At 42.6% G+C, this 144,179-nt stretch overlaps 1 protein-coding gene across 2 annotated transcripts; it reads left to right on the top strand.

Annotated features, from left to right (window-relative positions):
- The first annotated feature begins 43,682 nt into the window (after nt 1-43,682).
- On the top strand, nt 43,683-125,600 carry SPRED2 (sprouty related EVH1 domain containing 2). Of its 2 annotated transcripts, none has more exons than XM_054023521.1 (6): nt 43,683-44,092; nt 96,755-96,932; nt 97,907-98,075; nt 101,118-101,182; nt 122,151-122,300; nt 122,973-125,600. In XM_054023521.1, exons 1-6 carry the CDS (start codon nt 44,046-44,048, stop codon nt 123,621-123,623), a joined length of 1,260 nt encoding a protein of 419 aa, XP_053879496.1. In that variant the 5' UTR covers nt 43,683-44,045; the 3' UTR covers nt 123,624-125,600. The 2 variants fall into 2 exon arrangements, with proteins under 2 accessions (XP_053879496.1, XP_053879495.1); XM_054023520.1 differs by having other exon boundaries at nt 122,970-125,600.
- The last annotated feature ends 18,579 nt before the right edge of the window (nt 125,601-144,179 follow it).

Below are 144,179 nucleotides of genomic sequence, written 5' to 3'. Positions count from 1 at the left end.
GGACCAAGTTCAGCTGTGGGCGTAGCTCTGGCTGCTGCTGGGTCAAATAGTAGCTAGCTCCACCAATCAGGAAGTGCAATCGCTCAGGCAGCCCTTGCCAGGACCAGCTGTGTCCAGTGTGTTGCTAGGAGACGGACCCTGCTGCAGCTGGCTCCCTGACGTTACCTTCCCCTAAAGGGTACCAAGTGTCTGATAGATTTGGTCCAGCATGTCCCAGAAAATGTCATTCACAAAACGCTGGAACATAGCTGTAGCATTACCTAGCCCAAATGGCATGACTAAATACTCAAAATGCCCATATTGAGCATGGAGTGCCATCTTTCACTCATTGCCTTCCCGGATACGAATGAGACGGCAGGCTCCATGAAGGTCCAGTTTAGAAAAAACCCTGTCCAAGCAAAGTCTTTCAAAAAGTTCATTAATAAGTGGCAAAGAATAGCCATTTCAAACGGTCATTCTATTCGGAGCCCAGTAATCAGCAGAGGGGCACATGGAGCCGTCTTTTTTTGCTAGAAAAGGATGGAGGTAGGATGAATAAACCCCTCTTCTAAATTCTCACAGAGCTATTCCTGAAGTGTCTGGCGTTCCGGTTCGGAGAGGGAGTAAATACGACCGAAGGGAATGTCAGCTGCAACGGTACAGGTGGGTTAGGGCAATCATAACTGCAACACAGAGGCAACGAATCTGCCCTCCTTTTGTCAGAAATATCAGCATGGTCTCAGTATTTCTCCTGAATACCCAAAGTGGATGAAGAAACGACAGAGTGGGTGGCATCTACTTTGAAAATCCCCACTTCAACCACTGTGTTGTAAAGGGGTTTGAGTCTGACACCCGACCTTGGGAGATATGACTGGAAGCAGAATCTTGACATAAATCGCACTGTGCCTGATCCCTACTGGATGCAGAGGTTATGAGTGACCAGCCAAGGAATGCCAAGGGTAACAAGGAAGTGAGGGGTGCAGATCAGTCCAAATTGCAGAACCTCCTGGTGGCCCTAGAAGGTGGTCACAGTCAGCTCTGTTGTTTGATGAATAACTGAGCCAAAAGGGGGAGGACCCATCAATGGATTCCACCAATATTGGGGATGCTTTTATGCTGAGTGGGAATGTTATGGGTCCAAGCAAAACCTCAGTCCTTGAAGTTGTCAGGGGGCTCTGAGTCCACGAGCTTCCTCAGCTCGACCTCAGACATGGCAGGATGTTGTGACTGAAGAGGAAGTTGGAGGAAGGTGTCTCAATGGCTGACCATAACTAGGCTACCAGTTGACAAAAAGAAGCTTTTCCCAACTGGGGCAGGACATGAGTCTTACTAGGGCACCCCTTAAAGTGACCAGACGTCCCAATTTTATAGGGACAGTCCTAATTTTTGGGTCTTTTTCTTATATAGGCCCCTATTACTCCCCACCCCGTCCCAATTTTTCACACTTGCTCTCTGGTTACCCTAGGATCCCTGGATGTACGTTCCCCATGATATAGGCATAAGTCTAAAGCTCCTTTCTGTGTCAGAAAGGCAGGGTCAAATCTGATCAACCTGTGGGGGACAAAAACTTGACTCCCTTTCTAGTTAGCATTCATCCAGGCAATCATGGATGCTGATGCAGCTTGACCACAGCATCTTGGTCAGATGGTGGCTCTACCTGTGCCAGCTCATGCTTGATTTTTTTCTTCAAGCCATGCTGGAAATGGTAGTGATATACTGCCTCATTCCATCTAGTGTTGGCTGCTAAGCACTGGAATTCCACAGCAAACCCACCAACTGATCTATTACCCTGGCATAGGTACTGAAACGCATGCTCAGCAGAGCAGGTACAATTCGGGTCATTGAAAACAATCATGGCTCAGATTAATTCCTTGGCTGCCCCAGCAAAGGGCTATAAAAGTCTCCAGGAGTGGAGAATGCCCAGGCCAGGGCCTCTCAAGCTAACCGACTGAAAATGAGCTCCACTTCGGCCCAGTCAGTGGGAAATGACAGAAGTTGTGCATGAACAGAAAGCAGCATTGATTCAGAAAGCCACAAAATTTCCATCAGTCACCGTCAAACTGGACTGAAGCACAATCTTCAGTTCCTGAAATGCCTGGGCCTGAACCTGCAGAGCTGTGATCTAGGTCTGCAGCCTCTGCAAGGTAGCCATTACCTCAGTCAGGAAAAGGGAGGCATTAACAAGGGTCAACCTCACAGCTGAACCCAGTCTTCAGTCTCTCTCTCTTGGGCTTCTCAAACTGTCAGGATCATTACCGGAACGTGGGCAGGTGGACTGGATGGTTGGAACCATGCCTGGAAAGCAGAGAATTAAGACCACAGCATGTCCGGGGGGCACAGTTGCAAGCAGAGCAGAGGGTCAGGGCCAAGGATCGGAAGCCAAATGCCAGGGCCAATGGGTGAGCCAAAGACATGGCCAGGAACCGGAGCCAGCGATCAAAGCAGGAGTGTCAAGGATGGAACTGAGCAGGCACGGCAGGAGAAGGAACAGCTACAAGAAGCAGAAGCAAGTGCAGCTGCAGGTGTAGCTCTGCCACAAGGTGATGTAGTAGCTAGCTCCACCCCATCAACAATCAGAAAGTGCAATCAGTCAGGCAGCCCCTGCCAGGATCAGCTGTGACCAGTGCACTACTAGGAGACTAACTCTGCTGCAGATCGCTCCCTGACAGGAAGTTTCTAGGCAGAAACTCTGCTCTGAAGAAGAGAGAGAGAGTGAAAGACTTTGTTCTCATTCTAAGTGCAGCTCTTTTTGCGATTCCTTTGGCACATCTATCTCTCTTAGACACTACTTACATGACCCCCTTTAACACAGTATCTGAGCATCTCTCACAGCACCCCTGGAAAGCAGGAAAATGCTATTATCCCTATTTTACAGATAGTCTGTCTTTGCCTCAGTTCCCTATGTGACCAGACCAAGGTCAAACAGGAAGTCTGCGACAGAGCAGGGAACTGACCCCATGTCTCCTGAATCCCAGACGAAGACCCCAACTACTGTTAACTTTTGACACTCTCTTATGTAAGAGAGGAAGGTGACTTAATTTAACTAGAAGTAGAAGAGGAGAAAACATGCCAAATTTCAACCCTTTCATTTGATTATCCCTTGGAATGTGTGAATGGTAGTGAAACATACAGTTTAACACAGAGACCAGTGAAACACAGGTAAGCTTGTTAATTTACACAACAAGGAGTGAATCTGAAAATATTTATTCATAATTTGCCTTTGCTAAGGAAGGAGATGAGACTAACTATGACATTGTTCTTAAAAAGTTTGAGGAACATTTCATTGCAAAAAGATGTGCGATACACAATGAAGCATGCGTTTGCCACATGGCTCACAGGGCCAGAGAGCATATGGAAGCCTTCATATGAACAAACAGAGCAGTGGCACTTCCATATCAGTAAGGAAGGCCACAAAGAAAATGTCTAATAGTTGACATTTTAAATAAGGAGCATTTTAGAAAAATTACAGTTAAGGTTTGAGCTCAATCTGGAACTGGCATGAAAGTCTGAGCCAGTTGAAATGCAAGTCACCGAGCAAGAAAATAGTGGAAGGCAATTGCAAGCAGTAAAGAAAAGTTTTCCATGCAGAAAAGAGAAGCAGCATTAAGAGCACTGAATTCCGCAGGCAGAAACATGATGGGTGTAGCAAGGACAAACAACAACGAGGAGGCCTGGCCACCCAGGGGAAATATGTGGGAACATGACAGCATGTCCTTTGAAACAAAGGAATCAGGGAGGAAGGATGAGTGAGTGAGTGATGTCCGTTTCCTTGACTGTATTCACTGGTATTCTCAAGATCTGTAACACCGTTGCACATTTAAATACATTTAAAATGGATTCAAGAGCGGTACTGGTTGTGATTTGTAAAGAAACTTTTAAGGAGATGATTCCTAGCCCTAAACTGAAACAGCCCAGGGAAGTGCTCAATATCCCAGAGGGACAGATAAATTGCTTGGGGCAATTAATGGCCCATATTAACGAACAAGACAAGGAGGCATGTATTACACCTTCATCATTAATGGGGCTACTCCAAGCACCCTGCGAGGCCAAACCACAGCTATTGTGAGGGGCCACAAAAAGCCCACTGGGGAAGTTAGAATGGTGTGGCATTTGGCCTTTAGAGGAAATGGCCTTTTTAAAGGAGTACCATGGAAAAAGTGGTCCATAACTCTGTGCTCCGTGCACAAGGGGTCCATTCCACTGTATTCCAAAGTGAAGGAAGAACTGGATAGACTAGAGACGAATGATTTAACTGTGCAATAAAAAACTGCCGCAAGTGTGTCCCTACAGAGCATGTTATGCAAAACAATGGACATTTCCAAATCTAGGAGCTTGTCTAAATGAGACATTTTTCCAGTTATAGTTATACTAGTATAACTCCCTGTGTGGACACTCTTGTTTTGATATAAGAGTGCCTTTTCCCCATTTAGCTTCTGTCATTTTGGAAACAGTTTAAGCTAAGCCAAAAAAAAGGGTAAAAAAGACTGGCTTCCCCTTTCCTACTAGCATCTGCTAATCTGGGACATTCATTTATTCCCATAAGATATCTGTCAGCACTCTATGATCAACTCCATCCATGACTGCTGAGGGATCCAGCAGTATCAGCATAGAAGTTTGTTTATAGTTCAGATGCTGAAGTATAGAAGCCATCATTTTCTTGATAACGTTACCATGATAAGGAAGGTTGGAGACTGCGTGGTAGTTGGTGGTCATTGGCATTAGGCTGTATGCTTCTTTAAGGTCTGCCAGACTACTCCATGCCTTAAAGTGTCTAATGGCTTCCTTTTTTTGAAGGAGGGTTTGATAATAGCTTTCAAAGGGCCTGATTAGATTTTACAAGGCATGAAGGTTTTACAGGTGGTGGCTCAGCCATTTCCAAGAGCCACCCAGGTTCTGATTGAGTGACTGTCTGGAACTCCATCAAAGTAGAAGGTGTGGGAGGGGAAGGGCGGGCTTCACCCATGTTTCGGGGTGTTTTCCTTTGTCACTGTAAGGCCCTCTTTGATTTTTGTCCATGAAATAAAGAAAAACAAACACCTCCTCTCACACAGACTTTTAAAACTAAGCTGAATAACTCTGTACGATCTTCATTGCCCACTACAGGCCTGTAAGCTCCACTGCTTTTGCTTGAGACTCTTTTCCACCACTGCCAAGGCTGTCCTTACCCAGAGTTCCAAGTGCAGTGTACAGTTATAGAAAATAATGATATTACTGGAATACACTCAGTGCATTACACCACCAAATTATCGAATGAAAAACACTGTCCCAGACCAAACAACATACTGTACCGACCAACACAAATATTATTTTCCTTCTCCAAAATGAATGGTTCTTCTACAACATGAAGTCACCTCATAAGTTGCCAAGTACATATGTTTTACTGACCTTTTGATAAATACAGCTGGGCTTCACTCCCCTTTGATAGATAATAATAACACCTATCATTTTTAGCGGACAGGCAAGCCTTCTTTGCACTTCTCCAGAAGGGGGAGGTATATAATTAACACCTTGTTGGGATAACGTACCTTCTTTAAGAACATTACTACATTTCTTACAGATTTACAATTGAGGTTTTAAACATTAGTTTCAGCTCATTTTCTCCTTGCTTAAAAATTAACCTCCCTCCCACCAACCAAGTCTATACTACCAGGGCTACAGCGGCATACCTACAACAATGCCACTGAAGGGTACACACTTCCGACAGCAAGTGTTTTTCTGTGGGCTGGTCTACACGTGAATAGCATAGCTGAACTCAAAGTATCTTAGATTGATTTACCTTGGGTCCTCATGGCGCGGGATCGACGGCCGCAGCTCCCCCATCGACTCCGCTACCGCTGCTAGCTCTGATGGAGTTCCGGAGTCGACGGAGAGCGCGCTCGGGGACCGATATATTGCGTCTTAACAAGATGTGATATATCAATCCACAATAAATCGATCGCTACCCGCCGATATGGCGGGTAGTCTGGATGTACCCTGTCACTGTAGGTAATCCACTTCACTGAGCGGCAATAGGTAGGCTGACAGAAGAATTCCCTAGCAACGATTACTCCGGGTGGTAAGTCAGCATAGCCATGATGCTTAGGGGTGTGAATTTTTCACAACTCTGAGAGCCACAGCTATGTCAACCTAATTTTTAAGTGTAAACACACAAGGCAGCTGAATTCCAGAACACTGAAGCAAGAGCTTAACTAAAATGTTTGTCTATATAATTGTATCTCCTAACTTTTAAGGGGAAGATTTGGGTTGACGGCATCAGCAAGCGTCTGCAGCATCAGTTGTATCAATGGGAAGATTATTTCAAAACAGCTCTCAATTGTGTGTCGCCTGCAGTCCCTCTTCCATGTGAAGAGAGGCAGGAAGTTCCAATAGTCTCCTTCCTTCAATTAACGAGAGATCGGATCGCAGTCCATAAACCGAAGTCTGGGAAGGCACCGGGGGTTTGTAACATCATCCTTGCGTTGCTGAAGACAGATGAGAGTCTTGTTGTACTGTGGTTGCATAGGCTCTTCCAGACTATCTGGTGTACTAATATCATCCCCACTGACTAGAAGAAAGGTGTTATTCTGCCTAGTGATAAGCCTGAATGTAGCAACTATTGCAGTATTACGCTGCTGTTGGTCCCAGAGAAAGTCGTCTCTTCCATCTCAGTGTCTCAAATCAATGATGCACTTCATGGCAAAGGCCAGGATAGTCAATGCGCTTCAGACCTGGTCATTCCCTGTTGGCCAGATCTTCGCCTTGAGACAGCTTTTTGAGAAGATAACTGACTTCAATAATGCATGGTACTTTTTATATTTTTTTTAATCTATTTATAACTGACCTCGGAACCGATTGCAGGAGTGGGCTGATAAAATTTGCGGATGATACGAAGGTGGGAGGCGTTGTAAATTCGGAGGAGGACAGGGATATCCTGCAGGGAGACTTGAATGAGCTTGTGAATTGGAGTATCAGAAATAAGATGAAATTTAATAGTGAAAAGTGTAAGGTGATGCATTTGGGGATGACTAATAACAATTTTAGTTACAAGATGGGGACGCATTGGTTAGAAGTTACGGAAGAGGAGAAGGACCTAGGGGTTCTTGTAGACCGCAGGATGACTATGAGTCCACAATGTGACGTGGCGGTGAAAAAAGCCAATGCTGTCTTGGGATGCATTAGGCGAGGTATATCTAGTAGGGATAAGGAGGTCCTGCTTCCGTTGTACAAGGCGCTGGTGAGACCTCATTTGGAGTACTGTGTGCAGTTCTGGTCTCCCATGTTTAAAAAAGATGAACTCAAACTGGAACGGGTGCAGAGAAGGGCCACTAGGATGATCAGAGGAATGGAAAAGCTGTTGTACGAAAGGAGACTAGAGGAGCTTGGGTTGTTTAGTCTGACAAAGCGAAGGCTGAGAGGGGATATGATTGCTATCTTTAAATATATTAGAGGGATTAATAGAAGGGAGGGAGAAGAATTATTCCAGCTTAGTACTAACGTGGATACCAGAACGAATGGATACAAACTGGCCGTGGGGAAGTTCAGACTTGAAATTAGACGAAGGTTTCTGACCGTCAGAGGGGTGAAATATTGGAACGGCCTTCCGAGGGAAACGGTGGGGGCGACGGACCTGTCTGGTTTTAAGATAAAGTTAGATAAGTTTATGGAGGGAATGGTTTAATGGTAAAACATAGTAGTCAAGGAAAGCCAAGCAATGGTGGGTAAATAGTATAATGGCTAACGGGGTCGGGCTGGAGACTCTTGCCTATATGCTCAGGGTCTTACTGATCGCCACATTTGGGGTCGGGAAGGAATTTTCCTCCAGGGCAGATTGGCTGAGCCTCTGGAGGTTTTTCGCCTTCCTCCGCAGCATGGGGCAGGGATCTCTAGCAGGAGGGTCTCTGCCGATTGAAGTCACTAAAAACAGGATTGGGGACTTCAACAGCAGAGTCCAGGGAAGGGGTAGGGACGGTTTTATGGCCTGCAGCATGCAGGGGGTCAGACCAGATGATCATAATGGTCCCTTCTGACCTTAAAGTCTATGAGTCTATGAGTCTTATCAGGCCTTTGATTCAGTGCATTAAGAAAGTTTGTGGGATCTGGTGAGATGACTCGGCATCCCTGAGAAGACAGCGTCATTGTTAGAAGAGCTCTACAATGGAACGAAAAGATGAGTTCAAGTCAACAGCAGATACATGACATGGTTTCCTATCTCCACAGGAGTCTCTTCTGTCACCATTGTTGAATTTGGTCATTGACTGGTTGATGAATAAGCTTGAGGAGACAGCTGTCGGTGGTGTCAAGCTGAACAGCATTCTGCTTTGAGATCTTGAATATACTGATGACATTGCCTTCTTGGCTCAATCTGATGAATTGCTGCAGCTGATGGCCGATCTGGTCAGGCAAGAAGCAGCATGCACAAAAGATGTGGATATGGTTATAGCAGCAGCTGCTGCCATGTTTTGGGCCCTTCAAGTTGCCTCCCTGAGGACATTGTGACATCAAGCTTGCTATGACTCTGTGGATGTACAGAATCACAGTTATACCAACTCTACTGTAGGGAAGTGAAATGTGGACACTGAGGAAAGCTGAAAAACATCAGATTGATGTTTTCGAGTCTCATTGTCCTTGTGAGCCGCTTCATGCTGAGTAGTGGCAGGACAAGATCAGGAAAGGAGATATTTGAAACCAAACCCAGCAACTGCCTCCATCAGCACTGGTTTGACTTTGGCAGCCTCCTTGGAATGGACGACCAATGAATCCCGAAGCTTGTGTACAAAGCAATGCCGCTGCATGGCCAGCAATCACGTAGATGTCAAAAGCTTCAATGGTGCAACAAGATAGCCAGTGATGGACATAAACTGAATATACAATCAGACCACTTAAGCATCTTGCCAGAGATTGATCCAAGTGGCCCTTGCAGGGAGGTCACTGTTCCTATGGGATCTGCCAGGATGATGACACAGGATCTCTGCTCTGTCCAAAGCCTTTTGCCATTAATGGCTGGGGACAAAGGGGGCCGTGCAGCCTTTCCCTGAGTGGAAAAGGAAGCCCAGCCATCAATCTCCCTGAAGAGGACTTCTCTGGGAAGAGTGCTCTAGCCTGAAAGGGTATGAATGTGGGGAGAAAGATACAGAAGGTAACAGAATAAAGAAAAAGCAGAGCTGGACCATAACACTTGACTAAAATCTCTGATTTTACTCACATATGCCGAAACGCCTTCCTTCCAAATTTTCTGAGACAAATTAACTGACAGACCAACAAATGTCCAAGGAAACTTGTAGCATCCATCCTTTCCAAACTGATCACTGTACCTTCCATGTCTTAGGACATACGTTATGGCCAAATGGGTTTTCTTCAATCAGAGCAATACAGCTCAGTATGAATCAAGTGTTGGCATTCTCACTGCTGAGTCCAAAGATCAGGTGTGAAAATCTCACAACATAACTGCTCTTATTCACACTCAATGGTGACATTTTGGAGTGGTACAAGATGGTTGCTGTGTATACTAGCATTCTTGTTAAAAATCTCTCTTTGCTTCACCAACACTGCAAGCTAGACTGGGAACACTAGTGTAGATGGGTCATTGGCAACTGCTGGCATTTTAACTACTATGTCATCTAGACCTACTCTGCTCTGTGTTACAGGATACAGAAGTTAAAACAAAGATGGCTGTCTACATTAGCACTCTCATAATTGTGACCACCAGTGGTAGTGCAATGGTTGGAAATTTGAACAAAGATGTTAGTGTAAACAAGGCCGCAGCTTGCCTCCGAGCCTGGATAGACAAGACACTTGCTTGGGTGAATAGCCCCTCAGGCCAGAACATTCAAAGTGCTATTTTTAGCACGCTAGCTCAAGCAGAGCTAGCACATGTCTGTTTCACCAGACTGGGCACATTCCCAGCTGCAGTGTAGATACACCCAGAAGTTCTGTCCTTTGGATCAGATGTTAAACTGATGCCAGTTCTAACTACCTCCAGCAGCTGTCGAGGTGGAAATTAAAAATGTCATCATGATTTTAAAAAGAAAAAAGGATAACCTTAATCCTGATGCTTTGGCCAACATTGGCTCTCTCAGGAAAATGGGTTCTAATTAGAGCCGTGTTAAACTTTCACAACTAAACCTGAAACCAGTTTGTTTGTTTTAGGTTCTGTTACAAACCTAAAAGTCAGACCAAGTTTGCAAAAACTGGGCTGCGTTTCAAGTGAATCCATGCCAATGTATGGTTTTGAGTGGAAACCAGGCTCAATTCAGTAGTTTCACAGTGTTTTGATCTGAAACCAGGCCCAATCTGGCAGCTGCAAGTGAGGTTTGCTTTGAGATTTCATTTCAAACTACATACATTTGCATGAAGCTCAGAGAGTAAAAACCACCAAATTTCCTCTAATGTCCATGACTGTGGGGACCCTAGAGCAGTGGTTTTCAAACTTTTTTCCTGGCGACCCAGTTGAAGAAAATTGTTGATGCCTGCGACCTAACAGAACTGGGGATGAGGGTTTTGGGGTGTGGGAAGGGCTCAGGGCTGGGGCAGAGGGTTGGGGAGTGAGGGCTGTGGGATGGGGCTGGGAATGAGGGGTTCAGGGTGTGGGAGGGGGGCAGGGAGTTGGGGTGTGGGAGGGGGCAGGGCTCTGGGCTGGGGTGCAGGCTTTGGGGTTGGGGTTTGGGGTGCAGAAAGAGGCTCTGGGTTTGGGGGCACTCAGGGCTGGGGCAGGGGGTTGGGGTATAAGGGGGTCAGGGCTCTGGGTTGGGGGTGCAGGCTCTAGGGTGGGGCCAGGGATGAGGGGTGCAGGAAGGGGCTCCAGGTTTGGGGGGGGCTCAGAGCTGTGGCAGGGGATTGGGGTGCGGGTTTACCTCAGGTGGCTCCCAGTCAGCGGTGCAGCAGGGGTGCTAAGGCAAGCTTCCTGCCTGTCATGGCAACGTGGACCAAGCTACACCCTGGAAGTGACCAGCAGCACGTCCAGCTCCTAGGCAGAGGTGCACAAGCGGCTCCACGTGGCTCTCGCCCGCAGGCACCACCCCCCGGCCAATGGGAGTGCGGAGCTGGTGCTCGGTGTGGGGGCAGTGCACGGAGCCCTGCCCCCCCCCCCCCATCTCCCATCTAGGAGCCGAACCTACTGCTGGCTGCTTCCAGGGCGCAGTGTGGGGTCAGAACAGGTAGGAATTAGCCTGCCTTAGCCGGGCAGCACCACTAACAGGACTTTTAACAGCCCGGTCGACGGTGATGACCAGAGCCGCCACAACCCAGTGCCTTACATTCCGCGACCCAGTACTGGGTCGCAACCCGCAGTTTGAAAACCACTGCCCTAGAGGAATGAAGGGAGGGAAGAGACACCCACAATGGATGCCACGATTGCATACGCAGGCACTGCACTACTAATACCTACATGCCATTGTAAATTGGCATGGTTCCATTTTTACACCAGCACAGGATGTGTGATATATTTTGAGAATATTTGAGTAAAGAAGCTGTTATACCAACCAAATTCTGCTCTGTAGTGCCCTGCTTATTTTTTCCTTTTAAAAAAAAAATCATTAAAAGACATCTGTTTCTGTTGGTTTAGTACAGTTGACTTTTTATCAGCTTGCAAACAAAGCTATGGTGGTCTGGTATCACAGGCTATAAGTTACTTTCCTTCCAGTGAGTTAGAATACTATTGGAGAATGGATAGTAATACACCATTTGCATTTAAAGAGAAGGCACATGCCATAAGACATACACATTGCTGCATTATCTTTGGATTTGCGCTCATCCTGCTCTACACAGATGTAGGCATGTTTTATGTCTGTTTGTTATTTTTAAATAAATTTTTTGGAACATTTTAAAAAGTGATGGCAATTTATCTTATTGACAAATTTGACCTCAGTGCTCAGTAGTTTGTAAAGACAACCTTTGATAAGGCCAGAAAGTTAAACAAGAGTAACGTGCAACGGATGCCATTATTTAAGAATATAGCACATTGTTTCAGAAGGCTATTTCACTCTACAAAATGTGAAGCCTCCCCTATACCAAAAACATCTCCAATCTCTATGTCCTACTTAACAAGGCTACTGCTGGGCATCGGGCAGAATCGGACCTTAAAAGGTTTTAGTGAAAAATCCTAGATGAATGTAGATTTTAACATACAGCAGCAATTAGTCTGTGCTTCAGCAATTAAGACAACTAGGCCCCAATCCCACGAAGATTTTACACACTGAGTAGTTCCAGTGACTTCAGTGGATTATGTGTAATGTTAAGCACATGCTTAAGACTTTGCAGGACTGTGAGGTTTAGTTATTAACAAAACAAATACATAAATAATTTGCACTTATATAGAACCCTCCATCCTAGTATCTTAACATTTAAGTAGACTAAACTTTGTAAAATTATAGTATTTCATGACAAAAATGTGAGTGAAAATGAATCTTTGTACAGGATACCAAAGAACCATCATGAGATGCAGCTTTGGTTAAGCAGGAGATCTCCAGCTGGCACAAAGCAAGCAAACCTTCTTCAGCCATGAATATTCCACAAACCATCAGGAAGCCACAGGGAAGTTTTGCTCATTGTTTTCTGTAGTGGTTTTAAAAGGAAAACTGATCATAAATAAGATGGGTTTAACATATGAGCAGTTCTTTAGTCAGTCAACTTGATTCACTTCTGCGGGTGCAGAGGAATAATTTACTCCCTATGTACTCCCCTTAGGGTGACCAGATAGCAAGTGTGAAAAATCGAGATGGGGGTGGGGGGCAATAGGCCCTATATAAGAAAAAGCCCCAATATCGGGACTGTCCTTATAAAATCAGGACATCTGTCACCCTAACGCCCCTCGCTGTACTTGCTGGAGCAGTTATGCCCAAGGGGCAGTTCATCCACAGAAAAAGGGGAGGCTTAAACTCCAGCCGGGACCCATATAAGCCTGTCAGTGGAAGCTGACCAGGGGATCCACTCAATCAGTGGATCTCCTGGGACTCTTGGTTCCATCCCCTTTCTCCATTACCTCACCCACTGAGTGGGCTGTGACAGTCATCTTCAGGTCCTTATCAGAGCAGTGATTGCAAGGAAGCAGTGTTTGTCTGTGTGCTATCCCTCCAGGTGGACTTTCTGTCCTTAGGGGCACAGCCAGAGTTCTGCCAGAAGAAGATGGTTGAATCCAGGCAATGAACAGCCCAGTGCTGCCAAAAAACATGAGTAACTCTATTCCTTGCCAGACAGAAGGCAGTTTGGGCTGGTATTCCTTTATTTATCATTCCCAAATTTACAAGGCTATGAGATCTGTTAAAAGTGTAAATCATCCCAGGCAAATCAAGTTAGGGAGGAATTTCTAGATGCGAATAATGATTGCCAGAGACTCCACAGCAATCTGCATACTGAAATACTTGAACAACAAACCAAATTCATCCCTGATGTAATTCCACTGAAACAAATTACATTCCACAAGGAGTAAAGCTGGCCCACTCCTTCTAACGACACATGCCATGCTGTAATCCAGTTTTCTATTTAAATTTTAAGTAACCCTCTCAGACAATACCATGAATTAGAAAACAAAGCAGTTTTGAAGAAATTTGTGCTAGTAACACTGATTACAAAATAAAATTATTCCATCTGGGACGCCACTAGATGACTTTTCGTTGTTATTGTTTTATGCCCTTTGGGATAGAAACTAAGTCCCCATTCCAATGATAGAATAATGCATGCTGGGAGCCCATTGCTTCATTACAAAATAATGCACCAGAATGCATCAGAAGTTATCCAGCTCCAGTTATGAGGACTTAAAATTTAGAAAAAAAATAAGCTATCTTAAAACTATCTATGTGCAGAAATCCCCTCCAGCTCCTTCTATTTGGAGCACACATTTTAATTATTTATTTGATGACTTATAAATATCACACATTACCTAAGTATATAGCACTCATCACAAAATACAGAACTAAAAAGGTCTGATCTCATCATAATCATTTTGGCAAATCCCAAAGACACGTGTTCTCCTTGCAAATCGAGCACCACCCACATCAATCTCTAGCAAGGTACTTAAGGTGATCTGATTGTATATTCAGTTTGATCTAAATATCTGTAAATCCTACCTTAAAATAATCCAGAAGTCAAGTACAAATTTGATCAGATAGGTACAATATACCTTAGGTAGGGTTACCATATTTGACAAATAAAAAAAGAGGACCCTCCATGAGGCCCTGGCCCCGCCCATTCCCAACCCCAGCCCCGCCCCAACCCCGCCCTAACTCCACCCCCTCCTCCCTCCCACTCCCAGCCACGCGGAAAGGGCTGCCTGAGCGCTACCAGCTTCACGGTTTGCTGGGCAGCCCCCAGACCCTGCGCCCCCGGCCACGCTTCCCCCGCGCAGCTGGATCCCGGGAAGGGAAGCGTCCAGCCAGGGGCGCAGGGTCTGGAGGCTGCCCGGCAAACCGTGAAGCCGGTAGCGTTTGGACTTTGGGCAGCCCCTATGCCTCCGGACCCTGAGCCCCCGGCCGGGCACTTCTCCTCCCGGTCTCCGGCGGCACAGGGTCCGGAGGCATGGGGGCTGCCTGAAGCCGGTAGCGCTCGGGCAGCTCGGCTCTTAAACAGAGCCGAAGAGTCAGGGGAGGAGCAGAGCAGCCGCGGGAGGGGAAGTGCCCGGCCAGCATTTTCCCGGACATGTTCGGCTTTTTGGCAATTCCCCCTGGACGGGGGTTTGATTGCCGAAAAGCCGGACATGTCCGGGAAAAAACGGACGTCTGGTAACCCTACCTTAGGCTTGTCAAAATAGAGCTCCAGCAGACTTCCAGAGTGATCAGGCTCCTCCACTGAGAATGTCTTGCTATCAGTCCTGCAGTGTTCAACCCCAGACAGTAAAGATATGAGACTTTGCTTTCTCCACGAGCATCCAGGCATAAGTTGCTGGGGCATGGGAGGCCTACCTAATGGGTGGAAAAGAACCTTGTTGAGTGGTTGTGGTGGCAGTTTGGCGCAATGGTGAGTCAAGTACTGACCTGAGGGTGAAGCCAGAGTCAGGGTCACGGAACCAAGCCAAAAGGGCAGAACCAGAGTCAGGATCAGAAACACCAAGCTAAAGGGTAAGCCGGAGTCAGGGTCAAGAGGTCAAGCCAAACATCAGTCTGAGTCAGAATCAAGGCAGGGAAGCAAGGACTAGACTCAAGCTGGCATGAGTCAAGGCAGGAGGAGGACTGGAACAGGAAGCGGAAGCAGAAGCGAAAGCGAAAGCAGTGTAAGCACAGAGCTGCTGCAGCAAGCCGCAGGCTCCCCTGCCCAGTCAGGAAGCATGACCATTTGGAAAAGGCTCAGTGGGCCCAGCTGAGCTTGCTGGGTTGCCTAGCAACCAGGCTGAGAGCCAGCTGTCTCCTGACACCACGTACTTTCCAGCCATAGCCCCAAATATGGCAGTGATCAGTCGCACTCCAGCCTTGGGCTACAAAAGTTTGAATTACTGTGACAAGGTCTGTGTCAGACCCTGAGGCCTCTGGGCCACCCATTAATGAAAAAAGGCACTGCATGCCACTGCAGTCCCCTGGGAATCCAAGACAGGCGTAGCTATGATGGTGCAAGGGATGCAGATTCCCAAGGGCCACAAGATTAGGGGGGCCCAACCAGCAGAGGCTGCTCTACCTTAGACACCATCAACGTTACGCCCCAGTCTAGCTATAGGCAGACAGGGCTCGGAGGGGCAAAAAGCAGCCCCCACCCAGGCAGAGAAGCCCTCTTGCCCCCTCTCCAGCCACTTCCAGCCCTCAGTGTAAATAAAATTGTGGCCACCACTCCTCAGGCCCTGACTGGCTCAGGGCTGGTTCTGGCAGATCCAGCCCGTACCTACTGCTCCATGCCGGGCCCCTGCCCTGACTCGCACTGCGACCACTGATTCAACAGCGAGGAACTTATCCAGAAAGGCGCAGGGCAGGGGGCAGAATGGGGGTGCAGAAGGCCAGGCGGGGGGAGTGGGCTGGGTTAAGGATGCAGGGGACAGGCAAGCTGGGCTTGTGGGACTGTGCGGAGTGTGGGGGCCAGGCGGGCTGGACTGGGGGGCTCCTCAGGGCACATGAGCCCTCTGACTCCAGTTCCGCAGATCAAGACACAGGCCACAGGGAGTGGAGGAAACTGGGGGGAGGGTTGCGGGAGAGAGGGGACAGATGGGGAGCAAGTCCCTGGCCCCAGACATTGGAGGAGGATGCTGGGGGAGAGATGCAGGAGGCATATGGGGAGTGGCCCCTGATAAGAATTAATCTCTTTTCACTCTGTTATAATGTTTTTCTCCTAATGCAACTACATTCACTTTTGCAATGGAGCTCCCATCCAACATTTTGACATGGAAAACCATTGTCAACTTGGTCTGATCAGCCAGTTAAATTGGATTTATGGAGTGGCCCAAAATAGCTGAAGCATACCAGTAAATCTTGCCCCTCGTGGGGCAAGATCAAATCCAATCCGAACAGTGTGTGTATTTTAGGGATACTTAGAAGATGATATTGATATTGGTGAGGGCTGGTTTTTTATCTAGATCAATTAACATTTCGATGATATGGAAATAGATACACCATAAGTGGCTGACTTACACAGTAATGTAAAACGGACTAGGCATCATAATCTTTGAAAAGTGCTGAGGATGTTATTATTTTAATTGTTTTTAATTGCATGGCAGTATGAATCATTGTGTTTGGTTTCTGTGACACAGACCACATCCTCAAGAGTGGTCTGTAAATTTGTGACAACACTTGTTTGTATTTGGTGCCACACCATTGGTGAATGCAAAGCTAGTGCTGCTTGTGTTCAAATTGCAAGTTTTTCCATCGGCAAAATTGTAGGTTCAGCTATAAAGATTTGGGGCCTGATTCACCATTACATTACTCCTCTTTTACAGTGGTGTAACTCCAGACATTTAGTTCCAGTAGAGTTGTACCAACTTGAAACTGAAGTAACATACAATGGTGACTCAAGCCCTTGGGCTTTTTGACAACTATATGTCTTGCTACTTGATTTAAAGTCTCAGATATAAAAGGTGAGTTATTTGTATTGTTAGAAATTTACACACTGTTTTTAAAATGTTAAACAACTGAGCGGAGTGGCTAAATTCAAGAAGCAAAATTAAACTAGTGAACAAATTAGCCAAAAATTGATGGTTTTCTTAACACTGCATCAGATGTTTCTTAACACTGCATCAACATCTTCAGCTACCAGAGACAAAATCATGGAAGATTTTGGCAGTCAGTGTCTGTGTTGAAAATGTTTTAATCCTGATTTACCCAAGATAGTCAAACTTGATAGTGCTCCAGGAGCAAACTCTGGTCAGAATGAAAATATTTATACCTCAGTAGCATCCATTGATGTCTTATTGACTGATTGCAGTGAAGTTAAAGTTGAGTTGTCTAAAGAAAATCCCATTGACAAATCAAAATTTAGTGCAGAAACTTTAAGTTCAGAATAGAAACATTTTATTGTAAAACGTGGCCTTTTTTCTCAACTTCTGAGGGACCATTCCCACATGACTCAGACAAATCAATGCTTTTCAGCATCTTATTATGAAACCAGGTGTAACGGAGTGCACTCACCTTATGGAAGCACCCCTTAATCAAGTGTGTATGTGTCTGCTCTTTTTTCTCAATTTCTCCACTCACGGTGTCCCCTGTTGGCCGCTGCGCTCATCAGGCAGGTCTTTGATGACAGCCCTCCAGCCGAATCACACACAGGCCATGTGCAAAGCCAAACAAACCCCTTTTAGGGCACACAGGTACCCCTCCAGTTGAGATACTCCTCTCAAACTCAGTTCATGGACCCTAGCTCTCCAGCTGAGTCAGTCTCAGTTCAGCCCCCTTCGGGGGGCGTGGGGGCGGGGTAACAGTTCCAGATGCAGCCAATCCCTAGGCCTGTTTAAACTCCCGTTCTCAGGGCATAGCTACTTCCCCAGTGGTTGATGAGGCGGCAACCCGGACCCAGCTACTACTCCAGGCCCCAACCCTTGGACCCTATAACTAGCAACCACATGCCACAGCCCTCTAACTGTATTTCCCTGGGCCACTTTCCCATGGCCCTTATCTTTCTCGAGTCCCAGCAGCCAGCCAGGATCACCTTCCCTGCTCCCCTGATCCCTGCCAGTAACTGCTTGCCTTGGTCCTTGCAGCTCCTGTAGCCACCCAGGAGCACTTCTTGCTCCTCTGGTCCCGGCCAGCAGACTGAACTCACTCTTTCCCTGTAGCTCCTTTTATACCAGCCTGCTGAGACCTGGTTGGCTGCTTCCCAGCAGCCTCTTTCTGATTGGCTGCATCCAACGCAGCCACTCTAAGCAGCTTGGAGTACTCACCTCCACTGCTCCTTCCTGGGACAAGATGGGGTAGGATCGTGAGGCCTCCAACAGGGGGCCTCCAGACCTAATACACCCCACCACTCCCTGTCAAAGGCTGAAATCAAACAAACTAATTTGGTTATGCTATTCTCCTGTGCAGGACAACATTTACTGCCAACTCTGTTGGCTTTTCAGGGACTTAGGGGAAAAAACATCAGATGACTTGGCCTCAGTAAGTGGAATGATAAATACAGTGATATGTGAAACACAGAAGCATAGGACTAGAAGGGACATCAAGAGGTCATCTAGTCGAATCCCCTGCACTCATGGCAGGACTAAGTATTATCTAGACCATCCTTGGCAGGTGTTTGTCTAACCTGCTCTTAAAAATCTCGAATGATGCAAATTCCACAACCTCTCTGGGCAATTTATTCTAGTGCTTAACTACCCTGACAAGAAGTTTTTCATAATATCCAACCTAAACCTCCCTTGCTGCAATTTAAGCCCATTGCCTCTTGTCCTAACCTCAGAAGTTAAGGAGAACAATTTTTCTCCCTCCTCCTTGTAACAACTTTTATGTACTTGAAAACTGTTATCATGTCCCTTCTCCGTCTTCTCTTCTCCAGACTACACAAACCCAATTTTTTCAATCTTCCCTCATAGGTCATGTTTTCTAGACCTTTTAATATTTTTTGTTGCTCTTCTCTGAACTGTCTCCAATAGACTGTCTGGACTGTCTCTTTCCTGAAATGTGGCACCCAGAACTGGACACAATACTCCAGCTGAGGCCTAATCGGTGTGGAGTAGAGTAGAAGAATTACTTCTCGTGTCTTGCTTACAACACTCCTGCTAATATATCCCAGAATGATGATGATGGTTTGTTTTTTTTTTGCAACGGTGTTACACTGTTGACTCATATTTAACTTGTGATCCACTATGACCCCCAGATCACTTTCTGCAGTACTCTTTCATAGGTAGTCATTTCCCATTTTATGTGTGCACAATTTATTGTTCCTTCCTAATGGAGTACTTTGCATTTGTCCTTATTAAATTTCATCCTATTTAGTTCAGTCCATTTCTCCAGTTTGTCCAGATAATTTGAATTTTAATCCTATCCTCCAAAGCACTTTCAACGAGTGGCAAAATAACATATGGGTCAGTCTGGAGGCCCCCTCATGTTCACCAGAACTTGGGTAGAAGTGCAGGGGGAACCGGCACTGGAACTGTGGCCCTTCCCCCTGCTCCTTCTCTTCCCCCAGGGCTCTACCCTCTGGCCAGGCCAGAAGTCAAAGTTGATAACTACTCTCTGGGAACAGTTTTCCAATCAGTTATGCACCCACCTTGTAGTAGCTCCATCTATGCTGTATTTCCCTAGTTTGTTTATGAGAAGGTCATGTGAGACGGTATAAAAAGCCTTACTAAAGTCAAGATATACCACTTGTACAGTTTCCCCCCGTCCACAAGACTTGCTTCCCTGTCAAAGAAAGCTATCAGGTTGGTTTGACACAATTTGTTCTTGACAAATCCATTCTGACTCTTACTTATCACCTTATTATCTTCTAGGAGTTTGCAAATTGATTGCTTAATTATTTGCTCCATTATCTTTCTGGGTACTGAAGTTAAACTAACTGGTCTGTAATTCCCCAGGTTGTCCTTATTTTCCTTTTTATAGATTGGCAGCATATTTGCCCTTTTCCAGTCCTCTGGAATCTCTCCTGTTTTCCATGACTTTTCAAAGACATCTGCTGTCATTTCATAGCTTGCTTAGTGTATGATCAGGGGTCCTTGCATAGGACCGTTGACAAAGATCTCAAATTGAAAATAAGGAAAAGGGGCCAGTTGCTTATGGCAGGACCAAAATCTTATCATTGACACACCATCACTTTATCTATGTCTAATCTTGTATTTAGAGCTTGTAGAGAGGTCACTGCTGAGGGAAACAGCAGTAATTTTTTGTCTACTGTCGACTATCAGACAAATACAATCCTGTACATCATAAGGAAGCCAAAAGGCTCAACAGTTTACTTCAGACCAGAAATTCCAAATGAAATCATCCAGTTGCTATCAGGCCAGGTTACAGAAAGTATTGTTGATGACATCAAGAATGCTCCATTTTACCCAGAGATAATGGACATGACCCAGGATTTATCCGAAATCGACCAACTAAAGCAAGTTTTTGGTAGGTTGCCATAGAAAAAGATGAAAAAGGCAATCCTGCCAAAATAAATATTAACAAGAGTTTTTTAGGATTTCACAGAGTAAGTGGTCAATCAGGTGCTAATCCTGAAAGCAATACCAGCAAGTATATTGAAGATAGTTCTAGACCTATCAAAAATAGGAGGACAGGGATATGAGGGCACTGCAAATATGAGCAGAATCTATTGTGGTGTAGAAGCAAGAACTGCTGAGAAAGTACCAAACACAAGATATGTGCTCTGTGTTGCACACAATCTGAATCTAGTGTGAAAGGATTCAGTACGGACAATCACAGAATTTCAAAATTATTATGATTTAGATGAGTGATTACAAACATTTTTTAAATCACAGCATTAACTGATGGGCTTTGTGCTCTTCCTTTGTAAGTGAATCCAACCTAACTCTGAAAAGACATTGGTCTTCTCGTTATGAACTTCTGCAGACAGTAGGCAAAAATGTGTAGACATAGTCTGTATTTATGGATGAGATAGATACGTTCTCATTTTCCAAGAGGGTAAAGATAAGCAAAATTTTAGATTTCAGATTTGGGAATGGGGTCCCTTACCTATTTTGCACCATGGCCCTCTTGGGCCTTGTAACGCCCTTGATCCAAGAAGAGTGATGGATCTAATATGTCCTCCGGACTGCAAATGGTAAGAGTAAGTCAGAAACCATATTGCAATCAGATACTCTAGAGGTTTCCTTTTGCATATCAGTATAATTGCTGTCTTACCTGGGATAAGTGTAAGGCAGCTTGCCCTTACATATATCCTATATCTGTCAGAACTGTAGAGGAAAGCAAGGAGACCACAGTATCAGGGTTCAGTGAAAAGGTGATGCAGACCTGAGTAACATCTGCATACTGATGACCCTGTCAACCATCTCACTGTCTCCTCTCGCAACTTCACAAACAAGAGGGATGACAAGAACCCTGCGGACTCCACATAAGAGAGCCTGTAAGGAAAAAGGGTACTCAAACTATCCTTTGGCACCACAGAGAGAGGAAAGAATGACCCTGCCTTTCCCATCCATCTCTGCAAGGATCCTGCAGGCAAATTAACAAAACCTCAAGGTCAATGGTATCAAGGGCTAATGCTAGCTCTAGCAAAATCCACTCGGACTACTTACAGGCATTTATTGTTAGAAGATCAACCATAAATAACAATACCATTCCCCAAGTGCAACCACATTTAAAAATCATACCAATAGGAAATAGAGGACAGAAGACAACTGCAAGACTAAGATGTAAGTGCTGCTGCTCCAATATCACTTTTTCAATAGCTTTCCCCCAACACAGAAGGTGTTAACTGGCAAGATTCTTACAATCAAGGGTATTTTTTTACATCTGAGTTAACCCAGGCTCTTATTCGGGTGTTGTCCCAACCCCTATCCCCATCCACACACAAATCACTCTCACCATAGGTAAGTGGTGCTTTCAACCCAGGCTAACTGGCCTGTTCTGGGCTTGTGGGTTAGAGCCCAGGTTCTGTTTTCACTTGGGCTGGCAACCCATCCACCCACCGCCTTCCCACAGTTCCTCCATGGGCCCAGAAGTACAGTCAAATTCTCCCACAAGTGACTGGGAAAGAATCAGAGTGACCCAGCTTATTGCAGCCCAAAGAACCATGGGATAATATGTCCCCAGAAATCCTAGCAGCATACAAAAGTGAGTGCGGGACCAGGATTCAGTTATGGCTGTGTAGTGTGGCTGCTCACACCTGAGCTAGGCTAGCCCAGGTGCTGATTACCTGAGTTAACTCTGCAGTGAAGACATAGAAAGGTTTTTATTCAGTGCTGGTTCTTTAAGGGCGGATGGTGCCATCTTCACTTTGTTTCTGATTGCCTTTTCCCCATTTCCCTTTAAGCTTTGTTTTCCTCCTTCTTACCCCAGTAGTGGCCACAGCAAGTGGTACGGCTGAACCTGCAGGTAGCCAGCTGCTCCCTCTCTTGATCCCCATTGTGTGCGCACACACTTATCTCCCACCCTCCCCTGCACATTGATCATAGTTTCAAAGTGAAAAACTACAGCACTGTAGGGGGACTGTCACAGAGAAGCATAATGGTAGGATATAAGCAAGATTCGTGTGGAAGTGGAAAGAAAAAGGGGTGTCCTCTTCTCCGTTTCAGTACGAAAAACTGGTACACTTGACTGTAAAGGGAAGGGTGTGAAAAAATAATGTTTATCTCTCTGTGATCCAGCTTCCCCCAACCACCACCCACTCAGAAACAACTATTCACCCAGGCTGAGGACCTGTGGAATCGTTCCACAGATCAGAACCACCTTCTTCCTCCCAACGTCCACAGGATCAGAACAACTTCTCCACAATACACCCACAAAAGCTTCCATGCTCAGAACACTTCATTACCAGACACCCAGCACCCCCAGGTATAGAATCCCACCCCCCAATTTGTTGCTGACCCTGTATTAGCTCCACAGAAGTCTGTATTCCATGTCCTGGGCCTACTCCCTGTGCTACCGGCAGTATAAGGGCTAGAGACTTCAGGAAGCCATATAATTTGCCTCTTTGGGGCAAAACTGAATTAGTCCCTCAGAAACCCATTTTTATTCAGGATGCTTCACCCCTAACATAAATTTGCCCTAACTTGTGAACCAAAGTCTTGATCCATATACAATTTTTACATGGGGCACTGTGAATGAATGAGAATGGCATAAGGAGTTGGGAGATCCTGAATTCTAATCCCAACTCTGCCACTAACTTTTTGTGTGGCTTTGGCAAGTCATTTAACTTCTGTGCCTCCGTTTCCCCATCTATAAAATGGAAATAAGCTTTACCAACCTGGCAGGTCACGGTGAGGATTTGTTAATTTATACAGCATACTGAAAATGCTAAGTACTGTATGTCTCTAGACTATTGTTATGCAGTGACCTTTATTACCCTTAATTTCAACATCTACCAGTAGGATAAAGAAATATTTTAATAATCTAAATCTATCTAAGATGTTTGCCTATTTTGTGAGGTTATTCTGCTCATAAATGCCACCTGCAGCCAGGCACGTAGAAAAAGAAAACAACTTTTTTTTTTTTCCACCTTTCACATTTGTTGCATCCTCTTCAGTGGGTTTCCGGCGGTTTGCTGTGGCCCCACAACAGATAGCTGCACTCACAGTACCTGTAGGTGTATGTCTTTCTCACTTTTTCTCATTGAGAGATTTGTCTAGAAGATAAAAACAAGCTCAGGGACGTCCTATGATTCTAACTGTGGGACTGCTCTCAGACTGGGTCAGTGCAAATGAGGGAGATTACGGTGACGTTTCAAAGGTCCTATTGAAATGCACACACCAAAGTTTTCCATCCCCACAGGACGAGACAACAAAACCTTAAAATGAATCCTGAAATGCTGGAGCCACCCCTCCTCCACCACAAATGAGTGAGACTTGCTTGCAGCTCTGTGACTACATGCACCGTGGCAAAACTTACTTTCACTTCCACACCGCAGACAACATGCCCACCATCTGGACTCAAAGAACAGGGAACTCCCTTACACCTTACAGAGAGCATACACACAGAGAAACCATATGCACACAGCAACCTGAGTACCACACAGTCTCTAATGTATTTATCCTCACAACACCCCAGAAGGGCTGGAAAGTATTATCCCCGTTTACAGATGGGGAACTGAGACACAGAGAGGGTAAGTGATTTGCCCAAGGTCACACAGGAAGTCTGTGGCAGAGCAGGAACTTAAACCTAGGTCCTAGGCTAGCACCCTAACAACTGGTCCAGTCTCCTCTCCTTAACCTAATTATAGGCATCACAACCTCTTGCTCTGCTGTACACACTATACACATCCAAACTAAAAAGAGACGACCTGATTCTCCTCTCCCTTAGACTAGTGTAAAGCCTAGTAACTCATGATTATATTTTTTTCCATTTTCTGATTTTCAGAGATTGAAAAATGTTGGGGTTTTGGGGGGTTTTTGTTTAAAAAAAACACACAAGAAAATTATAATTTTGTAAACACACACACACACACACAGAAAATGAAATTTAAAAAAAATTGTTGGTAAGACATATTTTTACTATTTTTGACCAACTCTACTTTGAACTACTTCCAAGGACTCAGTGAGGGAGTAAATCAGGACCCCAGGAAACTGGGAACTTCCCAATATAACTGCTCAGTCTTTGGGCTGGTCTACACTGGGCGGGGGGGGGGGGGGGATCGATCCAAGATACGCAACTTCAGCTACGAAGTATCTTGGATCGAATTACCTGGGGTCCAGACGGCGCGGGATCGACGGCCGCGGCTCCCCCATTGACTGCGCTACCGCCGCTCGCTCTGGTGGAGTTCCGGAGTCGACGGTGAGCGCGTTCAGGGATCGATCTATCGCGTCTTAATGAGACGCGATAGATCGATCCCGGATCAATCGATTGCTACCCGCCGATACGGTGGGTAGTGAAGACGTACCCTTTCAAATCAAGCATAGGATGAAATTCCTCTCTTTTTTTTTTTTTTTCCAGAATATGGAAACGAAAGGAATAAAAAAATAAACCTCCTTGGAAAGGGTTTAGGTCCCTCTTTCCACTTCGATCAGAGACCTCACCTTCCATAGGCAGTTTCTCAGAGTAGAGGTCTGATTTAGAGGGCAATCAGGAGACGGCTTGGAGAGAAATCCCTAGGACTCAATAACAATAAGTAATTCCAAATGCTGCTGGAAAAGAAAGACATTCCCTCAAAAGGAAGGGAGGGGGAAAGATCGATAGCACATTCCAGTTCAAGGCTCTCAAGGTACTTATCAGAACTGTTGTTTTGCAGATGCACACAGCAGAACAGCCAAAGTAGCCAAGGTAGTCGTTTCGGTCAATGGTGGCAACTCCTGTATTACCTTTTCTCCTTGGCTTGTTCAGCACAGCCCTTCTATTGCACCTGGTAATCTGGCTGAACTGTGGCTGCGGCCAATTCTAGACATGAATATTGTATCTACTCAATTAGCACTGGGGACTCTCAAGCGGAGACAATTTAAATGAGTGATCGCGAATGTCTGATAATTGAACCGTATTGCAAAAATCTTTCCTCACAACAGTGAGTTACTTTTAAAGGCTGACTTAAAATTAATCTAAAATGAGGACGTCTCACCCAACATGGTAGGTTTGTTTGCACACCACAGGACTGTAACAGATACACATTTGGAATTCGAAAGGGGTAATGGGACTTCAGTGGTATTTATTGTTAATCTGATACAAACTCAGAGAGAGACTGACAGAGAGAGTGAGAGGACTCCAGATCTGTAGGGTTATATTGTTTATGGCTATACGTAGACAAAAGAAAATGTGCTGACGTTATATTAAAAGCCAGATTCTGGTCTCACGCTTGTATCAATCCACAATAAAAAAAGTCAATGGAATTATACCAGAGTACATGAGATCTGGTCCTAATCGTCTAATTTAACCTACAAAAGCAGAGGATTCGTAGCTCAAAGAACTGGAGCTAAATCCACTTTCATTTAGGGCCAGATTGTAAACCTATTATTCCCACTGGTGCTGTTATTCAACACCAATCAGAGTTAGGGTTTAATGATTTAGGCTGGGATTTTGAAAGAAGCCTGAATGTCACTGGATTTTGGGTACCTAACTCCCATAGGCCCATTGAAAATCTCAGCCTTGATCTTCTTTGCAATTAGATGCAGTGATTACAATATCTTTTATATTTCAGTGTGGTTTTCCTTTAACTTGCCCAGCTGAGTCTTTACACTATAGCATATTACAGTATATTCCAACCTAAAGTAATGCAAAGCGGTAAATGTTATAAAACCATGAAAACTATAGAATACAATAGAAAAGGCAGCTAAACTTAACTGTAGAGGCACAAACATGATACTATAAAGAAGTTTCTTAATGGAATGCATTCTTCATATAGACCTTCGTTACAAAGATTACAATTAAGAAGGGAGATGGTCTATGTCTTCCAATAAGGATTATGTTTTTAAAAAGAAAAGTATTACAACCAGGAGTCTAGGTTTTATGCTTTATCCAAGTTGCATGTTGGCACCAGTGCAAAGGAAGGGGCTCATGTTTAGGCAAAGAGAATTTGTAAGTGAAAACAGTTTTTTGGAAGGGGAAAAAATGTGTTTAATCTGTGGGGAGTTATTTAAAAACAAAGAAATTAGGAGGTAGCAAGTTTTCACTACAGTGGGATGGAAATGTACAATGGATGTTCACTACTTGGGCCAAGTCAAAAAGAATACAGCCCTGTCCAATTTGATTGGGCCCTTTTACTGCCTTTTTCTTGATTCAATCAATATAATGGTAAACTAAATAAATATGAGAGGAGAAAAAACAGTACAATATTTAGGCTTGGAAGGCTCAGATTTGACCCTACAAATGTTGCTAAGCACACACACACCTACCTCAAAAAAATGACAGAAAAATCTTCATCCTTCCCAATAAAAATTTACAAAGAGGGAGAGTTTTTAGCAATTATTAAACTATCATTTATAGGCAAGGAAGAATCCCCAGCCTATTATACATAAACATGCATTGGGAATGAAGTAATGGTGAAGCTGTGACCTTGTGGATAGGACACTGGACTAGTACTCTGGAGACCTGGGTTTTACTCCTGGCTCTTCCACTTGTCTTCTGAGTGACCTTGGGCAAGTCTCTGTGCCTCAGTTTCTCCATCTGTAAAGTGGGGATAATGATACTGCCCTCCTTCGTAAAATGGCTTGAGATCTACTGATAAAAAAGCACTACGTATTATTACATATGTGCGCTGATTATATCAGTGGTGGTGTAGTATTATCCAGTACATCTGTGGGTGTCTCTTTTCAACACAGGGTGTTTGAAAACTAAATAGTAAGAACTTGCTATTATGCAATTCAATCGTTAAATATGATGATCTTATTTTGGAATAATGTATTTGCTGTAAACACAAAGTCACAACAAATCTTCTGTCACTTTCTGCTGTATAACTAGTCAAAGTAAAGAATTTACCATAATTTCAGGAGCTCTTATAACAGTATTTTTAATGTACTTTACAAACATTAAGAACCAGATTCCGATGCTCTTTACTCAGAGGGACCCCTAGGCCCCTTGATTTCATTGGAACTAATCATGGCATAAGGCACTACTGAACATGAGTAAAGAATCAGAATTTGGCCCTAACTAGTTAATTTACACACCACCCAGTGAGGCAGGTCAAATAAGGAAACTGAAAGAGGGAAGTTAAGTCCAACATTTTCTAAAGGTGACCACTGTATTTAGGCCCCCAACTTGAAGTCATTTAGAACGGCCAGAATTCAGCACCTCTGAAAGTCAGATTCAAGATGTCTCAAGTTGGACACCCAAAATCAGTGGCCGCTTTTGAAAATTTGGGCCCGTGGCTATGTATTCACTGCAGAAAAAGGGGTGTTTTTACATGGATATAGCTATCTTGTAAAATCCTAGTAGAGCCAAAGCACTGTAGTCTTTACCTTGATGTAATTAGTAGAGATAATACCCAGATTGGGGGAGAGGGGTAAGGAGTTGACCTTGACTAACCACATCAAGGTAAAATGTACCTGTGCTTGTCCTCATTAGGATTTTACATCGAGATAGCTATAACCTTTGGCCATAGAGGGAAGGAGTGTCAGAGCCCAGGATTCCTGCCTAGTGGTCCTTTGGTCAGACCACTGGTGCCCATATTTTTCTCAGTCTTCTTGTAAGACCCTTTAGGAGCTTGCACAATTTATTATTTTGGTAGAATCAGAGATGTCAAAGAGAAGATCCCAATCTTGTTAGGACCGAGTAGCAATTATTTATGGCAATACATTAAGAGCTGGTAGTATGATGACTGTGCAGGCTAAAGGAATGTGTACTAGGCAATAGCTCACACACAGCACTTAGTGTTAGGTTAATTCTGTCACTTCCAGCTAACTTTTGAGCTTGGTTTCCTGTGACACCGCAGCAAGGAACATGTGGCACAGATCTGACAGAAAAGAGCAGAGCTGGAAGTTAAAAACTGCAGAGAAGCCTAGATTATGCGATATGTCTAGTAAAAAACAAAACAGATGCCCTTTTAAAAAAAATGATCACTAACAAAAAAATAAAAAAACAAACTTTTTGTTCATAAGTTCTTTATTTGAAAAAATTGGTAGAATACTTGGAACAATGGGTAACATAGTCTAGTACTGCTTCTGGTGGTTGTTTTGAGCCTATTGGTTGCTGAGGGGTATAGATCTAGTTATATCAGTAACATGGAACACCTGAAAATTAAAGACTTTACAAAGGGAGGCCCCTAATCTTGCAAAGATTTATGTGCGTTTAACTTTAAGCATGAGTGATCCCCTCTTATGTCAACTGCGCTATTCACACACTTAATATCAAGCACATGCTTAAGTCTTTGCAGATCAGGGCCTATGATTTTGTAATATTTCACAGAATCTGTGTTCTAGATTCTTGAAATAGATTCTTTCTTCTAAAAATCTTATCCAGCTCCCAGTGACTTCAGTGGAAGCTGGGTCAGGCATTTATTGTGTATGCTCTTTCTACGTAAATCAACCTCTAGATGTAGTGATGACAGACAATTTACAAAACTGCAATTGGACAGATATCAACAAATGTGTATGAAATGCATGATCTTATCTTCCAAAATAGGAAAAGATAAACATCGGTGTAAATGTTGTAAAACAAAGCACATGATTTGAACTAAGGAGGTGGCGGGGAGGGAGGGGAGAAATCTAATACAAATGTTACTCTACCATGGATCAGTGTGCACTTCACAATCCCTGATAATCCTCTTGCTTGATACACAGTTTATCTAAAAATAATACACGCTGCAAAAATTCTTCAAACTATGGAAACAAATCATGACAAATATTGCCATTTTACAGCATATTCCAAGTAATTATTTTCTATAACAATAGTCAATCAAATTAAGGACAAAAATCCTCACTTATCACAGTAGTGGGATGATGTTATCTTAATTTTAAATGAGAAAAAAAATCTTATTTTAATTGCCACTTCAGTATGTAGGCCACTTTAAGACTGTTTTCATTCACAGATTTTTAAAGCCATAACGGATAGTTATGATGATCTAATCTGAGCTCCTATAACTTTAAACCAGTACCAGTCTGGGGGCTGGGATTGAACCAGAAACCTGGCCTGATCCTCCCAACCTCAAGCAGTAGGGTTGCCAACTTTCTAATCCCACAAAACTGAACACCCTTGCCCTGCCCCTTCCCCGAGGCCCGCCTCTACCCCGTCCCTTCTCCGAGGCCCCGCCCCCACTCACTCCATTCCTCCTCCCCCAGTCACTCGCTGTCCCCCACCATCACTCACTTTCACTGGCCTGGGGTAGGAGTACGGGGGGAGTTAGGGCTCTGGTTGGGGGTGCGGGCCCTGGGGTGGGGCCAGAAATTAGGGGTTCAGGGTGCAGGAGGGGGCTCCAGGCTGGGGCAGGAGGTTGGGGTGCAGGCTCTGGGGTGTGGCTGGGGATGAGGGGTTTGGGGTAGAGGAGGGGGCTCTGGGTTGGAGCCGAGAAGTTTGGAGTGTGGGAGCAAGCTCAGGGCTGGGGTTGAGGCTTGAGCCTCCGGCGGCTCCCTGGTCTACGGTGCAGTGGGGCTCAGGCAGGCTCCCTGCGGCTCCCGGAAGTGGCTGGCATGTCTGTCTCCTAGGTGCAGGGGCAGCCAGACAGCTCTGCCTGGTGCACACTGCCTGGGCTCGCAGGCGCCACCCCCACAGCTCCCATTGGCCGGCACTTGGGGTGGGACCAGCGCGCAGAGCTTCCATGATTGCCCCTGTGTCTAGGGGCCGCGGGGACATGCCAGCCACTTCTGGAAGCCACGTGGAGCCGGGCAGGGAGCCTGCCTTAGCCCTACTGTGCTGCCGACCGGACTTTTAACGGCCCAGTCAGCAGTGCTGACCAGAACCACCAGTGTCCGCTTTAGACCAGGCATTCCAGTGGAAAACCGGATGCCTGGCAACCTTATTGAGCAGTCTAGCCACTCCCAAGTTTGGAAAGGCTGAGAAATAAGGGTTTGATCCTGCCCTATCAAAGTCAAGGGGAGTTTTGTGACCAACTGTAATGGGAGCAGAATCAGTGCAGTGGATTTCCAAAGAGACCGGCACATCACTTAAATCCTTAACGTGGGGCTTAAGCAGTTAAAAGGTGCTCCACTGCACTGAGAAGAACTGCAGCCTTAGTGTTTTTGTAATACTAACTTCCATTTCATGCATTCATTATATTGTGGTGGAAGTATGAACCAGGGTCTGGCTGATGTCCCACAGTCTTCCTGAACTGATGGTAAACAAGTGAAAGGCCATGTATTCTGTTACTGCAGATGAAAGTAAGTCAATACCTAAGTACTAGATCCATACATCTGTATCCATCTGTACACAGTGAACATGCATGTGTGACCAAAATGCTGGGATATGCATATTGTGCCAGAAGATTTGTATGTGGTGATCGACTTGACAGGGCCTCCGTAAAAGAAGTTGGGACTGTTCAAATTCAATATATTGGCAATCACCACAATATTGAAGGAGCATGTGATTATTTTTCATTGGAATTCTTTCCACAATGGAAGCCCCATTTACAAATGAAGTCGACAGGGAGGCAAGACACCAGGGATTGAACCACAGGGGACTGTCCTATCTTTGGGGCAGACAATTAACTTTTTGGATACAAGTAGAAGGCAAGGAGACACCCCTATAACTTGCACAAGAGGACGTACTTGGACAGTGCATTTACATTAATGAAAATGGGATCTCAGCCAGGCTTGGTTGAAATGCTGCAAAGACATTTGGGGTGAGGTAAACTTTCTTAGACAGAAAGTTAAGTTTAATCTCTAGGAGGTGTGTTATGATCTGGTTTGATATGGAACCTTTCTGTTTCCATTATCCTTTTCCACTATCTTTTAAATCTTAATCTTTGATGACAAAATTATGATTGTTTTCACTATAAATATAACTCAGTGCTGTGGTGTGGTATCATTCAAGTTGCTGTGTACACTGTTCCCTTGGAACAGCAAACCTGGTATAACTGTGAGTCTTCAGTGGATAAAGAGCTGAACACCAGAGGAGAACCCTTAAAAGTTGCACAGAATCTGGGGTACACTTCTTGTTAACCTGAAAAACAAAGTAAGGGCTGACATTGCCCAGAACAGATTGTTTGGGAGGCTTATAGATTAGAGGTGTCAGAGAGCTCACACCCAGTTAAGCACAATCATGTCTTTCTCTTGCTGGAGACCAAAGGGTGGGAGGGGCGAGGAGACAAGATGACTCACATTCCTGGGCACTGTGAGAAAGCATCACAGTCATTCTCTGTGGTACCCTTGAATTCTCCTTTCAAACTTTCTTGTTTTATGCTGTGACTTATCGATTACAGAATCATGCAGAAATGCAAAGAGTTTAGCAATCCATTCTTTAGGCAGTGTGTATCTCGGTCTTTCCAATACACTCCCAAGGTTGGACATTCGGTTGCTGTGCAACTGCCCGGTCCAATTTGAGATGGAGGAAATGTTGCAATTGAAAGTACTTGTAAATATCTCATTTTTTGAGCTTCTATTGTGCTAACCATTCAAATGGATTTCCAATTTCAGTTCTGAAAGCACTGGCCTAAGTGAATCAATATATTTTCCTTTCATCTAGTTATACCATCAGGGGGAGGGGTCAGGAGCATAGACTGAGGCCATGTCTACACTACGGGCACTACAGGAATGTAGCTACAGCGCTATGACTATGCTACTGTCATCCTGTAGCATAGACACAGACTACAGTGACAGGAGGGGTTTTTCCATTGCTGTAGGAACTCTGCCTCCCCAAGCGAAGGTAGCTTGGTTGAAAGAAGCTTTCTTCTGTTGACCCACCTGCGTCTATGCTGGAGGTTATGTCAGCATAGCGCCGCAGCTATGTTGACCTACATTTTCAGTGTAGCCCAGAGGCCTGAATGGTCAGAAATACATGCTAGATAGGGCAGGGAGGCTCTAGGCTTAATTTCTTAAATGTTTCCAAACAATAAAGGTGTTTTTAACCCTTGTGTCATAGGAACATATTATAATATTTGTAGAGTTTATGCCCATGCTTAACTTCAAGTCAACAGGTCTACTGATGTGCTTGAAGTAAGGAATGTGCTTGAATGGGGCCCTATTTGGAAAGTCACAGCAATACGTGATGCTGTAACATCTTTATCGTAACCATGCATGTAAAACCATCAATAGAAAAAAAACCCCACTGTAAAATAACACAGAAAATACACATTCAAATGTTACCTGTTCACTCCAAGCAGCACCAGTGATTCAAGCCCAACAGAGCTTCTGAGGAATGTGTCGCTAGCCTGCTGCCTCACCCTGTCTGAAGGAATCCCACTGTGTATATTGTTTTCTCATTAGTGTTGTCAACACTCTGATGATATTTTGCTGTCATCAAGCAGGAGAAATTCTAGTTTTTGGAAACAGCAAGTTGCAGAAGAGTGGACTCACTGTGGTGTGGCAACGCACTCCTCTCTAGTGCCACCTGCTAACAGTTGCTTCAGTCATGTGGTAGTCTGCCTCTTCTTGTGACTCAGCCTTCCAGTCACATCCTTTGGTCCCACCACTTCCAGGGTATCAATATGCCAAACACTGGTCATCAATATATGACATATTCCTCTCTTCCAGGGCTCTTTTCCTGTTCCACTTTTTTGTCAGAGTAGTGGCCCCCCAGCTTCTTCTCCCTGGAGTCTCGTAACCAAACTCAGAAGGGAAACGCAAACCACAATGAAAACAACTTTTGTCCCTTTCTCATGCTTAAACTTTTAATCCATCCTGGGTCCTCTCCCAGCTCTCCGCTCCTCTGCAGAATACAGGCTCTCAAGAGTTACCACCCTGGAGCCTTGCCTCTACTCTGGATCGTTCACTCCTATCTACCCCCCAGGCCATCTGCCAGTCAGTTGGGTTTCTCTCAGACCCAATCCAGGATTCTCCTTCTCCGCTGCTTCCCTCTCCCATCAGGCCCATCACAGGGGAGTAAATTCCCTTGAAGCTCCTCTTCAGTTGAATGTCTTCCTGGATTTCTTCCCTGGAGGCCCAGGTCTTGCTCTTTTGTCAGGGCTCACTGCTGGATCATGTGCTATCCTATCGTTTCGCTGTATCTCTCCAGTTTCCATTTTTCCACACTCCATTATTCAGAGGGACTGCAGCATTATTTGTCCCTCTTACAGCCGCCTTCTAATTTGTGCTGCCTTTCCTTATACTCACCCCCCTAGCTCCTCTCCATCTTGGCTTCATCTTTAATTAAGCCTGGCCCAACTTCCAGGTGCAGACAGATGGGTTAATTGGCCTCTGAGGCCCACATTAACCCTTTCAGAAGCAGGATACTAGGATGGTGTAAATAACCCATCACACAATTCTATTCAAGAGCAAAGAACTTTAACACTATCTGTGCCCCAAGGACAACGTGTCATGTGCATCTAAGATTAGGATTTGGGTTTATCATCTTCTGTTTATGTCTAAAGCAAGTTATGCAAACGAGAGAAACCATCGGGCAATGACGGAAACAGATCTCTAAATGTTTACTGCTCAGGCTAGATCAGAGTTCCAAATGGGAACAAGAGATATAAGTGAAATGGGATTTTTTTTAATAGCCTAAAAATACTTTTAAGCATAAAGAAATATAAAAGGACTTCATAAGAGAAGTTAATGAGTATTTTCCATCCATTAACAACACAGAACACAATAAAAACCTAACAAGAGCTTTAGGACTGCCAGATCTCACGCAAAGCAGCAGACTCCAGCAATTTGGGCCATATCTCACTCTCCCACATGATGTTACAACTCTGTAGATCCTCTATATCCTGCAGTGCTGCTCTCTGTTTATCTCAAAATTACACATTGGTGAAGATACAACACTGCTGACTATAACTCCATTTCCTTTCCATTGGTAGGTGACAAAAAATCCTCAAGATACATGCTCACCTCCTAGCCCTACACCGAAAAAAGATCCAATGGAAAATCCCACCCAAAGTGAAGAATCTATAGGTTATATTTCAAAACTTTACAATCTAAGGAATGCATCTACACTGAACTGTTCATGTTTGCAAGCTTAGATTATTTGCTTCTGCTATAAATTCTGAGAAGCATCACTGGGAAAACACTGATGCTCGTTCTTGTTGCTTTTAAAATACAATCGGCTTGCCAAAGGACTATTCTGATGGATGGATTCAGGACTATTTGGGTTTATTCCTCACTCATCCCAGGTCACAGAGTGAATCACTGGCAAAACTATTTAAAGCAAAATATTCAACTTGGATGTTTAAAGATAGATGCCTAAACTCATATTTAGGCTCCTAAATAAGTTTCAGCCCAAAAGAAGAACTTCTAAAGAAAGATGAGAGTATGCAAAAGCCGGAGGTTAGAATGGAAGTCTGCAAATAACCTTAACTATAGACTTAACTAATAACTTTATTATTACAAAGGATGACACATTAAACCAAAGCAACTATAGGAGACAGCTGATGCTACAACAAAGTTTGGTGAATTCCATTTTCCTGTCAAAAAGGATCCGTTTCTCGGTTCTCTATGAGCTGAGGGGTGAAAACACTATCTATTCTTTAAAGCAGTTACAATATAACTTTGCATCATAAACTTTCCTTAAAAAATAGAATGTAGAACAGTCATATCAGGCAGCTAGACACTAAGCTGAAACTGCTGTCTTAAAGTACTCTCACCAATGGCTAATTTTCTGTACTGGAATGATCACATCACAGGGAAAACTGCATTCTCTGTGTGAATAGTAACACTGTATGCAACCAACAATAAGGAGGGATATACAAATAGAACATGTAACCCTGAGAGACATTCAAAATATCCAATCTTTTCCATGGCTTAGAGCCACCATTGTATCTTTCGGATATTTCATTCAGAAAAGCCAGATGTTTCTAAGTCATTATCCATGGGACCAGCATGATAGCTTCAAATACCAGAAAACTATCATTTAGTATTCATAAATATTAAAGGGATACTGAATAGCCATATATTTCAAGTTGCATATCAGGGCAAACAATTCAAAGAATAGTTATGTTAATAACACTCAAATTATTCTGATAGTGAGACCAGAGATCAAATCTGAGATCTAGGGGAAATTACTTTTATAATGAGTTATGGTACAAAATCCAATTCTTAAGTCTAAGAGGAGTCCATGTCTGACCATTATGTATTTATTACAAACAAAAGAATTACATTAAAAGAACATTAAGGTTGCAAAGTCAAGCATGGAAAAGTTAGGAAATGCCAGAATTAAGGTTGCCCCCACAATCTTAATTCAGACCCCTTGTGCATGTGCATTATAATTAAGGCTACGTTTTAGCCATGGGTATTTTTAGTAAAAGTCATGGACAGGTCACGGGCAATAAACAAAAAGTCATGGCCCAGTGACCTGTCCATGACTTTTACTAAAAATACCTGTGACTAAACCTTACCTGCTGGGAGGGAGTGCTCCTGAAGACTGCTGCTGGGGGCAGGGCAGCGCGGGGTGACACTGCTGCTGGGGGCGACCCAGGGCCCCCTGCTGCTGGAGGGGGATCGGACGGGGCCCCCTGCCGCTGCTGGGGAGAGGGAGTGGTGGCCCATGGCCCTCCCGCTGCCAGTCCGGGTGGGGGGTGGCCCATAGCACTGCTGCCACTCTGGGTGGGGGGTGGCCTGGGCCCTGCCACCACCGCCTCTTGTCTGGGCAGGGATGGCCCAGGGCCCCGCCACCGCTGGTCCTGGACCACTGCTCCAGCGACCTGGGACTACCAGAGAAGCGGCCAGTGCAGTTGATCCCGGGGCTTCCCCAGCTGCTGGGGTGGTTCTGGGGTCAGCGCACCAGCGCTGCAAAATTCACGGAGGTCACGGAAAGTCATGGAAGCCGTAACCTCCGTGAATGATTCGCAGCCTTAATTATGACCAGGCTTAGCAGAATTCAATTTTTATATTTTGATAACTTCAATAGATATTGAACTTTTTTAAGCATTTTTTTTTGTTTTTATCTATTTAAATTTTCACAGTTGCAGAAAATGATTGGGGTTCAAACATTTACTTAATGCCATCGAGATTCAAAAAGTTAAAGCTTTATGACCGTTAATACACAACTTGTCAACACCACATGTCAAAATATACTAAGTAAATAACTTTGTCAAACTCCAACAAGTTCTCAAGTAGCATTTTTCTTATTTTGCCTACCTTTAAATTTCTTTTATCATCAATAGAAATATTTTTCTTCGGTTTTTGTGTGTACAGTGAAATTGATATTTATTGACAAGTTTCAGAGTAACAGCCGTGTTAGTCTGTATCCGCAAAAAGAAGAACAGGAGTACTTGTGGCACCTTAGAGACTAACAAATTTATTAGAGCATAAGCTTTCGTGGACTACAGCCCACTTCTTCGGATATTTATTGACATTTATAGATAAGTACAAGTCTAAGACTTCCAAGCCTAATTATGGTATAGTCTTTAATTACGTGATCTCATACTATTTTCTCCACATAACCCCTGCTATGTCTTAGTTCCATCTTCTATACTCATTCTGGTCCTGCAGCAGTTAACAACCAAATACTATTTTCAGTACTCTGCTGACATCATCAGTGCTTTTGCTGTACAAAGACATTTTGGCATGAAAAGGTGTAATAGAATTTAATGGCCTTTTAAACCCAGCAACATTTGAAACACAGGGGGGGAAAGTGCTTTACATATAGGGCAAGGACCAAATCATTAAGGAAAGTAAGTTTGTTTTCTAGGATATTTACAAATGACAGAGAGCAAAAACAAAAGTCAGCACTATGAAAAAAATGGTGACAAAGTAATTTTAACTTCAATGTGGTGAACTGACAAAACCAAGTGAATGATTCCTACAGTATCTCTAAAGGAATGTTTTGTTCCTTTTAAGGTATTAGACACTATCATCTGATTCTTAGCTCACTTACACCACTGTAAACCAACTGAAATAAGTTGACTTAAACCAGCACAAAACTGGCGTAAGCATGACTTGAAATAGACCTTGTAAATTTAATCAACTTCTGCCTGTGGGGAAGAGAGGTTGTGGAGTGCCTAATGAGCCAAGTTTTCAAAAAACGGCTTTCAGTTGTGAGCCTTCAAATAGTTGTTGGCACAAATTACGCCATTTAGATTTGCAAGCACAATCAGGTAGTTAGACATGTACGTGCCACGATTCCCACTCACAATTACCTAAGACTGATCTGACGTCCCTTTAAAATTAAGCTCAATGTATCTGCTAAAAAGGGGTATTTCCCATTTAGAATAAGAAGTAGACTCACAGGTGAGGAGTTTCCATAGGACAGCAGCCAAAGATGACCTTCTTGGAAATAAAGCTTAGACAGGACAGAAATATTTTTTCCCCCAGTACTAATCAATTATGGTGGAATTTTGGTTTTTCATTATCCCCTTTTGTAAGGGTCATTCAACTATACAAATTAAATCTTATTTTCCAAAAATCAGTTTCTATTGCTGCTCATGTGTTTGTCCCTCATGTATAATTATACTTACTGGGTTTTCACTTATGAGAGGCAAACTCGACATGACTTTTTTTCTGTTTTTTTTCAGAGCTAGGAAAGGATTTCACAATGTATTTGCAGACATTCAGTCGCACGTAAAGGATGATACCATTTTTGTCAGTGCCCATATAGCCAAGAACAACATAGCGGACCTGCATAGATACTGTTATGCTGGAGGGTGCTGGCTACCAGAAGATACATAATTCGGACCTCATGGACCTTGTGAGCCACCTTTAATGCAGGATAAATGTACAGTAGAAAGCAAACAGGCTTCTTTGTGGAGTAAGAAAGCTGAATCAATAGCCATCATCCAAGAGACCAGACTACATGCAAAGCCAGTCAGAAGCAGAGTTAATTGAGCAAGGAGTTCCCCTGGGGGCTGATTGAAAACCCAGTAGCTGTGTGTGTCTGTGAGAAGCAGAAAGCTAGGAGAAAGCAAGTGGATAGCGAGAGAAGCATTGGTATCATGACCCTGAGACAGAGCTTCTTGGGGCACAGGACCGGCTGGAAAGCAGGCGTGGATTTCTGTGAAAGGAAACTGCCTCCTGTTGCTTGTTCCTACTGCAGTCAGTGAAACAGGACTTTGTGTAGATTCAGTGTAAATAAACAGGATTTTAGAATAAAAAGGAATATCTAACCTGGTAAGGAACTGAATATTGGCTAATTGCTTGGGCCAAGAGGCAACAGTATTAAAATGCCTCATGGAAATGGCTCTTTGCTTCTAAGATGGGCAAGTTGCTTCTTTGGTCATGACTTGAGAAGGATTTTATGGGAACACAGGACCCATTCTTTTGTCCCTCACCTCTAATGATAGCATGCAGTTTTCAACAACTCCTCTTCTACAGGAAAGGAAAGAAGAAGGTTGCCAGGTGAGAGGAGCTGGCAATTAGTCTGCCAATGGCGACTCATGGGAGGGACACAAAGGGGGGCACCAGCTAAAGGGGGGGGCACGTGACCTCCACACATGACACCCGCCTACCCCGCCCCTAGGGTGACCAGATGTCCCGATTTTATAGGGACAGTCCCGATTTTTGGGTCTATTTCTTATATAGGCTCCTATTACCTCTCACCCCCTGTCCCAATTTTTCACATTTGCTGTCTGGTCACCCTACCCGCCCCCAGCCCGGGTCCTCCATGCTCTCTCCATCCCCGCCCCGTCCCACGTTACCTGGGGGGTAGCCTCTATCCTCCCGCTGCACCAGGTACTGATTTCAGCGGATACGGATTTCTGAATCGCAGGGCTCCCCCAGGAACCACAGCAGCTAAAGCAGCAGAATGTGGGGCCGCCGGGTGGCCCCACGCCAGCAGCTCCTCTGGCGTGGCTGTACCACCCCCAACTCTGTCCTCCGCTGGGGCTGTACAGACCCCAGACAGGAGACGCAGCTGCATGGAAGGGCTGGGGAGGGCCCAGCGGCCCCAACTTCTGCTCTTTTCAACACTGTGGTTCCCTGCTGAATGTGCCCCCAGGCATCTGGGGAGGGGCATGTAACCCTTCTTGCCCCTCCCAGGTGTCACCCACCTGCCAGTGGGTCAGGGCCACACTCCTCTCTCCCGCCCTTTTGGGTCTGGAAAAGCAGCTCCCCTTTACTTGTAGCTTCTCTCTCTCAGACATGCATGACCTTGCAGGCCTCCAGGGCATTCAGCTGCAGCTCCTAGCAACAACAGCCATCACACTTTCAGTCTTCATAAAGCTGGTTCCTCAGGGATAGTGGAGTTGAGGCCTTGCCACATGCTAACAGCTGAAAATCTGCAAGTCAGCTTCCCAGGGCTCTGACAAGTCCTATCCCTGATATTCATCAGCCCCTTCCTGTTAAGAAATCAGAGTATTGGTGTAAAACACAGCTAATAACTGGTTATTTCTTTACTTTAAAAAACCCCTGATGGGAGGGATGGTTAAACCCAGTCAATAATTTAAGGCTTGACTGGGCAGTTACCCCAGGTCCTGAGGAAGGGGCAGCACGTATTTATGCTGCCCCAGGAGCAGACCAAAGACCAAACTATGGCTGAGAGAGTTACATATGAGCCCCTAGTTCCCCCCTTGCTGCAGGTAATCTGCCACTAACCATATCTATTCCTGTGGCTTCCCTTTTCGCTGGCTAGCTATGCTGGCTGGTGCGTTGAGGGGATGGAAGAGCAAAACGGACCCTGCCCACTTATGTGGGAGGAGGAGTAGCAGCTCAGCAGAGGCTAGTCTACACAACAGTATAACCTGTGATGCAGGTGGCCAGTGCAGGGGAGGAAGGAGGTGACTTAATCCCTTTAATCCCCTGCGTGCAGGTACACAAGGTTAGCCACAGTCTTGGTATTTAGTTCAAGCTCAGCGAGACCCACGCTATAATGGAACTATTTAGTGCCTTGTTTGCCATGCAAGAACTCGTAGTGCAGATTGGAATAACATAACCCCGGGTGTCCGTGAACTGGAGAATAATACGTCCTTACTATGGGCCTGATCTTGAAGACGCTTGCCAGGTATAATGCCTACTACCATGAGTCGTCCCATTGAAACCTATGGGACTATTCATGGTAGTAAGCACCATGCCCGGTAGCAAGTGTCTGCAGGAGTGGCCTCAAGAATGACACAATAATAAGCATTCATACTATGCACTTTAAAGTACCCAGTAATCATGACTTACCATATTGCCCTGTGTAAGAATCTTTTTAGAATACACTTTTGGGGAAGGTGCTTTATAATTATTATAAGTGTACAATAAAGTGAGTTACAAAAACAAGTAACAGCAAAAGGAGAGAGAGATTGAACAGAAAGTGAAATTTCTCTTTGTTGGTGGCTGATTAGATGTCCGAACAAGTTTCTTGAATTAAAAGTTAAGCAAAACATGTTGGAATGCTCCTGGAGGAGCCATTATATTACATTGTCTGTGTATACCCTAGTTTTTACAGTACAGGCTTTTGTTTTAATCTATATGCCATGGGGTAAGTGCTTTATTCTGTAAAATGCTTTGAGACTCTTGGAAATACAAAAACAACGAGGAGTCCGGTGGCACCTTAAAGACTAACACCTTTATTTGGGCATAAATTTTCATGGGTAAAACCCCACTTCTTCAGATGCATGAAGGTGCCACCGGACTCCTCGTTGTTTTTGTGGATACAGACTAACATGGCTATCCCTCTGATACTTGGAAATACTGTAGAACTTCAAGTTTACAAACAACAATCTTACAAACAACCGGTGATATGAACTATTTTTCCAAACAGGAAGAAACAAAATACAGAACAAACGTGATGTTGATGAAGAACAAGTTAACATCCCTCACATTCTGATGCCTTCAAATGCATTGGAAATCGATTTGCAGTGGTTTAAAAAACAGCAAGAAAGTGATGCACTGGAACTTATGCACCATGCCTACTGTAATTGTGAGATATTCAGTTTTATGAACACCTCAATCCCCAATTGGTTTGTAAAATAGAGGATCTGCTGTAACAAGATGCTATATTTATATAGTGCTGAAAATATGGAAGTAATATAAATACATAACATTATTATTCATTATTTTTACAATGCCAGTATCATTCAATGCAGCTTACAGACTTGTGTGAAGACAAGTGCCAAGCATTACTATTATTATAAAGCATGACGCTGCTCGGGGGAGAGTGTGTTGAACTCTACCAAACCACCTGGCACCACAGTAAAGAGCTCTGCGTGAAGTGAAATGAAGGCAAACAGAAAACAAGACAAAAATCAATGAAAAATGCAAAAACAAATCAAATGCATGAAACTAACATGAAGGGATTTGATTTACAAGCCTAGAAGCAAAGAAAGTGAAAAAAAATCCCTTATCTCTCACACTACCACTTACCAGTGTGTCCCAGCATGCACACAGCTGCCTAGAGCTGTAGCACATGCTGCAGTCCCTGAGCACAAGGGGGTGAGCTGAGGACAGAATCGCTGCTCAAGCTCTGTTTGCATGAATGGCCTTTGCGTTTGCTGGGCAGGAGCAAGGGCCTTCTCCATTCATATCTGGCAGCTACGAGTAGGGGCATTTGGGAAGGGAAAATAAAAGGTGTGTCTTTTAACTGCTTTGAAACTCATGGGTGTGGAAGAAATTCCTGCAAAGACCCTAAGGGTGTATGTGTGGGGGGGAGGACAGTTACAGATATTGTCCCTTAAATAAGAGTAGGGTCTGAGGCTTCAGGGAATGGGGTTATAAGAGAGAGATGCGTCTTTAGGAGCTTGGATTATATGGGGTATCAGATGTGTTATTGAAGGGCATGGGGTTATATGAAGGCAGATGCATTTTTGAGACAGACCTGTGGTTATATAGGGGCAGATGTATTCCTGGGGTCTTGGGTTTCACGAGGGATCAGATGCGTTATTGAGGGGGCCAGGGTTATATTGTGGGGTCGGGTTACCTGAGGATCAGATGCATCAAGAGGTTGGATTTATACAGAAGCAGATGCATTTTTGAGACAGATGGGATTGTATGGGGGGGCAGAACCACTACTGAGCGGCTGGGGTAATATGGGGGGGATCCAATACATTACTGAGGGGCTGGGATTATCTGGGGATCTGATGCAGTACTGAGGGGCTGGGGTTATTTGGGGGATCCAATGTATTACCAAGGGGCTGGGGTTATCTGGGGATCTGATGCAGTACTGAGGGGCTGGGGTTATTTGGGGGATCCAATGTATTACCAAGGGGCTGGGGTTATCTGGGGATCTGATGCAGTACTGAGGGGCTGGGGTTATTTGGGGATTTGATACATTACTAAGGGACTAGGGTTATGTAAAGGATCTCATGCATTACTGAGGTGCTGGAATTCTACGGGGGACCCAATGCAGAACAGGGGGCTGGGCTTATATGGGGGATCCCATACAGTCCTTAGAGCTGGGGTTGTCTGGAGGATCCCATGCAGCACAGAGCGGCCAGGCTGGGATAATCTGGGGGAGGTTCCATGCTACATAGGGGGCTGGGGCTACAGGGGGATCCCATTCAGCACAGAGGTATCGAGCTGGAGTTTCATGGGGGATCTCATGCAGCATGGAGGGGCCCAGCAGGGGTTAACGAGAAATACCATGCAGCACCAAGGAACCCACCCAAGGTTACACAGGGGATCCTGTGCAGCACAGAGGGACCTACCCAAGATCACATGAGGGATCCCATGTAGTACGGAGGGACCCAGGCGAGGTTACACGAGGGGAATCCCCTGCAGCACGGAGGGACTGGGCCGAGGTTACACGGGGGATCCCCTGCAGCATGGAGGGACCCGGATAAGATTACACGGGGGATCCCTTGCAGCATGGAGGGACCCAGCTGAGGTTATACGGGGATCCCATGCAGCACGGGGGGACCCAGCTGAGGTTAAATGGGGGGATCTTGTGCAGCACGGAGGGGCCAGGCTGGGATGGGTCCCATGCTGTACAGGGGGCTGAGGATACAGGAGGATTGCATGCAGCACAGAAGGGCCCAGCTGAGGTTACACTGGGGGATCCATGCAGTCCAGAGGGCCCTTGGCCCCAGCTGATGTTACATGAGGGGATCCCATGCAGCACAGAAGGACTCTGCTGTGGTAATCTGGGGGACCCCAGGAATCCTACACAGCAGGAGGGGCCCGGTTGGCGTTACACGAGTGGGGGGGGGGGAAGCCCACGCACAGGGAGGGACCCCGCCGGGGTTACAGGGGTAGGGGGAGCCCACTCAGAGGGAGGGGCCCGACTAGGGCTACGGGGGGCAGAGGCAGCGGGCGGGGGTCTGGCGCAGCACCGCCCCGTGCACGCCGAGCGCGGCTGGGCCCGGCCGGCCGGAGAAGAAAGAGGAGGAGGTAGGGGGAGGTCCTACTTCGCAGACGCGTCTCCTCCCCTCCCCGGCTCGCTCGGGCTCCGCCGTCCCCGCGCTCCGGCGGGACTGGAGGCTGCCGCGCGGCGGCGGCTTTGGCAGTAGCGGGGCTGCCCGATCACGTCATCGCTTCCGCCCAGTTTCCTCCTGCCGTCGGCGGCGGCGCGCCTCGGACATGGAGTGACTGAGGCGGGGATGGGGCTCGCGCGGGGCCGCCGGCTGCACCCGGGCGCCGCTGCTGCTCCTCGTGCCGCCGCCGCCCGCTGACCGGGCCAGCACCCCCGCCCCGAGCCAGGCCCCCGCCCGCAGCCAGGCGGCCTCCCCCGCGATGTGAAGCCCAGGAAGATGCGGAGGCGCAGCCCGGCTGCCCGCGGCGGGGGATGAGCCTAGAGGGGGAGAAAATGACCGAGGAAACCCACCCAGACGAGTGAGTGACGGGGGATAAACACCTGGGGGAGGGCAAAGTTGTGGCACTTGTGCGTGGAAGGGCTGCTGAGGGGGGTACCCCGGGCCGGGCCAGCGGGGGCGGTGCATGCCTGCTGCTCCCTGCAGCCGTGCCCAGCCCGCCCCCCCTTGCTGGTTGCAGGGCCCCTGCTGTGTGCATTGGGTGCACGGTGCGAGTCTTTGCAGCCTTTGTTGCTGGGGGGAGGGGGCAGGAAGGTCCCGCGGCCGGGGAGGCCCAGTGTGTTGTCTGTGCCTCGGCTATACGAGCGGTCCTACTAACCCTGCTCCCTTCCCCCGGGCTCTGCCCTGCTGCTCCCCGCTCGCCCAGCCTGGCTCTCGGAAGCCCCCCGCTAGTGCCTCCAGCCTGGGCAGTCCCCTCCCCTCCCCCGGGGTGTGCGCGCTGCAGCTCTCACATCCGCCATTTCTTTTTTCTTGAATCGTCCTCATTTGCATACCACATTTTCATTCATAAAAAAAAAAAAAAAAAAAAAAAACACCCTGTCCAGGCAGGCGAGGGCCCGGCGCGGCGTGCGGGGCTGGCCGCTGGTGGAGCGGCCCGGCGGGGCTGCCGCGGGGACCCAGCAGCGGCGTGGGCCTGGGGGAAGGTGCCGTGCAAACGGGGCGACGGGGAGGTCCGGGGCGCCCGGCGGAGCGTGCCTGGCCTGCCGGCGGGGGCTGGGACACTCGTGCGGAGCCTGCCCCGGCGTGAGGGCGGCTGGGACTCGGCTCTGCCTCCCCCGCCGGGCAGGGTGCACGGCTGGCGGCGGGCGGGAGCAGAGCTCGCCTCTCCCTGCCCCGCGGGCCGGCTCAGCCAGTGGCGCGGCGGCGGCGGCTGTTTGTGAATAAGACGGTTCCCGTTATTGTCACATGATCCTGGCATTCATAAATCCGGTAACCTTTAGCCTGTCCCATTCAGTCGCTCCGGCTGCCTTGTGCGCGGTTGCTGCCCGCAGGGCCTGGCGGGGAGAGACTCGGCCTGGCTGGGAAACTCTCCCTCTAAAAAAAAAAAAACCTAGCACTTATGGGCCCCAGACCACCTTCTCCTTCTCCATGCGCTGCGGGGAAGGGGAAGTGACTCAGTTTTGCAGCACAGGCGAGGGGCGGTCGATGTCGAAGGTGTAATCTCGCAGACGTGGGGAAGATCGTGTCACTGTTGCCCCTAATTTGGATGATCGTCAACGCGCTCGGAAGAGCAGTTCTTGCCTGTTGGTTTGTGTGAAGATTTATGCAGGAATGCGGTATCCACACTTGATTAGGGGATTCCACTGTCTGTATACCTATTGCAACTAATGAACCTTGCACATCCTATGCAAGGAATGGTAGTAAACATGAATAAAAGGTTAAATGTCAAACCATAAAATAACACTGGACCCTGCTTAAAAGTAATTGGTGTGGGGAAATGCCTATTAAAAATGCACTACCCTCTGCTTCTGCAGTTCTTAAGACCCATGCCCTCACATTTTGTCCAGAAACTTTGATTTGACATGGTTGAAGAAAAAAGTAATTGTTGTATAACTTATTCAACTGTTCCATTGTGGCAATTATAATAATGGCTCCAATTCTGCAGTCACTTACATGCATGTTTAAATAAACATAAAGCACATGTTTTTTAGTGTTTGCAGGATCACATCTTAGGTATGTAACCTTCCTCCAGTGAAATATGGCAGTAGTCGTCAAAAAAACACACAAGATATTTAATATACAACTCAGACTGTTAGTGTGACATTTCTATTTCAATAGCAATAGAATAGAAAGAGCTGGACTCCTCCAATATGGTAATGCTTTTTTCTTGGAAGTGTTCTCCAGTTAAACCTGTCAGTGTTAACAGTATTTGCAAATAAATAGATTAATACTTCTAGAAGATTTTGTGGGTAAATGCTGGGGACGCCATGTTTGCATTTATTTCATAATTATTGAGAGGACTGGTCTCAAAAATAAATTAACAAAGATGTTATCACAATATTACAGAAACCTATTTAAGAGCTGTCTGTACTCACCAAAACATTGTTCCTGGCTATCTTTTTCTGGGTTTGACAGACAGAAAAATGAGTCTCAACATATAAAACAGGTATATGCTTCAGTATTTGGCATTAGACCCATACTTACAACTACTGCAGGTATTTTAAAACATTGTTAAAAATGTACAGCTTTATTCCTATTTACAATAGAAATGGTAGTTCAGTGGCGTGTCCTGTGTTATCACTATAGCTAAAAACCGAACCAACACTAAATCAGATTGTTGCAGAAAGAGTGATGAAGGAAATGGCTTTTAACTTCAACCCAGGTGTTAAGAGGGATTATATTTTTGGCATTTCTCAATGGAGAAGCCGTAAAATATCTGCATAGTTTATGAAATTGTGATAAATTATTTTGAAGTCTAGCAGACTATGGCAATTCTTCCAAATAATAGTCCCGTTTATCGTATGGATTTTCTCCACTAATAAAGCTAGGTTTAAAACAAATAAACAAACTGTAGGGTGGCTTTTTTAGTAGTATTACAAAAAATGGTTGCCACGCTTTCTAGCCTTCTAGGCCACGTCTAAGCACAGTTAGTTTGTAGTGAAGAAATTAACTTTCTGGTTTACAATGGATTAAGGTGGTTAGTGGTTGTGTTTGTTTATGCTCTTTTATCTAGTTAAACAATATTTTACTTTTTATGGTATTAGATGACAGAATATTCTAAGTGTATTTGGGGGTTGCTGCCAGGATGGATATTGATTTAAAACAGCATATTAGAAAATTGAAAGAATTCTGTTCAGAAATCTGATGCTTTGATTTTCAGTGGTTCATTCTGATTTGTTTTAGAATCATTTTCCCTTTTAACTGTTCCACTGCTTATACTTGCATTTCTGGCATGCTTTTAAAAAGGAAACTAACTCAAGACTACTTTATTTTGTCAGGTTTGGGTGTTTTTTTGGAGGGGTGGGGGCGGGAAGCAATGCCACACTAGCTTGCCCTGGGATCATCACAGTTTAACCAGGCAAAGCTGTCCCTGGCCATTACTTAAATGTGTGATTTACTAGAAAATCTTATGGGTGAGAGGAAGTGGTGCAGGTGACTCAGTGGGCAGTGCTCTTTAAGTCTGGGTAACTATTGAACCAATTTCCCAGTATAGTGCTAATTGTCATCATGGCTGTTGGAGGTGCTGTCTTTCAGGTCAAATGTAAAGCAGAGGGCCTGACCACTTATGGTCATTAAACATCCTGAGCAAGTATTTGCAAGAGTAATCATGTTTGTTCTAGTGAAACACGGATTGCTGCAGTACAATTCAGGCAGTTTACATTATGACTTGCCTCAATATTCTCTGTAATTTCCTTTATAAGTAATTCTTCACCTCCTATCCTAAATTGATGGATAGTGTTGCTGAAGTAGTGACTTGTACGGTGTTTTTCACTTCAGTAAAAAGAAGTAAGGACCAGTACTCTGATCAATTTCCTCAAGCTCCCTGAACAGTGGTAATAAGCTCTTCTATTTGCCCTTGATATCTGGCTCTGATCTGCTTAATTATTCTAGTTCCACTGAGTACACTCTGAGCAAATGTAACAACTAGATTACAAAAATAGCCAGTGTTGACATGAATTCTAAAACAACCTTCTTCAAGGTAATTTTAATGTTTTTGTTTTGTTTTAGTGTATTGAACTGAGCAAACTTTGGAACAACTCTAACCATTTGTAAATCCAAACTGAGTGTTTGCAAGATTAGTATCAATAGTTGAAGGTGCATTTGTCATTGCACAGAATGCCTCTTTCGGCTTCTAGAGCTTTATTTCCTTCCCCGTTCCTTTCCACATCTGCATATCACCACAGTACTTCTAATCCATGTTGGTGTTAATGGGAATATTTAATAAAACTTAAACCTAATTAAGATGTAATGTTGAGTGAGTTGAAGCTGAGAGACATTAAAAAAATGTTAAATTCCATGTTCCTCTGGGCCATTCCACTATAATTGTCTATACCAGATCCAGCCATTGATCTTTGAGGGACTCCCACGAAAGTCAGTCTTGTGCAAAAGCTGATGGCAGCTTTTAAATATCAGTAAGTACTATAATTTTCTATACAATTGAAGAATGTAGGTTAGTTGATTCTATGCTCAGTACAGATGTTAATTTATTATTACTTGTTGCTGGTGATGTGTTTACTGGTTTCACTGGGAAGAATTTTCATGTACAAAAATCAGTTATATTTAATGCTACTTTCATTGAGCATATCCCCAGTGCCAGAAGTTGTCACAGGAAGTAATTAAATGGAAAAGGTCAGAAAATGAGGATGTGTTTGTGTGTAGCATTGTTTGTTGTTCTGTGTCAAGATAATTAAGTTAGTCTCAGGGCTTGACTATATGGGGACACTCAGGAAAGTTAAGACAAATTAACTGGAAGTGTGAAGATATAGCACATTAAACCCTTGTGTGGATGCTCTCATTCAGAAATAAACTGGCCTTAGCTCCTCCACCAGCCACCTGTAGCTTATTCATGGCATTAAGTTGGCTGGGAAGCAAATAGTTTGTGACTCTGATTAGAGGTGTCAAAGTTGCTTTATGAAAATCTATAGCAATTATGCTATGGGGTGCTGACCTTGCAGAAACTTGGTTCTAGAAACAGTAGAGACCCATCCCAAACTTTGCAAATATGACTAGCAGTCCTCTTGAAATGTTTCAAATAACAGTTTAAAGTGGAATATTAACTTTGCATTGGCATGTTTTGCAGCTGGTTTTATTGTCTCAGATACACCGATCCCACCCACCACTGAAACTAAGAGCAATAAATCACCACTGTGCGTACTGTGAATACTGAAAATATTCAAGCTTTAAGGTTGCCCTTTAGAATTAGACTTGTCTCATTTTCAGAGTAACTTTCTCTATTGCGCATTACTGATTACTTTCTCCTACATGTAATAAACAACTGATTGCCCCCTTTTTTTTTTTTTTTTTTTTTTTTTTTGGTCATGAGTATGAGCTGTGTAGGAAGACACTGGCCAAACTGTGTGTCGTGACATCATTGCTTGGGACAGGAAATGCAGGCTTGCCAAAATTTAACCATTCACTTTTTGGCCTAAAAATGTAATATGATTATTTCTGAGGTTTATATATTACTTTAAAAAAATACTACAAATAACTAGCTAATGTATTCAATTGCATTGAGAACTATTTTCAAGGGAAGTTCTTAATGAGATGTGATAATTGAATCTAGCACCTTCTACTTCCTTATCCCAGGCCAGGGCTTTAAAGGGACTCCTAGGTTTGTTTATTTATGTATTTATACTACATCCTGAATGGTTTATGGGAATGGTATGTGGCACATGGTCAAGTGAGAAAGGCAAGAGGAAGAGAAGTCAAGACAACAGGGGAGGAACAGAACTGGTAGAGGTGCACCATATTTCTCACCAGCGGTAGCACTTTACTCTTAATTACAGACAAGCTCGGCTTATAGAACAGCAAGTTCAGGTATTGGGAAGCTAAAGTGATAAGGGAGAATCAAATAATTTGCCTTCAGTTGGACAAAAAAGTCCATAGCCCATACATCCTTTTTAACCCTTTTTTGTTTTTTTTTCTGGGCAAGTGTGGTTCTCAGATTGACAGCCCTGGAACTAGAGGTTGTTTACTACTTATAAAACAGATGCAGCCCAGGCAGGGGCAATGGACTGCCCTGCAGTGTGCCTCATTCCTGATCCGGCAAAACAGCCAGTAAGGACTGAAAGGTTTATTTCCTCTGCAGGTTTGTTAAATTCTGACACTTCAAACAAGAGTATTCAACGTAGTGGGATGTTTTTAATGTAGCGCTCTGAGAGCTGGATTTGAATGATACATTTGTTTGTTAGGCCAGCAAACCACCATCGGATAGCATTCACTTTCAGTCCCTCAGACTGAGCCATATTAGAACCAGTGACATTGAGACAAAAGGCAACTGAATGCCACTATAAATCCCTTGAGCCATCCAATTCCTCTGCTTTCCAACACACACTGTCAAGTTTATTAAACGAACTCTACTCATCATCACTGTGCTGGAGGAAAGGAAATTATCCTCCAGTTGGGTAAAACCTGGGAGCGGAGTTGTCAGGCAGTAGAATACCTTTTATATCTTCAGAGGGACCATTGCCATTTAGAACAAATCCAAAGCAAATGGTATAAAACCGGCTCAAGCCTGTCATATTCTGGGTGCACTCAACTTCCACTGAAGTAAAGGAATTAAGAATACTTGCAACCTTGCAAGGTTGTACCCTATATATCCTTGTATCTTGGGACTAAATTCTGCTCAAGAAGATATGTGCAGCTCCTGTTGACTTCAGTGGATTGTGCATGTTTGTTAAAAGGCAGAATAATGCCTTCGTAGGAGAAACTGAAATTTACACGAATACAAGTTTACATTGTGAGCAGACAAATAGCTACAGAACTGATCAACAAAAGTACATAATCAGAAACTACAGGTGCAGGCGAAGTCTTTGCTACATAACCTATTTGCTGAACAGATTAGTCAGTTTGTGATTTAAACTGCCATGGTAGTGTAGACAGCAAGAAATGATGGTATATAGGCTCTGATGTGAGGGTATAATTTCATAGATTCTACTAAATGAAATATGAGAGTGAATTTCTAGCCTACCTGATGTTGCATCTTGTGCGCAGACAGCCAGAAATGCAATACTTAGGCCAGTTATCCATTTAGTTGAGGTGACTGGATGGCTAATTCTCTTGGTTTTCTCTGCAAGTCTTTCCTCACTGGACTGCTATTAAATATTTAGGATTGAAATCTAGCAAATAGGAGTATAAGGAGAATCCTTGCACTTTATTTCCTTTGCCAAATAGACTGAAATGGACTGAAAATGTAATCACCAGCAAACGTACACTATGCACAGCAGGAACTGAAGAGGGGGTATTGCAGCCTTTCCCCAGTCATAAGACCTAGGGAGAAGAAGAGGAGCTCCCAGCAGCAGAACCAGCCACTAGAAGTGAAGGCCCTCCTCATCCCTAGTAGGAGGTAGGGGTAGTGGGGCATCTTCCAAACTCTTGGTCTGTGGTGTCAGCTTCTTACAACTTGATTTTTGGGGCGCCTTTATTTATTTGCCAATTGTTTTGCCTCAGACTCCTCCTGCTTTTCTCCCTTAATAGCTCTGCCTCGTTGTCCCTGCCTTCCATACACTCTTCCTCCTTTCCTCTCCCTTCTTCTTCCCCTTCTTTTTGCCTTTGCTTTTGTTTGGTTTTACTAATTCTCACCCCCAACCCCATTTAAAAAGAAACACAGGGCTTGTGTACATGGGGAAATTGACCAGCATAGCTATAGTACAATAATTATAACTATTCTGCTGTATCTATCCGGTTTAACTCCCTGTGTGGATGCTGTATTCTGACTTTATTCCAGAATAATTCTTCCACTATAGCTACGCTGGAGTATTTCCCTATGCAGACAAGCTCTAAGGTTTGTGCCAGGTATCACTTTGATAACTTAAGTTCTGCCTCCATTTACTCCCTACTCTTCGTGTGTGTTATGTCTTTTAGAGTGTAAGCTTTTGGGGGAAGGGATTCTCTTTTCTTGAAAGTTTGAACAATGCCTAATTCATTGGGACCCTGATCCTGACTGGGGCTTTGGGCACTACCACAGTATAAATGATAATCACCGATAGTCTTTCTTTCCAGCGTGGGACTGTTGTAATATAAAAAAAATGACTGGCTAAAACTTACTAAGTATTGTTCATTTTTCAAAAGTTTCTATGTAATGTAACATAAATGCTTTTAGGATATGAAAATTAACCTTATTGTAAGTCTTAATTCTGTGCTCTGTTTCCAAAAAGCATCATTGTACTTCATTTCTAGACGTTTTCCTTAAACGAACATTTGAGCTAATGTATACTACGTGGGTAGCCCAAAGTCACCTACTCTGGTACCAGATGTTGTTATTCACTCCCCTGAAAGGATTGCACTATATTCAATGAAATATCAGAGTACTGACTGTATTGCCCCTGCACCTATATACCCTTGCTAAATTTAATTTTTAATTTAGAGACAAGAATATACTTATTGGGAGAGAATTTTCTCCCAATGAAGTTAAACAAAATGTGCGTCAGGCAACAGTTTGAACACGTCATACACTCTCTGCAGAGAGATAATAAACTGCTCACTTTTCTCTTTAGGTGGAATTTTCAGTCTCCTTTTCTGCTCACATTCTTCCTGTTTCATTTTTTGTTCTGAAGAATTATTATTTTTAGCTCCTTTTTTAACCCCCTTCCCTTATTCTGTTTGTCTCTCACACTTGTCCTTTCCTCCCCTGTTTCTGTTCCATCACTTGCTGCTCTCTCGCTCCTCCTCCCAAGGGAGAACCTGCCATCACTGCATTTCAGTTTTCTTGCCTCAGAATCTATTTCCAAAATCCTGTCCCCCCCCCCTTTTTTTTTAAGGGATGTTGCCCAAAATTACTTGCTGTTTTGACTAGCCATAGAGGAAAAGAATCTCTCTTAATGAGCCCATTACATATGCCAGCCAAATACCTTTTTGAATGCCAGATATTTAATGCAGTAGAACTGGATGCTTACCTTAAAAGTAAATTACATCACAAAATAGTATTATAAACTCACTTTCAGGGTTGTAAATACATGTCATTTTTTAACCAGGTTACCACCTATTGCTTGAGGTTTAACCAACTCTCAAACTGCTAAATTAGAATCCATGTTAGTCGGTGGCCTGTTTCATCTGTGTTCATATAACTTTCTTGTTGGACTTGCTTTGATCACAACTTTAACAAACAACCAAAAACAAAAAAAAATCCTCTCTCCAAGTGTAACTTTAAGGGGAATATTTGGCTAAAGATCCCCCTTACTACACTCTGGGTAAACTCTTCAAGGAGTGGACAGCCAGGGGAAGATGCTTTCTGGCCCAGTTATAAAGCCCTCTCTGACTAATTGATTGTTAGCCAGGAAAGAACTTTCCTCGTTTTGGCAAGCTGGGGGATTCACAACTCGGTACCAAAACTACTGGGCTTCTCCTTTATCTCCGACACTTGTGTAAGCCAAGTAGCCATAGGGCAATTTTGTTGTCAAACTAACTTGTGAAGAAAGTGGGCTTAGGTCACCATTGACGGGCTATGCTTTTGATCTTAGGAGGTAAAAGCTATCTCAGTAAGGAGCAGCCTCCGTTGTGCAGTATCTGTGGCCTAGCGGCAAATTTATGGAGGCAGATTTAGGCTGTGCAATGCCCTTAGTAAAATATTAGATAAATCTACCATATTTTATTTTAAGACTTTACATAGATGTTAAAAGGACTTTCAAAACTATTTTTAGAACTACCTCTTCCTGTATCTGTTTCTCTCTGGGAACAATGTTCCTCTCTCAACAAGAGCAGACCTCTTTTTTGAAACTTTTGGGCAAGGCAGGTAGAGTCCGCTGATGCCAGATCCAGCCATTGATCTTTATGAGGGACTCCCACTAAAGTCAGAGTCTTGTGCAAAAGCTGATGGCAGCTTTTAAATATCAGTAAGTACTATGTGAAAGTAAAGGTTCCCATCCTGCAAGCTGCTTTGTACAGACAGACCCCTGCACTTGTGTGGAGCCCCATTTCTGGATCAGGACCTACATTTTTAAAAGCGGATTTCTGCTTAGCACTTGAATGCACGTGAAGACTTGGAAACATTCAGAGTTTAAAAGTCTATTATTCAGAATAAAAAAATATGCTTAGAGTTTCAAATTAGTCCAAGTTCTATTAGGACTCAGGACTCTGTTTTTCCTCATCCATTGAAATGCGTAACATCACTTTAATAAACTATTAGTAGTTGAGCAAGATTAGTTTCCTGTTCAGTCATTTTATAATATTGAATAATTTAACTGCCAGTGGACTTGTTTAAACAGGTATGTGTAGTAGTTACTATCTTGGGGAAAATATTGGTTTCATTTTTATTAAAATTTCATTAAATTTTATTCATGAAAGTCTGATGATGGCACTGAAGAACATTAGAGGAAATCTCTTTTTGTTCTTCCCCAAACAGCTGACCAAGTGCCCTCTGCCTTGGCCTACACCACCAGTCTGGTTCCTCCCTTGCCTTCAGCATTTGGAATTGTATTAAACTGTGGCTTTATTATCTGGATTAATGCCCACTGAGGATTAGATTGATATCACTGACATCACTTCACATGTGACCTAAAGGTTATTTTGAACTAGTGTCTCCAAACGAGACTCGTATGGTATCTTTTTGCTTTTGTCCTTATGCAGTGGAAAAAGCAGTTCTAAAAAGATCACCCAAACTCAAAAAGGCCACCTGTTCACCCTTCTGCTAGGCATTCCTCTTGTAAGCATTTATTTTTTCTTTTAAACACCACTCTGAAACAAACAGAGTGGTCTGCATTGTGAAAAATCAGTAATGAATTGTTTCTTGCAGCTGAAGTGCTGCCAGACAGCATCTACAGAGTGGTCCCTACTGGGTGACACCAAATGTTCTCTATGAGCGGTGTTTAACGCCCTATCACAGTGCTTCCATGGCTGACTATATTACATGCTATGTTCAGTGGAAGCCAGGATGCTAATTCACATATGTTTTCAGTATATTTTTTTCCATTAACATGTCTTAACAATTTGGTGCTCCCGCATTTTAACACGTGGAAAATAATCTACCTGTTTATGTGGTTTATGAGCAGAAAGGTATGCCCCAAAGCTGCTATAAGGTTACTAATACTTCAAGTTACAACATATAAAGAAGAGTGTGTTTTGCCTCAAGTTGAGACAAATGTGAGTTAAGGTTGTGACTCCATTGGCTAATGCTCTGATATTCAGTTGCAGCAGGGGCAGGGCCTGAGTGTATTTCCTCTTGCACATCCTCCTCTCCTCTGGCAACAAGACTGCTACCTAGTGACTTTAGAGTGGGAATTGACAGCCCGCAACACTGGAGCTAAAGCTGATAACTCTCATGATCTTTAAAACTGCTTTTTAAAGCACCAGATATACATTTTCCCCGTGTTGTTAGCCAAGTAGTGCAGTGGAAGGATGCCAATAGGCATCTGTAGGGTTAATGAGAGCATAAATTCAAACATTCCTGCATGGCTCCTGCATGGGCTGTTGCAAGCTATTTACAAATAGACTGACTTTTAAATGCTTGTATGAGGGTAAATAGACCATCTAATCCTTTGAGCCCCAGAAGTTTAGGAAATCATTAATTTAATTTTAAGGACTCTGTTAAATATGTAGAACTTTAAATGTTCAAAGTTTGGTACTGTCTTTCTAAGATAATTAACTTCATTGCCACAGCAGGCTTGCTGTTGTTTTACCAACTCTGTCTCTTAGCCTCTCTACCTTAGCTTCCCTACCTAAGTGACTTGCCCAAGGCCACCCAATGAGTCAGTGGTAGTCCGATTCAGACCGTAGTAGTTTGACGCCTGATAGTGTAGTGGTGCATGCTGGTGCTTTTATACTTAAAAATTTGTAGTGGAAACTTTATCTCTTAGGAATTATAACTCTGCCATCATAATTCACTCCTGACTAAAACTTGGCACAAAGGTAGCAGGCTGGTTGTATTCTCCCGCCCATCCTCTCCTTCTTTACATGCTATTAAAATGAGACTGTTTATTTATTTTATCGGTGGCTGGAGGGAAGAGAGAGTAAAGGTAGTAAATTATGTTGGCATGTGTCCTTTTTGTAAGGAGTGCTTTTGATACTCTTTTGTAGTCAGATGTCTTAAATCAACTTGGTTTTAAAATGAAAGTTGTCAAATAATTAGTCCAAATAAAATCAATTAAACTTAGAAATAAGAGATACTGTCAGTCAAATTAGTTCAAACTTTAGGTTTTGTAAAAAGTAAGCTTTTACAAAAGTGGAGATTAGTAAAGCTTCCAGGGACATAAATCCTATAGAAACAGTTATTTTAAAGAAATACACTTTTCCCCATCATGTTTTCAAACCAGAGATTGTGGCATTGTGCATGACAACCGGAAAGTTAAATTGATTAGAAACTGACTTCACAAAAGTGATGAAGACAAGTCTATTTTTATTGTCCCAGCTGATTGAAATGCAGAAAGTAAGCTACTAGCATCAATGACAAAAAGTAAGATAGACTTTTAAAATGCTTTCCATTTTAATAATGGAAAGTGGTGGTGGTTGTAAGGACATTTTGTAAATCATGATTCTTATTATTATTATTATTTTTTTTTATGGAGATATCCTATCTCCTAGAACTGGAAGGGACCTTGAAAGGTCATCGAGTCCAGCCCCCTGCCTTCACTAGCAGGACCAAGTACTGATTTTGCCCCAGATCCCCAAGTGGCCCCCTCAAGGATTGAACTCACAACCCTGGGTTTAGCAGGCCAATGCTCAAACCACTGAGCTATCCCTCCCCCCAATTTTCCTTGAAGACATGCATGTAAATAAAGAAAGACCGCTCCTACTAATGCTTAATGCATATGAGTGACTTTATTTAAACAAGTAGTTCCATATCTCAATAGAACTACTTAGTTATCTGCAGGGTAGGACTCTGTATTACTGAGACCTGCAATATTGTACGTATGAAGCATCTTTTTAGGTGGAGTCTAACATACACACTGAGGACTGAATGCTGCAGGAGGTTATAGGAATATTCTCATTGTAAGCACTATGTCCACTAGTGAGGGTTTTGCAAGACTGGTTTCTTAACATTTTTCCATGGACTTATATAAACTATAATGGCTCTAAAGATCTTATCACAGAGGTGATGTGCCTTTTAAAAATACTTCCTAAAAACAAATTGCACAGTAGACCTCAACAGCTATTTCAGAGCCATTAGTCAAGTCGGTTCATGTTTTTACAAGTTCTTCATGTAGTTATATAATTTGCATTTTACAGTTTAAATTTAATAAGTCATAAGGTTTCCGGAGATCATCACTCTCGTTCTTCTAGGTTGATTGCTTTTTCAAAAAGAGGATTTAAAAATATAAAGGTAACTAAAAGTGAGAGATAAATCGACAAAAGCAAAAAAATAGAAGGGCGAGACTCTATCCTTGTGTCTGTTTTACAAACATTTTCACACAAGAAGCTGTCTTTTGTACCCCTCTTGCAGAGTGTTGGAGCCGAGGCTCCAGCACTAGCCCAAATGTCTACAGTGCTATTTTTGGCTCTGCAAGTCCAAGTCAGCTGACCCGGGCTCTGAGACTTGGTGCCATATGTTGTTTTTTTTTTTTTTTTGCAGTGTAGACATGCCCATAGTGTATGTGCGCCAGGGGACCAAATTAAAGTTGCCTGGGCAACTTTAATTCTGACACTTCCAGACTTTTGAGTGGTTGCTTACTAATAGCCTTTACCTTTTAAAATAGCTTTTTTGGTATTCAATAATGTATACAGTTAATGAGGGGAAGGGGGAAGAGTCTCCATTAATGGGCCTGGTTCCAGTGGGATAGTTGTGGCATCACTTGGAGCTGGAGCTAGTGGAACATAACTTTAGAGCACCTGTAAAAGAAATCAGTATGCCTGGGATTTTCAAAGGTGTCTAAGGGAGTTAAGTTAGGCAAGGGCCTAATTCCCTTAGGTGCCTCTGAAAATTCCGACCTGTATGCCTCGACCTTATTTGGAACGACCAGACTTAAATTTTGTTGCGGATCACCTTTGGGAAATGCCTAAAAACAAAATTCCAATGTCACCCCCCTCCCTGGCTCCCCAATTGCCTGATAAAAGTACATATCGGAAAATAAGTACACCTTTTATATATCATACTGAAATGTTCATAAACTAGCAGACCTGTCAAATACATTGTAACCATTTACTTTAAAAAAGTTAATGCAAAAGATTATTCATTTAACCAGTTTCTAATTCGTTTTTCAAAATAATAGCAGCATTAACCCAAGAATCTTCCCCAAGTTTATAACGGTAGTGAATTTAAAGATATGTTGTGTATTGATAACTTAAGATCCATAAAGTATTTTGTATTTATGACACCTTGGCTAAGGCTTTTATCTCATATGCTCTTCCCTTGTGCATGCGCACACATATATATATGAGATGCTAAACTAATAATAATTTCAGTAGCTCTGTAACAGTTCGTGATTATTCTCAGACTCAAGAATAAAGCTAGCCAAATATACCAAATTTCAGCACTTTAAAAGGGTAGTACAATTTCATACTGTCTTGTGTCCTAGTCAGAATAGTATCCAGATATTTAATAATAGCTTAGTGAAAAATAATTCTTTTGGGCTTGGTATTTTGGGAGTGTGTGCTTGAGCACTCATATCACTAAGGAAGTATAGGCTACCTTTATCAAGTTATTAGAGGAACAGCTCATCCCAACATGCTGTGAGGTCAGAAAAGAACACGTGCCAATAAATATTTCATTGCTATATTTTTTTTTATGTACACTATCTTCATTTGATGGAAAGAATAAAATATATGCGCCTTGGGGTCCATGCAGCATAGTTCAGAGGTGGCTGTTTAACTTCGTTCAAAGAGAGAACTTTGGGCATTTGATCTGGGCGAGCAAAACACTGTTGTAAACCAGCAGTGAGCGTGAGGAGTAACTTCTTAGATGTTACTGCTACAAAATAGTAGCCTTGGTGTACGTACATATGTCCTCTAATGATGTCAGTGATATAATTGTTAAATGACTTTATTTTCCTGATTACACTGGTGCCTTTGAGGTTTATTTCATGTGGATATTAAAGTGTTGACAAAGAATAGTGTTACACCTGTAACCAATAGCCTCTTGATATCTGAATAAAATACTTGAAGTAGAAACTGCATGGATGTCCAGAGTAGCTAATAGAAAAATATTCTGTACGTCTCTCAAAGGGAAATAATTATCCTTTAAATACTTTAATGCTTAGTTCTGGTCCGCACTAAAGAGTTAGGTCTACCCACCTACATTGCTCAGGGGTGTGAAAAATCCACCCCCCTGAGCAACCATAGTTAAGCCGGCCTAACTCTCATGTAGACAGTGCTAGGTTGATGGAAGAATTCTTTCGTCTGCCTAGCTACCGCTTCGCAGGGAGGTGGATTACTTATTCCTGGTTTCATGCTTGCCAACTCACCCTCCCACTTCAGCAGCAGCCCACTGGGGACCCTGGGCTTCCAGTGTCTGCATCTTCAGGATAGTTTGCTGGGCAGACTGCCCTTGGACCAAATTTCAAGTAGCAAAATCTTTTGTGAAAGAGGTTACTTTTTTTCACGCAGGTCTAGCCACAAGCCTTAAAATACGAATCCCACAAACGTATCTTATGAGAGTAAACCTTGCTGGAGGATTTAAGACAATCAGCTAGGTGTCTTGCTTATCTGTTTGGCAAGAATGTTTCTTCATGAAAAGCTGCAGCTGTAGGCAAGTGTACCCAGAACCCAACATAAATCCATGGCACTGTAGGGCACACAATACATCAGCAGCCTGCTCATATTGCAAGTGAATTTGCTGGGAAACTAGTTTAGTGAAAATATGAAGAATAGCATTCCACCCTACACCTTAGTGCAATGACTGAAGATGAGAAGGGGAACAAACCCCTCAAGCCCTACTGATGCCCTCTTCAACATGACTGAAGGACCCCATACGTTTTCATTATTCATTTCAACAGAAAATGGATTTAGTCCTAGGCTTCTTTGAATAATTTTCCTCTAACTTGCTGTGGTGGTAATGATTGTGATGAAGCAGAGACACTGCCAGCCAGCACAGCAGGGGTTAAAGAAAGCCTTTGGGCCCAGCTAGCCCCACCCCACTATACCTGCAGCCAATGACAGGCCTGGAGGGGGAATAAAAGAAGGAAGCTCAGTTCAGGGGTGACTGGCAAAGAGGCAGGAGCTGGCTGTCTCCCTGCCTGAAGGGATAGAGCACCAGTGCCTGCCAGTTAGGGCAGCCCCCTGGAAGTAAGCACTGGTCACCCCAGCCTTAAAGGCTGAGGCCACTCAGCCAGCAGGGGGCTGAGAGCCAGGTGATCTAACCACTAGGCTGCCCGGCCACCCAAGCCCTGTTACAGTGATCAATATTGCATCTTTTATTGTCTGTTTCTTTGTAATGTGAACTAAAGCAGCATACTGCATGCTAGTTAAGAATACCACTTTCAATGACTGATTTATAACAACAATCAATACACAAGTTATTTCCAAGGACAATTTTGATAAGGGGTAAAATTTTTAAAAGCACGTAAGTCCCATTTGCAAAAGTTTAATTGAAAGTCAGTGGGACTTAAGTCCCTTACGAGCTCAAATCTTGCTTCTCTTGTAGGATTCAAAATTTCCAAAGAATGAGTGAGCTTGTTGTTTAAAAAATTCGCATGGAGTATATGAGAGCTAGATACTGGGTGTTTGATTTATCTGGAACAGTCCAGGTGATCTTTCAGATTTTAGTAATCTTTGCCTATGTTTATGTGATGTTTGCTTCAGGTGGGGAATTCCTTCATACTCCAAAATTTTCATTGGGACATTTTCATCTGATGCGACTTTGACTTTCTTGGAGGTCAAGAAGTCTCTCTCTTTGATCTGTGTAAAACAGTAACTCTTAGCTTCTGTAATCTGGCTGTGTGCAAGAGAGACTTCTGCTGCTAACCAAAGTCATGCAGACTGTGGTACAGTAGAGTAGCCAAATGTTTACTCCTGTCTTCACTAAAGGGAATTCTTGCTTAAAAGATATTGGATATTAGTTTGTTCCTTAGTTAAAAAAAAAAAAAAAAAATTGGCTCAACCTACTATACAGAAACCAAGCACTTGGCAGGCTTTGCTCTAGCTCAGACTGCCATTTAAATAAGTTTCAATATGTCCTTGTTCGTACTCAACCAAGTCCCTTCCTTATTCCATGCCAGTAGTCTGGGTTGTGTTTTTCTTTGCAGTGATTGTGGCAGCTCAGTGTTGTGAAGCAGATGCTCGAAACTGCGCTTACTGTGCTCATGTAGTCACCTGCAAAGATATTCAAGAGCACCTGAAGGTGCACCCCTTGCATGTGGAGAAGACAGTTGTTTAGGGGCTGACCATATGACCATGGCTGAGAGCTTGTGTCCAAAGAGGATGCCTCCTTTATATGTTGTAAATGAAGGTTAAATGGAACAAAGTGTTAAGATTACTTTGAAAATGGCATTAAAACTCATCTTGAACATAGAAGAATGCTGGACCTTCTTCTCATGTAAAATATTATACATAAAATGTTATGAGGCAAGCAGCATGGCTGCCACCAATCAAAACTCAAGCCATAACCCCCCAAAAAATCCGTATTGTATAGAGAGCACTTTACTTCCAGATTTAGGATGAAGAATTCGGTTAGTTCACCACTTTGTACTGAACTGAAATGCCTGCAGTTATTATTTGAATGTAAACTTTCCCCAGAACTGATGAATGTTCTATAGATACTAATTTAATTGTTGGCTTAGTTACTTTCTTTAAATAATGACATGGAATGTGCAGTGCATTTGAGTGACTGTTTCTTGCTTCATGTAGTGTTACAGGCCATAAAGCCAAGGTCCAACTAATTTTCATCATCTGAAAAGAGCAACATCTTTAAGAGTCAACTTTTTATGATATGTGCATGTAACCAACAAAGGGGTTAAACTTGATCCTTGGCAATCCATTGCCTCAGCCTTATTTTGCTATTAATTAAAGTTCTAGGTATGCTGTAAAGCTTGGCACACCCTCTGCACAGTATCCCTTACTGTGGCTCTAATCTGTACTTCTCTGTATGCAAATATGCAGATTCACGAGAATCCTGCTATCTCAGGGCTAGTCTGCACTGGACACACTATAATGGCACAGCTGCAGTGCTGTAGCACTTCAGTTTAGCCACTCGCTACAGTGAAAGGAGGGATTCTCCCATCAACGTAGTTAATCCACCTCACCAGCAGACGGTAGGTAGGTCGACAAGAATTCCTCCATTGACCTAGCACCGTCTACACTGGGAGTTAGGTAGACTTAACTATGTCGCTCAGGGCGTGGAATGTTCACACCCCGAATGACACAGCTGGGTCAACTTAACTTTTGAGTGTTGACCTGGCCTCCGTATTGTGGCAAAATCTTGGAGCTCAGTTCTCCCACCCTTGCTGACAAGATGTGGTATCTTACTATGTGGATAGCATTATTGACGTTAATGGCACCACTTGCCTAGCATGGTGCGCTATGCAGTGTGAGTAAGGGTGGTAGAATCAGGCCTGGTCTGACTTCAGTAGAAGTGTTCCAACGTACGCACAGTGGAATAGTAGAAATCTGGACTCTGCCTTAATCTTAACGATCATAAAGGTTCATTATGTAATGCATATCAGTCATAATAGGGGCTGACGTCTGCCAAACGTGTCATTCAAGCTTGGTGTGAATTCATTGAAAGCATCTCTTTAAAACAGGAGGAGTTGTAATAATCACAATGGAAACCTTGCCTGTTTTCAAATAATTAGTTGCCTCAAGCCAGATACAATAGCAACTGGAAATATTTACACACATACGTTCAGAGGAGTTGGTACAAGAGAGTGGCATGGTATTTTATGTCACAATACTAGATTCAAGTCTTGCCACCAGTGAGTTTGATTCTACATGTTCTTCTCTCTGTCATTTGTGCACATAGCAGTATTGGTTGGATGCATTTGGTAGGCTTTTCTCCAGAGAGGTGAAGGCCTGGAATGGTAGAGATTGTGATCACATTATTTACAATAGTTCTTTTTCATCTTCCAACTACTTTACAAACAGTCAAGCCTTCAATAACCCTGTAAGCCAGGGGATTCCCCTCTTTTACAAATGGAGAAAACTGAGGAAGAGAGACTGTTACCTTGCCCAAGCTTCCAAGGCAGTTGATATGAGAGCTATGATGAGAATTTATAGGTTCCTGGCTCCTCGTCCTGTGCTCACTCGCCTTAGGTCATTGCTAATTACTCCTTCATTTTTAAGAGCACTACATTATCCCACAAATATTTAAAATAGTTAATCTGTGTCATGGTTGTGTCACAAACAGGTGAAAGTGGAGACCTGAAGAAGGAAGACTGTTCTGTTTAAAATGCCACTTTGTCCTTAAGTTTAGAGTTGCAAAAGTAATGAATAAGTCAGTGCAGGAATGACTGGAGATGCCAGCCCTTCTCTGAATTTCTTTCCTTTAGTTAAGCAGAGTAACTTCCATCACAACTGGTCTCTTTGAAAGTTAGCTTGTATTTAATAATTTAGTGAATGTTATAGCCACAAACTATAGACCTTGAATTTTGGTTTGGGGTTTGTTTGGGTTTTTTGGGGAGGGAAGAAGGGGGGCGGAAATCTCAAAGGAATAAACCCACACATATGTGCAAGACATTTTTGGATAAAATCAGTACACACAGATACTTTGTAGGAATGTGGGTTTGTGATCCATTCAAGGATATCATCAAAATACTAGCCTATACTAAACTCTTCATGTGCATAATCAAGAAAAACCTTTGTTTTTTGTGGGTAACTCTCTTTTTCCTCCAGTCACAAAGCAAACAAACGAAAACCTGTGGCTAGTTGTTGTGTGTTTCTGTATGACCACAGTTCGGATGAAATCATTCAGTGGAGAGGTACTCTCTTCAGTCCCTTTTTGATCCTGATCTCGAAGCCATTTTCCGTGTTCTTAACTTGAAGCCAACAATTCTGTTATGCAAAGGCATATTCCCAATATTTTTGTCTGACTGGGAAGTGGCTTGCAGATCCAAAATTTCCTGTATAGTACACCTCTACCTCGATATAACGCTGTCCTCAGGAGCCAAAAAATCTTGCCGCGTTATAGGCGAAACCTCGTTATATCGAACTTGCTTTGATCCGCTGGAGTGCGCAGCACCCCCTCCTCCCCCCCCGGAGCACTGCTTTACTGCGTTATATCAGAATTCGTGTTATATCGGGTCGCGTTATATCGGCGTAGAGGTGTGATAGGCTTCAGTTCCCAGCAAGCCTGTTGGCTACATTCAAGTTTTGGTACCTCAAAGAACCCGTTCAGGTTTACAAACACAGAATGAGTTCCCATGACATGTCAGTGCTTGATATTGTTCTAATTTAGACTAGTTATGACTGATACACATTTGTCTAGATTCCAAACTTGTGCTTTGCAAGCAAAAGTTATAGGTATTTTGGTTGGCTTTTTCTTTATTTCAGCTCTCTGTCATGTTGACCAAATATTTTAAGCTGATATTTGAATCTAAGGTACAGTTTCCCTTGAAAAAGCCTAACACAGATGTACAATTAGTAATCTTTGCAGCACATGATATTAAAACACCGTGTGATTTAATTATTCACCAATATAAGTTCTTCACCAATAAGGAGGCTTTTATTATGATACTAACCAGTCGTAGCTGATAAAATAATAATGGTTCTCAGTCATTTTGCTGTGAGAATAATGTATATAAATAGTAAATGGAAACAGTGAATTCACACTACTGTGACTCTTTTGGGTAATGTTGATCGCCAATTTGGCTCCTGAACCACTGAGGTTTCAGGCTAGGTCTACACTACGGGCCTTATAGACACTCTCCTGCCAGCATAATTAAACCACCTCCAAGGAGCAGCCTAAGCAGGAGACCTCTCCACACCGGCACTTTTATCGGTGAAACTTACGTCAGTCCGGGGTGTGGTTTTTTCACACCCCTGACCGACAAAAATGTTACTGACAAAAGGGCTAGTGTAGACGTAGCCCAGTATCACTGACTTGGATCATTGTAATGACTTAAGTTGGCATGAATCTGACTAGTTTCCCTGTAAGTATGTGCTGGTGTCAAATACTGATTGACTTAATTGTTTGGTTTTTCTTTGACTCTTAGACTTAGGGGTTCTCAACCTTTTTCTTTCTGAGTGCCCCTCCACCCCCAACATGCTATAAAAACTCCCACCTGTGCCACAATAACTGTTTTTCTGCATATAAAAGCCAGGGCCGACGTTAGGGGGTAGCAGCAGGACAGTTGCCTGGGGCCCCATTCCACAGGGGCCCCCACGAAGCTACATTGCTCAGGCTTCGGCTTTAGCCCCAGGTGGCAGGACTTAGGGTCCTGGGCTTCAGCTCCATGTAATGGGGCTTCGGCTTTCTGTCCTGGGCCCCAGCGAGTCTAATACTGGCCCTGCTTAGTGGCCCCTCTGAAACCTGCTTGTGGCCCCCCAGGGGGCCCCAGACCCCTGGTTGAGAACCACGTAGGCTTTTTAAAGGCAGGGAGAAAGGTGTACCATGAAATTGGAAGGCAATTGATTTCTTAGAAATCAGTATCTAAAATGTTTAAATCGAATGGATGAAGGGAAGAATGGTTTATCGGGGCTTCATCGACATAAGGCAATCATAGCTGTACAAAATCTAGAAGCCATGAGACTCTCCAGAAGAGTTGGTCTCTGATAAGCAAACTGACAAGCTCTTTGACTAGCCTTTGCTGAGAGCTCTGTTTGAGAACCATGGTGAGTGCAGCGTATTTTTAAAAATGGATTTCCAGGACTTTCTGAATGTCGTTTTGGGATAGCACACACGATTGAAAAATGACTGTAGTGCAGAAGGGTTGCCTCTGACAAGGTCTTTCCCCAGCTATTCAGCAAGTTGCTAATAGCTTTTAATCTTTTAAATGCTTTTTTTTTTTAAATGCATTAAAAGGGATTTGAGGGGCCATTGTTAACTCTAGCCTGAAGTACCTGATGTACTAATTATTGGCAGGTGGGGGGAAGAAAATGGAGACTGGCCCCCAGTGCAGTGCACTCTAATTGGCATGCAGTACGCTAACAAGACACAAGGTGGGAGCCCAACTAATTTAATACCAGTAACTTGTTTTGAAGGAGGACTGCGCAATTTCTTCCTTTGAAGCAGGTTGGTAACCTGAATATTTTCCTTACCATCTCCTAGAACAAATAAAGATGAGACCAGAAATATGTGGACTTTAGCTGTAAAGTTTTTTGCATGGAACAGGAAAAGGTTTACAATGAACGTTTGTAAGCAATTAAGTATTGTTCCCTCCTGCAAATCTCACATTTTAAAATTCTGCTACCCATAGTAAACCACTCACTGAGGATTATTTGATTTTAATAGTTTAATTTTAGGTTGGATTTATTGCCTAGTCCCATCCTCGACTTCATGGCATGAAACAAGCTCTCTTAGGGAGGATGGAAGTTGAGAAGTCTTTGACTTGTGTGAGAGCAGTGCCAAGGAACTGACTTTTGAAGCTCCTAGGCTAAGATTCTTTGCTTGTGGGACCCGCACAATACCCATGTTAATTCTCTTCTCCAACTGCAGGCTTGAGGGAGAAGGGAGTCTTAACTGTGGGGTGTACAAAGGGACCTTGGCAGTCCAATGAGTCTGACTGTAAGGGGACTTCTGAATATTGGGTTGGAGGGACTGCAGTGAGTTGGAAGTCAGGGTATTTAACAAAGCTTCAGGAACAGGGTTGCTGCTTATGAAGAACCATCTAGGGAGCTGTGATAGTGCTTTCCCCTTGAGCTACTCCGGGCAGCAGGCTGTGAGTAGCCACCTCTCTGCAGTACTGGTGGATCTCCAGCATCAAGCCCACTCACTTGTTCCTTTCCCTTGTGGTTGCATATGCTCTCTGTCTCTCTCTCTGCAAAGGCTTCTGGAGGGAGGAGAATTGATAGTAGAGAAGCTAGTGAAAGCAGATGAAGCTGCTGTATATTGGTATAACACACCCATTCTCATCCTGTTGGGAAAGGTTACAATGTATGTGTTGGCAATACACAAATTCGCCAGGAAAGGACTGTGAGTATAGACTAGAATATCCACATATAATCCAGTAAAGCAGATTGATGCTGAATCTAAATTCTGAAAAACATGGTTTTAAAAAAAGTATATATTGGCTATTTAAATATTTGCAAAATGTGTTTTTTGACATCGCATTAGCATTTAAACTGAGAACAAAATGAGAGGTTTAGTGCTCTAAAATACTGCTTTTTGGGCGAAGACACTGATATGATTTTAACATAACCTGATGGAAAAGAACCCATGTAACAATGGTTAGCCTGGTACATATTAAAGTCAATAGTGGCTTATTTTTGTCCTTTGCAAGTGTATTAATTTCAGTGGTGCTCCCCGTACCACTGCAATGTATCAAAGCTCTGAGGCCAGGCTACCATTTCTATACTTGGAAAATATTAAATGCTGTTAGATGATGCTCAAACTAGAATTAAGGAAACCACGTGAAAAGGGAAGGGTTGCATGTGGTGTAGGGAGCATCAGTGTTTTTTTTTTTTTTTTTTTTTAATTTCTCCTATGTTTTGATTCATGACAAGCCTTTTCCTGAGCAAAAAGTAGTGCAGTTTCTCTCTGTTTGCTTATAAAATTCACTTCAATATTGACTACTAAGGGGAAATGAAGGTCCCCTCCTAAAGTACACTATCAACTTTAAAATCATGTTTCTGTATGTATGATTTTGAATCTGTTGTTAAATTGTAATGCCTAAGATTAGTGAAGTATTTTTTTCTCTCGTTTTCAGTTGGCTTACTTTGTGCATCAGACAGCACTTTGTGGGCAGTCACTTTCCAATGTTCCTCCCCCGGCCAATTTCTTCCTGGTTGAAAAGGTCCTTATAAATATTAAAAAAAAAAAAAAAAAAAAGGGCAGAAAAACCTTTACACATTTGAAAGGGATTTTAAGGCTATATTTAATTTTATTTATTTTAATTCCAGAAAAGGGAATTTCTTAACATTTTGTTGGGCACGTTATAATCAAAGTACGGTCACATCCGTCTTTATAGGGTAGGTGTTTTCTGCTTTTTTCTACATCTAATTTAAAATTAAAACAAAACTGTATGTACAGATATGGAATGCTCTCCCAAGTCTAATTTCTCTGTTCTTCCTGCTGGTAGGAAAGAAGGCTCTCGCTGGCTTATGACAGAGGTAGGCTTCCTCTCCCCATCCCTAACCAAATGATCAGATGTGTCAGTATGTTGGGGATTGGGGAGGGAAGGAGAAGCCAAAGAGATCCAGAGAGCTATACAGTATTTCACAGAGGGCAGCACTCCCATGTTTTCCTTACAAGTGAGAGCTGGAGAGGAAATAAGTTGAGCAAATTACCTCAGGTCTCAGTTCAAGACATAGGGTGCAGTTTTCCTTGCCCTCAGGTACCTGGATTCTCAAGAGGAGAAGATGGAGGGCCTGGGGAGTAGAGGTCTGCTGGAGCCTAATTTTTAAGGCCTACCCGGCCCCTCCCCCCAACACCTCCCGTCCCCCCGAACCAGAATTAGTGCTGCAGCCTCTTGCTTGTGGGGTCAATGTGACTGCAGCTTTGTGTGTTAACTGAAGTAACTGTTTCAGAGTAACAGCCGTGTTAGTCTGTATCCGCAAAAAGAAGAACAGGAGTACTTGTGGCACCTTAGAGACTAACAAATTTATTAGAGCATAAGCTTTCGTGGACTACAGCCCACTTCGAAGAAGTGGGCTGTAGTCCACGAAAGCTTATGCTCTAATAAATTTGTTAGTCTCTAAGGTGCCACAAGTACTCCTGTTCTTCTTTTTGAAGTAACTGTGAGCGTGCTGGGCAGGTCTGCTTCACTGCTTGTCGGTTTCCTGACCCGCTCAGTGGCACTCACACTCTCTTCTCCTGGAGCTGTCTTGGGATTTGAGCTGGGGATAAGGGGCAGGGCTGAGGGATGGTATCATCTCAGTCTGGCAAATGTCTGAGGGACAAAAGGGCTCCTCTTTCTCCACTGATACATATCTTCATTTGCTGCTTCCTCCTTTCGTCAGCAGGTGCACGAGGTGGTTTTTTGCAGAGCTGTGACAAAGATTGTGTTTGTACCTCCTTAATCTCAACTTTAAGGGTTGCCCCCCCCCCTTTTTTTTTAACCTAAACTTAGTTAACAATGATGGTGTGCAAGGCAGGACAGAGCACAGCTCGTAATTCTGTATTGGCTGGGCAAGTCCTAACCATAGTAAATATTTGACTGTTAGGAAAGCAAGCAATATCAAATATAAAAGTCATTTTTTATTTTAGCATATTTCCCTGGGTCAAGGTGCTTTTACATACTTTAAAAAAGCAGTTTTGGGGGAACAGCTATGTAAAATGAGTATTTTTAGAGTCACTTTTCAACTATAACCATAGCTGAAAACATGCCTGGGATCTTCCCATACGCCAGAGAAAGTCAGGGTTGGTGAAAATTAACTGTATATTTGCAAAATCTCTTGTTTGGTGACAAAGCAAGAGGCAGAACAAAGTTTCACTTTACACATGCATCAGGTCATAAAGCAAGTTGGCATAAGCAGAATTTTGTAAAATAATTATTTGACCTGTAAACTGAAAACACTTGACAGTGAATAAATATGGGGCACTTCATATGCGGTAGGTATGGAATATGGAATGGGACGTAGTTTCGTGACTATAACTATACTCTGAAAGGGGCATACTTTGAAGTTTTACACTATGTTAAGCTAGTTGGCTGAATATTTATATTGAGAGAAACATTTGAAGTTATTTACTTTTCATACCTTTTAAGGTATATTACAGCCAAATCTGTATTTCTGTGTTCAGTTTGGCTATTTTTAATCTATCTTAAATTGCGGCAATAACTTGTACAAGTTGAGGTATGTAAAATATAAATACTGTAAAAAGAAGAACAGGAGTACTTGTGGCACCTTAGAGACTAACACATTTATTAGAGCATAAGCTTTCGTGGACTACAGCCCACTTCTTCGGATGCATATGCAAATTAACTATTTAATGCATATGCATCCGAAGAAGTGGGCTGTAGTCCACGAAAGCTTATGCTCTAATAAATTTGTTAGTCTCTAAGGTGCCACAAGTACTCCTGTTCTTCTTTTTGCGGATACAGACTAACATGGCTGTTACTCTGAAACCTGTCATAAATACTGTAGTGTGGTACTTTATAGTTTGGGTACCAAACAGTTATTTAAGTTGTGTACACTAAACAATTGTTAATTTATATTCGTAGTTTGGTTAGAGTGCAACTCCAGCTGGAATACTGCAGGAAACAAATAGTTAATTTGGAGATATAGACTGTATTAAAGATGAAACCACAAAGGAGACACATTTGAGTTATTTTCCAAAGTAAGAGAAGAATGCCCCAATTCAGACTGTTGAATGCTTTCAGTACAGACAAGTTGCAGCTGACCTCTACAGTATTTAGGAACTTCCCCAGCTTTGAAATTCTCTGTCACTTCCTGCTTTGGTGAAGATGTTCTGGAATTCATTATTCTCTAACATCAGACACTAGGAGCCTCGCTATAACCCATGAAACTTGGGGTGCCCGTTATCCACAAAATAAATCATTTTGCCATTCATTAATGGCACTACCTCCAGGAAACAGGGAGGTGACATTGGGTATCAGAGAAGGGAACGTTTTCTTTGAAAGTAAGATTAATTTTTTCTGTGCTTACTGTCCTCCATTGTCAGGGTTTTACTCATGGGCTTCATTCCTCTTTATTTTAGTTTTCACCTTAAGTTTATTCTTAAATTGAATGACTCAGATTTCTTGTGGCTCCCAGATTATATGAAGGTTCATTTGATACTTTAAAATAGCTACTGGAAAAGAAAAAATGAATGTGGGTTTAAGTTGTTTGGGGGTTTGTGATTAAAAACAGCAAAAAGGTATACAGCACCAGAGGTCATCCAGAACTGCACTATTCCTCAGATGTACTATATAAGGACAAGTTTAATTGTTTCAAAATATTAGTAGAACAATTTATTTTGTATATAGTTTACTGTGTCTCTATTGGATTCTTGTAGAAGACAGTAAATATATGCTTCAGAAAAGGAAGAAAATGTTAGTGTTTGCAATCAAATATAATCAGGTTAGCCTTGTGTGAAGGAGACTAACCATTTTTTGGCTTTCTTTCTTTTTAATTGATTTTTATTCCTTTCTTTTAATATTATAAATCTTTCCATCGCAGGACTCTTTTGGTGATGTGCCATCCAGAAAATGGCCTGTTGCCCTGATTTCCAGTGGTGCCTAAGGAAGCACTATCCCCAGTTATGCCAGCTTAAATCCATCTCTCTGGCAGCACCCTGCCACATTGTGAGACATTTTCTAAACCAAAACGGCTACTGGGTGAACCAGTAAGGCAATACCAAATAAATTAATCTTTCAAATAAAGAATGTGTGTGAAATTAAATGATTGTGTGTGTAGAATGAGTTAATCATGAAGTCTTCATTTGTTCATATGCAATAATTGTCTTAAATGGAAACCTTTATCTTAATTGCACAACTTGTGATGACTGGTAAAATCTGTGGTTGTAGTACCAAACTTGTGCTCTGACACTGGGTCTGTAATACAGTATTTACCTCAGGAAAGCTGTCATCAGATTATTAATGCAGCATATTATTTTAGGAAAAGCCAATGGAAAAGGAACCCTATTTTGTTGTATATCATCTATGCATCTTTAGCTACAGTGCCAACATTATGACTTGTAAAGTTTTCTAAACTAGGTGAATAGCAATACCTGTGGCTAGTGAAGTAAATAGCTTGTAGATCTGGAACATGGCCTTTCTGGGCAAGGAACAGAGGTCTTTGGTGGGCTTCTGTAAAGGCGCTTTTGTTGCAGCTGTCCTTGTATAGAGTAGTAGGACCTGCAGCTGGGAGGCTTTTGCCAATATCTTAAGCGTCACAAAAACAAATATTCACTCAAAATAACATTTAAAAAAATAAACTTCTACTTCTTCCTATTTTATAATTAGCTTATTTCCTCAGTGTCATGGTTTTGTCTCCAGTACTGTAGATTAATAATCTTCAGAGGACCAGGACCTTCCTAGAAGTATTTCCTGTACATGTTTATCTGTCTTTATCAAATTAGTTTTTATTGGTTCTTTTTAAATTTTGCTCTGAATGATAGGAAATTGTCCATAGTAATAAAGCTTTTTGCTAGAAAAATCTCAATGAAGCATTGTTGGGGGGTTAAAGTGCCTTTTGTAGGTTTTAGCCAATGGCATCCTTTAGGACATCTGCATGTAGCCTCAAATTCTAGAGGTCACCATCTTTGTGTTAGTTTTGGCTAGGCATTACTTTAGCTAAATTTAATATTCAGTAATAAGTGCAGCCAGAATCCTTTTGTCTACACACTGCCTGGTTCTGCAGAAGGGATACTGCTCAATCTAATATCAGCTCAAAGACTGCAATCGTTGGATGGAAGGGCCTACATAAGTAAAGTATTAACTTTTAATCAACAGTTTGTACTACTGTACTAAACCCAGACCTCTTGTTTTCTTGAACATCTTCAGTGGGATGGGAACAGTCATTCTCTTAACTATGCTATTAACTTATTTCCCATCCAGCTAAACTAAGCTCAACTTTTGAATAGATGTCCTTTAGTCCCCCTAAAATATATTTATGTAGGGGATGGGGGTCAACTCCAGAATCCACTACAGACCCATTATGAAACTTTTGATTCAGTCTTAATGATCCAAATTGTGAATGTGGCTTCTGTGTTCTAACCCAGAATTGATGGGTAGAGAATCTTGACTGTCGACTGGCTGCCTGATGGGTTTAAGGACCAGTCATAATTTTGGATTAGTGTAACGATCACAGAAACAAATTATTATTTAGAACTTACCTTCTTTGGGAAGAGTAGGAGGCTTCAGAGTGCTCCTCTCAGGAAAATCAGTTCTCAGCTCCACTGTTGAACAGCTAGATCACTGTGTAATCAAGGACTATAAAAATGTTCCCCATTTTATAGAGGAGGAGAACATGCTAGCTAATGGGATGTAGTTCTGTTGAAGGGGCCTGTATGTTCTACAGAAAACATGGTGGTAGAAAACCTGGTTTTAAAATTGTTTCAGTTAGCATGTTGTTTACCTCCATTGTAGACAGGACATAATGTGGTGTTTTTATAATTGTTCTCCAGTCTTTCACAACACCTTATACTTCAGTGGCTACTGGACAGTGGAACATGCTGTCAAACCAGGACCACAACCCAGCATATTAGAGAAATTGGGGTGGGTGTCCACGACTTAAAACTTAGTGTGATGGGCTAATTAACTTGAAGTACAGTGACTTTCCTGTCTTTGCTGGAGATCAGTATGTCACTCTTCATCTCTGTGAGATAAGTGAACAAGTTCCCAGAACATTTCCTGCCGGACTTTCTGAGGATTGGCATCAGCTGTAGCCTTGCATGAAGCTCACCTATCCCATCTTTCTAAACAGTGTAAATGCCCTAGTGATTGAGCAAATGAAAAGCAGGGGTTAGTGGCCAGTTTGAGAGAGTAGAAAGAGTTGCTGCCTCTGAATAAACAGATGGGCTAAAGCCCAACTTCGAATGCTTGGACTTAAGAACCCCCATAGAAAGGGTTCTTAAGTGTTCATGTGGTTATGCAAATTCCATTTGGGGATGAGTAGCTGGCTTTCTGCCTAGACTTTCTGTTTGGAATTGAACTCTTGCATTAAGCACCAACTTCTTAAAATCGTTAAATCCATTAAAGCTGGGTTGATCTGTTAGGCCTCCAGTAACTTACACTTTTCTTGGCAACATGTTAAGTTTCTGTGGCATGTGCTGAATTACACCACTATCCCCGATATCCCAATTGTAATGACTTACCTCCTCCTCCACGCTGCAGTTGCAGTGGAGAAAATGTGGGTTTGAAAGTTTCATTGCCATGATGCTGGCATTGATAAATGGGCAACTTACTCCAGATAAAAAAGGGAGCCTGTCTGGCTTCCCTTTTCTCCAGTCCTTTATAGATCCAAATTTTTAATACTGCCACGCACCTCCAGATTTTCTATTTACATGGAAATCTGTTGTGGACTTCAGACATAAGGAATATATTTTTATTAGTTGCCTGTGTTAGCTGAAGGTAAAAAGACATAATCTTTGTGGTTTTCTTCTGCTCCTATACAAAACAAAATTATTCTATTTTAGACGTGTGACTTCTGAAGCAGCCCCTTTTAATACTGGAAGCATCACTTGGTTAGATTCAAGGAGATGTGGATTTGGTGCTGGATATTAACAGTATCGGCAAGTGAATTATGATGTCCAATCCCCCTGTTAATTATTCTGAGAAATGAATATTAATTATTTTAAGACGGATAGCATATGTATATTACCACGTAATTACCAACAATATGTACTCTGTGAAAATTCATTTCTAGTGGACACAGGGCGTTGGATAATCCCTTTGGCAGTTTGTGCTTGCTTAATCGTCTTGTTTCTGAGCCAAAACATCCTGTTGGAATATGGGCATGGACCTTCCATCTGTGTACGTGACCTCACCATGGCACCTGGGGAACACATTGCCATTAGATCAGCCTTTTTAAAAGATTGTTTACTTCATGCATTTTAACAAGGCTGATCTGTTCCTTTGATGCATGTTCATTATGCACAGTGAAGCACTGACCATTTTTATTCAACTTGGTGTGTAAGTTCTGGTGTGATTTATTTTTGTGCTGTATCTCTATCCATTTTCCTGTTGGGAAATTGATCCGAAAGTGTGTCCGTTTCAAAGTAGAACCACCTACCTTTTAATTGTAGGTTTTTCTCTTTTGTCATTCCTCCAGCTCCAGAGACAATATAGACAGAGTGTAACTGGGTGAAGCCCCCATTTTTAGCTCGTGCACAGAAGTCTGTTTTGTTCTTTCTGTAAAACATTGGGGAATTTTATGTCAACATTATCTGAATTAACTCTCAGCTAAATCTGGATTTTGGCAATTTGGGGTCCAGATAAGCATCCGTTGTTCCACTAGCATCCGCTAAATACATGTGGTTTGGATATACCCACAATTAGGGCAAGTGAAATTCAGGTAGGAAAAATGAGCAAAATGAAAATGTTCAACATTTTGTGAAACTGTCAGCAAAATTCAGACACACGCTCTAGTCACAATCCTAGCAACTATTCTTTTTGGGTGAATGGGGTGACAAGTCAGAAGGTAGGTAATCCCCACCCTCCTGCCATCCTTTGAGTTAAGTATATTTTAAAAATTTAAGAAGGGAGGGGGAAAATCTCACTTTTGACAAATTTTCTTATGAGGTATTTGCTTATCAGTTGCCCTCGCTGGTGGTGGTCTCACAATGGAAACCGTAATGTTGACAAAGGGTGGACACAGAAAATGTCATTGTCTGTGTATATTCTGAAAAATGCTGAAGATTGGTGTAGTTAGGGAAAAAAGCATATGCTGTAAACTGGGTGCTTTCTTGGTACTGAGGGTTTTCAGTTTGGTGGGTATTATCGATTTAAAACATCCAGTTCAGAAACTGCTAATAAATACATGGAATCTGGCAAGACTCCAGCTTTTCTTTACTTTTTCAAAGAAAACAAGCAGAAAAACAAATCCATCTGACCTCCAGTTGAAATCTTACAGGATGCTTTAAAATATCCATCGCTGCAGTAATTATTATGCACAAAATTGAAGGGGGGGGTCCTAAATCTCATACGCAAACAAGTAAATGTAGCTGTCACAAATTGCTCAGAGCCATTGGCCTCAATAGCATTGAGCTGGATACTTTTAAACAAATACATTTTGTTGCCATGGTTGTCAAGCAAGTGGCTTTTTCAGTTAGAAGCTGCAAGGAATATTACCTCTGCAACTTGTCGTGTAGTCTGGACCCTTTTATTTAATAACGGGGTGTCCATCTACACTAGATCATGGAATTGTCAAGTGTACACAATACCCAGGTGTTTGAAGGAATGCCCTGCAATCGTTGCCAAATTCGTAGACTAGAAGTGGACAGGAAATGCTGGTACATGCCCACTGTATATGACACTGTTTGCCTTTCAGTACATACATCCTCCAGCATCTGTTGATGTATGGGGGGGGGGGGGTCACCTTTATACTTATTGTTACCATTTAGTAGTGACTTTATACTGGCATATGTAGCATATTTAAGCAGCCCAAATATATTTTCACATGAAATGAAACAATTTGTCAAGAGTCAAACTGGAGTTGAGCACACTGCTCTGATTTCCAAACAACCACGATTGCCCTTTTTTAAGGGGAGACTTCAAGGGTAGAAAAGAGAAACATTAAACTCTGAAAATAATAAAATACAGGGAAATCCAGACGTTCTCAGGCAGTTTCTCTTTTACTTCCTTAAAGGGGAGAAACTCGTTTCCTAATAATTAGTAGTACTCTAAGCTCTGAGTTAAGTGTTTTACTTCACCAGAAACATCATTGGCCTCAGTTTGTACCATTGTACTGAAGAGCCCATTTGATTTCTAATGTGAAATCGTTCAGAGCCTCAGGCACTCAAAAGATGGTTTTTAAAAGTGCAATGGCCTTTAGCTTCTTTCAGAATCCTGACAAGTAGGAGACAAGACATGAGATCTTAACACTGTTGAAGTCAATGGGAATTTTTACCATTGACTTCATTAAGGTCAGGATTTCACCCTACGATCCTCAAGGGCTGTTGTCCAAACTCTCTCAAGTTTATCGAATACCCAGTTTACTTTGACTTTGCTCATCTGGTTGTCTCATCCTAGTATTGCTGGTCTTTCAGTGTGGGTATTTTGTTTACACCTTTAGAGTTACAGTGTTCAGGAGCTGCCAGTCTTTGGGGGAAAATTTCGGAGATAGTAGAAATCAGTCTCCCTTTTTCCTCCTCTTTCCCCCCCAAACACACGTACCTTTCAGATCTGTTAAACAGATATAACCTGCTGCATGACCATGTGTTTTCTCACCATTGGCAAGTGGCAGGAGGGGGTGGTGTGGTCTTCTAACATCCCCCAGGTTTGCTTGCAGGAAATCACAGCTAATTTTCAGTTTGGAAGAGCAACCGGTTTGGTTTGTTGGCATTCTAAAACACCTGAATTTCAGAATATACAAGAATTATAACATTGTGAGCATTCTGTAAGTGTCCGGGGATAAAAAACTATAGCCCTTTATAGCTTTAGGAATAAAAGGAAACACTTCCATTGTTAGAATACCACACCACCCCCTCTGCTTCCCATGATGACTAGATTGCTGTGCTGCTGCTGCTATCTGGAATTCCTCTTGTGTTGAGCGGCAAGGTGGTGGGAGGAGCATAAAGTGCTCTGACTGTGAGTGGGAGGTTAGTGATAGGGTAGTTTCAGCCCTGCTGTTGTTGTCCAGGTACTTTATTATAAAAATATTAAAAAATTAAGTTTGAAAGCACTCGCTGCTGGTCATATGTCAGGGAGTGGAGAACAGGAAGAGGCCACCGCTGCTTGAGGTATTCTTGCAGGAAGGAGAGGGAAGGAATCCTTGATACCTTTTTCTTGGTCCAATGGTGGGTACAAAAAATAAATCTTTAACTTCCCTATAACAGCTTCTAGTTATACTACAAGGCGTTAGGACCCATCTGCGCAATGAAATGCTTATGTAATGATGTTTAACTTCGATGGGGAACTGACTGTGTGTTATAAACATTGTCTGGCCCTGACTCTGTGGACAGAATCAAAACCATGTTTTAAAAAAAAATGTTCATGCCTGATGTTTATAGACCGTTTGTCTCTTATGAAATGCTTTGTCTATGCTGTGAAGCCTAGTTGCCTAATATATTTAGGGATATTACTTTGGAATAACGTGGTTGTAAAAGAAGAACCCTGAGAGAATTACCTCGTTATATTAGATCTACGCATTTTTATAATCTTGCTTTTTTTCACCAGCAAATTATATGTGTAGCATAGTGGGATCCTGCTGTTGGTTGAGGTGTTTTCAACACTACCTGACTACAAATAAGTAGACTTTCAACTATTTTTGAGACAAGCACACTGTAAAATTTGACATGATTCTTAAGGGTGTACGGCTAGAGCATTCTCTTCCCATCGCTGCTCTGATCACATCTTTTCAGTACAATGTGATTTGGACAAAGGCTAGACTGGAAATCTTTGTGGGCAAGGAAGGGTGTATAGAAGTAATAGGCACCCATTAAATTCTGGATAGAAAATGTTCAAAGTGAACACTTTAAAGGTGTTTACTACTCCTCTTTTAAGGTGCACTTCTAAAAAAAAAAAAATCTTAGACACAGATAAAACAGCACCGCTGGACAAGTAGCCCATTGTTAATGTTTTGATGTTAAATTTTAGTCCCGTTAAAAAAAAAAAAAAATTTTTTTTTTTAAGTGGTTTACTTCCTTCTCCTTAATTGTAATTACTCCAGTAGCCACAGGGAAAATAGTCTTCTTTTGCCCAGACCACTGCCTCAGCTCTTTGAACTGTGCTTGTTGTGGGCATATGGGCAGTGGAACACAGATGTAGGGCCTTGTTGGCTGTGCAATTGCAATGTTTACTTTAGTCTTCTAGTAGCAAAACTATGCAGCAGTAATGTGTTCCACTCCACATTAGAAAAAATGTCTATATATCAGAACACTGCAGTCCACGTCCGGAAGCATACTAAAATCTTAGAGGATAGTCACTGTAGCACAAAACGAGTGGAAATACATGTGTTTAATCTCAAACACTGGTGGGTTTTTTTTTTTTTTTTAAGGATTGTAGCACTGTTGCCAAACTGGGAATTGAAGTTTGGGTAGTATATCTTCAAACCTGGAGGGTATTTGAAAGAGTGACAAGCTAGGCTGATATTCCATTGCAGGCTACATAATATTCTGTATTTTATCTCTGCTTTAGAAGAAGCTTTGGAAACCAGATGGTGCAGCAAAATTAGCTACCTAGTTTTTGTTTGACTCTTTTGGCTTTCCCCCTTAGGTTTCTCTGATCCTCAGATTAATGGATCTGATATTAGAATTCAGTTTCTTTGAAACAATTCTTAAACAGAAAGTAAGTTTAGCCAATATTCAGTGTGTCTTTCAGGAGCAGCCCTGTAAGGAGACTATCATTCAGTCTTCCAGATCTCCCCTCACTCCAAGGAGGGACGGGACATACACTGTGACAGCTCTATAGTTGATTCAAGGTACATCCCCCTGGTGCAGCTGCACTGCCCAGTGCATTGGTGGGCCAGAGCCACCTTTCCAGGAATGGAGATAGTGGTTCTGCAGAGCCTGCTTCTTCCCCCACCCCCATTGACCTGGGAAGCCAGAACAGGGAAGTAAAGCAGCAACTTACACCCCTGCACAGATATGCAGGACAGGCCACCATCTGGTTGTATATAAGGAAGTTGTAAATATTCGCATATCGAGATATGCCATGTCACTGTTGATCTTTCCTGAGGTCATACCTTAATTGTCCCCCTTTTTGAGTGAAAACAATTACTCATCAAATTGAAGGGCCTTTCTACACTACAAACAGAAGAATTCGGGATAGAGTACAACACAGTTGTCAGTTGACCTAGTTACAACAAAGTTAAAATGTGTTGTTCCTATTTTGTGCTATCCAAGTCTCTAGCAAGGCTTGGGAATATAATTAGAGTCCAGTGTATGCTACAAAATAAAGCAATGTTATAAATGGGTCATCCTGGCATTTTCACTTGTCCTGCATACAGATTGCTGTAGTTTAAAGTAAAATGTATTTTTCTGTTCTAAACCCCTTTCATTTTCTCATAACTTTGTCGCCTTTTGGACTAAAGGAAGCTTGTGCAATATCATTTCAGCCATTTTTGAGTTATACGAACATCAAGGGGAAAATAATTTTGCCTTATGTTCTGATTACACACTTTGAGCTTGGCTTACTCAAAAATGGCTGAAGCTGGAATCTTCAGACTTGTCTGTCCGCAAGGAAAATAATTCATTCATAAATCAGGTCGCAACTTTAAAGTTATAAATATTTTTAGAGTTGCAATTTTCACAAGTGTTAATTAAACATGGCAGGGAAAAAAATGCTAAGGCAGTTCTGTAGAAGCATTTTTGTTTTCAGAAACAAAATGGGGAAATTTAAATCCAAAGAATGTGCTTAACTTTAAGGGTGAGTAAGCACAAAAGCCCCAATTCACCAAAACCTCAAACATGTTTTTAATTTTAAGCATGTACTTAAGTCTCATTGATTTCATGCTTAAAATTAAACGTGCTTAAGGGCTTTCTTTTAGTGTGACTTTAAAAGTTACATGTACTGTATATTATATAATAGAGACTAACCTAAGTAATAATACATTCCATTTTACATTTAATAAGAAAAACAGGAATAAGAAATGCTACATGTTTTATGTGGCCAACATTGTGGTAGAAACTTTTGGGAATTTCCTGACTTGAGAACTTCAATGTTAACATTATGCTAATTCCAGTTTCTTTTATCATTTAACTATATGTGGTACTTGGAAATATATTGACCTTGTTTACACTGCAATTTGTAATCACGTTAGTGAACGCGTACTAAAACACTATTACGAATTGTATCATAGACAAGCCCATTGATAGGTGCAGATTGCTGCTTTCAGAAGTGTCAAGTAGTTTGAACTTTTAGAATTAACATGATACAATATGAACATTATTCAGCATAAACAGCTAGCACAAAGTGCAATCTGGAGGCCCTAAAGAGAGTATACCTGCTTTCAACTTTGAACCTGTTTGTAATTTGGAACAGTTCACTGATACGATTCTGAGGATTCTGTGTAATTTCTGACTGATTTTAGCAGTGTGTTCGTGAGCTATTATGAAATTGCTGAATTACTAATTAATGGTAGCTACAGAATTTTCTTAAAAAAAAAAAAAAAACACACCACGTCACCACCATACCATTGAATTGGGGTGGCAAGGGGGCAGAGATCTTCAGTCAGTTCAGCGTGCCTCAATTCTGAGAAGCAGGATGTTGAATATGAGTAATGATACAACAGGCCAATAATATGCAGAATAACCCTCTGATGACTCATCTAGTACAATGCAGTATATTTGTCAAGGAGACTGAATCATACATGGGGGGAAGCCACTTTTCAGGCAGCCAGCTGGTACTCAGGTCAGCAAAAGACGATCCATTTTATCAGAAGGTTTATAGTGGTAATAATGGTAAGACAGAGCACCCTGGGTATAAAATGTAGAAGAAATGGCATCTCCCAGCAGGTATATGTATTCTCTTGATACCTATGATTTCATTTTTACATTTCCTTTTTTTCTGCCTCCCCTTTCCTCCTCTGGTTCTCTTTAATTCTGTACATAATCTGTAAGTAAATACTGTGTGACTTCTTCTAGGGAACACATATGTTTTCGTTTATGCTTAATATGTCAGTTTTTCATAAGTAATATCAATCTTTTAATCTTCATCCTTTCATAAAATTCTGAGAGGAAAATAGATGCTGCCTTGGAAACAACTTGTCTAGGTGGGTGCCCCCTCGTCATGGGCAGTAATTGATGTGAGGGGTTGGGGAGAGAAGGAAGGCGCATTGAATTGTGCATGTTGTACAATGTTTATATATAACTTAGGAGCATAATTTTTCTGATTTATTTACCTGGCAGGGGAAAATGGTTAAATTGTGAATGTGTTCATGGCATATATCCTCTTTTATTTTTTGTGAATTAGCTAGTGTTGAATTACTGAAATAGCCTTAGTGTATCTGCAAAATATTCTTACAGATTAGTCTGTTATGTTGTAATATATGTACTAAAGTGAAGATTTCTTATTGAAATAAAAGATGCATTTCTGCATTCACCAAAATGAAGACGAATGAAAAAAATACATTTTACATGCATTAAAAGTATTGAGTGAATTGCTGATTTGTAGGTTTCAAAACTGTGTGTATGCCACATTTATCAATCATCTAAAATTTTTAATGTATCAGATGTTTAAGGACTAATGGCTATAGTTGGAGACAGACGTGTTTTTGTGTAAGCTTCCCCATGCAGGTTCACTAATATGGCTGCATCAGGACCAGAAGCTCTAGCCTCTGAAACTGAAAATTGTTGTGAATAAGGGGGTGACTTGATGTCAGGCGTACTGAATTTCTGTTTGTTTGCTGTTGTGATACCTATGTACATGATCGCAAGAAAAATCTCATTTGTAAAAGACAAGGCTCCAGTAGAAATGGCACAGGACTGGGAGTCAGGAGGGTAGGGTTTTCTGCCCAGCTCTTCCATTGACTTGCTCTATGATCTTGGGCAAGTTGCATTTCTTCTCTATACCTCCATTTCCTTATCTGTAAAACGAGGCCAGTCTTGAGATGAAAACCCCCATAAGTGCTTGTTAGAATTATTTATTATTTTTGCTGATAATTACTCATTCAAACCAAGTCATTCCTTGCTTTAGTTTAAGCAGAATAAATATAATTGGATTTTTATGATTGGTATCTACTACACAAAATTATTTGTGTAGTAAAGGATGAAAGTAGGTAGGGCTGATTTTAAAAAATTGTAATTCATGATGCAATTCTTGAATTGTCTGTTTATTTGGCTGGACATACTAAACGAGCACTCTTCATTTGTCTTGCATATGCTATGAAACAAATGCCATCTGTCATTCAATAACATGCTAATTACAACAGGGGATAATGGTAATGAGCAACAGAAATCTGTGGGGAATTTTGTTGAAATCTACAAGGATTCTCTGCCCAAATCAGCAGTGGTCTTGTATAAAATCTGGGACGCCTCAGTTAGATTTTTCTCTTCTACTCTGCTTGTCATTGCCCTTGCATTTTAATGTGAGACAGGGTGCATCATTCAAAAACTATTAGTTTAAACTGAATTTCTTTTGCTGCTGCTTGAATGTGTGTCCCAGATTTTATGTACAACTGAAATGATTAATTGAATAATTGGTCTGTTAAAATATCAAATTGTTAAATTTAAAGAGAAGTCTCTATGCAAATAAATAATCTAATAATCCATTACTGCAAACACTGAAAGAAGTTTAAATGAGAAACGCTCTAAAACAGCTTTGAACAGTAGTTTGACTGGTATTATAACATTGTAACTATGCTTTAAAATTGACCTTACGATACAGCTAAAATTTCCATATGGTTTTCTAGATCATCATTGAAGCAAACAATGAGCATCACAAATTTAGTAAAAGGAAACTTACTTAAATTTCTGGAACTTCATTTTACTATCTGTATTGTGTTACTCTAAACTGATAATGTGTGAGAGGAGAAATATTGCATTGAAAATAAGCCTCTTAATTGAGTTGAAGATGTAAATGAACACTCCATTTGCCACCATCCTTGCCAATATACCTTTCACTGGTGTTCACAGCTTTGTCCTTCTTACTCACCTACTCACAATGTTGCTACTAGGCCTTCTTCAGAGCTGCTTCTCTTCAGTCAGACACTCAAGCACTGCAGCTAGGGTGACCACGTGTCCAGTTTTTGACCAGAACACCCGGTTGAAAAGGGACCCTGGCGCTTCGGTCAGCACCAGCGACTGGACCGTTAAAAGTCTGGTTGGCGGTGCTAAGGCAGGCTAGTCCCTACCTGTCCTGGCTGGCACCGTGCTGCACCCCGGAAGCAGCCAGCAGGTCCAGCTCCTGGGCGGGGGGGGTCGCATGGGGCTCTGCACTCCCATTGGCTGGGACCTGGCCAGTGGGAGCAGGGGGGAGGTGCCTGTGGGCGAGAGCGGCGCTTGGAGCCTCCTGGGTCCCCCGCTGAGGACCTGGACCTGCTGGCTGTTTGCTGCGTGCAGTGCCAGCATAGGTGCGGGAAGTAGGGGTGCGGGGCGTGCTTTCCGTGCCTATGCCCTGTTCCCCAGCCCTGGCCCCGCGCCCAGGCCTCCACTCATGGGGCCTGCCAGCCCCGCACCCAGGGCTGTACTCCTGGGGCCCTGACTGCTGGCCCCGTACCCTGAGCCTGGCCCCATGGCTGGGGCCCTGGTCTTGGCCCTGCACGTGGGCCCCATCTGCCGGCCCCTGCCCAGGGCCCCACTCCTGGTCCCAGGCCCACCCCCAGCTGTGGTCTCGGCCCCCTTACCCATGTCTGGGTCCCCCATTCCCAGAGACCCAGCCCTGCTCCCAACCTTGGGTTGGGGGGGTGGACAGGGGTAAGGGGGCTGGCTTTCAGCACCTCCACTACTAAAAATGTTCCATCACCACTGGGTGCCAGGACAGGCAGGCAGCCTGCCATAGCGCCCCTCCTGCCCCCCGCTGCGCTGCTGACAGGGAACTGCCCGAGGTAAGCCCGAACCCCAAACCCCTCATCCCCAGCCAAGAGTCCTCACCTCCCCTGCACCTCAAACCCCAGCCCAGAGCCTGGCCCACACCCTGAACCCCTCATACCTGGCCCCACCCCAGAGCCAGCACCCCCAGCCCAGAGCCCTCACCCCCTCCTGCACCCCAACCCTTTGCCTCAACCCGCAGCCCCCTCCCGCACTCCCTCAGCCCCACCCCCCAGCTTAGAGCCCCCTGCTGTACCCTCAACCCCTCATTCCCCAGCCCCACCCCAGAGTCTGTACCCCCAGCAGGAGCCCTCACCCCCTTCTGCACCCCAACTCCCTGCCCCAGCCCAGAGCCCCCTCCTGCACACTAAACATTTCATTTCTGTCCCACCCCGGAGCCCGCATCCCCAGTGAGAGTCCTCACCCCCTCCCGCACCCCAGCCCAGTGAAAGTGAGTGAAGATGGGGGAGAACAAGCCACCAAGGGAGTGGGAATGTAGTGAGCAGGGGGTGGGGCCTCCTGGAAGGAGCATGGCCTCGGGGAAGGGGCGGGGCTAGTGTGTTCGGTTTTATGCGACTAGAAAGTTTGCTACCCTAACTGCAGCAGTTCCCTTGCTCACCTGTTCTACTAGTTCAGTTCCTTTTTCCTTTACTTCCCACCTACATGTTTAATTTTAGCATATACGTTGGTGGTAATGGAGCAAATGGCAGGAATTCACAATGACTGTTCTACAAAGCATCTCAAATCTGTTTTCAGGAAGACCTAAAATAACTACTGTAGAACCTCAGAGTTACTTACACCAGAGTTACAAACTGACCAGTCAACCACACACCTCATTTGGAACTGGAAGTACGCAATCAGGTAGTAGAGATTTGAAAAAAAGACTCAAACACTATACAGTACAGTGTTAAACAGAAACTACTAAAAAAATACAGGGAAGGCTAAAAAGAAGATTTGGCGAAGTAAGGAAACTGTTTCTGTGCTTGTTTCATTTAAATTAAGATGGTTACTATGCAGAAGAAAAATACTGCTTTTAAAGCTTCAAGGCTGTATTAAGTCAATGTTCAGTTGTAAGCTTTTGAAAGAACAACCGTAACATTTTGTTCAGAGTTGCGAACGTTTCAGAGTTATAAACAACCTCCATTTCCGAGGTGTTTGTAACTCTGAGGTTAGCAGGAGGCTAGCAGCATTATGAGTGCAGAGTTAAGGCTGTTGGGGTGATCTTAACTGTTGAATTTGCACACTTTCCACTTTTCAGATTACTTCAAATGTTTGAAACCTTAACTTTGAATTTCCAGGCATTTAACTGATAAGGATGTATTTCTTAATACTCTTACTACCTTTTAACTCAGATCAAGCTTTCCTTGACTTCAAAAGAAAGGGTTGAGTATCAAAGATCTGGATGACTACTTGCCTGCCTGAAGCTTTTGAAGCGATAAGCTAGAAGACGGTCTTCTGGAATTCCTCCGTAGGTTCTTCTGATTCAGATTCCAAAGTTGTCCTTTGCTGATGGTGAAAGACTTCTGGCTCCTGGACTTTATTTTCTTCTGCAATATTTTGTTCTTGCCCCATTGGCAAGATTCTGATGCCTCAAGAGATTAGGACTTTTTCTTCATTAGGACCAGAGCCAATGGGCACATTCATCAGCTTACAACTTCCTTCCCCCCCCACCACCACCATCTGGTGTAGTCCAAATAAAGTCTTAACACTTGAGTTTAGTTTGACTTCCCTTTTGTCATGGTGAGTTTTAGTAACAGAAGATGCAAAAAGCTCAAACATTTAGTAACAAAAGCTTCCCTTGCTTTCCATAAGCTGGAGGGAAGAGAGAGAGGAGACATCCCTCCCCCATGGAAACCTCTCCTGACTACTGTGGAGAAACACAAGTTTGGTCTTCCTTGATCCTAGATCTTTACTGCCTAGGAGGCAGGAACCCAGTTATCTTCCTATAGGTCATAGAATCGTGGGGCTGGAAGGAATCTCAAGAGGTCATCTAGTCAAGTCCCCTGCACTCATGGCAGGACTAAGTGTTATCTAGAACAGTGCTTTTCAAGCTATCTGATGTGGGGGACCGGCAATTTTTTTTTCCAATGTGCCAGGGACCGGTGCCATATTATTATCCTATTCGACACTCTTATGAGGAAATTCGCTGTGGACTGGCAGCCGATGGCTCGCGGACCGGCACCGGTCCTTGGACCACCACTTTGAGAAGCACTGATCTAGAACATACCTGACAGGCATTAACCACCAGTGGTTAACCACCCTGACAGTTAAGAAGTTTTTCCTAATGTCCAACCTAAACCTCCCTTGTTGCAATTTAAGCCCATTGCTTCTTGTCCTATCCTCCAAGGGTAAGAAGAACAATTTTTCTCCCTCCTCTTCTTAACAACCTTTTACGTACTTGAAAACTATTATCATGTCCCCCCTCAGTCTTCTCTTCTCCAGAAGAAACAAACCCAGTTTTTTCAATCTTCCCTCACAGGTCATGTTTTCTACACCTTTAATCATTTTTGTTGCTCTTCTCTGGACTTTTCTTTCCTAAAATGTGGCACCCAGAACTGAACACAATACTTCAGTTGAGGCCTAATCAGCGTGGAGTAGAGTGGAAGAATTACTTCTCGTGTCTTTCTTACAACACTCCTGCTAATATATCCCAGAATTATGTTTGCTTTTTTTGCAAACTGTTGACTCATATTTACACTGTTGACTCATATTTAGCTTGTGATCCACTATGACCCCTATATCCCTTTCCACAGAACTCCTTCCTAGGTAGTCATTTCCCATTTTGTATGTGTGCAACTGATGGTTCCTTCCTAAATGAAATACTTTGAATTTGTCTTTACTGAATTTCATCCTATTTATTTCAGATCATTTCTCCAGTTTGTCCAGATCATTTTGAATTTTAATCCTATCCTCCAAAGCACTTGTAACCCCTCCAAGCTTGATATTGTTCACAAACTTTATAGGTGTACTCTCTATGACATTATCTAAATCATCGATGAAGGTATTGAACAGAATCGGACCCAGAACTGATCCCTGTGGGACCCCACTCAATATGCTTGCTCCTAGTCATGCCCTGTGACTACAAACCCCAGTTTTAAAGGGGCCATGGCTGTTATGAGGGCACTGGGGTGTGGCATGTGCTCCAACACCTGGTGCACTGTTACAGTATTTTTAAAAATAATCTTCAAGGGGCATGTGTGAAGGGGAATCCGTCCCAAAGAATTACATGCTGTTGTTTTTTTTTTTTCCAAAGAGATCCAAAATGTTAACGACGATGAATTTCCTTTTTAGGATCACAGTGTAATACTTACCTTAAAAATACTTGGGATTTCAAAAGTACTTAATTGAACCAAAAGCCACATCAGATTTAAGAGAAGGAGGAAACACAGCGGTGGTGCAGCATGATCAGCAGTTGCGGGCCATGGCATTGGGCACAGCCTTTCCCTGTCCTCTGAGGCCTGCCTGCAAAGAAGGGAGGGGAACGTATAGCCACCAGGTAGCCATTAATCCCTGTGTAGCCAGTGGTTCGTCAAGAAAGCCTCACAGGAGAGCAGAATGACTGTTTCACCCTTTGACAGGACCCCGGATTTGAGTGGGGCAAAGAGGTCTGAAGCTCCCACAGAGAAAATAGACTTCTAGCCCTGTATATCAAACAGGTAATGTGGGGTGTTCTAATGCAGGGGAAACCAATTTGGAGAGGAACATAAAAGTTGAGGCAGCCTCCGGCAGAGTGCCCAGTAACTCATGGAGACTGAGGAGGTTTGGACTGTCTATCCCCATCTGGCTCCTCAATGCCACTATACCTCCACAGTCATTTGTGAGGAAGAGGGAAATCTGCTCTGCAGTCAGTGTGGGAGAGTCCATCAACTTGGTGCCCTAGAGTTAGATTTGTTCCAGTTCTTCCGAGATAATTTAGCCACCCCTACCCTCAGGGCCTTGTCTAGATTAGAAAAAATGGTGTGTAGTTAACATGTTAGCTAAACATGCCTTTTTTTCCAAGTGTAGACATGACCTGACAGACTGGGGTGGGAGCCCCCTAACACTGGCTGCATCTTCTTGTCTGCAGCTGCTTGTGCTGCAATCAGCAATGGGGAAGGAGGCAGAAGTAAACTCCACCCTGAAAGAAGTTCATGCAGCATTTATGTGTTTAGAAAAGGCAGTTACACAAATATAACTTGTAGAGGGGAGTTGCCAGCTTCTAAAGGATAGGCTTGAAATAAATCTTCCAGAAGAAAGCATTTTAGATTTCAAAAGTATAATGGGTGACTAAAGGAAAGTAAGTATTTTAAACTACAGCTAGACATTTTAGAAATTACAAACCTAATCATAGAATTATTTTTAAAGGGGGGCAGTGTGAAGGAGGTGGGGAAGAACCGGAATTGGTGGAAACCATGATTTTATTTTTTAAATTGGATCCTTCTTTTAAAAGGACATTGACCCAATATTAGACCAACCTTAAAACATTAGAAATGAAGCGTCCTGTCCTCTCTGTTACTGAGAAACTTTTTATAAGCCATTCTTAATACACGGCATTTTATTGGTGCTGCAGAGGCAGCTAGCTAAGAGAGACCACACATTCAATTAACAATCCCCATTCACAGAACTGTCGGAACGGTAGTGATGGCATCTTTAACGCGGATGGCTGTCAGCAGAGAAAGCTAGATTGAGACCGTGCTTGCTAAATGGAAAAAGCAGAAAACTGGGAGGAAAAAATGTTCTCCCAAGTTTTTAAGTAAATGTTTCATTTGGAGTGCTCTTTTTAAGACTCTTCTATATAATGAATACATAGATCCTGTTCTGAGGTTTGTGTGTTTATTGCAAGCAACCCATCCCCTTCCCCTCTACCCCCTCATCTATCTCTTGTCTGCCCCCCCTTTTAATTTTAGCTTTGCTCTTTACCAGCTGTGTCCATCAGCAGAGGAGGAAAATAATTCAGCAGGATCTTGAAATTCTAATCTGTGTCAAATGAGGGCGGGTGTAGGAAAGAACGATTGCAATAGCGGATTAATCAAACTAGGAAGGGAAACAGACCTACAGATATTGGGTTGAGCAGCGGAGGGTGGGGAGGAGAGTTGCTTCACGTAATAGCTAGCAGAATATCCAAACTCCTCACCCTTTATTCCGCTTCCCCCAAATCCAAAGGATGAGATAGAATCATAGACTTTAAGGTGAGACGGGACCATTATGATCATCTAGTCCGACCTCCTGCACAACGCGGGCCACAGAATCTCACCCACCCACTCCTGCAACAAACCTCCAACCTCTATCTGAGCCATTGAAATCCTCAAATCATGGTTTAAAGACTTCAAGGTGCAGATCTTTCACTCCGCAGACAAAAGTGCAATTTAAAACCTTCACTAGTAAAGAAATTATTTGATATGATGAATTTTGGATACACAGTTGCAGATGTTGCCACTAAACCCCACTGTAGACATTTAACAGAACTCAATTTTTGTCTTGATTTCTTATTCTGGTATGATTAGTGTGACGAACAAGGGAGTTCTATGATACCAGCACATTAACACTTTATGACGCAGTTGAGCGGAATCCTCGAAAATTGATAGTAAAATATCCTTTATATTGCAACTACTCTATATATTTGCCCCATCTTTTTATATATTTGGCTTTTTAGAAAAAGATGTTGGACTATTGGTAAAATATTCATGATAGTGATTTGCTTATTACAATATCATTGTTGGTTTATTTCTCAAAGGAAATTCTTACTAGCTTTCCGAATAAAAAAAAATGCCCAGGAGCTATAACTTTAAATAGGTTATGTTTTTCTTTCCAATAAAAAAAATGTAACAAACCACATGCTACCTTTAGCCCCGAAGTTCCATTATGGTTTTGGTTCTGGGTGGGGCTGACTAACAGCCTTGAAACACAGCGATAGAAACAGTTGGCATCCTGCCACCCAGTTGGATAATCTGAGCAGATATTTTCTTCCAAAGCTTCAAACACTATTTAAGACCAATCATTTCGGGTTAAAATAGCTAAATATTCCTATTAACTAACTAATTAAGAATAGATTGTGCAAACGGAATAGTATGTAGGCCAGGGGTCGGCAACCTTTCAGAAGTGATGTGCCGAGTCTTCATTTATTCAGTCTAATTTAAGGTTTTGCGTGCCAGTAATACATTTTAGTGTTTTTAGAAGGTCTCTTTGTCTAAGTCTATAATATATAACTAAATTATTGTTGTATGTAAAGTAAATAAGGTTTTTAAAATGTTGAAGAAGCTTCATTTAAAATTAAATTAAAATGCAGACCCCCGACCCCCCCCCCCCCCCCCGGGATCAGTGACCAGGACCCAGGCAGTATGAGTGCCACCGAAAACCAGCTCGCGTGCCGCAGGTTGCCTACCCCTGATGTAGGCCATAAACAAACCCCAAAATTAAGAGCAGTCTGAAAGTTTTTAGAAGCCAATAAAATGGGAAGAATTTAAGCCACTTGAGGGTTCCTCTAATAGTTTTACTCGAACAGTGAAAGACTGACCTTTAACTAATCTTAATGGCATTCAATATACTATACATGGAAGTTAATCAAATATTGTACATGCTCTGAATAGATCTCCTTTAAAAAAAAATGGCTGCAGCACAATAAAAGTAGATGGATATAGCAACAAGATCGTGAGTTTCCTGCTGCTCTGAACCAATAATGTTCACATAGGATTTGTAAATTATTATTTAACTATGGAGAATGAGTTGCTTGAACTAGTCAAGGCCATAATGCAGTCACCTGAAATTATATTGCAAAGAAAATAAACAGTTTGCATGCAGAAGAGTTTAGGTACTTGTATGACCCAACACTATATTAGCTACACACCTCCCAGGTATTTACCTATGCTGTTGTGGAATAGAAAAGCATTGCTTATTCCACTTTTACGGATGAAGACCTTAGGCATGGAGACATTAAGTGAAGTTTGACAGAACTAGAAGTTGACCCCAGGTATCTTGAGTCCTAGCGCAGTGCCTTAATAGTGGAACCAAATAATAATTATTGTCCTAGGTCTTTTTTAATAGTTAATATCACTGGAAATAGTGGCAGTGTTGTGTCTGGTGATACATGAGGGAGGAGAGCCTGTCCCTGCTCTAAAGAGTGTACAATGTAAATGTGACCTTCTGGTAACAGCTGGAGACAGAATTCCAACTGACTGTATTAGAAGAGCAATTTAGTATTCTTCCTGTCTCACAAGCTAGAAACTATTGTCTGGCAGTGTTGTTTTTGCTATGGCAAAGGGGGATAAAGATCTCATTTTCAGGGGGGAAATTAGAGTTGTCTCCTGATGAAAAAGACTGAGTCCCCTGAAGTTACATTTTTTTAAAATGGAGAAGTCATGGCTTCCTCTATAGAACCTGCATTTATCTGTACACTTCCCTGGACAACCTGTAGAAACCAGGAATCTGGGGCTTATTTTTGAAATGCATTTCTTTCATCGCATGTTGTTTTGTTAAGTTAGGATTCGTATCAATTGTAATCTTAAAAGTCTTTAAACGACCAATTTTTAGCTGCTATAACATTAGTCCAGCCACTTGTCATTCAAGCCAGTCTACCTAGCTGCTCTGTCAATTGTCTGCAGTCAAGTGAAAATGCATTTCATGTTCTCTTTCTTTAGTAGTTCCCACTTTATACCAGTATTCTATTGAATTGTATTTGTTACCAGCTAACCTCAGTATTCAGTTTGTTTTTGTGTTCTTCACTCTACAGTTCGGTCTGACTTAATTCGTGTCTGTGTCCCCGTGGCAGTGTCCTTGGGATGACTTTTTGGCCTTATGCAATTTCCAGATATGGGGCCTGATCCAAAGCCTATTTGAGTCTCTTCATTGGCTTGAGTAGACTTGGATCAAGCTTGTAAGACATTCCTGGCTGATGACATTGGGTACAATCCAACCAAACAGACTTCCACAAAATATGATTAATTAGTGGAACTGACAATTAACGAAGTGTCTGTCTTTTCCCGCGTTCAATGTCAGATTGAGACATCCAGTCAGGCAGCTGTTATACACTCGGATACAGTTGCAGGCCTTTGTACTAAAGGTGTAAAAGAGCCATAGGTCAGAATATCTGCATAGATGTCTTAATAAAAGCCGTATGATTCACTTAGTACCCCCACGAGAATGTAAATACGAGGGGGAGGGTAGTTTAAAAAAATATTCAAACCCAGAGTTATACTAATATTTAAAACAGAAGAACATGTGAAGCTTGTCAATGACGAGAGAATTATCTGAGATAATGGAAACATGCAACCTTTAAACCTTAGAAATCTGAAATATTGGTGATTGGAAACAGTCATTAAGTCAAGTAAAATCAAAATTAACAAATTTTAGAAAGTTCCTAGTAGTGCTTTTTCAGGAAAGTGAAAGGCTCTGAATTCTGCCTAGAAAGTTTGTACTAGATTGTATAGAAAATGTTAGTCTGAGCTATAATACACTCAAGAAGTTTAAAAATAAATAAATAAAGGAAACAGGCCATTTGTTCTATGGAAGAGTATTTTGAAGATTGTGTTCATGTCTCTTTCTTAAAATAAAGGCTGAAATTCCATGAATGCTCCCCAATAACACAAAAGGATGTAATATAGAAGCAGTTAAGCCCAAAATAGAAGGAATGCAACCTTAGAAAAAAACAGAGGGAACTGGGGAAGAAAGATAAATAGTTAATCTTTAGTAATCAATGCATAGAGATAATCTTCAGAAACTATGAAAAACAAAGCACAGGAGAAGAGAGTTCAGACATCACCATGGAGAGTGCTTTCTTGAAGCCCATCAATTTTTGTTTGAAAAGAATGTAGCATATGTAAATTGGCCACTTCGTATCCAGAGTGGAGCAAATAAATTATTTAAAAGTTACTGTGAATCAAATTTAGAAATTTATTTTTAGTAGAAGCCAATGGCTGCATAACACATTTTACTGGGAAAATACTAATGTCTGGATCAATCAGACTCTGGACATGCTCATCTGACTTTCTCCTATAGAAAGCTACAATGTCTTGAGGGCTGGGAGCAAGATTTCTGAAGACATCCCTAGCTACTTTATCTCAGTTCTACTGATGCTTTGCATATCTCAGCCAGAGCTATGGGCGCAATGTAGGCATACATGACTTTATTAAAAGCAGATGTCCAAGCAAAGCCGCTTATGACAACATCAAAATATGTTGGAAAAAGTCCTGGAGAGCCAATGGAAAAGTAGTGCCAGAGGCCAAGGGCAAACAGAAGGTAAAACTCTACCTTGTACAAGGCTGTGTACAGGGGAATAAAAGCCATACTAAACCATCAGACAGTCCTTATGAAGCTGTTTTGCATGCAAATCCAATAAGAGAACCAAAAGTCTAGTAGATAAATCTGATCAAAAGGGAACCATTCTGGAGAGACTTCTCTAGAACTTTCCATCACCACAAAACAGCCTACGTGATTCCTAATATACCCAGCTAGAAACAGAGGCTCCACTGTCTGGCAGACTCCTATGTTTTGCCAAACTTGATAGGTCTTCCATTTTCCTTGGGATACTCTCAGTTTTTGGGTGACTTCTGAAGATTTTCCAAGTGGGTGGTTGGATCTCCCAGGAAAAGAGGAGTTCTGAAATGAACTCTGCAGGGCAACAACACAGGCATCGATCCATACCTTTATCTCTATCATAAGGTAAACGGTCAGGCCTCTATGAAGGCTTTCATTAGGAGACAGATTCTGCATGATACAGCCAGGTAGATCTCAGATCTCTGCCTTTCTGCTCTGGGTACTACTTTTGACATTCCAAGTGACCAAACTGAACTTGGGGGTGCAGGGTGAAAAATAATTTTACCTATTGCCGTTTCTTTTCTCCTATTTCCTACTGGTCTGTGTGTGCATCCTGAGGCTGAAATACAGAACAGTGCTAGTTGGGGTGTCTTTTAGATTCACTCCTGTCTTGGAATTTGCTTTTAGCATATCTGTGACAGGGCAAAACCCCATCACAAGATAGAAAGGGGTTAAGAGCCAATTAGTTTGAGTATGGAATGGCTACCATATGAGGAGAGATTAATAAGACTGGGACTTTTCAGCTTGGAAAAGAGACGACTAAGGGGGGGGATACGATAGAGGTCTATAAAATCATGACTGGTGTCGAAAAAGTAAATAAGGAAGTGTTAATTTACTCTTTCTCATAACACAAGAACTAGGGGTCACCAAATGAAATTAATAGGCAGCAGGTTTAAAGCAAACAAAAAAGTATTTCTTCACATAGTGCACAGTCAACCTGTGGAACTCCTTGTCAGAGGATGTTGTGAAGGCCAAGACTATAACAGGATTCAAAAAAGAAGTTCATGGAGGGTAGGTCCATCAATGGTTATTAGCCAGGATGGGCAGGGACGGTGTCCCTAGCCTCTGTTTGCTAAAAGCTGGGAATGAGCAACGGGATGGATCACTTGATGATTACCTGTTCTGTTCATTCCCTCTGGGGCACCTGGCACTGACCACTGTTGGAAGACAGGATATTGGGCTAAAGGGACCTTTGGTCTGACCCAGTAGGGACGTTTTATGTTCTTATGTTCGAGTTACATCTGTCGCACCTGTGCTGTAATTAGTTGCTTCTCTGCTAGAGAGGTGGGCCTAAGAGGCATCAGGTGATGGACACTTAGGATTCATCATCTGAAGGGACTTGGTTGCCTGTTAAGGGGCCTGAGTCTGCAGGAGAACAGATCCCTCAGGGAGACTCTGTCTGAGGGGGCAGTGCTCAAATACTAGCACTGAAAGAAGTCTGGAGTTACAAGAAGGGAGATTGAAGACTGAGCCTAGATGAAGAAGGGTTGATTTTTTGGAAAGACTTTGGGTAGTAGTTTGAGCTTTTGTTACCGCCGAGTTGCATACAAGCAGACGGCGTACAGGGGATCCCACCCTGACACAAGGGGACACATTGGTGGTGAGTGCGCACCATAACAGTACCAAAAGACTGCAAAATGAGCCAGGTGGTTGATCTGTAATAAGCCTTATTATTACTTATTAATAAGTAACCAAGTCCTCCTTTTGACTTTTATTTTAAATAAGTCATTGCATTAATTTCACTTTAATGTTTAGAGAAAGTCTTTATTGTACCAAAGTTTCTCATGCAATTTCTCAGCTGTTCCCCAGTGTCCAGACTGACTTAATTGTGTATGTAAAAGCCATAGGATGCAAATAAGCATGAAGTATGGGTGTTTGGTTTCTGGGCGATGGTAATTTTGGACTACATGCCAAGCTTATTTTTAAACATATTTTTGAAGTTATTTAAAGTGGAAAATAAACCGTTAAAGGGAGAGGAAAACATGAAATAAACAGGATATTTATTTTTAACAAACGTTTTCCGAGTCATGTAGCTAAGCTAGAAGCAAGACCACTGTTAGTGACTTACTAGATATTAAAGCCTGGTTGCATTTGAGAAATGCAAGTCATACATCAAACAGCAACCACTTTTAATGAAATATTAACTGTGTGTTGGTAAATTTTAAAAAAAAGGTTTACCACGTGTATAAGGACAAATGGTGCTGCCTCTCTATTAACCTTAGCCGGATCTTGTCAAGTTTAAAGAGATACTGTCAGTTTGTTCCGATGCCAAGAACTTTTGCAAAAAATAAATTTCAAGCTTCATCCCTCAGGTTGAGGTCTAGCCTATTTTAAAAGGCATATTTGGGAACACTGCATGGGTTTACAGTCCTTTTTATGAACAGTATGTTTTGGGGTGTGAACAGGTTGTGTCATTTACTAGTACAAACTTTTGGGCCTGTTTGATTTGACAGTGTGTTGAAAACTTACTAGATCAAGCAATTAGTTTCCTCTTCTTCTGTATTTTCCTACCCTAGAACTATCCTTAGGCTCAATCAGTACAACTGGCCACATGCTAGACGTAGAGGGTTTTTTACTCAGATTGGTGGTAGGAGGGGTAGTAATTACGCCTTTGTGCAGGACTGAACTCTGCCAGCTTCTGTTTGGACTCTCCTCTTCCATGATGTGTGAAAGTCTTGTTTTGATTGCCAGTTGAGACTGGTGAAACTAATGCATTTATGGGTGTCTCTCGAAGCGAACGCTCTTCTTCAGGTGATGAGACCACTCTCCTTTTGCTTTCAGTAACATTTCTAAATGGTGAGACCAGGGCTAGCAGTGTCAGAAATCCTCGGATTTCCTTGATTCCACTCTTGTTTCAGGCCTGGGTATAGTATGGAAATCGTGCTAGTTGCATTGGTTGATCTGCTCCTAGTTAGGGATCGGCACTGATTCTCTTAGCTCTGTGAGCTGCTTCCAGCACTGCCCATGAGATCTTGATGGAACACCATGTTCCCTACGGGGTAGGCAGAGCTGCCTTAGAGTTCTTGTGTGATCCTAAAGATTAATGTTGGGCAAATTGTTCCTGTGCCCAGAGGGCATGCTTACGTGGGATATTGCAAGGTTCATTCTTTCTCTCAGGAAGCATGTTATGCTGGCTGCAGATGAGTTTCCAAATGTAATTTAATGTGTTCAGGGTGGGAGGTAGCCCTACATGTTTTGGACACTGGTACCTGACAGGTTCCCACTCTCCCAGTGTGATACTTCAGCAGTTGTGATCATGGGAGACACTGGAGCTAGAATCCTTCCCCCTGTTCAAGAAGGAACTGCTGGCAGGATGCTTATCAGCAAGGGGTATTCAGCCCTGGAACTTGCTTCTCTTTGTAGTCCAATAGAGCCCACATCTGTAGACCCGCAGGGCACGCTGCAAGGCTGGTCTCCCGTTCAGGGTCTTTTCCTGATGGGCTGGGGTAAAAGGCTTCAGGCTTGATTGTGGTATGTTGTTTCGTTTGTGTATTGAGCTCCTGAAATTAGACTGGGCAATTACTGCTGTTTGTATAGTGACTGTGGCAGTAAAGATCATCTGCTATAAACACTTATATCTATCCTCAGATAAAACTTTAAATTGTTGCGCAAGTACCTGGAGTCTAGATCTGTACTTTCTAAATATTGCAATAAATTAAACTCTTGTAAGATTATGTGTGATCTCACACAGTTATTTTGTTGTTGTCGTTACAGTGACAGCTATATTGTGCGAGTCAAAGCTGTGGTTATGACCCGAGATGACTCCAGTGGGGGATGGTTACCGCAAGAAGGAGGCGGTCTCAGTAAAGTTGGCGTCTGCAAGGTCATGTACCCAGAGGGCAATGGAAGAAGTGGATTTCTAATCCATGGGGAAAGGCAAAAAGACAAACTGGTAATAGAACCTAATTCAACTTTTGTCTGTTTTCTTAGGAAAGCTACCCAAAAACAACAAATTCTTATAGGAGTTTCAAAACCAACCAAAAAAAACTTGAAAGCAATGCCGGATTGTGCAAAATAACTCAACCCTAATTCAAATGAACAATAAATTATCATGACCTGTTTTTTAGGTTGCCATGTTATCTCCTTGAGATAGCAATTGCATGTTGAACAGCAATATGTAAAGGCCACCTTTAATTCCTAAAACATGAAACTGACACATTTATTTTTCTAAGACCTAATAAGAATATGTGAGAAGTGAACTGAAGTGTAAAGAATTCATGAAGCCAGTCACGTTGTACTGAGTAATGCAATGCAAGCCTTTAAAACAGCAATGAATTATTTATGCTGCATGCTATTCAAGGTTTGGACTAATAGAGTAAGAATTTGAGGACAAGTTGTCTTTTTATGAATTGACAAGCTCAGTTCCTTCCAATAGCTATTTATTTAGAAGACTTCTTTTATTGCACAAAATAAAATGAATAAAACTTATATTCAAATATAAATTGGAAGTTTAAAAAAACTCCTGTTGTTTTAATTCCCTGTTGGTTAGTTTTTCTTGTTGCTTCTAGGATACCCAATTATAAAATGGAAAAGCTTAAAAATCCAACTCTTTTTGAAATTGGTTTGGTACATGCTTATAATAGGTGTTTGAAAACAAGCTAGTTGAATAAAAGTGGATAGTATAGTGTAGTTTTAAGATTGTCTTATTGTCAAGAGAGCTGGGTTTTTTAAAGTTATTTCATTTACAGCTGCTTTTGACATGATTTTATATTGAACGATATTCTCTCACTAGAGTAACAGATTCATAACTTGCTTGTTTTGTGTTGGGGAGATTGTGGGGCAGGAGATTCTGGTCTGGACTAAAACAGTGATAACCACGCCCTTCAAGTCTAAATGTAACCTTACTTTTGTGCTGAAACTTTTTAGGTGGTATTGGAATGCTTTGTAAAAAAGGACTTGGTCTACACTAAAGCAAATCCTACATTTCATCACTGGAAGGTTGACAACAGGAAGTTTGGGCTCACTTTTCAAAGTCCTGCCGATGCACGAGCATTTGATAGAGGAGTGCGGAAAGCAATTGAAGACCTCAATGAAGGTACTGAAGCTTGTATCAGCATTCTGTTTGTTTCTTTGCAGAGGAGAGGTTCCAGAGACAGGGCTCACTCAAGCTAACTTGAATGGATTTCTCACATTTCTTACTGCGGTCAGCCAATTAGCCTTTAAAATAAAGTTTAGTTCTTGTTCAGTCGAGAATTAGATTAGTAGCCTCTTGGGGAGGGAAGGATTTAACTCAGGCATTTCTTCAGAGTTTCCAATCCCTATGTAGCTTAATCCATCAAGACCTAAAATGAAAAGATGCAACTTATAGCTGTGGATCTAACTATAGCTCGCAAAAGAACAAAGTATTTCACATCTTGTCTCTTAGGTCCCTTTTCTGTACATGCAGCTAATGCTGCACTGGAAATTATTTCATTATATGTTTTTGTTGTGCTTTGTGAAATTATAGTATGAATTCCTATGTGGACTTGAATAAATCATAAGGATTTTTTCTTAGACAAAATTATGTTAAGTCTCCACTTAATTGGAGAACTGTAGTGTTTAAAGGCTTCATATTTTTTATCCCATCAAAAATTGTATTTTAATTAAAAAGAATTGTCCATACTTTGAGGTTGTTCTAAACATTTCCTGTTCGCATTATATTGCCATCAAACGAGAATCAAAATGTATCTTCAATTCAAAATTATCCTTTATTTTGTTCTCATTTCAGTGAAAAATAATTAATCAATTATTTGATAAATGGCTTTTCATATATAGGTAGTTGTGCTGCCAGAGCTATCTTTTTTCCGAATGACTGGAATAAATATATAAATATGAACAGAATATTAAGTTCAGGATATTTGTGTTAAAAATCTAGTTTCTTACATTTTTGATCTTTAATTTTTGAACATTTTTAGCGGTCTCAACACAAATACATGGCACTCCTCGTTCATGCCTTTTAAGGTCCTGCACATCTCCACCCCAGTCTACATTTCTGTCATTATGCCCAAGTGCTTTTTGTGCGCATCCTTTTTTCACTCTGCTCCTTTTCCATTCTTCTCTGCCATTCCTAATGCTTGGAATTCCTGCCCTCATGATACAATTCCCCCCGTAACAGCAGACCTTTCAGTGATGATCCACTAAGAGATGAGATCAAATCCTCACTGGTCATTCATGCATTATGTGCTTGACCCTGCGCCATGGAAATCAATGAGAGTAGGATTAGGCCCTATGCTTCTGAACTGTATTCCTTTTCTTGTTTGTCTCATATAAACTGTAAACTCTTTGGGGCATTAAATGTGGCATCTTCTATAATATAATTCACACTGAAGCTCAATTCTATTAGTAATGTATATACTCTATAGTTAAGGGAAATTGTGATTAAAATGGTATTTGAGAACATTTGTACCTGGCAGCAACTCCTAACAGAAGATGTATTGAAGTAGAGTAGAATTCAAAATTCAAGTATACATTTAAAGCTGTGTGGCTATTTTTTAGCTACTGTTCAAAATCAGTGCATCTGTTTATCATGTTAACAGAACAGACTGATGCTGATGGGTGCACTCTTACTTAACTTCCAAATAGGGCTATCCAAATTAAAACCAATAACCAGTTCTCATATATATTTATATACATTGAAGTTCTGGATTTGAGTCACTGTGACTCAATACTGTCTATGAAATCTGGTCAGATTAGCACAACCAAGCATATACATTTGAAGCTTCGCTGCATTCAAATATTCTTAGAAGCAACACTTAACCCTTAGTTTGTTTGTTGAAGTATCAGAACTACAGAAATTCTGTTTGGTATTAGTGACGTTGCACAGCTCTGGAGATGTGGGGGCTGGGCTTTCAACCTGAATGTGTATGCACATTTCTCATTAGGTGAAAATTTTGCCTTTAACTCTGCATGTCTTCATGAATACTCAACTCAAGTTAGCATGCCACAGATAAGATTAATGTTTAAAATCTTTCAGAGTTAATGTAACTCATTGTCTGCCCCAGGACAAACAATTAAAAAAAAAACCAAAAGTTACTTAAAGCTCAGCATTCATAAGCAATAACAAAACTGTGTGTGATGTGGGAGGGAGTGTGTTTTGGTACAATCAAGTTTGGTGATTATTCTAGTTTAATATTAAAAACCCACATACTAGGGTAACCAGATGTTCCGATTTTATACAGACAGTCCCGATTTTTTGGGTCTTTCTCTTATATAGGCTCCTATTACCCCCCCCCCCCCCCCTGTCCCGATTTTTCACATTTACTGTCTGGTCACCCTACCACATACAGAGTTCCACCCCGCCACCCCAAATGTAGAGAATACCGCAGTGTCCCTTTTTAAATGCATAAAAAGTTAAAGCAGATGAAGGAAGGATTCTTGGATGAAATTTGCAAATTTCATGTTAAACCCTAATAGTTACCACAAGGTTAATCAAAACCGCCTCAAATTAATTTATTCTTCTACCTGTTTTTGTTCGTTCTTCTGTCAACTCTTACATGTTTTGTTTACAGGGGGGAAGTGAGAAGGAGAGAGATGGCTCTCTGACAAATACCTTTTAAAACAAAAATTCTTCAGAATAGGTCGTTATTTCCTGAACTCTAAAGACTGACTCCCTTTCTGGTTGAGCTTTTTTGTATATTTCGTTTGTTTTAGTAAAAACAATAAGTTTTCTGACTTCAGAGGTCAGATCCTTAGCTTGATGTAATTCAGTGTAGCTTCATTGATTTACATTAGTGGAGGATCTGGCCCTAGATGTTCATTTGTTATACTTTTGTCACATTTTGAAAATGAAAATATTATATAATTATAAGTGCTTATCATTATTCTACTGTGATCTAATAGTACAGACAGTCATACAATATCAGTTCAAGGAACTCTTTCTGGTTGTCACCTTTCTAACCTACTTAGCAATAGATATATTTTTCTTGTTAATTTGGTACCACTTTCTCACTTCATAAGTTTATTATGTCAGTGTAGTTTATCTGGAGAATGTAATTGTCCATGATAATCCCAGTGGTCAAAATCCAAATAAAATCCACCAATTTTTAATTTAAAAAAAATCTGATGTTTAGAAATGTCATATATTTTAATGTTTTTCTAGGATCTACTACTTCCTCTTCAACGATCCACAATGAGGCTGAGATTGGTGATGATGATGTCTTCACAGTAAGTAAAGTTAGTTTGAAATTGTTCTCTTTTGCACTGTGGTTCACTTGATCAATTTTGAATGCTCCTTTTTTCATCATCATGATTTTCTTTAGTGTCTGTAAGTGATATTTCTCTGTTCGTCTTCTGCCTTCCATGGCCCAAAAGAAGATTCAGCCTTCTAAAGTCCTCCCATTGTCATCACTGTAGTATCACAATATAGAGCCAATGTTCATAGTGTCATGGAGCTAAGTAGATAATGCCAAAAAAAATAAAATATATGTTTAATTTAATTTTCAAATGACTTGGCTTTGGTGGAGTTCACGCCCCTTTTGTGTTATCTGTCTGCTAGTTTTAGAGACATTGAGTGTTACTGACATGTTTATGGAAATCACGTTTGTCATGTTTGTGGTTATTCATGAAAGCTGAATTTTAATTTTGCTTGTGCAAGCATTAACGTAAGAAGTCCATCCAAGCTTATTCAAAATGGGGAGCAAACCAGATCTTGTGACTTACCTGACCAATAGCAACTACATAACAGCAGAAAGTCAGCCATTCATTATTATTTGTTGTTGTTTATAATTGTTGTTTCTCGTTTTATTTTATAGTAGCATCTAAAATGTGTCTGGAGCTTTCCTAAAAGACCGTGTCCCTGTCCCATCCATAAGCTTAAAAGGTTGAATGAATATATCAAATGAAATTTCAGTCTGGTCATGGATATTATTCCATGGACAGAAAAAAGCTAAATTAATCAAATTATTTGCTCAGCTCCAGTAATGCGCATACCCACCTTCTTTACCTTGTAAATGAACTGTTGGTTGAAAAACACTGGAGAAAGCAGAGGGTTAAAGGTGGATATCTTCAGAATCCAAAGTAGAAGTAATAAATATACTTTAATACTGCATTTCATTGCTGTGAAAATTTGAAAATATTTCATTTATTTCTCATTTCAAAAATGTGCTTTTCTACACATCTAGGATAATGGAGGGAGGAAATGGAGCAGGAAACATTCAGTTAAATCCTGTGAATGTCAGGCGAGGGGATGGGAGTGGGGGAGGGGAGAGCCCAAAAGCTGAAAGGTAGCTCAAGATGAATTTAGCTGAGCTTCCATTAGATCAGCATGGTGTGGGTCTGGACAGGTTTCCTGTAGTGTTTTGACCAGATCCTCTTGACAGTTGGCATGTTGTTCACATCTGTTCTTTTGTCACAGTTCTAAGAGACAAACAACAGCAGGCAGGGTTAAAAGGTGACTTCCTGTGCTCCAGAGCAAAACTATCATTAGCAGCTGCTTCCCAGCTACCTGCCAGAAGTGATTTATAGAATCCGAGATGGAAGAGGGTGAGGCCTCATTGGAGCCAGAGTGCTTTACTGTTTTGTAGTATTTATCCAAAAGTTACAAGATCCTTGAAAACAATGCTCTGGTGCCATTTGAAATGCATACAGATCTTCAGGCTTCTGTATTGCTTTTGAGTGTTTGTTGTAAAGTAGAGGTACTCAAAACTTGTCATGCGTACAGGTCAGCTTTGTTAGCCCCATTAGAGATGTTGAAGCTGCCAAATCAACATTCCATTTACATTTCTCTTTAAGTGCTTTAAAAGGAAATACAGAAAATAGTTAAGGATAGTTAAGTTCTTCCTAAAATCAGTCCAATTTGTCGAGGGACCAGATGGATCAATGCAAGTAACTGAGGCCTGAAAATTCCCATGGTTTTGTCCATAATATTTAGGTTTGGGCCCATGTCTAGAGTCTAGGTGAATAGAAAGTTGGGGTGCTTTGGCTTTTATATAGGAACAGATGTTGGAAGTACTGTAGTTTAATGTTTGTGTTAGGAAAGCTGGATAAATTGTGCACCAGCTACTTTAAATATACCATCAATCTAACATTCAGTGTTCAAAGCCAGATCTGAAAAATAAACTAATTTTTTTCCCATTTGACCCCCAATGAGGTATGCATATATTAGGTATCTGTACACATATTATTACTAAAACAACAAGGAGTCTGGTGGCACCTTAAAGACTAACAGATTTATTTGGGCATAAGCTTTCGTGAGTAAAAACCTCACTTCTTCGGATGCAACTCACGAAAGCTTATGCCCAAATAAATCTGTTAGTCTTTAAGGTGCCACCAGACTCCTTGTTGTTTTTGTAGATACAGACTAACACGGCTACCCCCTGATACTTGACACCATGCAAGGCACATATTATTACTAAAGTGATGAGTTATTCGTGTGCACCTTCAGACTTGTTGGCAGGCGGGACCCAAGATTCACCTCTTTCATATAATTACACTTGAAACATTCAAGCTACGTGGTGTACTTCAGGCTACGTTTATGGATAATGTTAGCATGCAAGTAGTCAAAACTTAGTTGTGATCAGCATCCACTTAAGATGAATGGTGGAAGTTTATGCCTCAGATTCTTCTGTTTCAGTCTGTCTGGCAGCTATCTCAAGAAGATAGTGTTGATTTATGTACTAAAAGTAAGGTTGCTAGGTCTTTGGGTTTCCAAGGACCAGGGCCATTTTTCACTAGCTGTAGATGGCTATGCTTTGGATTGTCTTTTGTAGCTGTTGATAGTCTCCAGAAGGCTGTTTTTGTGACACTCAGTTGACAGTAACGTTGAATCTCATGTAATCCATAGTACAGTAAAAGCTGTTTTATCCAGCATGTTGGGGGAATGGGAGGTGCCGGTAAGTGAAACATGCCGGTTAAGTAAGAGGGAGGGAGTTTGGGTGTGGGAGGGGGCTCAGGGTAGCAGGTTGGGGCACAGGAGAGGGTGCAGGGTGCTGGATCTGAGGGGCGCTCACTTCGGGCGGTTCCCCGCAAGCACCCACAGGCGCCACCCCCGCGGCTTCCATTGGCTGTAGTTCCCAGCCAATGGGAGCTGCAGATCTAGAGCTCGGGGTAGGGCAGGGGAAGAGTGCGGAGCCACCTGCCTAGGAGTAGCTGGGACAGGTCGCTGCTTGCGGGGAGCTGCCCGAGGTGAGCGCGCCCCCCCCCCCCCCCCCCCCCCCCGTCCCCTGGATCTGGAACCCCGCACTGGACTATATACCAGAATTTCAATCAAGATCAGAAATGCCAGTTTACAGAGCTTTCTGGTTGGTGAAGTTCCGGATAAAACAGCTTTTACTGTACTTGTAAAGCAGGAAAGCATTTGTATCAGATGATTGGCTACTCTGCCACCATTTAAGCCATCCATTCACAGTTTATGATATTGCTCCAATAGTCAATGAGTGTTGGTGTCAAGATGTCCTCTTTGGTTGTCCAAGTTAGTAAAAGACTTCAAGTAAAAGACCTTTCCCTTTCCAGTATCTTTAAGAGGTTTGGGACTGTTAATTTATAGCTCATGTCATCAGGGAGCCGGGATTTATGATGGTAGAGTGAGGGGACCTTCTCAGGCCCCAAAATTGTGTTTTGGTTAGGATTTTTTATTTTTATTTATTTATGTGCTTACTGTTTAGTCCTTTAAAACTGAAAGACAATGAAGAAAAATTACCTTTGTTGTGTGCACTAGTAGGACGTCCTCAACGTTCTCTTACGTGCCTCTTAAACTCCCGTGCACCTGTTTTCTCAACCACTGCAGAAGTATTCTTAACAGTAGTGCTTCTGCCATTTGAGTTTGGTTTCCACTGTGCTTCAAGATGAAGATGCATTACTTTTCTTCTTAGTGTACTTATATATTTTATAAAACAGTAACAACTTAAAAAGCATACCTATGGTGAGATTTTCAAAAGTGCCCAGATGATGTGAGAGCACAAAAAGTCACTTAAGCACTTTTGAAAATCCCAACCATAATCTGTTCAGTCTAAGGACCTGTATATACTGGGGATATTTGTATCAATATAGCTATATGCATGCAAAAGCCCAGTCTAGATGCAGTACTCTGGTGTAAAACAGAGTTACACCAGTGTGGCTTACTCCAGTTTGAGGTGTGTCTACATTGACAGTTTAAATTACCAGTGTAATTATATCAGTGCAAAATCCCTAGTATAGATAGGCACCAAAGCCTGATCCTTCCAGTGGATACCACAGGATATAGTGCTTTTGTATGCTTAGTTCTGTTGACTTCAGTGGGACTATGTGTAGTAGTAAATAATATGCCTGGAAGTAAGCGGAGGGGGTGGGGATGAGGGAATTAGGCCTATAATTATTTCATACATTTTCCCTCCCGCATTGAAAGCCAAAGCCATACCTAAACAGAAAACAAACCACCCTGAAGACTACAAATGACTGGCTTGCAGGTAAAATGCTTGTTTTAAAGATGAAACCTTCATTTAGGTTCAATAGTATATAATAGTATTACTTTAATTCCAGACCCTCACTAGAATCCATAAATGTTTTCCATATGTTTGCAAATAAATTTCACATGTCCCTGTGTATTATAAAGTTTCCTCTCAAGAGATGCAATCTGAGTAAGGCTAGCCATCCATTCTGTTTCCATTGGGGGAGCACTGTCTTTCCAAGGATCTGGGATTGTTCTGTTTGCCTCCACTAATCCAGTCTGCATGCAGACTGCCTTCCTCAATTAAATGTTCTTCAATTCGTAAGTAGCACTTATACTTCAGGACACAATGTATTCTGTGCTTCTGCAGCCACAGAATTTACAGCTGAATCCTCCACCCCTTGCTGGAGAATTATTTTTCAAAATCTAAGCTTTCACTTTCTTAAAAATTTAAAATAAAAAAAAAGGTTTTCTCCCATATGATTATCAGCTGAAAAATGAGAACTTAGTCCACTGGACGATGGAGTGGTGTCTTCCTGAGTCTGCAGAGTGCGGGAAGCAATAGCTCTGAGCAGTGTAAACAGCCCACTGAAATAAATAGTGGCTGTTAATTCTGAAACCTGTTGACAATCTTAGCAGAAACATTGGTCTGATCTGTGTATCATATAAATCCAAATAGCCTTTCTGCGTGCCAGAAGTGGACCCAGTGGCAAAAAACTCTCTAGCTTTCCCCTTGACAACTTCCTCAATATAGTTCTGTTTTGTAAATGCAAAAATCTTTCTCTCTTTTCTCCCCCCTCCCACATACAGTTATTAATATGCCAATGTAAAATAGGTACTTTGGTATCAAATTCTAACACATGCTACAGTACTGACTATTTTAATATTTAATCAAAACCTCTCAGTTTAAATGAAACTGCTGAAGAATCTCCAATCTGCTACACCAGAGTGCTGCAGAATCTATACTCTAGAGAGGAAGGATGGGGGTTATACTTAGGGCCCTACCAAATTCATGGCCACGAAAAACGCGTTACGGACTATGAAATCTGGTCTTTTGTGTGCTACTTACAGATTTCACTGGGGAGACCAGCATTTCTCAAATTGGGGGTCCTGACCCAAAAGGGAGTTCAAGGAGGATCACAAGGTTATTTTAGGGGGGTTGTGGTATTGCCACCCTTACTTCTGTGCTTACTTCAGAGCTGGGTGGCTGGAGAGCGGCGGCTGCTGCCTGAGGTCCCAGCTCTGCAGGCAGCAGCGCGGAAGTAAGGGTGGCAATACCATACCATAACAAGAAGGAGTCTGGTGGCACCTTAAAGACTGACAGATTTAAATCTGTTAGTCTTTAAGGTGCCACCAGACTCCTTCTTGTTTTTGTAGATACAGACTAACACGGCTACCCCCGATACTCAATACCATACCATGCCATCCTTACGTCTGCCCTGCTGCTGGTGGCAGATCTGCCTTCAGAGCTGGGCTCCTGGCCGGCAGCTGCCACTTTCCAGCTGCCCAGCTCTGAAGGCACTGCCACCGCCAGCAGCTCACAGAAGTAAGGGTAGCAATACTGCAACTCCTCCCCCTCCCCCCCCCCCAATAAACTTGCAAACCTACACACTCTCTCTCTCTCACTCCTTTTTGGGTCAGGACCCCTGCAATTACAACACTGTGAAATTTGAGGTTTAAATAGCTGAGATCATGAAATTTACTATTTTTAAAATCCTATGACTGTGAAATTGACCAAAACGGACCATGAATTTGGTAGAGCCCTAGTTATACTGCTGGCCTAGAACTCTGGACAGCTGGGTTCAATTCCCTGCTCCCACACGGACTTCTTGTGGGATTGTAGGCAAGTCTTTGTGCCTTAGTTCTCCATCTGTAAAACGGGGATCAGAGTATTCCCCTGGCTCACAGGGGACTTGTGAGGATAAATACATTTTAAGACTGTGAGGTGCTCAGATACTGTGGTGAAGGAGTGAGTTGGGGAACATACAACTACTTCAGATAGAATCCTTGTTCTAGAACCTAGGTCCAGCCTGCTGTGGAATACGTTGGATCTTGCACTTAGTATACTGAACATTCAGTTGAGATAGCCCGTATCCAGAATGATCCTTTTTTCTCTTGCATTTTCTCAATATTCATGTGTAATCACAAATTCCCATAGCCCGTGGAAAAAATTGAGAGGTTGTTGGGTGTTTGTCATGTGGTTTGGCTGCTGCTAACAACCGTTCAGGTCTCAGACCCAATTACCTTCCAGGTCATTACAGATTATGTCAAATGTTAACACTGCAGCCTTTTTTTTTTTTTTTTGCCTCTCTTATTGTTTTATAATTTAAAAAACACATCTTGTCCCACTGCCTTGCCATGAAACCTTTCCCCTACTTTCATCTCCCATGTGGGTCTCAAGTGCGCTCAGGCACCAGTATTAAAATTCATAAGATTTATGTAAGTTGAATATGCACTAAATCTGATTTTTCTTGCTAGCGTGTCAGTTCACACTCAGCTAGTTCCTGTAAAAAACCACTGCCATTTTTTAAAGAGAGATAATACTTAGAAACTCATTCAAGAATTTGTTACTGGCCACAGGATATTTTTTTTAAGTTGTATTTAAATTTGGAATATAATTTTTTTTTGTCTGAAAACAGTGTAGTCTGTTCTGGGGACTCTCTGTGGACAATGTTGAAGGGTGGAGACAGGCCCTGAGTGGTAGGATTCTTCCGTCCGCACCAACTCCTGCATTGGTTTGGACAGGAACTTGAGCAGTAGCAGCAGGTTGTGGCTTCCCTTCACAGGGCTATGACATAGTGGCAAAAAGGAAAAGTGCTTCTGTACAGGGCAGTGCAAAGGACAAGAGAACTAGATAGGTTCCACCACCCACCTTGACTTTTCTATAGGCTGGGCAGAGTTCAGGGAAAAGCCACAGCAGTGAAATCAGGCAATACGTTGCCTATATTCTTCCTGCTGCTCAGCAACCAACCGTAGCTGCTGCTCCTAGTTCCTGTTACTGTTCTGTACGTATGACTGTGGGCTCAGCACTCCCACCCACATCCTCTGAGGTCTGCTTTTGGGCTCGCATGCAAACCACAGCTGTTCCGTTTGGGTCGAAAATACCAGCTGAGAAAAGTGAACCTGATCCCCTCCCCAAATCCTCCTTCAGAAACAAAAAAACAAAACAAAAAAAAACCCCTTGCTTTATCAAAAGAACAAAAACGAAAGACTTAGAAGTAGATACGATTTTTTTTTGGTACTTAGGTATTTTGCATTAAACAAAACTTATTACTGAGCATCAGAATCCAGCACTTGAATGCCAAACTTACACTGGCCAAATGTTCCTGTATCTTAGTACAATTCTCATCCTTCCTGCCTCATCGCTGCTTCCAGATATCTGTCTTTATTTGTTCCAACAGACTGACCACTGAGGTTTACATCCTCATAATGAGTCTCATGTACATGTATTATCCTCAGTTTAGTGATAATTCTTTTCCTTCCATTGATACTAAGATGTCTTGTGTTTTGACACTGCTTCCTGGCATTACCTCTAATGGAATCCTCTTGAATTATACAATTGTGGCAAAGAGATACAAGAGAATATTAAGATTTGTGGGTGGATGAATAAGTGCTGAATATACAGAACTTACAACTTGATATTTCTTGTTCTCCTCTATCTTGGGGGTTATAGTGGATTAATCGTTGAATATGACCCGATAATATGGTGCATTTGCATCAAAAGCTAATATACCAGAGTGTATTATCAACAGGAGTATCCTATGTAAGGGCTGGTCTACACTAGGGGGGGATCGATCCAAGATACGCAACTTCAGCTATGCGAATAGCTGAAGCATCTTGGATCGAATTACCTGGGGTCCAGACGGCGCGGGATCGATGGCCACGGCTCCCCCATCGACTGCGCTACCGCCACTCGCTCTGGTGGAGTTCCAGAGTCGACGGTGAGCATGTTCGGGGATCGATATATCGCGTCTTAACGAGACGCGATATATCGATCCCGGATAAATCAATTGCTACCCGCCGATACGGCTGGTACTGAAGACGTACCCTAAGACAGGGGAGATATATTGTTCTGCTCTGCTCAGAGAGTAGAGGACCTGTGAGGAAAAGTTGTTGGGGTTTTTTTTGTTTTTTTTTATAAAGGCATGTTTAGCCTTAAGAAAAGAAGACTGAGAGAACCTGCTAACAGTTATCAAATATATTCAGGGCAGTAATAAAGAGGCCAATGTTCAGTTGTTCTCCATGTCCATTGAAGAAGGACTGGAAATAATCGCTTTTGATCTGCAGCAAGGGAAATTTAGATTAGGTATTAGAGGAAAAAAAATTTAAGCATGCTTAAGTACTGGAATAAGTTACTAAGGGAGGTTGTGGAATACCTGTCACTGGAGGCTTTTAAGACCACCTGAGACAAACACCTGTTGGGGATGGTCTAGGTCAGGGGTCGGCAGCCTTTCAGAAGTGCTGTGCTAAGTCTTCATTTATTCACTCAGATTTAAGGTTTCGCATGCCAGTAATACATTTTAACGTTTTTAGAAGGTCTCTTTCTATAAGTCTATAATATGTAACTAAACTATTGTATGTAAAGTAAATAAGGTTTTTAAAATGTTTAAGAAGATTCATTTAAAATTAAATTAAAATGCAAAGCCCCCTGGACCGGTGGCCAGGACCCGGACAGTGTGAGTGCCACTGAAAATCAGCTCGCGTGCCGCCTTTGGCACACATTCCATAGGTTGCCTACCCCTGTGTAGGTATACTGGGCCCTGCCTCACCATGAGGGAGGTGGACTATATGACCTTTTGAGGCTCCTTCTATTTGTATGATTCTTTTCTTTTCTCAGATTAATTATGCTACTAACTAGTCCTGGGCAATCAACAGGGAACCTCCACTAGTTGGAAAGATTTTTACTGTAGGAAGTGACTTCAAAAATTAAATCCCTTGCTAACTGTGGGACCTTCTCTCATTCACGTCCGTGTCATGTTAAGGCATGGTTCTGCCTTTGTCCACAGTATTTTTTTTTTTTTAGTAGATAGGTTGAAAAAAGCTACATTAAAATTAAACCAATAAAAGCAAGTTATGCTTTCTTGTGAAGCATTTGATACTGAGCTAGACAGATGATTGGTATGAGCTGAGATGGCAATTCCTATGTTCCTAAACTGATTAAACTACAAGAATAAACATATAGTTCCAGCTATAAAATATCTATATTCCATTGCAGTTTGTAGATTAGAGAGGATCAGTCATAAAATCTACTGTGGTGAAAGCTGCATAGATATGCAGTGCATAAAACTGATTCATTCTAACATATTTAACTGATTTTTTTCTCCCCAATTTATTTACATGTAGCAAGCTTAACCCTTTGGAAAGATGGTTGCAAGGTAGTCACATTTTAAAAAACATCTAAAATTTACTTTAAAAAAAAACGAAAACTTTTTTTAGCAACCAAATTAATATTACTGGACAGTGAAGTTGGATTTTGTTCTGAGAGTACAGGAAAATGGAATTGGTAACACTAAAGTGTTCTGAACCACACATTCTTTGTTGTATGAGTTTAAGGCCTTAAAACAATAACTTCCATTCCTTTTCACCAAATCACCCTGCCATTTCTCTGTCTGTGAATTTCACCACACCGTTCTGAAAATGTTTTAGGGAACAGGTGAAGTGAAAAGTATTCTCCAAACATGTCAAAGTGCTTGACAAAGCACTTAGGCCTGGTCTACACTGGGGGGGGGAGGATCGATCTAAGTTACGCGACTTCAGCTACGTGAATAACGTAGCTGAAGTCTACGTACTTACATCTACGCACTGCGGTGAGTCGACTGCTGACGCTTCCCCGTCGACTCTGCCTGTGCCTCTCACGCCGGTGGAGTACAAGAGTTGACGGGAGAGCGCTCGGGGGTCGATTTATCACGTCTAGACTAGACGCGATAAATCAACCCCTGCTGGATCGATCACTCTCCGGCGGGTAGTATAGACGTACCCTTACATACCAGTGCTTCAGTGACTTTATGTAGTCAGAATGGTCTCTGCAGTGCCGTACTGTTAAACATAAACTACTAAAAAAATAAAGGGAAAGCAGCATTTTTCTTCTGATAGTAAAGTTTCAAAGCTGTATTAAATCAGTATTCAGTTGTAAACTTTTGAAAGAATAACCATAATATTTTAGGTGTTCGTAACTCTGAGGTTCTATTGTATGTGTGAAGAGGCGCAAATAGCAGAATCAATTACTAGAAAGAGTGTGTAGACTGTAGATATTATTTATGGATTTGCTTACAAATTCAGCATTGAAAACAAATGCTAACATGCAGTTTTTCCATAATTCATAGTAGTTGTTAGTTGTGCTAAACTACTTTTCCTTACCTAAAAGAAGCAACTTCTGTTGCCTCTAGTTCCCTTCTCTAAAAACAGTTTTATAGTGCATTTCCTAGCTCTCTATCTTCCCATATGCATATGCAGTCAGGTTTGCAGTAGGACAGTGATATATCCTGTAGGAAATTGAAAAGTGATCTCTTGCAGTGATGTAAGTTTCCTTACAGTGGTATCTTGCCAAAACATGTAAGCGTTGTAATAAGATGTGCCAGTTAGGCAGCATTTTATATTGTTTGCCTTTTTTTATTTAACTGCCAGTGTGGGAATTTGGGGGCAGTTTTTTAATGAAGAACGCCCTGCCAGTCCCATGAGCCTAGCACCTCAGGTTAACTGGCTATGGTAATACTATTTAATATGCTGATTGTTTTGGTTTTGTGTATTACATTTAATTGCTTTATTATATATCATTGTAATTGGAAGCAATCAGGTATTCTTCAGAATACCAAGAACCACCACATGAGTAATGCTCCTATATCTGAGATTTCTAACCTGATAAAATTAATAAAAGAAAAATGCATCTTCCTTCAGATCATAAAGTACATAGTTTGGCCTGTGCTCTGAATGCTGCCGGAGGTCAAAACGAATTGAACAGTCACTATTTTCAAAGTTGTAGTCTCTCGCCTAGGTGAATAAATCTGTGTTCTGAATGAATGTATTGTAGCAAAGTCACACTTTCATATATCAGTTGCTTGAAAGTGTCTTGGTTTCTCTAGTTCAAAAAATAATTTGTTAGTGCAAATGTCTGTATTGAAATGACCCTACTTAAATCTGAGATCTAGCCTCAAAACACTTTTGGGCATGTTTTAACACCTCTCTCCATGCAAACCAGGTAGTGGGAAAGGGTATTTCCAGCTTGTCTTAATTTTATTTTTCTTTTGCCACAGTTGTGGTTTTTAACACCCTTGCGCTCAACCACTGACAATTGAAAAGGGCATGCACTCGCACTTGATTTATCACAAGGTGATCCTGAATGATGCTCGTTGAAAGTGGGACTTTGATTTTGAGCACTGCAGTAGCTAAAACTTTATGAAGATGTACAAACTCTGACGCCCCAAACCTCCAGTTACACTGACAGGCAAGTTCTGAGGTGGATGGAAACATGGTTGGAGAAGGGGTCAACTTAGCTGTTTCCAGCCACTTTCAGTTCATTTTGTGCTGCATAAGCACTACAAGTAAACTTGGCAGACTGGAGAATCCAACTTTGTAACTCTGTCCAATCTGTCTCTGCTATTTAAAATTACCCAGGGGACCTGTGCACTATATAGACAGAAAGAGTATAGTTAAGGGTGGCAGTCCAAATCTCTTTGCCCTTGTTGGTTTGTTTAAATAATTGTGGGTCTGATTTTAAGCATGGGGTTTTTGGAGTGGAGAAGAGAAGGTTGTGCGGAAGCTTTCTATTTTTATAGCAGGTATGAGAGAATGAAGCGGACATCATGTATCTGCTTGGAGGGCTACATCATGTCTAACAGCACACTGAGTTTGTTTAGATTTAGCCTTTCAATTTGTCTAAAGTAAGCTTTAAAAAAAAGGTGTATTTTTAAAATGTGTTAGCTTAACACCATTGTAAGCAGGACAAGTTTTGTTTTAGCATGTGCTAGTTTGTCAAGGTGAACCCTAGGCACCCCTTGGGGTTCACCACCAACCAACATGTCCTGGATACTCTAGTGCAGTGGGGCCCAAACTTTTCCTGCCACACCCTCCCTTACCAGCAATGGAATCTGTCCACGCTCCCCCAACATTACTGCACAGTTGGCTCAGCAGAAGAGCTTGGGCTGATGGCAGAGCCGGGGGTAGAACTGGGGATGGGGGAGGAGCTGGGGCTAGAGGCGGAACTGGGCTGGGGGCAGAGAGGGAATGAGGGCAGAGCTGGGCTGGGGGCAAAGCAGGGGGCGGAGTGGAGCTGGGGCTGGGACCGGAGCTGTGCTGGGCTAGGGGCAGAGTGAAGCTGGGTGGCACTCCCTCTTCGCCCCTCGTGGGGGCTGGCCCAGGCTCTGCCGTGCACCCTCACCCAAACGTCCCTCTCCGCCCCCCTAGGGGTATGCCCCCACAGTTTGGGGACCACTGCTCTAGTGTATTAAAACATGTTGGCCAACCCATTTGTGAAATATATCTTTTTATCCTAGTTTAGACAAGCCCTTGGTGTGTTGTTGCTAAAATGTATGTGGGTCACAGCTGGTTAAAGTAATAAATCCCATTGCTTTGTTTTGTTTGGGTGGGAGGGTATGGGGGAGGATGTGGGGGAAGAGAACTTTTTTTTGTAAGATACTTCGTATATAATTAAATCACTAGAATAGGTTACCTAGGGAGGCTGTGGAAGCTCCATCACTGGAGGTTTTTAAGAACAAGTTAGACCAACATCAGTCAGGGATGGACTAGATGTCCTCTTGGTTCTGTAATCTTGTGTGGACCGTGGGTCAGCAGTTATAGCCTTTTGCCTCTCCGTAAATCCTGCTGAAGTTACCCAGAAGAGTATATATGATCGGTATGCATCCTGAAATAAATATATTAGGTGAGTGAGAGTAGAGTAACAGTAACATAGCCAAACTGCTGTCAGTAACAGGAAGGATAATAGTTCTACATGTAAGATAGGGTTTATCTGATTCTGCCCTCTGGTCAGGATTCTTTTTAATCTATGGACACAGCTCTTTACACTAACATCTAAACTGTAAAATGCATACACATTTTTTATTTTGTTTTGTCTTTTGGTTCTTAAGATACTTGAAAATTTCACTAAGTAGTAAAGGGTGAAAACTTCTGTTATGTATTACATATAACTAAGGAAGTTGGTCTCAATAAGAAAATAGATTTGTAAATGGTGATCTATTCTTCTGATATGTTAAAACAGACGTCATTAGTTTCCTTGGCTCTGGGGCACGTATGTTAAAATTAAGAGAGCTAGCCATCAGTGCGGAGGAGCAATCAGAAATTTCTGTTTCTTGCTCGTCATTCAGTTCTGCCTTCTGCTCTTGAAGGTGACACACTGAGCAGGCCAAACTTAGCATGTAAACATGGTTTGAAAGAGAGGCAGCCTTGGCATCCTGACAAGGAGATGATTGACAACTTCCTGTTACCACAGTAAAACGGATTAGGGAATTGCCTTTCAATGTATAACACAACAATGTTAGTGAAGCCTGAGGAGAATGCTGGAGGGAAGTGGAATCTGGAATTAGTGGATGAAGCTGTCCCTGGCCACGGCATCCTGGCCTCTGTAATTTAAAGTGGGGGGAGGGGAATTTGCCTCTGGTGCTAGCTTGGACCATCTGTCTTAGTGATGACAGGAAGAGGGTTGATTCAGAACCACAGGGCAAATGACTATCTAACCACCACTCTTCAGGAGAGAGGTTATAATTTCCACATGCTATTTAAACACAGACAAATCTGGTTTGATTCCCATTGTCTCTTGTAACTTGAAGAAAACCTGCAGAGACTTTAGGTTACTTGGAAATGTGCACAGGAGAGTTGTTAAACCAACCATAATTTGGTTTTATTCTCTTAAATGTTGCAGAAAGTTCTCAAAGGAGAACGAAAATCTCTTTGCAACATTTTACTAAAACTAAACAATGAATGTGTTTTGATGTCAGCAACCAAACAAAAAAAAATTAAAAACCTAGAGCGACTTCTTTTAGTGGCAAACACTTCCATTCGATCCTCTTCTTCTTTTGGTGTGGTTCACTAAGGAAGTGGAAGAGGGTTACTGTCATATTTCACAGTAATCAACTTTTTCTATAGATGTTTTGCTAATAGAGGGAGAGGAAGAATACGTGTCATTGGATATTTGAGTGAGGGGGACTGAAAATTTAACTCTGCATAATGTAGAAATCCATTGTAAATGACTGCATCTAATAACCCTCCTCCCTCATCTACCTGCTTCATGAGATTTGTCAAGGGCCTGATTTCCCGGCATCTTGTAGATGTTTCATGAAAATCAAATCAGAAGTAATTATAAGTAGGCACTTACTTCATCCTCTTCTGCTTATTTCTGCAAAAAGATAAGTTAGTAATAAATAAATACTACTGCCTTTTTAAACAAAGCTTGACATATTTGCAAGGCATGCAGTGAGAGTATTTAAAAAGTTTGCATCAGCTGTTGAGTTCTATTTTGGTGATGGATTGCAGCTAAAATAATGTGGATAGTTATAATTAAATAAATGACCCCCTTATTGACTTAAAATATCAGTTCAGTCTGCTGAACTGTATGCAGCTGAATGCATGGTTGTTTTTTTTAAAGTTATGAAGAGCAAACGCTTTAACGTGGGGGTGGGTGCTCAATTTTTTAGCTCAGCTAACTTAGTTTTGTTGAGGTTTTTTAATTCTAGTTTTCCTTGGAATGACAGTTGCCACCAAATAGCCAGTTTTGTAGAATTATCTCTTGTGTTATATGCTCCTACCAGCAGACGGACACAGAACAAAGTTACTCATTCTCTGTGCGTGTGTGCACGCCCACTAGTGCTCTTTTCCCAATTAGTTCCTCTTGCCTGGGTAGTGTTTATACAGATTTCTGAAAGATAAGCCTGTAAGTAACACTGGGTGTTTAGTCACCTGAATAGGCCTGGCCTACCATCGGCAAATCTCTGTAAATGAGAATGTGCAGACTCGACACTTGATTCTACAGACTGTCATAAGCTATCACCAGAATGCTCTTTCGAGGCCTGAAAAAATTAACTACTGAAAGCACTTGCTTGTGTACTTACTAATATACTAACGATGCAGTGTGGCAACACTACAAAGCTTGTTACCATGCTGTAAGTACCCTCTCCTCACAAGGGCAGGCTCTCCATCTTTGCACAGAGGGTTAAGTTAAACAACCACCAAAGATTTTGAAGAGGGAAAGAGTGTGATTTTTAAGGTACATGACAATGTCCATGTTCCCAGTGAAATTATCTAGTTAATCTCGCTATTGAGAAATCTATTAAGGCAGAGGCAAGGCACAAAGAGAAGGAAACAGGAGATGCCCAAATAACGAGAGAATCTCTGGTGTCTCATAAACAGAACTTGTAGGTTGAAAGAACATTCTTTTATGTCTAGGTTGTCGTACCACACTCATCACAGTAACATGCGATAGCTTTAGCCACTGCTGTCAGCAAACCTCTGAACAACATCCCATATAACTTTTTTCACTACTCCTTTTTATATCAACTTCTTGAAAGTTAGAAACTGAGACCTTTCCTTACCAAATGTGTCCAGGATATGAGAACGTACACCATAAAGGAGGATTATAGATAGTATTAGAATGGTGGCTTTAACCCACAAATTTCTTTCTTTAAAATTTGTTTGTTAAAATTGCTTTTTCTGTTGTGAAAACTCTATTCTGTCCTTTGCTTTTAAGAGACATGTCTGACGCCTTGGATCACTGACAATTAGTCAAGAGTATTTAAAGAACACATTAAAAAGCTCAGAGCTTTTACCCTATGCACATTTGACACCATGTACCATTCTAATTAAACTGCTTGTGCTGGATTCTCATATATACTAAGCCCCCTTCTACCACGCTGGTAGTGTGAGGGAGCCTTAATCAAGCCTTGTACAACGTAAGAGAGAACTTGATAATGCCAGAAGCAGACTAAGATGCAGTTTAATCAGAAGATTTTGTGCACAGAATCCATGTAAACTTTGCATTAAATTATGCTGATTTAACAGCACAGTCATGGGAGTAATTTTGCCACTATATGTTACCACTCCAACAGTCAAAAAGGTATTCTTGCAAAACTTATATTTTGCTATTTGTATAAATAGTGACTAGGAAACTGTCCAATCATTTATGAAATTGTAGTCCTATTCCTGTGTTACAAAATCCTAACTCATGCTTACTGTAACCACTGTTATCTGTGTACACTCAAATCTTCTCTGAACTCCATGGAAAGATAATCTTTCCTCCACATTTGCTTCAGGTTTCTGTATATTACTGCAGTTGTTTAGTTATATGTTTTAAATGTACAACATTTTTCTTAAATCTGTCCTTATGCAGCATCACTTTCAGGATTATACAATAACCACTTACCTTACAAGTTCTTGGCAAAAATGTGTTCTTTGGCTAATTTTATTTTATTTTATTTTATTTTTTTGTCACTTAAATTTGCCTATGTTCACAAATGCCTGTGCTGTTGCCTGAAATCATTTTACAATTTTTAATTAATTTATTTATTTATTGTAATCTCTCACCTTACTGCCCAAATTCTCAAGGGATTTTCAACCTGGACTTTTTACAAGCACAAAAAATACAATGTTAGATGTGACTTGAAAATCTGATCCTGCAAAATATTTCTTGGTGGGTGGGGAGGTTATTTCTGTAAAATCTCATTGATGAGGGAGGAACTGGTGTGTGTTGTGATACAAGAAGCAAATATTTTCTTCTCCCCTCACTTCCACCAAAATCAAAAGTGCAAAGGCACTTGTCTTTTCCTGAGAGCTCCGTCCAAAATTGGGGACTTGCTCTTATAAGATTTAACTGAAGGAATCTTGGGAGAATGACATCTCGTGATTTCATTGGGAAAATGGTTGCACCCCGATTGTGCCATTGAAATCGTGCACAAACTAAAATATTAAGATAGTGTAAACCGGAGAGATTGTCTGCAGAGAAACTGCAGACACAAACTTAAACCAGTAGTTGTTCAATCATTTATTTTATGTGCCCAGGCATTGTGATTTTTCTTTCATGGTGTTGCCATTTCAATTTTTTCCCCCCAATGATCCAACTGGATAAAGAGAGTCCTATAAGAAGAAATAGCTTGTGCTACTCCCCTGAAATTAGTGCATCTGAATATAGTAAATACACAAAGGGGTAGATTCCACATAGGAGATCCTCACAGATGTGTAGGCGGTTGGAGGAAGCTGTCAATCAAGAGAGCTTGGCATCTCCTGACCCGTTAGGCGGGCCAGGAGGGGGACAAAGACCTTACTGCTTAAACAGCCTCTCCCTTGGCGAGCAGGGTACATTGTCCTAATGATTGATCACCCACTATTGCTCCTGTTTGGGAATGAAGACCAGTTGGCTCTGCAGCTCTCCACAGGCCTCAAAATTACTCTCTTGAGAGGATGATAGCCATGCAGTCATCCTTATTCACCCTGCTGTGCACCTGTCTTTGTGTGTTATCCTGCAGTGACCGTCTTTCCTGACACTTTAAGGCACCCGCATCAATACAAGTTCAAACACATGCAAAACTACAACTACCTTGACCAAAGAGTGGACGGGAGGGAGACAAAAGATTCATTTTCCTTAGCCCCGTCTTTGTCTCTCAGTCAGAGACACACACACACACACACACACACACACACACACACACACACACACACACACACACACACACACACACACACACACACACACACACACACACACACTGGAGCCTCAGAGAGTGGTTCCTCCCCTAAACACCACTGCTGCTAGTGAGAGGAGAAGTCCCCCCATCCCTGTGGATACTTGGAGGTTGGTGGGAAGAGGAATAACTTGTTTATGAAAAGGAATGCTTAGTTTTGCTCATCCTTCCCAACTTGAAAAGAGAGGCTGGGGGAAAGATGTTGGAGTGTCTCAAGTGCATCTTCCTGCTGTCTGAGAATTGTGGTGGCTGGTGGGGCTCTGGGACACTTCAGCGACAAGAATGAGATGGGCAGAGAGAAGGGGACGTGAGAGAATAGTTCTGTCCCCACCCACATTCCCAACCAAACATGGGTGATTCAGTAGCTGGGACTGCATAGCACAGGGAAGTGAGCAAAGCAGTGTGAAGCAACACAGAGAATTGGTCAGCTAGTGATGGTTTATGCTTTAACAAAAAAAAAAAAAACCAAGCTAATGTAATATAGATTCAGATTATGTTTAGGCTGTTATTCTTGTATCTCCTGACTAACTTTAAAACCATGATTACTTTTATTTTATGGAATCATAAAATCTAGAAAGGCTTATTGCACCATTCAAGAATCATTTTTGACAGTACACTTTGTTAGTGCCCTATTCAGTCTGCTTTTAAAAATCCCAAGTGATAAGGCTTTCATTATTTCCCTTGAGCAGCTGACTTCTGACACTGCCTCATATTGCATTGCTTCATCTTTTCAGCATGAATCTTCAAATTTCTTTATATATTCATCCTGTATATTGCATCACAAATGGCGAAACTATTCTGAAAAGCCAGCAGAGACAAGGTGACCAGTCCAGTTTTGTTGCCGTAAGGGAGTAGTCTTTTCACATCTTGTTCATGATGGGCGCTTATCTCAGGATATTACTCAGACACCTGATTAGCCATTCTTGAGCAACAAAGACATTTAGTCGGAAATGAACTGTAGTAAATGATTAACACACTACTCTTTATTAATGACATAGATTGACTGGGCTTTTAAAATTTTAAATGACTGAGTCATTTTTAAAAGGAACGTCTCAAATTCTGAGAAGGAAATGTAAGTTAAGCTTTTTTTTTTTTTTTTTTTTAAGTAAACCTACTGGAGAGTTATAATAGAGATCTTTTCACATACAAACTGGATAATTTGTATTTTCTTCCCCAGTAACCGTATCTGACCCATTATACACACACACTTCTTCTATAAATTAGTGTAACTCACATTTTCACTTACCCCAGTATTTAATCATAGTGCTTGGGGACTTCAGCGTCCATGTGGATAACAAGCCTGAAACAGCTTGGGATTTCTTGGTCACCAATGAGTGTCATGGGACTGTGCCATGAGGTTAGCAGTTCAACTTCTTCAGCAGTCCTAGTGTTTGAGATGAGTGGAGGTGGGGGAGTACTGAAATGTATTCCCATGTGGACAGAGTGTTGCCTCCTTCCGTTTCAGGTTTGACGGTCTACCTTCATGAACTAATGGAACTGAACTGGTTCTAGATGGCTCTGAGGAAGATTGTTCCTCCTACAGACCTCTCTAGCGATGGTTTGGAATGGTGTAGCACACTTTCGGTGAAATGGCCCCAGAGGCACACACATCTCTAAACGCATCCCCAAGAAGCGTACTGATGGCATGCAGTGACTGAAGTGAGAGGGAAGACTGCTAGCGCACAGGCAACAGAAATCCCAGCTCATACATCAATTGCAGCATAAAATGCTTTTTAAAATCATGTGCCATGGCATTATGGGAGGCCAAAAAATGGTGATAGGCTGTATACTAATTAACAACTTCATACTCTTGTTGGCCTTGGATTGTTATCCTGCAGGGATTTTTCTCTGACACTTCAAGACACCTGCATCGATACAACTCCAGGCTTATGCAACAGTACAGTGTTTCTCATTGGTATCTAGGCAATGTTTGTGACTTCTCTTGCCATCCGTTCCTTCCACTCTCCCGAGGCTTCTTGGCAGGGCTGCAAACAGGTGCAATGAAGTGTACTGGCACTTCTGCCAGTTTCAGTGCTGATTCAATGAAGGATTTCATGCAAGTGGGGGAGAACTTGTAAAATAAATCACTCTCTGGATTATATATGGTACAGGTGGAAAGTTGGACTAGTTTCTGAAACAGGTTCAGTGGATGGTCTGAATCGATATGGTGGGCATATTGTTTTCGTATCAGATTCAGAATTCTCAATCAAGATTGCAAATAAAGTTGTTTGTTATATCCTCAAATCTATGATCAAATAGAGATGCTGATTAAGACCCCTTGGAATTTCTCTTGCAGGAGAAATAATCTTAATATGAACCTGCAGGTCTTGTGATACATCATGTACTGCCATCAAGATGTATCACCTATTTGTTGAGATACTCATTGCAACATAGTGATGCAGTAGTATCAGACCCAAAAAACTTCAGGACTCTAGCAAGATCTGGGCTAGGACGACACTGGACGTATCTTTTGAAAATTAAAGAATATCCATTGAATTTTGAGATTGGTGAGAACTTTAAAAAATAGCTTAAAAAACTTGATCATTTTATGTAAGTAGTTTGTGACCCATTAGAGTTAGGCAAATTCTTAGAGAACTGCAAAGAAGGTTCCACTTGACTTTTTTTTTAAACCTGCAAAAGACCATTACTAAATCTTCTGCAGCCTGACTATCTAGTCTGTGTGCATAAATCAGTTGCACCTAACAGTGTCTGAATGCATCCTATTTAAATTCCTTTCAATGACGCAATCAGCTAATTTTTGCCATCCAGAAGGAGTTATAGCATGAACATCCTGCTTTCTAATGTACATCACAACCAATAACATGCCAGGCAAATAGAAATTGTGTTCTGTCACCAAGCACTCATAGGCTATGGCATACTATATTTTCTGTCTGTGGTAGCAACTTCTATGACCTACATATAGATCCATCTGCTTTTTTCTAGAATGTAGGGGCAGGTTACATGTATAATGGTGTTTGCTTTTGTGTGTTGCCAATATTGCAGATGTCTGAGTGGCTGCATGTGTCTCAAACTATATGCAGTAATATATGGATGTACGAATTAATTATTTTTTCCTTCTATTTTAAAATAGAATGCTACCGACAGCTCTTCTAATTCTTCTCAAAAAAGGGAACAGCCTCTGCGGATACTAGCGTCTCCCACATCCTGCGAACATCGCAGAATTTGCACTCACGGTCACGTTCACGACCAGTATAGCTCTGACCACTACCAACTAGAACAAGTGAGCTTCTTATTAATTGCTGCTTACTTAAAGGGATACTGTGAGAAAGTTCAAGCATCAAGTTCTTAAATAATCTAATATTAAGAGACTTATGAATTTTGTTTTTAAAAGTTTTCACTGGAAAAGGAGGTTGGGGTTTGTTTGTTTTTTTTAAATTGGAATTTGAACATTCACTTGTGCTGGCTGCAACAGACAACTGCAGCATTGAGCTGGCATGTGGATTTTCAACCTGGGGCTCTGTTCCTGTGGTGGTTACAAATATGTGGGGGGGGGACGGGACAGGACAGGGAGCGTAGTGAGCAACATGCCTTTCCTTATGTCTAGATGGGATGCAGGTTCTGAAGCTATTTTCTGTTGCAACGTAGAGTCACAGCATGTACTAGGTTGTTACCACCATGCTAATGCAGAAAGTGAGGCACAGTATACAGTGAAAGTGGTTTATCTATTTTGTTAATCAAAGCTTAGTTGCATACAAAAAAGAAAATTAAGTTAATTTTATCATTTTAATAATGTGCATGATCAAGAGAAATTAAAAAAAAAAAACTAAGAAAACACTGATTAAAATTTCTTTCCCAAATGCACTAATGATGCTTAGTAGCACTTGATCAAAAATGTCAAAAGCCTCTGCCAGTCATTGATAGAAAAATAAACTGTTTGCCTTTTCTCCAGCAGTCAATACAAAGGTCCTATCGACACGTCAGCTTTCCAGATGATGAGGAGGAGATAGTGCGCATTAACCCTCGGGAAAAGATTTGGATGACAGGTTATGAGGACTACCGCCAGCCCCGGTCACAAGGGAAGTACATCGACACTGATGATGTGGACTCGTACGTACGTTTTGCCAAAAGTGATGCCTCAAAACATGATTACAATTATCCTTATGTAGACAGCTCAGACTTTGACCTGGGTGAAGATATAAAGGGTGCTGTGATAAAGACTCAGCCTGTCAAGTTCAAACCAAGACGGAAAGAAGATGGCGAGAGATCGCGGTGCGTGTATTGCAGGGACATATTCAATCATGAGGAAAACAGGCGGGGTCAGTGTCAGGACGCACCAGACCGCGTCAGAAGTTGCATCCATCGAGTCAGCTGTATGTGGTGTGCGGACAGTATGCTCTATCACTGTATGTCTGATCCAGAAGGAGACTATACAGACCCTTGTTCATGTGACACCAGTGATGAAAAGTTTTGCCTCCGGTGGATGGCCCTTATCGCCTTGTCCTTCTTTGCCCCATGTATGTGCTGTTACTTGCCCCTTCGGGCTTGTTACCACTGTGGGGTTATGTGCAGGTGCTGTGGTGGGAAACACAAAGCAGCTGGATGACTACACACAAGTTTAAATTGTGTTATGCTTTCCCTGTAGTTAAGGAGCACGTTGCTTTGGAGCATTCAAATCCTTTATATTTTGATGGAGCCTGTGTGCCCAACAGAGTCCAGAAACCACTTGGATCATTTATGTTTGGTTTTCCAGGGGCCACTCTGCATCAATTTGCTCTTCAAGTGTTCTAACAAACTAACCTACAGCATAGACTTTTGTATTATTAATCTGTAATCGAACAGAATGTCGTGTACATGTTTATATTTTTTCAGTTAAAAGGACTCTGAGATATGAACTGTGGATGGTGGTGGATTTTAGAACATCTCTAATGTGGATCTGTCATGCCATAGCTTGCCTTGAGCAGTACCATCTACACCTAGCAAGCATTGGCACTTTGAGAAATGTAGTGTAATGGAATGAAATCCCACCCAGAAAGTATTTTAACCTGCGATCAGTTATTGTATGTATAGAAGGTGTTCTAGTAACCAACTTGTACCACAACACAGTATTGCTATCACTGTTTGTTTTTTAAAGCCAAAATATTCATGTAAGCTGCAGTTTCTCTTTAGAGTCCATAATCATTTCTTTTGGCAAACATCTTAAATTATTTCTCTGATGTTAAATTTCAAATATTAAGTGAATATGGGAAATGAGCCTTAATTTCAGTTAACTTTTGAGAATCTGATAGTCATCCAAACTGCATTTATTTCAGACCAATACTTGAAAGGGAAATTTAAATTTAGGCTTTTTTCTTAAATAATTTTGCAAATAAAACGTTAGTTTTGGAATTCTACATAACGGAAAGGAACTTTTCATTACCCTGCTATGTCTTTATTTGAGAATAAAACACTAATATTTCAGCTGAATAAAAATTCTTCTCGTTGTTATGCAAAGAATTATTAACAAGATAGCCAGTGCAACCACAAAAGTAGTAGCATAATCTATTGTGATTTTGAGAAACATTGAGCAAGTGGTGGATTATGCAGAAAAATAATAATTTTAAATTCAATTTTGTTCTATAGAATAAATACATGTGCATGAGAATTTTACATTCACAATGAAATCCAGATGTTAGAGTAACTCGGAATATGTATTTAAAATAAAAAGCCTACATGTAATTATCACTCCTGTTTCCTGACTAAGGACCTGACCCTGCAAATGCTTATGCATGTGCTACTTTTATACATGTGAGTGGTCCCATTAACTTTAGAAGCACTTACTCACATGTGTAAAGTTCATCATATGAGTAAGTGTTTGCGGGATTGGGGCCTAAGTGTCTCCTACATCCTTCTCCTCCCAGCTCACCACCCAGATATTGAAAGTGGATCCAGAGGGTTGTGTTATGCATACAGCAAGATGAGAATACTTTAAAAAAAAAAATGTTACTGTCATGTCTTGTGTACAAGGCTTGTAATTAGCTGGGAAAAGAGTATTTTTCTATTATATTACAAGGAATAGCCAAATAATTTTTATTAAAAAAAAAAAAAGATTTAGATCAGTTAGCTATAACTAGCATAGTACAATCTGAATATTTTGAGGCAGCTAGGGATTGGCTTGTCAAAGCTGGCACTGCTGTTCCTGCCATAATTTTTTTCTGCAGTAAATTGCCAGTGGGTGCATGCCCCTTCCCTCCCTCTTATTGCACATTGACATCAGTCTTAAAGGAAAGGAACTTTTTATTTTTGCCAAATAGATTTAAGAAATGCTTGCCATTCTTTCGAGTTGGAATGTTCCAACAGTTCCGCTGAGAGTTAATCACAGCTTTTTGTAAACCATCCGTTAATTATGCAACGTGCTTATACACTGTAGAGTTTGGTAAACTTAATTTGCAGCAGTTGCTGGGTTTAGGTTCAAAAAAATTGAATGATGATAGAAAGGGATCGATTTTTTGCTCTTGGTGTAACGTGTCTGGGTTCACTGAGTGAAATACAAATTTTTCGTGCCTGATCGCAAATGACAAATCTCTCAATGGTGTCTAGTAAACATCAAGCCAGCCTCAAAAAGATGTGATGGAACAATCTTTTTTTTGCAAGTTGTTTCATGTAAACAAACATCTGTAAGGTCTTGCCTCTACAAAGCACAACACTACGAAGAGATCTTACAGTTTTTTGTCAAGTCTCTATTAAGTGCCCCTATTTATTTAACTAAATCAGACATACTCCAAGCCTTTATGTATGTCTTCTTTTTAAAAATCCCTCTTCCCGACCCCTCTTGGTTTTTGTAATACTTGTAGATCTTGCTACGCATTTTCTTTGGATTGTGAAGGCAATGGTGTAAGGGCACAATGGTAGAAAATGGAGGCGTTATTTGTAAATATTTCTCATTGGTCTCCACACTGCAGCTGAACAGTGTGTAGTGTTTTCCCAGTCAGCTTTGCAATACTGACATCAATCATTTGAGAGACATTCTCCAGATTTTATTTTTGTATCTGTGGTAACAAAACATTAACCAAAATTTGTTTTGGTTGTGAAGAGGTTTTTTCCAAGCTATTGCTCACATTAACAAATGAAAGTGCCTGAAGCCTACATCCATAATGTATCTGTATACTAAAAGTTAAAACCCTGTTGTATTGATTTTTTTATAAGCCTTTTTACCTCTGTGTAAAAAATATATATACAAGTGTATGATGTACATTTTAGTTAACTTTTTTTATTGTTTCTAATATGTATGATCAGCGTAGTCCATGTAAATATAAATACATCGTATCAAAATGCTTCTGCTTACATTATTTGCAAATCTGGAAATGAGATAGAGACAGCATTGTTATTAATACGGGTGACACAAAAGAGAAAACTGATCATGGGAGGGGATAAAGGAAGAATTTTTTTTTTTAAGCCAGGTGAACACATGATGTCAATTCCTCCAGTTAGCATGGGATTTTTGATTGTATTCAGCATTGGCCTAAATCTGCATCCAGTGAGGTCAATGGGGATTTTTTCCTCTTGGGCACCTGATGCTCTATTATAACTGAGTTGTTCCTCATTTTCCAAGTATGGAGTTTCCTCTCCCTCTAGTCTAGAGTGACAATGTACTGCCAGCGGGTGGAGCTGTTCAGAGACTTGGCTGTCTCCCAGTGTCTCATCTCCACTCAAAGAAGCAGGAGATTCCCCTAGGATGCTCATCTTTGTGTCCCTAGGCTTCCCATTGTGTTTGGTTTTGATTTTTCTGTAGCAGGCCCAATTAAGATCATAGGAACTCTGGGTCTCCAGCACTGTACAGCAAGGTGAAGCATGGCAGCCTTGACTGCCTCCCAACAGCAGCAATGGTGGCAGGCAAGCTTTGAACTGCTTGGGGTGGAAATTCAGACGTAGGATCTGGCGTCTTGGAAGCAACAAGCTAGAGGTCCTTGGCTGGGTTTGGGGCTATTTGCTGTTCTGACTGAGGTGAAATACTGCGTCCAGGAGTGTCACTAAGAAGCTGGTAAGTTAGAAGGTTATGGAAGATCCACATCACAGGAACACCCCACCAGCACCCTTTTCAGACTGCCTCAGTAGCCAGATTTTTACCCCAATAATTCCAGGAAGGGGCTTTGTCCCGTCCTGGATGATCTCTCCAATATCCTGGGACAGACGTGACTACAAGACGACTGTCGGGGGTAGCCATCTTAGTCTGCATCTACAAAAACAACAAGGAGTCTCGTGGCATCTTAAAGACTAAGAGATTTAAATCTGTTAGTCTTTAAGGTGCCACCAGACTCCTTGTTGTTTTTACAAGACCACTGCATATACCAAAATAGCTGGAATCTGCAGGTAGAAGATTTTCTCGTTCCAGTTTGGCCTAGCTAGCCATCCTGTTGAGCCTGACAGCTTTCATCTAAGCGACACTGCTGAGTATCTAGTTGCTCCTACCATCAGCCTGCCAGTTTCAGTGGACAATCAGAAAAGCTATGATGTGATGCTAAAATCGCATCGTTGAGAGAGGAGAGCACACTATTTTGTACAGGTGTTTTTAAAACCACTTCAGCAAGGCTTTAAAGCTCATAGAGCATTACTGCATGACTAAGGGGCTTCTGAACTGGGCTCACATAGAATAGAATCACAGAACTGGAAGAGACCTCGAGAGATCGTCTAGTCCAGTCCCCTGCACTTGTTGCAGGACTAAGGATTATCTAGACCATCCCTGACACGTGTTTGTCCAACCTGCACGTAAAAATCCCCAATGATGGAGATTCCACCGCCTCCCTAGGCAATTTATTCAACTGCTTAACCACTCTGATGGGAAGTTTTTCCTAATGTCCAACCTAAACCGCCCTTGCTGCAATTTAAGCCAATTGCTTCTTGTCCTATCCTCAGAGGCTAAGAAAAACCTTTTACATACTTAAAAACTGTTATCATGTCCCCCCCTCAGTCTTCTCTTCTCCAGCCTAAACAAACCCAATTTTTTCAATCTTCCCTCATAGGTCATGTTTTCTACACCTTTAATTATTTTTGTTGCTCTTCTCTGGACTTTCTACAATTTGTCCACATCTTTCCTGAAATGTGGCACCCAGAACTGGAGACAATACTCCAGTTGAGGCCTAATCAGTGTGGAGTAGAGCAGAAGAATTATTTCTCATGTCTTGCTTACAATACTCCTGCTAATACATCCCAGAATGATGTTTGTTTTTTTGCAACAGGGTTACACTGTTGACTCATATTTAGCTTGTGATCCACTCTGACCCCCAGATCCCTTTCCGCAGTACTCCTTCCTAGGCAGTCATTTCCCATTTTGTATGTGTGTAACTGATTGTTCCTTCCTAAGTGGAGTACTTTGCATTTATCCTTATTGAATTTCATCCTGTTTACTTCAGACCATTTCTCGTTTGTCCAGATCAGTTTGAATTTTAATCCTGTCTTCCAAAGCACTTGCAACCCCTCTCAGCTTGGTATCGTCCGCAAACTTTATAAGTGTACTCTCTATGCCATTATCTAAATCATTGATGAAGATATCGAACAGAACCGGACCCAGAATCAATCCCTGCAGGACCCCACTCATTATGCCCTTCCAGCATGACTGTGAACCACTGATATCTGCTCTCTGGGAACAATTTTCCAACCAGTTATGCACCCACCTTATAGTAGCTCCATCTATGCTGTATTTCCCTAGTTTGTTTATGAGCAGGTCATGTGAGACAGTATCAAAAGCCTTACTGAATTCAAGATATACCACATCTACCACAGTACCACTTCCCCCTCCCATCCACAAGGCTTGTTACCCTGTCAAAGAAAGCTATCAGGTTGCTTTGACACACTTATGTCCACTCCCCCAAATCATCCCTTGATTCCCTTGTTTTTCTGAAGGGCGGGCCACAGACTGGGACAGCAGCAAAAGCTGTAGCTGTGGAAACAGCATTCTTTACAGCTGTGAGGCTGGGATGTCCAGTAGATTGGGGCCTCTGCCATTTCTGAGGTGGTCAGTTCATGCCTTCTGTGAGATGCCTTAGTGTACTATAACCAAAAAAAGCACCCCAAAAGGGTATAGAACACAAAAAAAGAGCAGAAGGGGAGTAAAAAACATCTTGGTTTCCACTGTTTTTCTGCTTAGAACACAACTTTCATCCATAGCTTTCAAGCCTTCCAAATCAAATTAAAAATCCGTATCAGACTGATGGGCTCAAAACTACCTGAGAGAATCTCTCCATAGACTTTCAAGTTCCTCTCCTTCCTTGGGAAAAGTAAACAGGCAATTGCAGGCTTTATTTCACCAGAAACAATTACTCCTCTTCCTGAGAACTATTTGTGTGTGAGAGAGAGTGCAGGGAGAGGAGGTTCATTCAAGACACTGGCTGGCTGGGAGAGAACAGACAAGTTCTGCCCAATACTGTTTCTCTCCAGGCTGAATGACAATGTGCAAAGCCCATTTCTGCATGAAGTTCAGACCATTCTGTTAAACTTCGCTTCAGGAGTGGAGCCCATCCTCATGTGCCAATTTGCCAGTGCTACCTGCACTTTGCCTTTGGCTTCTCCCCCGTCCTTGGCTTACCAGTCTATCAATATATTTGATGTCCAGTCTATGACTGAAAGCTCATATATGACTTGATGGCCCACTGATACAAAATATCTGTACATACTGACTGGGCCTTCCAACTGTTTAAGTCCCTTGCCTTCATCTATTTTCAGTGGTGTTAAAATAATAATAATATATGGAGATATACCTATCTCATAGAGCTGGAAGGGACCCTGAAAGGTCATTGAGTCTAGCCCCCTGCCTTCACTAGCAGGACCAAGTACTGATTTTCCCCCAGATCCCTAAGTGGCCCCTGCAAGGATTGAACTCACAACCCTGGGTTTAGCAGGCCAATACTCAAACCACTGAGGCATTCCCCCCCGGTCTTCCCTAGGGTCCTCTCAATTAGGATCTGGCCTGCCACTGGACATTCTATCAGACATTCCTGGTTCTAGTACAGTTGCCTAAGAAAATATTTCACAGTTTGTATTTCTTCTGAGAACTCCCCAAGTACTCCACTTACTTTGAGACAAGTGATTGGAGTAAAATCTATTCTGTGTTGGTGATGTACTGCTGTATTCTACACACGTTCCTGATCATGGAATTTCTAGAATCAGGAACCAGATTCTCTTCTGCATCACTGAGGGAGCTTTAATGGGCCCTATTCAATTCAAGGTAAATGGTTGTCCCAAGAAGCTCATCAGAACAACTTCCTACAGTAGCAATCAGCTAAGAAGTGGCTTTTCTCTCTCAAGATTTCCTCTGAATTTGGTTGCCATTCACATAAGAAGCGACCAATAGTGCCCCTTCAGGGCATACTGGCCCTTTGAGGCTGGAGTACACATTAAAAATCCTGAATGAAGCAAGGGAAATTGTCTTGCTCCTAGAGCAGGAAGTTTTGTTGATTTATTACTAAGTTTCTTTACAGTAGTGCCCACTGTATGCTGGGTGTTTACCAAGCCCTCACTAAGGATAGTAAGAGCAGCCTATAGGTCACCTGACTAAGCAGATGCCAGTTGGATATATGAGAATAAAACTAGTTATTCTATGTTGCTTTTCATTCCTAGTTCTCAAAGTGCTCTACAGATGAGGTCAGTATAATTATCGCTATTTTAGTGATGGAAAAACTGAGGGACAGGGAGGGAAGTGACTTGCCTAAGGTCACCCAGCAAAGCAGTAGCTGTGAATTGAACCTAGCTTTCCTGAGTCCTAATCCAATGCCCGAGCCACTAGGCCACACTGCCTAAAACTGTGGAGTCCTCAAGCAGTTATGGTGGCCCAGGCACCCATAGTCTCTGACTCCTAAATATGTTAGCTAAGCATCTTTGAAGCTCCTGGTCTGCAGGTAATTTCTATTCCAGGATTCTCTCCCTACAGACCTACAGCACTTGAGTTTCTCCTCAAAACCTCTCCGTTTACAGCAGAATATTCAGGATTGTTTGTGGATTTCCTGCTCAGATCTAGAAACTGTCCCCAAATCTGGGCATTTCAAGACTCATTGTGTCTCACCCAGAGAGATATTGGCGTTGCTCTTAGAAAGACTATTTATTGGAGCTGAGTCTTGTTGCCTACTCCACTTCTTACCCTTTTGTGTAGCACCCAAGACACTGTCAGGAGAGTGGTAGAATGATGTGATGCTTTAGGTAATCTCTGAACCTTCTTTTTTTAAATATATGGGATTTTCCCTGTATTTTCTATTAAAATACTGTCCCCATTAGCAATTGCACTGGCCAGGAGAGGAACTAATTTTGAGGTCTTACCCATCTGCAGTCCTTATGTGCAATTTTTATCTCAGATGAGGTGATTCTGAGGCCTGCACCTTGCATATGGTGGGGGAAGGGAGAAGAAAAGCAAAAGTTAAACAATAAAAGTTCATCTGCAGATAAAAACTGGTTTTCCTCTTGGCTCAGTTTTTTATTGATGAGTGTTTTGGAGACTGGTTTTACTGCTGGCTACTGCCCAGTTGTAATAGATCACAGAGCACCCAGTGCTCACAAGGGAGAAAAGTCAATTTGACTTATGGTAAATTTTTCTTTCTCTGAAGTGGGCACTTTGTTGCTCTGAGAGATGTGACCTAGGGCATCCTCTAATTGGGGAAATATTTAAATCCTTCCTTTTTTCCCCCTTAGAAAGAGGGAGAGATGGAGACATCTTCTTCAAGCGATGGTCCCTATATGTATTCCAAAAGCAGGTGCGCATGTGTATCATGCGCCGGAGCTGTACATTTTTCTTCAGCTGTGGCCGTTGACCTGCACGGTCAACATATATCACCATGTGTTCCATGAGAAGTTATAGGAGGTTATTTGGGGCAACACTCCCACAGCTCCCTCTTACCGTATGGTGGGAGGTGGAATCTTCTCTTCGCACTTGTAGCCTGTATGAGAACAGTCCTTTGTAAATAGATAGTTCTGCTTCTTCTTACTTCTGTAAATAAGTTACTTTGTGTATATAGTAGCCCCGCATGGGGCCCCCCCAACCCCTTCAGGGGATTATACCCCATGTCCCAGGGTTCAAGAACTGCGCCTCATGCTCTCACTCATTTTCCATGAGCAACGAGCACATGCACTAACTCTACTGCCTAAGCAAGACACACCTTGTCTCCTGCTGCAATATCTGCAAGTCCTTCCCATCAAGGACCAGTGACACTCGACTTCTGCACCTCTGCAAGTTCCTCATGGCAGAGGCCCTATGGCCTCGTGCGGAGTCTGATCCTGGACCATCAGTGCCCTCTCTCAGCCCTGCAGACGCCTACACCAGCGGATGAGCCACTCCTTAGCAGCGACCCACCTCAACCAGTCATGGTACTGACCGAACTGACAGCTCCGCCACTTCCAGAGGCTTCTTCAGACTCAGAGGGCTTCTTGGCGGAAGCGCCATCCTTCTCCCCGGTCTCCTAGTGTAGTACGGACTCCCGGGCGCGCCCACCTTTTCTGATGCACTACGCTCCGGACCTGCCTGGCTGGTACCTGTATCCTTGGGGCCCATAGTACCATCAGAATCCAGTCTAGTGACACCACTGGCCTGCATGGGACCCTTATCATTGGCCATACCCACCATCAGCACCGCTGGTACCACCAGTCTCGACAAAAGCCTCCTCTTCTCCGGACAAGGCCCTGATTTCACCAACCCTTTCACCTCCTGACAATCACCACCAGTACCAGGAGCTGCTACAGAGGGTGGCCCTCGACTTGGGCATCACCCTGGAGGAGGTCCAGGACCAATCTGACCAGCTGCTGGACATTCTCCAGCCTCGGGGACCGACGCGTATAGCTCTGCCCATTCACGATGCCATTCTGCAACCCATACAAGTGATGTGGCACATGCCGGCATCCCGCGCCCCTACGCCCAAGAGGTTGGAACGCAGGTACTTTGTGATGGCTAAGGAGGCTGAATTCTGTTCTCCCACACACACCCCAGCCTCGCTGGTCGTTCACGCGGCCATGGAACAGGCATGCCAGCACTCTTCCACCTCCACCCCCGCAGATAAGGCAGCAAAGCACCTGGACCTCATGAGCCGCAAACTCTATTCCTCCATTCCCGTGGAGTTCTTGGGGGATGTCCCGCATGACAAGCGCCAGCATTTCCAAGCCCTGCTGGACAAGGGCTGCCTGACGACCAAGATCAGCCTCTAGGCCATGGTAGATGCAGCAGACACATCATTCCACTCCCTGGCCACGGGGGTGGCAATGAGATGTGAAGCGTGGCTCTAGTCATCCAGTTTTCCCAGGGAGGTCCAATCTGCTTTCCAGGACCTCCCTTTTGATGAAGACAAGCTATTTGCCACAAAAACAGACAAAACCCTGCATTCACTGAAGGACTCATGGGCAACCCTCCAATCCCTTGGGATCTACACCCCCACCCTCTGCTACCGGCAGTCTAAGCCACAGTTCCAGCCATGCCCTACCCGCTGTACCAACCCACCTGCACCGGGTACCAGAAGCCAGCCCGCCAGTACCCCCAGCTATTGGCCATTGCCACCTCCACCACCAACAGAAGGCCCAATTTTGACCTGACAGTTGAGAGCTGTGAACCCCCTACGTCACTGGCTGCAGCCCCCTATGCCACCTTTGGGGACTGTCTCGCCCTATTCGCCCACCATTGGGGCAAGATCACCACAGATCGCAGGGTATTGGAGATCGTATGACAGAGCTACTCAATAGAATTCCTCACCTTCCCATCTCCCCAGGCCCTCCTCGTTCTCCCCCCCCCCGTCTGTCTCCAGGGAGCCCCGCCCAAAACACCCTTCTTCAACATGAGGCGGACACCCTCCTCAGGAAGGGTGCTATTGAACCCAGGCCATCCCCTTCATCGATAGGGGCTTCTACTCCCCGTACGTTCTCATCCCAAAGGAGGACGGGGGCCTGTGCCCTAGCCTTAATCTCTGCTTACTCAACACTTTCATCAGAAAGACCAAGTTCCGTTTGGTGACGCTTGCATCCATCATTCCCTCCCTCCCCTGAGGGGGCACGGTTCGCAGCCCTCGACATGAAAGACACATACTTCTGTATCAACATCCATCCCACCGCAAATTCCTCTGCCTCCGTGTGGGTGATATTCAGGGTCCTTCCATTCGGCATCGCCACAGCACCCCAGAGTCTTCACCAAGGTCTTTGTGGTCATAGCAGCCCACCTTTGCCAGTGGGGGCACTTTGTATCCCCCTACCTGGCAGATTGGCTGCTGATGGCTCCGTCTCTCGCCAAAGTGGTGACAGCAGTCACAGCCCTCCACTTGCTTCTCGCCTCACTGGGCATCTCTGTCAACAAGGAGAAATCTGTGCTCCTCTCGACCCAGACGATCCACTTCATCAGAGCGCACCTGGACTCTGTCGCAGTGTGAGCCTTCCTCCCGGCAGACCACTTTGCCACCCTCACTTCCCTCATGAAGACCCTGCCCCACAACCCGTGCATGACGGTGCGCCGTTGTCTCTGTCTCCTCGGCCGCATGGCGATGCTGCCTGCACGCCTCCATATGCACTGCCTACAGCTGTGGCTCCTCTCGGTCTGCAGGCTCCACATCACCCACCCTCATCCTTGATTGTCCCCAGCTGGGTCCACTCCTCTATTACCTGGTGGATTGATCCTACCAAAGTGATCCAAGACACCCCATTTGTCACCTCTATCCCCACGGCCACCCTCACCACAGATGCCTCCCTGGCAGGGTGGGGAGCACACTTGGCCAGCCATGCCGCACAGGGGAAGTGGACTCCCAAGGAGGCATGCATGCATGTGAACACACCGGAGCTGCACGTGGTCTACCAGGCCTGCCACACGTTCCTGTCTCTGCTCTGTGACCAACACGGCCAGATCCTCTTGGATAACACCACCGCCATGGCATACATAAACAGAGAGGATGGTACCAGATGCCAGTCACTCTGCACAGAGGCCATCTGCCTCTGGAACTGGTGTCTCTGCCACAGCATCGTGCCCCATGTGGCTCCCAGGGGCACAGAACTTCCTGGCGGACGCACTCAGCAGAACCTGGTATCTCAACCACGAGTGGGAACTCCACAATCCCTCTCTCTGCTCCATCTGCCATGCTTGGGGCACACTCCTTGGGGACCACTTTGCCACCCATGCAATGCCACCCCCTCCTATTGCGCTAGGGTTCAGGACTCCAAGGGTGACACCCTCCTTCTTCCATGGTGCAATGGCCTTCGGTATGCTTTTCCTCCAGTTCCTCTCCTTCCCCAGGTCCTCCACAAGATCTGCTGATACCAAGTCAGGGTCATCCTGATGATAGCCCCACGCTGGCCCCGACAGTTCTGGTTTCCCAATGTACTCAGACTGTCGGCCCACTCACAGATCAGCCTCCCCACCCTGCTGGACCTTCTCACCCAGGATAATGGCAGGGTTCACCACCCCAACCCAACTGACGGGCTGGTTTTTGGGATAGGGCTCACATGTAGACAACGCCAGTACATCACCTGTCCACCATATCCTTACACACAGTAGGCGGAAGTCTATGAGGGCAACGCCGCCACCTCCCCCTCCGTGCCATCTCCGTGCCTGTCATCATAAACTACCTCCTGGAGCTCAAGAACTCGGGCTTCACACTCAGCTCGTTTGCGTCCGCCTTGTGGCACTTAGCGCCTTCCTCCCTCCCATGGACGGTCGTTTTTTACTCACCCTACCACTCCCTGGTTTTTGAGGGGCCTGATGAGCTGCTTCCCACCCCATGCCCTCCCAGGACCTCAACCTCATGCTGTCTGCCCTCACCTGGCCTCCATTCAAACCACTGGCCACCAGGGGTGGCTCTAGCTTTTTCGCCGCCTAATTGCCGCCGAATCCATGGGACCGGCGGACGTCCCGCAGGCAAGTCGCCAAAGGCTGCCTGACTGCCGCCCTCACAGGGACCGGCAGGGCGCTCCCCACGGCTTGCCATCCCAGGCACGCGCTTGGAGCGCTGGTGCCTTGAGCTGCCGCTGCTGGCCACATACTTCCTTACCCACCTATCCATGAAGGTCCTCTTCCTGGTGGCCATCACTTCTGCCCGGCGGGTCAGCAAATTGGCAGCCATGATGGCGGATCCCCCCATATACAGTCTTCCATAAAGACAAGTTCTCCCAGCGCCTTCACCCTAAGTTCCTCCCAAATGTCCTCTCCGAGTTTCATCTCAACCAGTCCATCCACCTCCCGGCCTTCCATCCTAAACCGCACACCACTCCCACAGACAGGATGCTGCACTGCCCGGACATCCTCAGGGAACTGGCCTTCTACTTGGACAGGACTCATGCATTTCGCTCCCCAAGTGCATTACAGAATGCTATGTGCACTCCAACGTGACACCACCCAGCAGGATCACGGCACACTGCACGCAGTTGCACGCAGACACCTCCGCCTCGCTAGCAGACATCCTCTGGAATGAGATCTGCCGTGCAGCAATGTGGCGCTCCATTCTCACCTTCACAGTGCACTACACCATCGACCAATGGGCAGCCGCTGACACGACTGTGGGCTGGGCCATCCTGCCTTACCCATCGCATCCTCACACCCATTTCTGAGTGGATCATTGCTCCATACTCACCCACGTTTGGAATACGTATAGGGACCATCACTCGAAGAAGAGGAACCTGTAACTGTAGGTTCTTCAAGATGTGTGCTCCCTATTTGTATTCCAATACTTGTACACTTTCCCCTCTGCTGCGGGCTCTCTATGCAGCAGTAAGAGGGGGACTGAGGGTGTGTTGCCCCGCCTGGCTTCCTATAACCTCGCATGGAGCACACGGTGATGTAAGACGTCCATGTGGGTCAACAGACACTGCTGCAGAAAAGTGTCTGGCTCCGGCACATGGTGCGCATGCGCATGTGTATTTGGAATACAAATAGGGACCACACATCTCAAAGAATCTCCAGTTACAGGTAAGTAACCTCCTCTTCCTCATTTTGGGATCTTGCTTTGCCATACGTTTTTGTTTTTAAACAATAAATGAACTAGCAGATAAAAGATCAAGCCTGAATCTTGCCTGGAGATGGCTATGATCTTTCGTAATGCTTGTTAATCAGAATGTATAGAAACATTTGCCAGTATAGCCATCTTGGTTAGGGGTGTGATTTTTTTTTTTTATGACATTTCTATACTGGGAAAAGCCCTTGTGTAGACACAGTTATGCTGCATAGTTTATTTCATTCAGTGAAACCAGTATAAGCCAGAACCAGCAAAAGAGTGCTGTGTCTACACTAAGAGAGTTTGCCGGTATAGCTGTAACCACAACCATTTTCCAGTGTAGACTAGAGTGGCAATCAGGTCTCTGAACAGTACCATCAGCTGTTACTACATTGTGAAACTAGAAAGAGAGGTTTAAAAAAAAAAGAGAGTGGTGCCTACATGCTTGGAAAAAGAAGAGGAATACTCAGATGTAATGGATCACAGGGTACCAAGTATTCACTTCAGAGACAGAAAAATTATGGGTAGGTGAGTAAATTGTACCTTTTGCCATTGAATTCAACGGGAGCAGAGTTAGGCTAACACTGAGCACTTTTGAAAATCCCAGCTGTTTTTTTCCGTAAACTAATATTGAAGAGTGATAATTTAATTATTTACATTATTTAATTCATTGCCATTTGTTTTTTATGCCCGAAGAGTAATAGAACTGTGGTCAATATTGTGAACATAAGAATGGCCGTACTGGGTCAGACCAAAGGTCCATCCAGCCCAGTATCCTGTCTACTGACAGTGACCAATGTCAAGTGTCCCAGAAGGAGTGAACCTAACAGGTAATAATTACGTGATCTCTCTCCTGCCATCCATCTCCACCCTCTGACAAATTTACCATTTATTCCTACCCTTTGTTTCCTGTCTTTGAACCAGTTCTCAATCCATGAAAGGATCTTCCCTCTTATCCCATGACAACTTAATTTACGTAAGAGCCTTTGGTGAGGGACCTTGTCAAAAGCTTTCTGGAAATCTAAGTACACTATGTCCACTGGATCCCCCTTGTCCACATGTTTGTTGACCCCTTTTAATGGGGTGTATAATGGGACATGCTCCTAACTAAGAATGTCCTTTTAAAGCATTTCAAATAGCCCTTTTTGAACAAAGGCATGCTACCTAAGTCTGCATCTATCCACCAAGCAGAATAACCTTTTAGATGTATAACCTAACTGGCCTGACTTACAGCATTTGTCGCAGCTTTTCAAAGAGTCTAGGTTTGATTTTGTTAACATTTTTCTGCCCCAGCCCACACAAACTCTGCAGACCACGTGAGTAGTATTTGCAATGTGAGTCAGGACTTGTGTTTAGCAGGGCTATCATTGCATAGACCATCCTGTGGTCTGCATTGCCGTTAACCCCACAAATGGGATCTATGCTTTCTGGACTAAAGACATAGTTACTCTTAAAAGGCTGCAACTCGCAGTTCAGCACATTGTCACCGTAGTTTTGGCATGAACTCTTCAGCTCTGTTTCTTGGGCCTTTTGGTGCAGCTTGTTTTCAGGTGGCCTCATGACATGAGATTTCTTTCATCCTTCCTTGCCTTGGCCTTTACAGGGCCATATATATCCTCTCTTAGTCTCTGTTGTCCTCTTCCATAATGTCGACCTGTGACTCAAAGAAGTAAATCACTTTCTGAAGATTTACTACTGGAGTAACTGAAATGTTCCAGTCTGTTAAAAAGGCATCACCAAACAGCTGGAACATGCATCCCCCCCAATCCATGGGACATGCATCCATCATCAAGGCACTAATATGTCTGCTCAGTATTCTGTATATGTGAATCTTCCTAAATCTGGAGGTACCCCTCCACTCTAGGAATTCCTTCTAGCCATAAACATTCCCCACACATTTTTATGTTAAGGAGCTACCACCTCGACAAGTCATAGGCAGGAAGAGTGTGATCATATTGTATACATTTAGAAATACAAGCTTCCAAATCTAATCCCAGACCAATAATTGGAAGTGCCCCTTTGTCCATTTTCCACTTTTTGTAGGATTCCTTTCCAATCATCAGGTTATTCAAGAATTCCTGATGGAGCATTTTTGGCCTCTTACTATTCTCCCTATTTTTCCTTTGCATTGGATAGTTTGCTGTTGTGCCTTTTATATTGTCTCTGAGAAACTGCCAGCTCTCCTGAACTCCTTTTTCCCTTAGATTTTCTTCCCATGGGTCCATACCTACCACTTCTGCAATTTTGTAAATAGTCTTCTTTTTTGAATTTTTCCATCATCCTTCTTCTGCTACTCTCACTTCCTCCTTTCCTTAGAATAATAAAATCTATCATTTCATGATGATCACTGTAATTGCTTTCAGACTTCAGGTTCACACCCAATTCCTTCCTGTGAGTCAGAATCAAGTCTAAAATGTCTGTACCCCTGGTTACTTCCTTCACCTTCTGAAACAACACGTTATCCCCAATATCTTTCAAGAACATATGGGACATCTTGTGTTCTGTTGTATTACTTTTCCAACAGATGTCTGGTTAGTTAAAGCCCCATTACTACCAGGTCTTGTCTTTTGGATATTTCTGTTTTGTTCTAGAAATGCCTCATCCACCATCTCTTCCTCCTGATTTGATGGTCGATAGTAGACTCCCTACCATGTTTTTTTTCTTTTGCCCTTTTATCTTCACCCAGACACTTTCAGCTTGTCTGCTTCTCTCCTCCTCGACCTCAGAACAAGTATATATATTCTTGATGTATAATGCAACACCTCCTCCCTTTTTTTCCCTGTCTGTCCTCCCTGAAAAAGCCTTCAGAATCAATATTCCAGTCATGAGATTTATCCCACCAAGTTCAGTTATGCCAATTAACTCATACTTTAGCTTAGGTACAAGGTTATCGCTATTAAGCTAAGTTCTATACGACTATACAATAAGTAACTATTCCTGCCCCAAAAGAGGTTAGTCTAAAAGGTAATTTAATCACAGTAGGGATGTGTATAGTAGACTGAGTTGCAATTGCCGAGTTCACTGCTCTCCAATCAAAATATCATACATTGCAATTTGGTTTTAGGGGCTGCTTTATCTGTATATGATGTAAAATAATTTACAGGTATATTATGCATACTTACTAGCTATTTTTATCATTAGACATTCAACAGGAATCTTTAAGTGACATTAAACGGGAAAAGACGTCTCCAAGCATGTGCTGGTTCCGCTGTAAATAGGTCCCTGTTGTGTAGCAATCCACACTCTGACTCACCTTGTGTTCTGCAGCCTTGTTTTATTATATCTGGTTCATTCATGACCTGTCTCAGCTGATGAACTCAGGATTCAGTTTAAACCATCCACAAGTCCTGCCTCTAGAATAAACGAGGACGCATAAGGGGTTCAGTTTAAGAGTTTAAAATGAAGTGGGAGACTGAAATAATAAATATGAAGGGCCTGACCACAGCCTCCCTTTAGATCAATGGGATAATAGCACCATTTCCCTGCCTAGCATGAGAAAGATTGTTTTTTAAACAATCCAGCTAGCGCTATATATTACCCTTATGTTTAGTTTATAGCGATTCTTGCCTACATTTATTGTTCCTCACATGTTGCATTTGTGCTTGTGTAAACAGTTCTATACCATGCTGTGATGGGGCACCTACCCCGCACTGGCCCTGAAAGGGTTAAACCAGCCTAGGGAGGCTGAGTGGTGGCTGCAGGAGAAACAGCCAATTAGGGCAGAGGCTGCAGACAATTAAGACATCTGCTGGACCGACCAATCAGGGCCCAGCTGGCCCATATAAAAGGAAGCTGCAGAGCAGAGTGAGGTGGTCTGTGCAGGGAGCCCTAGGGAGAAGACTGGCTTCCTAGAGGGCTCCTGACAGGCTGCCAGGACTTACAGGCACAAGGCCCCGGGAAGAGGGCAAAGGAGCTGGAGCCAGAGGCAGGAGCAGAAGGAACTGAGGCTGCGGGAAGTGGCCCAGGGAATAGAGACAGTGAGCTGGAAGGAAGAGGCAGCAGGAAGCTGCTGTTTGCAGGGGCCCTGGGCTGGGGTCTGGAGTAGTGGGCGGGCCTGCCCCCGGCCCACTAGCCACTGAAGGAGCGGCCCGGCTGTGAATTGCCAAGTCGCTGTGAGGAGTGGCTGGACTCTTGGTGAAGGAGTCCCCCGGAAGGTGACACGGCCTGCGGGGCTGGGCCATGAAGCAGACGCAGAGAGAAAGGAGCCGTAACAGGTCTGCTGGCGGAGGCAAGGACGGGAGAGCCACCACCACCCGAGGGCGCACCCGCTGGAACTGAGCTAATTCCCAAAACTCCCAGCAGGAGGTGCCAGTGTGGTGAGTGACCCCGTGACACATGCCAAGTTGTAACCACATTTGCAAATGATGAGCAGGCAAAATGTGGACAGAACTTCTGATTTGCCTTATTTCTGGGTAAGGGGAGGGTGAATTAAAAGGAAACTCCCACTGTTTTTATTACATTTAAGAATAGTCTCCTCTTGTATCAGAAAGAATGTAGCTAAATGTTTAAAAAACAAACCATATTTAATGTCTGGAAGCAGATGTATTGTGCGACAGAGAGCAGATTGGAACATCCCTTATTTCCTTTCCTCTGCACTCTCCTCCTAGCTGCTGGGAAGTTGTAGGAGAGTATCTTAATAGCCAGGCCTACTCAGGAAGCTAGCAAACACCTCCCCCAATCCTACCCCCATGAAGGCTGTACCAAAGCCAGAGGGAGATGCAGAGCTGGACACCTGCTGCAAACATCAGGATCAGTGATGTAAGACAATGACATAGGTGTTTGACTCAAGGAAGTGGCAAGGGAGATCACTAGGCAAGGAATTTTGAATCCAAATACAGGCTATAGGGGAAATGTTTGGTTTGGGTGTGGGGAAGAACATCAGATTGTTACCTTGATAGGAGTGCAGGGGGAAGGGAAATCAGCCATGAGACAGCTGGAACAGCCAGAGGTAGGTAGCTGTTTAATACATGTCTCTCCATCTGTACAACCCTAATACTCACAAGGGAGGTTTCTTCTAGGTCAGATTCTTAATGTTGCCTGATCATTCAGCATTTTAGTTGAATGATTTCTGCACCGCACTGTTACTGTCAGAGGCAGAACCCTTTAGCCAGGAGATACAAAGCTCATGGCTGCTTTTAGAACCTGGTAAATAATAAAAACAGGTTTGTAACCAACTAATTGAGGTGGGTGGGGGAATAAGCCTTCTTCCAAATCATCCCTGTCTACACACACCCATTGTTCTTTCAGTATAACTATCCCCTGGTGCTCTCGCTCTGCCACTGACTAGCATGGTTATGGCTGCTCCCACCTCTTGCAACTTTCTAGGAGCTCAGGCTGCTTTTCTCCTTCTCATCACAGGGACCAGGAGCTCTGACATTGTTATGAAATATTAGGTGCTACTTAATACTAAATGTCCTATCGGCTCCAGCCAAGATTGGGGCCTTATTGTGCTAAGCTCACATAGTAAGAGAGAGTCCCTGACCTCAAATAGCCTCTTTAAATAGACAAAGCAGATAACAGAAGTGTTGTTTATCCCCATTTCACAGGTGGGGAACTGAGACATAGAGTTTAAGTGACATAGCTAAGGTCATACAGGAAATCTGTGATAGAGCCAAGAATTGAACAAAAGTAGCCCGTATTCCAGACTAGGCCTTAACACAAGATCATCTTTCCTTTCTTGCTAACAGGCTTTCTCCTTGCAAAGTTTTGGGTTACACAACCAACTTTCTAGATGGATCATGAAACAAACCAATTGTCTCAATTAGTATAGAACACGTAAATCAGGGTCTTGGGCTAATTCCAGCTGGAATGTGAATTGCCAGCCAGCTGTCATGACAGTTGAAGCTTACGCATGAGATAGCCATTAGCATATCCATTGTTGTGTATGTTTCTAATGTTTATTATGGATAAAACTTGGCTTCATAAATGACCAACCCTTTTTTACAAACAAAGTGGCCGACTGATTGCAGAACTAATACCAGAGACCGTTCAATGCCTTCAGCGCATGATGCTTAAAGGAATGAACATCTTTCTAATACCTCATCCTAGCCCAGGATAATGTGCCTTTAGCTGTTTTCTTAACATTTTGAATGATGAGATTAAATTCCTCAACGGCTTGATGGCACAAGTGGAAATAAATATAAAAACGCTTGGCTCTTGACCAGAGACTCGATATTTACAATGGTGGAAACTATGCATGTATTTTTGGTGCGACGCACTTGAATCTCTCCAAATATTTTTAGCGGTGCCTCCCTGCATTCATGCACAGTCAGTCAGTGTCATTCATCTGATTCTGCCATTTCTTGCGTGTAAACAAGAGTTGACAGACTTGGGTCTGATTTCTATTTGGTCACTTAGTGCAGCCCGCTGTCAAACGAGATGACAACATCAGTACTTTTGACTGGCGTAACTTTTTTAAGCACTATAAAAGTGCCTGCCTGTGTGACTGATAACTGAATAGTGATATATCAATAAATACACTTTGGAGTGAAATCAACCACTCCAAAGTCAACAAACACTGAGTTAAGCTCAGTCTGAATTCTCTGCTTCTGCAATATAATATACTCTTAACATGTGAAAAGCAAGTTTATCCTTAGACCATTATCATATTTGTCACGTACACAGTGTATTATAAACTGGAATTTCTTTTTCAACATCTACGTTTGTTAAGTTATGATAGTATTCACAGTTGGCCAAAATATATTCTAAGGCAAAGGATGGTTTTAATATTGAGCTTTCAATCTCACTGCTGCATTTCCTGACATTGGAGTTCTTGATTTCTCTACCATAATGCTGTGTTATTGTCAGCTTATTTTGTTGAGTTTTTGGATGGAATTTTCCTGTTCCATTTTCTAAAAAGAGAAGAGGGCAGGGACATTTGCCAATGGAATTTTCAGTTTTGTGACCTCGAAGTATCAAGTTTGACAACTTTCCAAACCCAAGTCACTCTTACATTTGAGACCTCCTAAATTCAGATCACCTTTTGCTCTGGAATGACTCAAACTCTGGATGCATTAAAAATTCAAGTTTACAGAGCAAAATTCTTCTGCCCTCATGTGACATTTCTGACTTTAAAAGCACAACTTTAAACCTATAGTCTCTACTGATTTTTCTTCAAACGTGGTTTATTAAGAACTATGAAACAAGCCAAGTTAGAAAGTCCAAACTTCAACCATGTTTTGCAGATGTTCTGTTCAAAACATAGGGAACATTGTATTTTTAATGCACACATCTCAGAAACAAGCAACAGAGGG

The sequence above is a fragment of the Malaclemys terrapin genome, chromosome 3 (genome assembly GCF_027887155.1).
Source record: "Malaclemys terrapin pileata isolate rMalTer1 chromosome 3, rMalTer1.hap1, whole genome shotgun sequence".
Classification (NCBI taxonomy): Eukaryota; Metazoa; Chordata; order Testudines; family Emydidae; genus Malaclemys; species Malaclemys terrapin.
This window is presented reverse-complemented; position numbering and strand designations above follow the sequence as displayed.

Bases quoted from the DNA above. Each gene is read 5' to 3' on its own strand.
- SPRED2 (XM_054023520.1), top strand. From the start codon at position 44,046: ATGAGCCTAGAGGGGGAGAAAATGACCGAGGAAACCCACCCAGACGA. The intron at 44,093-96,754 runs GTGAGTGACGGG...TTGTCGTTACAG, and splicing joins GAGGAAACCCACCCAGACGA to TGACAGCTATATTGTGCGAG. The intron at 101,183-122,150 runs GTAAGTAAAGTT...ATTTTAAAATAG, and splicing joins GTGATGATGATGTCTTCACA to AATGCTACCGACAGCTCTTC.